This window comes from Polyodon spathula, chromosome 7, assembly GCF_017654505.1.
Source record: "Polyodon spathula isolate WHYD16114869_AA chromosome 7, ASM1765450v1, whole genome shotgun sequence".
In the NCBI taxonomy this organism is placed as follows: Eukaryota; Metazoa; Chordata; class Actinopteri; order Acipenseriformes; family Polyodontidae; genus Polyodon; species Polyodon spathula.
In genome coordinates this window covers 5,893,826-6,038,004 of record NC_054540.1, presented here as the reverse complement: position 1 = coordinate 6,038,004, position 144,179 = coordinate 5,893,826, and the positions used below count along the sequence as shown (strand labels likewise).

Below are 144,179 nucleotides of genomic sequence, written 5' to 3'. Positions count from 1 at the left end.
AGGTCCAGACAAGCGAGGCAGTCAAGAAGGTCCACACAGGCAAGTGCTCATAGGGGTGCTTCTTGTACAATTTATACTGGAGAGAGTGTCTTGCCACTTCAGCCCCTGCTGTGTCCCAGTACATGCACAAGCTATTCCAAAACGGAAAATGCTTCACCTGTAAACCTGTTTCTACATTTTTAGAAAAACAAACCATAAAAATACAAATCAGGTGCTTGGCACTGGCTTTTGTGAATGAAGGAAACCTTAATTTAAAGTGTGTTGGGACCCCTCTCTAATTGAACTGCTGAGAAGAAAAGCTCCATTTGTAATTTTAGCAGCAGTTGTGTTAAACTGTACCTCCTGCTACACCTACTGAAGGTAGCTAGAGATATAATGGAGCTAAGGACGTAAAAACTTAAAACTAAATATTTACAATGTGCACACAGTTTACCTGCATGATTGAAATAGAGGGTGTACTATATTATAGACTGGTTTTCCTAGGAAACTTGTTCCTTGGGTCAGGTTTGTTTGACATTTCACTGGAGCGTTTTAAGGGTAGCTGAACAACTTCAGCATGCAGTAATGAACTATGAAGCAAATGTCTAACCATTTGATACATGCTTGTGATTTCAACTAACTAAAACCTTTTCAGTGCGATTGTAAAAAGAATGCTGTTCCCTCTGTCAGTTTGTTTTCTGATTTTTACAATCAAACATTAAAGGGTTAGCCAGGGATGGTGCTATTTTGTAGAAGCCTTAAGTAAAGCTAAAGAATAAAGTATTCCTGAAGATAGTTATATAAATTTTAGAGGATTTTAGTTCATAACTTCCACTAAACAGGATGGTACCCTAGATGTCCCCTAAGTTTAAAAAAAGGAAACCAAAGTATTTACTTGATCCTTTGCAGGGTGTAACCCTAACTGATCTCCAAGAAGCGGAAAAGACTATTGGTCGTGGCCGTCCAATTCGAACTCGGGAAGAGGAGAAGGAAAAGGAAGAAAAAGAGAAACAAGACAAAGAAAAACAAGAGGACAAGAAAGAATCAGAGACACGAGAGGATGATTATCGACAGCGATACCGGAGCTTTGAAGAGGTACTGTCTCTCTTGTCTCTGTCTAACCAGTTCTCCTATTGATGCGCATGAAGGCTAAAATTTAATTTTGCGCTATTTTCTTGTTATAATCTGTTGGTAGAAATAGATTGTGTTAGATAAGAGTGCCCTCTAGCTGTTTCATAGTAAGGCAGTTATGTATATGTCTTCTGCTGACAGGGTTTGTATTTATATCTTCAGCTTTGTGTAATTTTGCAACAACAAATATGAGGGTGTTGTTGATTTTTAAATATGATTTAATCCCCCACAGACTTATCAACGTTACAGACCAACAAGTGCATCAACAGCAACTTCATCGTCCACTTCCAGCAGTTCCCTTTACACATCTAGCCCACTCAGTCGGCCTAACAGCTTGATAGGCATTACATCTGCATACCCCAGCTACTCTAGGACGTCAAGGGAAACTGAAAAAGGTAACGTTGTAAACTAGTTGCATTTCCTCATTGTCCAAAACTTTCCTCTGCGGTCTTGGTACGTTGTAATACTGTGTGGCTTTTTTTTTTTTTTAAACTTTGTTTTGCAATTGGTGCAGCTGCCTTTATTAAGCAATTCATTTTAGGTCTGTATTTTAACAGAAGCTGATAAAAAGGAGGAAGAAAAAGAAGGAGAAGATAAGTCCCAAATCAAATCAATACGTGACAGACGGAGACCCAGGGAAAAACGAAGGTCCACCGGCGTCTCCTTTTGGACACAGGATGTAAGTGTAAAAAGGCAGCGTTACACAGGGTTCAGCTAGATAAATCATCATTTTTTCTCCCCTTTTTGTAAGAGTAAAGATTTGGAGAATAGCATGTTAAAAGATTTGTTCATTTTTTTGAATTTTTTTTTTTTTTTTAGAGTGACGAAAATGATCAGGAACTGTCAGATTCAGAAGAAGGGACAAACAGGAATGAAACCCAGGTAATTTTAGCTGTGATTTACCCAAAATCTTATTGTGAAATTTGCATATTTCTCTTTTTCATAGTGGTGAGTTAATTTCAAGAGCTTGTATTTTCCAAATCTGCTGAATGTTTTTGACAATGAGAATTCATTGCTATGTATAGTAAAAACCTTGCAGCAGTCTTTAGCCATTTATCTGACCCATAGCCTAACATGGGATTTAGACAATTCTGGCAAATATTGTTTTTCCTTTTGTTTTCTAATTTTGAGATGATGAAAATAACAGTACTGTATCTAAGGGATCTCTTTCAAGCTTTGTGGAACATTGCATTAGTTGTTTATGCCAGTGTCTTCCCTTTTAGATTAATTCATATAAGCAACTTTATAATATTAAATCAAATTACAGTATGAAGATAAATTATTTGTCAGACTTCTGAATTTCATGATGAACTGTCTAAAGGTTTTGGTACATTCCTTTGACACAGGATGTATGACTTGCATATAATATGTTACCATATTACTGCCTATATCCAATAACTTGACACCATTTTTTGGGATAGTCATGTGACCTCAGCCTCTGCTCTGGTTGGAAGTTATTGTTAATCACCCACTAGGGGGAGCTGCAATCTGTTTTGTCTATATTTGAACAACTTGAAACCTTTTTTTTTCTATTCAGAATGTTGCAGGAACTGTTGCTGGTAACTGTTGTGGATGATGATTTCCTTGTATGTCAAGGTTTTAAAGGTTCTGAGTTAGCTCTGCTAACTTGCATCAATGTAATGCATACCTAGGGCTTCTGTTTTTTAGTAATTTCATTTTTGGTGTTTATTTTTTAGCTATTTGAGTTGTGCTTTCACTTTTTATATGCTATGAAATTATTCTTTTCAGTTAAGGTCTTTTCACACAACGTGCGTCGTGTCATACCATCAGTGTCCAGCGTATTTTGACGCAGTAAAGTTGTTTTCATGCTTAAGGCATCAATCAGTTTGAAGCCCTGTCACTGAACTCTGCATTTCCCTTAGTGCAGAATTTAGCAGAATTATTGTGTCTTTCAGCACCAGATACCACAATATAAATACTGTCATGAAAACTAAATAGTTGTGTATTGCAGAAAATAAATACAAATGGTGATATGTTATGAATATTTGGTGTGCATGCGTTTGGTTAGCCTGTTGTTTCTTTACTGTGTCTTCTGTTGAAAGTAAAGTGCCTTCCCATGTGACACACACACATACCACAGAGATCTACACGTACAACATTGGCTTGATTTTTATTAGTTATAAAACTGTTTGAACACTTTCAAACTGGCTGTTGAGGTGTGTTTTTTTTTTTTTCTTATAAATGAGACTAGGGTGGTATTAACGTGAATTGAATAATCATGTCCAGTGTGCGTTGACTACACAGATTTCATTTTCTTTGTATTGGGGGTGTTCTATTGGTTTAAACCAAGCCTTATACATACCATACATTTTCCTGTGTGGTAATGAAGTCATTTGGCCACAGCTGCCTTTTGAAAATGAATTGAAATAAAGGATGTCTCCCATCAAGTGCTGGGTACCGGTTTGTAGTGGTTCCTCGTCCTTCTGTGCCTCCGGTTGAAATATTTAATTGCTTTTATAGGAAATTATTTTTTCTACATCATCAATGCAAAGCGGCCAATTGATTTTATAAGCACCCCTTATAATGTATTCACTCTACTGTATTGAATTTGAAGACCCTTATTAGTTTGTTTCTTTTGATCTATTAGAGATTAGTTCTCTTTCCAAAAAATGTCTGCATTTGTTACTCTAAAAACAATGCACTTAAAACTGAGACCAAGAACAATTGTTGGATTCCATAAAATTCCTTTTTATGGCGAGAGATGTTTACACAACCCAAGTTAAGGTTTGTAGAAATTGGCAAGCAAATGTAAAAATGCTAGCAGGCATTCTTTAAAAAATTTCCCTGACTGGATTCCAGATGGTTTTCTGCAGTGTGTGCACAAGTAATCTGGATGGAACATATAAATTATATTCCATATAACATTCTGTATTTTCCATATAATAATAAACAATATGAAATCAAGTTAATACATTTCCTGTATTAACCTTTTGCAAGCTTTCCCAGCCCTAAGCTGAAGTGATGTTAAATCCAAGGCTTGGCAGCTCGAGCAGTGAGCTCAGAAAGGCTGCACACAGCAGCGATGAGTCACTGATAGTTTTGGCAGATACTCAATGTAAAACACAAGGGTCGAGAGGGTAGACAGGTCAAGCTCAAGGCAAAGGAAGCCTCTGAATGAAATCTGATTGTGGGGGGAGGAGGGGGGGTATATCCGATACGTGACCTGTAGTTGACGGTTTTTACCTCCACAGAATGGAAAGTGTCTTGAGTCTGTCTTACAGTATTGTTTGAATGATACAATATGAGACAGCTATAGGCTGTGTCAATGTGCCCTTTTGCTACTTTAAAATACCTAGAGTGTCTTGTCAGACAGGAAATAGCAGCAGTGATTCTGAGCTGATGTGTCAGGTTCTCTTGGCAATGGGTAACTTGGAATGCATGAGCAATGTTCAGATTGTTGTGGGATAATATGTACTAACTAAATGGAAACACTGTTTAAACTGGGCTAAATCAGTTTGTATAGGCAGAGACCCAACTGTGCAATAGAGGTTCCTAGGTGACAAAAGCAAGTCAAATCACAATACACTGCTCTCAGGGGGAGAGCTACTCAAATTGGTTTACATGGACGGATGTACATTATAATTATAATGTGAAAACAGAACTTGTTTAATTTTATATTGTGTAACTGTATATTGGATTTGCATTTAATCTCTTTTTTTTATTATTGCAGAGCGACAGACTTTCAAGGTATGTTTACTTGTTTTTCAAAAGTGTTTTTTCATGAACAGTTTTTAAATAGTGTCAAGTTTTTGCAAATGGTGTCTAAGAAGAACTTTTTTGCAAACTTGCTTAATCCTAGGTATGACTCTGGATTGTCTAGCACTGCTGTTGATCGTTATGACCATCTTATTGGTCGCAGCAACAGTGAAGGTAGAAAACCATATTCTAGCAGGCTGGAAAGAGAAGATACAACCGATTACAAAAAGGTAATTACAGCAGTCAATTTTTTCTTGATTCCTTTTTTGTGTTTAAACCTATTTTGCATATTGGGATGTGATGCATTTCTAAATCCAGATTATTAATGTAACAATATTCAGTTTGTCATCAGTTTATGGTTCCGTTTTTGGTGTATATTAGTTTAAATACTGAAATGGAATGGTTTTTTTTTTTGTAAATATGTAAGATAACTTTTTAAAAAAATTTTCAACTAGCTTTACGAACAGATTCTAGCTGAAAATGAGAAACTGAAGGCACAACTACGTGACACAGACTTGCAGCTAGCAGACTTGAAATTACAATTGGAGAAGACAACACAGGTTTGAAATGTTTCATATCTGTCCAGTCCTGTAGACAAACATTTTGGTTACTGTCTTAATTTGTGTATTAGGGATGAAGACATTGTTGAGGGGGCTTGCTCTCAATTTGATCGTTTGAGTTCAACTTGCAGTTTAGGGTGGCATAGCAAATACTACTTTGTTTGTGGTTTTAAAAATCATAGAAGGGAAAAAATGATCATAAGCAAGTAAAAGTAGACCAGTGTTTCAACTGCATGTTTGTCTATTAGACTTTTCTTTTGGTCTTTCCTACGTGTGTTTTAGTGCATGGTTTTGTTTTTTTACATGTGTAAACATCAGAGGGTTTGAATTACTCATCCTACTTCTTTTTTTTTTTGCTTGCTTGCTTGAGGACCACCTTAGAGTTAATAATTGAGCAATTTCGATTCTGTTTTTCTTTTTTGTTTTTGTTTTTTCAGAGACAAGAAAGATTTGCTGACAGGTCGCTGTTGGAAATGGAGAAAAGGGTAAAGACTTCGTGTTTTGCTGAAGAAATTGAAGACTTTTCTGGTTATATAGACAGTGGGGTTATACAAGTCATGAGAAATTGTGCTTTTGGGTCTTTTGTATTTGGGATTTAATTGTCCAAGGACATGCTGAACGTGTTCCGTTGCCAGACATGAAATATCCAGATGGACTGCTGTAGAATTTCTACTTGGTGTATTGACAGATGTAGAACTTGTATAGTGTAGCTTCTTTGGGTGGTAGTTTCTTGAGGTAGGTTGTCTAGTTTACACAAATATTATTTAAGATATCCACCAATTTTGTGATACATTTTGTCCTTGTTATTTATAATGCATTTATGATTTGTAAGTATTGCAAATAACTAATCTTTTGTTTTTCTAAACTGAAAACATTTCCACATGGTTTATGTCTAAAGGTGACAAGCAAGAGCTATTCTCTGCCGGGTGGTATGGTCTAACCTGTATTTTTGCAGTACATTGCTCCTGCTGCTTGCTGTATATTCACTAGCTATATTAGCTGGGAAACTGCACTGCAGAACCACTAGCTGTTTTGTTTCACTGATCTGTTCGTAAACTCTGTAGTCAGGATATGGGAACCTTGCACATTACAAAGATTTCTTGACAATTTCCATAGTGAATGTGATTTTCTCAAGTGTAACTCCAGTGTTCTGTAAGAGCATTATACTGTGAATCACCCTTTCATAAAAAATCTCTGCGGGACTGCATGTGCTTTTTTTAAATTATAAAGAAAAAAAAACAAAGCACTCCACCCTCCTTACATGCCACTATCAATTGATTTAAAAAAAATGGACGATAAAATGATTACTTGCTGAGCACTTTAATGGGTTTTGTTTGAGGATGGAGTGTAACGTGCCTCTTAACCCACTTCAATAGTTAGCATGACTACAGAGTAGTCCTACACGTCATACTAAAGGCTTAACATGTCAGATATACTATGCAATGTTTGTACTTTAGTAAACAATTTACTGCCAAGTGGAGAACACTTCCTTTTCCTGTGTTTTATAGGTATAATGTTTAATTTTATTTCAATAGCTTTTCAATAGTTTTAATTTGGTAGATTTTTTGTAGAAAAGTACATTTGATACAGCCTTGTATATGTGTCAGTTTGCTTGAAATGCTCCACATGATCTGCTTGTGTGTGTTAAGTGTTGTGTTTTTTTGTTTGTTTGTGTTTTTTAATAGTTCACAAATATCACTGTAAATGTACACTGCCTAATTAAGATTTAAACAAAGTCTGCTGGGCCCAGGATCTGTTTTTAAAATACCTTTTGTTCTGTTAAAACAGGAAAGGAGGGTTCTCGAAAGGAGGATAGCTGAGATGGAAGAAGAACTCAAGGTACTTGTCTCAAGATTTCTGTTTTGGCTGTCTTGGGGGCAATTGCATACGAGAACTAATATGGTAATGTGTCTCAATGTAATTATATAGGAAAGTATTTTAATCAAGTATTTTGTATCTGTTGCACTGGGTCATGTTAATTTAGCTTAATGGTCAATACATTTTTCCAATAGGATATTCTATTATGATCGATAACTGGGAATGTACTTATTAGACAGGTACATTAGAGCAGGGTAGCTACACTAAACTGCATAGATTTGACAGCCTATATAATATGTGCTTGTGTAGATGTGCTGTGGTTTATACAGTTTTAAGAACGCTTCCTTTCCAAAGATACTTCCATCAGTAAAATCAATACCAAACCAATTAGAAAGGTCCAAATCTGAGTATCAGATTTTGATCTTGGCCTTCTAAGGGTCACTTTTTTAATGTAATTGTGGTCTTGAAAATGTCAATGCACAAGATGGCATACTGATAGAATAATTATTCTTAATGGATTTCTCAACATTCATTTGTGCTGATGTAATTTTTTTTTTTTTCTCAAACATTTTAACTGTTAAATATTTCAACATAGGCAAATGTATACAAAACTTGGTTTAAACCCAACTGGACATTCCAACACAACAATCTAGAGAACACCATCAAAGTCTACTTCATAATGGTTCAAAAATAATTAAATCAAGGTTATGGAATGGCCTGGTCAAAGTCCCGATCTAAATCTGACCTGAGGTTTTCCCAGTTTTTTTTGGAGAAATTTCTCGAAATTATAAATTTCCATTGGGGTGTGTGTATATATGTATGTGTGTGTGTGTGTGTGTGTGTGTGTGTGTGTATGTATATATGTATGTGTGTGTTACACACACATATACACAGTACCAGTCAAAAGTTTGAGTACACTTGCTGGAAACTAGGTTTTTTTCATAATTGACAATGTTTTACATCGTATACGTTTCTGTAAATACTTGAAAATGAAAACACATATTACAATATACAAAACATAAGTTGTATCAAAGCAATGTTCAAGTCTCTAAATCTTGGATTCCTCAAAATAGCCACCCTTTCCCTTAATAACATTCTCACAAACACAAGGCATTCGGGTAACAAGTTTCAGCAGGAAATCACTCGACATGTCTTCCCAGCTGTTCTGCAGCAATTCCCAGAGATGTAGGGCACTTGTGGGTGGTTTTGCTTTGACTCTTCTGTCCAGTTCGTCCCATACAAGTTCTATGGGATTGAGGTCCTGAGACTGGGCAGGCCAGGTCATTAGATTGAGTTGTCCTTCACTTTCCTTCTTCGCCAGATAGTTCTTGCACAACTTTGAGGTGTGTTTCGGGTCATTATCTTGCTGAAGAATGAAGGACTGCCCAACTAGCCGTAATCCTGATGGAATGGCATGCCTCCTGAAGTATGCTATGATAGCCATGCTGGTTGAGCTTGACGTGGACTTGGTAAAGATCACCAACTCTGTCACCAGCAAAGCAACCCCAGACCATGACACTGCGTCCTCCATGCTTGACAGTGGGAACCACACATGCACAACTCATGCTGTCACAATACTCAACGGTTGGACCCAAATATTTCAAATTTTGACTCATCGGGTCCATAAGACCGACTTCCACTCCTCAAACGTCCAGTTTCTGTGTTTTTTGGCCCAGGCAAGTCTCTTCCTCTTATTCTGCACTCGTAATAATGGTTTATTTGCAGCAATTCTTCCAGTTAGGCCAGCTTCACACAATCTCCTCTGAACAGTTGATGTTGAAACATCTGTACTTCTAGTAGCATTTAGCTGAGCTTGTATTTCAGGGCCAGTTAATCGTCAGTTTCGCGGACTTGTGACTCGAATTAACTTGTTCTCTGATTCTGAGGTCATCCTTGGCCTGCCTGACCTTGTTCGGTCCTCATGAATGCCAGTTTCTTCAAATCGTTTGATCTTGGCCACAGCAGTTACAGACACTTGCAAAGTTCTTGCGATTTGTCTTAAAGATTGACCTTCATTTCTTAAAATAATTACAGAACTGAGGGTATTTTGCCATTTTCTGCTCCCTTACATTCAGGAATGACAAACTTGTTCCTATGCTACCTATATTTATAGTAATCATGGACCCTCGCCTGTTAACAATAATTGGTGACAAAAGGTTAATTAGTAAAATGCTAGTTAACTCAGAGAACATCTAACAAAGACACTTTTATACTTAGGCCAGTGTTCTGACACTGTTATACACATTTAAGACTTTTAACTGACTTGGGCTTCAGACTGAAATCGCCTTACTTTAGGTGACCATTTCATTGAAATTGACAAGATTTACATTTTCATTTAAAAATTTAATTTTTGAATGCAATTCACTTATGATTATCAGCTTATATAAGTTCACATATCATATAATGAAATATTAAGTGTTTATAGACAAGTTTATACAGTTGAAAGCATAGATAATCATGAAAAACCTGGTTTCAAGCAGGTGTACTCAAACTTTTGACTGGTACTATATATATTTGTATAAGTCTGTATAAAAATCACAACACAACATTTTCAGTAAGTTGGGTACTGTTTACTTAGCGAGGCGTTTCTGTCCCATAAGATTCTGGCTTGCTCTAAAGCAGCACAATGCTTTTTTGTCCCAGGTGGCTTTCCATAGAGATCACTAAGAGTGTGTGCACATAATCTAGTTTGCTTAATTTTTGCTGTGTGCAAATTTTAAATAGAGGCTCAAGAGCAGCTGTGTTGATTGTTTGGTTTTTATATATTTATATAATATATATGCGCACACCAGTAGTCGCCATGTAAAAGTTCACCTGTATACAGGAGGTCTTTTGAAGTAGATTGAAAGGTTTCACCTTCCTACAACTAGACATGCAACTATTTTTGATTTGTCTATGGCACATACATAGTTACTGTTTGGCAAAAAAGTGCAGTAACCTCAAATTTTGTATTGGATTGCATTAAACAAGTCTTGATTTGGCTGCGTAATGCAGTGAATTTACATGCGTCCAATAGGTGATCATCACAGTACATTTTGTTAAACTATGAGCTACATTGAATCTGTGTTAACCAACACCAATGTTTTTGAAAATATTTAGAGGGATTTTTTTAGAAGATGGCTCTGTTTCTGTTACTTTTGCTCTTTGGACCCTCGTCTCTGGAACTCCCTTCCAACGTCTATCAGGGACTCAGAGTCTGTGTCTTTTTAAATCGTGCTTCAAGACTCATTTTTATACATTGGCTTACTGCAATGCATAGTTTTTATTGTATTTTTGTATGTGTGTGTGATAGATAGATAATGTAAAACAATTTAGGATTTATTTTAATGAAAGGTGCTATGCAAAATAAATGTGATTTATTATTAAATTTACTAATTTCAATAGGAAGCTTATCGTTGTGTGTAAAAGCAGATATCCCTCAGAGGCAGCAGATATTGTAAATATGTGGGATGTAATGTGGAAATCTGATATTGTTATAATTGTATACTGAAAATGCAGTAAGGTTCAGACTTTAAAAGTGGTGCAAGTTAAAATTATTAAGGCTGACCTATTTCATGAGTTTTGTGAACACAAATAGTTGAAATTACAAAACGCCTTCTTGGCAAAGACTTGGTAACACTTTGTAGCAAAAAGTTGACAGGCTTCAAATTCTTAAAACATTCAGCCCTTTCAATTCTTGCAAACAAAGTGAAAATGCAAAAGAACATTTCTTATGGGTGTCATCATTTTTGTACTTTTTTTTTATCTGCAAATTGGAAGACAAACTAAGTTTGATCTGCTGTTCTCCATCAGTTTTGTTTTTGTTGCTCTTGCGCTCAACATAAGCCACACATCAAACTGGAGACATTTGTGTTTAATCCATCTGAATTTGTATGCTTGTCCTTTCCTAATCTTTCTTTTTTCCATACCTGATTCTCCTTTTTCCCTTTTTTCTTCATTTCTATTGTTCTTGTGTTCTGATTTTCTGCAGAACCTACATCAAGTAAAGCAGATTCAGACTCTGAGGCAATTAAATGAGAGATTGGTCGCTGAGAATAGGGCCCTGACCAGAGTGGTGGCAAAGCTTTCAGAGTCCTGTAGTCAGCTGCAGGCTGTGGACTTGTAGCTCCCCCTCCCATTCTTCATTACCACTACCCCGCCATAGCCAGGCAGGTGCCAAACTTCAGCAGTCTTCCTGGTGTAGATATTCGTGGTGTTATTTGTGTGCCTGGAAACTGACCTTGTGTTTTTTTTTTTTTAAATGTATTTATTATTTTTTATATTTTCAAATGGCTTGCTCTGGCTTCTTGCATGATGTTGCTTTCTGTGGCAAGAACAGTCTTTTTCATGATTTCACATTCTTTATTGCTCTTGCTGTTTATTCTGTTTTTATATTTCTACACTGTGTATATACCTTTATTGCAATATGTGGTTTTACATTTAGGATCCTGTAAGAATAGCCTTTGAAAGGTAATGTTCTGTAACTGAAGTAGTGGTTAGGTGGAAACTGGCTATTGGGTCATGAGTTTTGCATGGCTTGAATACTCGCTGATAAATTGTGTTTGCTTTGGTAAAACAGTTTGGAGATGTAAGAACAAGCATGTTTCTGCCACTGTAATCCACTTAGGGGGAGAAAAAAAAAAAGCAGGCTACACATATTTGCTGTTTGGTTGTTTGAGGTGTTATTTGGTAGACAATGTTATTTCCTCTAGTTCACACATCATAACAGTTATTACATGATTATATATTTTGTAATACACAATTTGATGTTTATATGAGCTCATTATAGAGTAATCTATTCATCAAGTGGAAGTATTGACATGCAGCTATTGCGCAAGATGTGTACATATTTGATGGATTTGTATCCTTTGAGTAGTTTCTCTAATTGGACTTTGTTTTAAAATTGATTAAATTTTCAATGCACTTTTTATGCATTGCACTGAAAAACAATGTGCTTCCACTTGAAATATATTCTTTTATTAAAATAGGCCAGTATTTATGGTGCAGGCACTTGATCTGCATGGGTCTTGCAGCTTTGATGTTGTTTGAAGCAGGGTATTCACATAGCTTTTTTATTTGTAAATACCTAGAATAAATAAATCTTCTATAGTGCATTCTTGTTAAATATCCTCTGGGATTAATTTCTTGTGTTAGGGAGCATTTTATAAAAGGTATTCAGTATTGATGTTCATATTGGTCCAACAAATCTGAAGTACAGTGTGCCGGTACTATGCCAAAATAGAAAGTGGAAAACTGACAAAATAATTAGCACTTAGTGGCTTACCTCTATTTATGCCACACCACAAGTCTCATGTTCCAGTTAGCATATCTTACTAGTTCAATGCTTCTGTAAATGGGAACTGAAAGAATAATGTAATAACCAGATTATTGCAATAACCTGATGTGGAGTGCACTGTAGTTGGGTGACTTCTTCTAAATGACTTGTGTGTGTACTAGCTGTTGAAAGGCTTTTCATTTTATATATATTTATTTTTCAGATGCTACCAGACTTGAAAGCAGACAACCAGAGACTAAAGGATGAAAACGGAGCCTTGATTAGAGTCATAAGCAAACTTTCAAAGTAAACCAGTTTCTACAGCAGCACAACTAATGGTGTTGCACAGTAATGTTAATTGCAACAGACATCAGCTACAAGGCTAAGATCTCCTTTCTTTCCATCTGCAGAAACCCCTGCCCCACATCCTATCCTATTTTATCATCCATTAACCCTAACTAGGTTATTTTACTGAAACCTGCGGCTGCTGACAAGACTGAGTTTACAGTGAGAAAACATTACAAGAAAAATTAAGGCCAGAGACGCCTCGAATATTTAACCAGTAAGCCTTAGTTGTACATAAACACTTGCATCAAGAGCTCTCTGCTGTCACAGAAGAACAGTTACTCAACACAAGATTAACTGTGCCACAGAGCTTGCATATTTTTCTGTTTTTGTTTCATCACCTGCTTAGAGGTGTTGTGTGCTGTGCTGTTCGTCTAACCACCCATGTGCCAGAGGTATTTTCCTAGTTGCTCAGTGTTCACTCAACTGACCAGTCTGGAGAGGCCCAACATCTCACCCAGTTAATGGATGTTACTGCAAGGGTTGGTTCTGTTTTTTAAACGGAGGAAACCATTTGTCTCATTATATTGAACAGGTGGACTTGGTGGAACATTAGCTTTCACTGTATGTGCAATATGCATTTATTTCTTATAAAATGCTTGATTTCTTTTCGGCCTTCACCATTTTGTTTTTTTTTTAGTTTGTAGCGTAATTGTCGGACTATACTGTAATCTTCACTTCACATTTTAGCCGGTACTGAGTGAGCTGTATATATGTACTGTTTGAGTTTCAGACCACCACATGGCATGCATTATGCTTCCCTATTTACAAAAAGTCTGTTACTATTAAAACGTACAACTGCAAAAAGTGTGTTTTTAACTCATTTCAATTATTTTATAATATAAATAGTGGATATAATAGATCACTGTCTTTTATTTAAAGATAGCATACAGTTTTGTGGGGTTTTTTTTGTGTTTTTTTTTTTATAAGTGTTCACAATAATAAATGTGTGAAAGGGTAGTAATAATTGCTTCACTACGTTTCACACAGTGTATCTTTGGAAGAGTGCTGTTATTTAACCTGAAGTACTAGCCAAAGCATCACAAAGTGTTGGGTATTCCTAACCCCATCCTTTTCACTTTACTGTCTACATGCACTGTGTAAATGCCATGTGAAGAGTCATTTATAGTTTTGAGAGTATCATGTCAGAGACCAGAAATCAGAAGATATATGTTATGCATTTCAGTGGCCTTTTCTTTTAGCTATAGTGAATAAGACTAATTGTCAGCAGCATTTTTTTTTCTTTTTTTCTCCCAGTCGTGGCGTGTAAACAGGAGTGTGACTTCATACTAGCACACATTGTGCTGTATCCTAAACCACTGAAGATTTCAACCATTAAAAGAAATTGTACATTGTAAAGCTTGCGGTAGCTATTATATTATCATTGATTATATTGTATACTATATTACATGTGAATTTATACCCCCTTCATAAAAAGCAAAACAAGGTCTTCATGTTTATTACCTATTTTATTTTTAAACCTGGGCAAGCGTCCCTCTGTATGTCTGTCTTATTTGGTGATTGGTTTTGTGTAGGTGTGAGGCCATGCTCTTGCTACCATGCTCAGGATTTTTGATTTCAAAGGTACAAGGAGGGTTTGAAATCCCTCGTATGGATTGATCTTGTGTGACTGATTGATTTATGATGACCCAAATGTTCACTGAGAAATTGAGTATTGCTAAAAGAGTAGAAGTTTGAATGATAGTGAACAATGGATTAACTGGTTACTCTCACTGAGAATTAATTAAAAACTTACAGATTCTGTTTGTTTTGGGTGCATGTGCAGATTTAACAAAGCTACTTGTTTCTAATATTTTAGTGTTTTATATTTAGGTTATTTATTCTTTATCTGAGACAGTGAAGTTACAGTGGCTACAGTGCTATGATTTTATTGGTAGTATCGAGCAGACCTTGTATCATCATGAAACTAGTTGCTGAAACTCAGTTATTTTGAAAATTGTATTTTGACATATACAAATAAAAACAAATAAAGTTATTTTAACGTGTCTTGTTGTGTTAAAAAGCTAAACTTTTAATAACCTTGCACACATACAATGTTATGTTTTATAAGTTGTCTAAGCCGGGTATACATTTAAGAACAACTACAGTAAGTAAAAGGTAATATGATGTGTAAGGCACTTAAGTTGAATGTGATTTTAATAAATAGTGACTTACAAATGTGTCCCATTGAAGGTCCATTGTGCAAGACAATGTTAAAAAGGTTTAAGTTAAACTCTTTCTGGTTTAAAAGGAAGGTGTAAGGTATTGTTAATATCCTTTGGTTTCTGGTTTATTCTGATGTGAATTGCTATACCAGAATTTTGATTCCATCTGCAGGTAGGACTTGGTCTTCATATACAAAGTGCTGCTGTCTTCTTGGAAGGATATTTACCAGTAGCAAAACACAACCTACGTGTCTCTTCTGCTCATTCATTTGAAGTGTGCATTTCTATTCAAGTCAAATATTTATGATTGGAAATGCCACAAGTGTATTAAAAAAATCAAAGCCTTTTTGAAAGGGCTGCAACAGTTAACAATTCCTGTGCACGTTATTTGTAACAAAGATCTTGTCAGAGCAAGGAGCATTTTTATTAGGAATATATAATGCATGCCATGTGGAACTACACGTTCAACCTCTGGAATTAAGCTGTTAGAAGAGTTGGCCGAATTAAAATGAGTTCTGTCTAACTGCAATGAGACCAAACCGTGAACCTCATTAAAGAAAAATATGCAGTTTACAATTAGAACAATGTTGCACACAGCGAGTGTTGAGATGAACAAGTGAGCAATTTCCCAGCATGAGAGAAGAATGGGTATGGTACTAATTAAGCATCCTTGTAGGGAGCACCACATGTATTTATTTACTTGTTAACTTGTCTCCACTCTTTCTACACTTCCTAAGGGTCAGCATTGCTACAGTAACTGTCTTGTATTGTGCATTATAAATATGTTTTAAATGAACTTGTATAAATACTACAGAGTACCGTGTGGTAACAAAGTGGCCAACTTCCCTCTTGGAATCTGTTGTAACATCAGCTCCCGTCCCTTTGTGCTGTAAAAATAGAGCCATGCTTGTATCTGGGATAGAACATGTTGGATCGTTCCTGAAACTTTGGAGTGACATTGGACTTCTGGTAGGTTACTTGGTCAGCTGAAGGACAGGGAAGGCTCTTCGGGCGTTCATGTTTTGTACACAGTTATGTTTTATATTTCGTTACGTTCTGAACTGGGCACCACACACACAATCATTTTTTGTTCAGCTGTAATCTTTGTTAAATTTGATTATGCACATTGCTCACATTTAACCATTTGTAACACCACATAACTGACAAATAAAATGCATGCAAAAGTACATATTTATGCTGTTATCAACAACTTAGCGATTTTAAGTTAGCGAATTTAATGTATGAACTGTGTATTTGTAAGTGTACAGCTATGGCCAAAAGTTTTGCATCACCTTATAGAATAAACTAATTTTGCTTCATAATCAAATGAAACCTGCTGAATAATGTTAACATTAAATTACATACTGCTTTTGTCCTTTGTGTGTGTGAAGTATATTTGAAAAATGACATTTTGAAATCGAACATGAAATACTGTATTACTGTTATGGCTTATGATAGACTTATGTGATGTCATTTTGTTGTTTCTTTCATTATATGATAAATAAAGTTCATCTCATAACCTAAAATTGTAGGTGATGCAAAACTTTTGACCATAGCTGTATATATTGTGAAGTACACCGAAACCTGTCTAATCCAGCATTGCTTGGGACTGGAAAATTGGGCAGAATTATACAGGAATTCTGTTATTGCAAATTGTAGTGCTGTGCCAAAAAACTGATTTAAAAAACAATGGTACATGGTATGACCTGTAATTATAGGTTTATATTCATTTACTTTCTCCATAGTATAAACAAGGATTTTACTGTATGTACCATACATGCAGAACATGTGCTTATTTACACAACATACTTTTTATTATCTATTTAGATAAGAAAATAACATGACCTGGTGTCAGACTGCACAGCCAGATTTACATTTGTTTTGGGCAAACGAGTCTTGCAGATCATGCTGGATTGTAGAGGGTATTGCACCATTATTTCATTATTTGGCTGGAAAACAAAAATGATGCCCATTTATACAGGATTCTGGTGGGTAGTGGCTGGATTGGACAGGTTTTACTATAGTAGTTATAATAGGCCTCAGGAGTATGCTTTGATTTTGATCACAAATACACTTTATTTACAAGGGAATTCATAAACAACACCCCATGTGAGCGTTACAGTTCATATTTCAAATGAGCTGTGCCATTGGTCTGGTCAGTCATTAAATTGTCCTGTAATGTTGTCTACAAGCTATTTCCCCCAGGATTTGCAACGTGTTTAAACAGACTTCTGTGTTTCTGGGTATATGTAACAGAATATTAGCTGTACACATGTGAAAGTAAATTGTACAGATACTTCTTTTTGCCTGCCAAACCCAAGCAGCAGATGTTATTAAGCCACTAATCTGTGGAGGGGATTATCCAGGCTGGTGACCAGTAGAGTAGCTGAAGTCCAAAAAATTAGACAATCACCTTACCTCCCTAAACCAGCAGTGCACAAAGATCAGCCCCTGTCATGGAGGTTCCCCAGCCAAGATAAGCAAACCCAGTGGAAACCGGATTTGCATTGATCTCGACTCCAAGCAGCAGTACTAGCCAGAAATAAATATATATTTGACAGCTCTGAAAATGTAACGCCAGGCTAACATGTTCACATCCCTAGTGTATTAAGAACACCTTTTAATATATGAAATATGTACCAGTTTCTAAACTTCTAATTACAGATGTGCTATCAAATACACGCATTAAACATAATAATGTAGTGTATTTCATTTCATGTAAATGGTGCACTGATTTACACCGTTACACCAATGTGGCCCTTTATTCATTTCTCTAACAGCTGGTTTCACAAACTAATTGGCACTACTCTCTGGCTACTTCACCCAAAGTAACATAAGGTAGGGGTCGGGGTCTGTGAATCTTAACCTTTTGCCTGAAACAGTTTTTCAGGTGTTGCCCTCCATCCAAGCATTTTTTCCATAAACGTGGTCCTAGATAAACCTTGTCTGCAGTGTTTTTTATAATCTTAAAGTTTACTTTAGTTTTGAACTCGTTTGCTTCCACTGACAAGTCTTACCCAAGAACATGTTGCAGTTTGTGAAACCACAAATGTATTAGAAAAGTCCCATTGGCAGTATGAAGGATAACACACACAACAGGCTTTGTAGATATACATTCAATCCACTAGGTGTTGCTGGTTTGCATAAAGGCATGAAGATTTCTTACATGGTACAAATAGATTCCCTAAAAAGCAGAAACAATGGACTTTTTTAGTTGAATTCTTTTTTTGTAGCCTGTATTCTTGAATAAATTTATATGCAGTGTATTGCAGTTCCTTTTGAAACACCTTTCAAACATAAAAATAATTGAAAAGAACAACTAAAGTAAATGTACTGCAGTGCATGTTACAACATATTAAGAGATTATTTATAGTGTCTTTCCAGTAAATCCCTTTACAATTCGTACGTGTTTATCTTCACAAGAGGAATATTAGTTTAGTTATTTTAGTGCTTTGAGCTGAGGACTGAAAGCTAGCTAGCAGGTCCTGGTTTCTCATTTCAGTGTACTGTAATAACGAGTAATACTGCACTGCAAATACTTTTGTCTGGATGAATTGCATAAACAAGCAGCAAAAGTAATAAATGCATGCACAATTACAGGCTTGATTAAATGGATGTGCTGTATTATTTGCACCTTTTTGAGTCCCATTAAAACAAACATTTTAGTCAAATAATATAAAACCAGTCATTTAAAAAGTGTGAATATAGGATAGATCTCTTAAATGTTACAAATGAAGTGTTACTCAATAACCTATTAAGTACAGGCTGCCTACAGCTTTCAGATTGTTTGAACTGGGCCTCTAAATTAAAGAAAAGTGTTGCTGTAAATCTCCTTAAAGACAGGATTTGCATGCTTGAGAAGACCTACATGCCCACTCTGAAAATATCTGCCCCCTTGGTGTTTCATGTAACATGTTAACCGGATAAGAAAAACACAATTTTGAATTTATCAGTTTAAAAAAAAAAAAAAAAAAAAAAAAAAAAAAACAGTTGTTTCCTTAGACTACAGCAGGCATTCATGGCCACCTCTGTGTAAATAGCAGGGTGTAATATAGTTAGTTATCACTCAGGAACAGTATTTTACCATATTATTCAACATGACTGTGGGCCTGTACTATGCATTTATAGTGCAACTAGTTTTGATGTAACTGGCACTGTATAACACACAAAAAATAATAAGTTACATCAAACTTTGAAAGGATATTTAAAAGATTCTGAGATAACACAAGTTATTTTTTTCACTCTTCCCTTTTTTTTAAGTGCATTAAAGTGTAGAATCATAAAATTACCTCTTGAGAAACACAACAAAATATCAGTGGGATCAGTGAGTTTAATTAGGTAGCCAAATGATGATCGCAGCTCACTGTGGGTGCTAGCCAAGTTGATGTAAGTTTCTCTCAAACACACTAAGACACACAAAGATACAGTGTGCTTTATCAGCTTTATATATATATTTAGTTGCTTATATATATATATATATATATATATATATATATATATATATATATATATAATATATTTATATAAATTACTTTTTTTGTGTTTGCTAACAAATCAAATATATTCATGAATTGGCTTATGTACAAAACAAACTTAATAAATATGCTAATAATATCCAGCATCACATCCCAAAGTTAGAGTATTTTTTGTGGCTTGCTAAAGGAAAGTTCTAACAAATAATCCATTCTGTTGAATTGAATATTGTATGTAAAAAAAAAAAAAAAAGAAAAAAAAAAGATAATAAATAAGAACGTAACAAAGTTTACAAACGAGAGGAGGTCATTCAGCCCATCTTGCTCGTTTGGTTGCTAGTAGCTTATTGAGCCAGGAATCTCATCAAGCAGCTTCTTGACGGATACCAGGGTGTGAGCTTCAACAACATTACTGGGGAGTTGGTTCCTGACCCTCACAATTCTCTTTGTAAATGTGTTCATAATATGCATACCCCCCCCCCCCCCCCCCCCCCCCCCAAACCAAGGAATTATATTAAATAACATCATTAGGCACAATCAGCCAGAGGAGCATTACATGTGATAGGAAGTACTGAGTTTACAGTTACTCAATTAAGAATAACCACACTTCACAACATGTTAACAAAGCATTTATCAGTTACGACCATGCTAAGGTAACACTTTTTTTTCTTTTCTAAAAAGATCCATAATGTTTGTTTTATTCTGGCTAGTTTGTGACATGAGCTATTTAGATTTATGTTTGAGAAAAACAATGACACAAGCTTAGCCCAGTGGTGAATGTTTTGTGAATGTGGCTCCGTCATGCTGGTACAATGGAAAAGTGCCACTGTACTCAGCTTTTTGTCCGTTTCTGCTGTTCCTAGCACATGTCTTAAATGTCATGGACTTGGCAGGAAGCACATTTGGATTGCACAGGCCTGAAAATGAACTTTTATGAGATTAGTACTTTAATTATATAAAACCACACAAGAACTGTAATGTTTGTATCTAGGAATCCCATACACTCTAAATACATTCACAACAGGGTTTACTCAGCTTCTAGCCACCCATATAAAGAAGCTCAAAAACCAACCTTCCCTAAACTCCATTAAATTACTGCTCCGTACGTCGTACATTATCCAAATTGTAATACTGCTTTTATGACATTTATTTCTGACTTGCAACCATGAAACTACTACTACTTGATTTTAACAATGTGTCTGCTTGTGTAAAATAGATACAATATAAAGTGCTCATTCTCAATATAATTTATTGTAAATGGAATATTATTATTATTATTATTTTTTATATGAAAGGAGGATGTGTATAGCTGCTTTAGGGCAAGAACATTGCAACAACGAAAACAATTACCAAAAACATTGATAAAGTGTGTAATTTGTATGTTTCATCGTATTAACAGCAAAATTAAAATGTTGTTTGTTACTTTTTTTTGGGGGGGTGGGGGGATGAAAAATGAAGAAGAATTATATCCCACTGGACATGCCTTAAAATTAATCATTGGGATGCTTTAACACCAGCTTCAGCTACTACCGTGAGAACAAGACAAGCATTGATGGATCAAATGGCTTCCTCTCATTAGTACATCTTCTTATGTCCTTATGCTTAAACCTTTGTGTCTTCTCAAATAAGACGACAAAGTTGGGAACTAATGCAACCATTATCAGGCTAGATTCCCATCTAGCCTGAGGGTAAATATTATCTTTGGATTTCTGTTTGTGTGGGAAGAATAAGAAATTACATGAGGCCTTTTTTAATTTGAATTATATTTTCAGTCTAATGAATTCCCAGGGCCTTTTCCCAGAAAAAATAAACAGGACTGCACAAGGCATGCTGGCAGTTCAATGACTCTGTTAATTATCAAATTACCTAAAATAGGTTATGGTTTCAGGGGTTAGAGATGAGGATGTGGGAGCCAGGAATTATTGGCCTTGAATCTAAGTTCAACCACTAACTCACAGTAAGTAGGAGTCTTTGCTTAACTCTGTGTCACTCTGAGCCTAGTTCTTCTCACCGAAACTGACAATTGGGCTAAGCCATTTCCAGACAGCCAAATAATGAGCAGCACAAACTGTCTGGGCTAACCCTAATGCCTGTATAGTGAAACTATTGTGGTCAACTTTTCAACAAGACATTCTGATTCATCAATAAAGGACAATAGACAATAGTTCTTGGGCCATCAATCTAGAGTGATGAATACAGTCTTGCATTACTGTGGGTGTGTATTTCAGTTATACCTCTGTGCTGACAGTGCACCCAATTAGCATAAAAAACATACAAACATGTTGCGGGTGGTGTTACATTACATTACAAGCGTCTTCTCTTAAAGTTACAGTTCCTTGTTTCTATCCTTCCTCAATCCCTTAGATTCTGCCATGACAGTTCCTGACTGATTGTTGCAACTGTACTGTGCTTTACATCGCTTTACACTGTGACATGCTGATCCCCAGACTGCAAGGCTTTGAAGTTTAAAGCAGTGCTTTTGTTCTGTTCCCCACTTGACTACCTTGATGACAACCAGGTAGTGAATCCCTGAGTCATAGTTATTGCTACAGGATTGCATTGCACTGTATTGTATTTGAAAGCACAATGGGCCCTATTCACAAAGCCATACCTGCATTTTATTTGTCAATAGCTGTTTACGCATTCTGTAAGGTATTTCATTTAGAAACAAAATAATTGTCAACTACACTTTTTTTAAAACAGCAGACAATAGTTTAGGAAAACCAATTCATCTGAGCAGACTAAGCCTGATAATACATTAAATACAGTGAAAAAACAATGCATAATACATTAAATACAAGGCTAAGACATAAAAAGAAAATTCTAAAACATTGTGGATGCATAAAGTAGCAATGACACAACAGCTAATAACAGATATCAGGCTTAAAGAGTATGGAAAGCAAAAGAGAACAGGTGGGTCTTGAGAGTTGATTTAAAGCGAGCGACGGTAGGAGCATCACACACCAAAGGGTCAGTCCTTTAATTTCCAGTCTTCTGCTCTCTTCTCTTCGAAACATGCATATCAATTGTGGTTCGTACAATACATCTGCCAGTACTAATCCTAATTTGGCTTCTTCCAGAGATTCTTCTGTTTGAATGGAAACATCTGGGCCTGTCCTCTCTGCTCCAGTAAAGTAAGAGACTGTGTAGATTCAGCAGACCAGATTTGTTTGCCACCACAGATAGTATTCTGTTATATATAAAAGCTGCCTCTCCCTGTTGCAAGACCTGACAAACTTTAAGTGATGGCTTATAGCAGGCTTTGTGTTGGTCCAAACATGTACATCAAAATAACTATGGAATTGCATTTTTTTTTCTTCTCCCAAATGTTACATCAACCCTAGTGCCAGTAAAGGTAGTCATAGTGCCAACATCAGATAGTAAGATATATGATTCCCATCAGATAGAATGATCCCCAGTCACTCCAGTTTGGTTAAGCTGCCAAACCAGAAATGAAACATATTATTTGAGATGTCCTTCACAAGTGCTGCCTAGTATAACTGCACAATAAGGTGGAAGCAATTAACTGCCAACATGACTGGTCCCTTTAGGACTCCCGGGGCCTGCATCATCGTAGTATGAAAGCGGAACAATTCCTCTTCAGCAGAGAGCATCAAGAGCACAATCAACCACTCTCTTTTGATAGTATTTTTTTTTTCGGAAACAGTCAAAGCATATTTTAAACATGATACATCTTTCTAAACATGCCACTCCCTAGGCAAATGCAGCAGTGAAGAATGTCGGCATTCCGTTTGTGGTTAAAATGAACAAGCAATGTGCCTTTAATAAAGTCTGCCTGAGCAAACATTTACAAATGGCTTGTCTGTTTGGTCTAGTTAGTTTGGTAAGACACCAGCTCAGCACCAATATGGGTGAATCACTACAACAGTGTCCCCTTGTGGAAAAAAACGTGTCCACACAGGATGTAAAGCAAAGCCCTAATCTTCACGAGCCTCTTACAAATGGTCCAGCAGGTTTTTAATATTTCTAATAAAATTGGGTCAGTGGGACTTGTTTATTTTCCTGACCAGGAACTGTGTATTTATTAGACTTGGCATGATGGTGCAGAGCCCTGTCCAATTACTGTGGATCAGTCACAACAGCACAAAATGGAAGCACCCTCCCCTCCCCTCCTCCTCCTCCTCCTCAGGTGACTGCTTTTCAACCGCAGCTCCGATTGGACCGTATTTATACTGTGGATCCTTTATCCTTAATTGCAATAAAGTTGAATCATCTGTTATTTACATTCTGCACCCTAAGTCAATCGCATGCTTCATAGCAAGTGATAAAAACCATTATGAGTTACAAGAAAACATATATCATCATTACAGTGGTGCAGGCATTGCCTGCTACTCCACCAGGTGTCTATCACCGGTTTGGCTTGCATGAGAAAAGTTTTGGGCAGTAAATCCCTGGATCAGGTAACCTTCAGCCCTGTTGTGCCCCCCTACATAAAGTGTCAAGTAGATGTAGAACAGGGGTGTCCAGTCTCTGGAGGTCTATTCCACTCCAGGTTTAATAGGTACATTGAGCAATTTAATGTATCAGCTAGTCCTAAAATATGTTAGGACTATGTGCTTAACTTGATTAATATATTTTGTATAATATTATTACTTTGTTTATATTTTAATAATGACCTTGCAAATTGTTTATTCGTTTTTTAGGGTTAATATTATGTACCATTCACGGAAGTATAGAGGTAACTGCTCTCTGTTTGAAACTGCTGCGTTCATTGCTTCGCACTCAGCTGAGAGAGAGAGAGAGAGAGAGAGAGAGAGAGAGAGAGAGAGAGAGAGAGAGAGAGAGAGAGAGAGAGAGAGAGAGAGAGAGAGAGAGAGAGAGAGAGAGAGAGAGAGAGAGAGAGAGAGAGAGAGATCCATCCACGGGATTGTACACCTGGAAAGCACGCGACAGACAACAGGAAAGAAAACAGGTAGGAAACCAAAGTAGTTTTCTTTTTATTTCAAGACACGCGCTAAGAAGGATTTTTTTTTTTACATCTAACAGCTTAATGAAGTATGCATGCTTGGAAGACTTTCTATTGAAAGTTAGAGCCCTTGTGTACAGTAAAAAAAAAAAAAAAAAAAAAAAAAAAAAATCCGGGATAGCGGGCTGGCAAAAACAGGTTCAAGCAGTATCGCTGTATCTCATTACTAAAAGACGATTTGTTATGAAGATATGACCGTTTGTTATATTGGGAGAAATGTGTATTGAGATATACTGTTTGTTTGGCTTGCAAGAAACTTCGTCAGCAGGTTGTGAGATGTGCCAAATTAAATTGCCGGTGTGTTTATTTATTTTTTTTCTCCCACAGTGTGCAGCGAATTCGTTACTGTGTTTGCATAATTATATTGGCTGTTTAATGCCAGAGGAATGCTGCGGTTTTAGTTGCAAGACAGGCACAGCAACTCTGGGAAGTGTTTGTTTCCCATTTTAACAACAACAAGAAGTAAAAACTATTATTGATCAAAAAAGATAACATGGCGACCGGAGGCTTCAGAGCACCAAATACAGCAACGGATTTTCTGGAAGAATGGAAGGCTAAAAGAGAAAAGATGAGGGCTAAAATGCTTGGGGAGCTTGCTGCTTCTGGCAGCAGTACTGGAAGTGGTAGCAGCACCACGGTGACAACAACTTCTACAGTGGTCGCTGGAAAGAATAACAATGAAACTGCCGGCAGGAGAGTAGTCGGGTCAAGCAATGAATTAAACAACAATGGTAACCCTGATCGCGGAGTTTCCTCAACTTTTAATTGTGTTTCGGTTTCTTCTCATTCAATGGCCCGATCGCAGCCCTCCTCGGCTGTCCGGAAGATCGATGATGACCCACAACAGGCGGTCGCCGGTCGGGGAGCCGACCCTGCTGGAGGTAACCTAAAGAAGATTCAACCCCAACCGGAGAAACTCCCCGGGACCCCACAGGCTGACAGCACCGGGAATGTCTGCAGCGAGAGCGACAAAGACAGCACCCCTTCCCCTGCAGCGAGCTCTAAAGGCAAGGAAAAGAGCAAGGGCTCTGGCCCTAGTGCCAGGAAAGGAAAGGGGCAGATCGATAAAAGAAAAATAAGAGAGAAGCGAAGATCCACAGGTGTTGTCAACATACCCTGTGAGGTAGGTACTAATACACTTCCCCCCTCATAATGCCTGATACACTACGATACAGTTGGTTCTTGCACTATCAATTATTTTATTAGGGTGTACACCACGCTAACCGGCTTCACAGCTTTTCAGTAGGTGGTTGGGCTCAGTGTTTTTAAGAAATGTTTGTTTTTGGATTTTGACTATCTGGTAGCCTAATAATTACAATATATCAATCCACAAAGTAATAACACCAAAGCATTTGGATATGTAACTACATAAGGTTCGAATAGAGAATTGTAATTATGAAAAGCATGCAAACATATTCATTCAAGTTCATTTTCCAAATTATTTAAATATATATTTTAGCATTTAGATTTGTGAGTAGGGACACAAATTTACCATTGTGGGGATCCACGGTCGTCCTTGTTCTGTGGAATTTCAGTCAGTTCTAAAATTTAGTAAATCAAGTTTTTTCTTTCTTTCTGAGGAATAAGTGTTTTTTAAGGTTTACAATTCATATGTAAGATTTGCAATTCATATATAACAAGATGGGCTTCAGTGAGTTACAGGAAAAAAAAATACATCCACGGTTTCTGTGACGTCATATATTACAAGCCAGAAGGCCGAGTAATTTATAAAAACTATCTCAGAAACCTGAGATGGGATTGTTCACCTGCAACTCACAGAAGAGGCCCGTCTAGTGTGTGTGTGTGTTTTAATACTACATAGATACACTTGTGATGCTAATATTAAAGAAGACGAGGTTCAGCAGTACAGATGGGGTTTTTTAAAAGTAGTGTTTCACTGCTGTACAGACGTTCTGTGTTTTTATCTGTTAGTGGCTTCAGCTTTATGTGGTTGATTACCTTTACATTGTTTTAATGGGAGAAGTAAAGCTCAAGAGTCAAAGAGATACTCTATGCTTACATGGTACGAAATGTAGTAAAGAAAAATTTCAGTATGGGTAAAAACAGCAGTAATTACGTGTAACACAACAGCTCACTCAAGTTCACATAAAAGGAGATCTCCTTAATAGTGAGAAAATGGAGTGATGACACCATAATACGGAAGAAAAGCTTACTCAGTCCTACGTATATATCTTCGTGTGTGTGTGTGTGTGTGTGTGTGTGTGTATATAATCACTATTTTCCAGAATCATTAAAGGTAGGACATTTTCAAATGTTCCCAGGTTAAAGATCATTCAGTTTTATATTTGACAAAATGGGTTCTAGGTTAAAACCTACAACAACGACGCTGGATTACTTCTGAACCACTCCAATATTGCAACTGCAGTTTTGAAATTATTTATTTATTAATTTTTGCAATAAAAAGCACTGCCAGGTATTGAGTTTCTTCAAAATCTGAGACAATCCTCTGTTGAAATGACCCTTGTTACCTGATTTGTTGTGGATTGACCCAACATTGTAGACAAAGCAATGTCAGAATGTTCTGTTTGCCACATTACTGGCTGTTTACCACAGGCCTTCTGCCCTGGGCAGAGCAATTTGGTCACCTGCTCAATAACTATTCGTTTCTGGGGATAATTCCCTTTCTGAAGTAACCCTGGGTTCCAGTTGGCTAAGTGACTTACACCCAGCATCCCAATTGGCTAAGATTTCCAGTCATTAGCCAGTCCGAAGTACCAACCTCAAAAAATAACAATAATTTGGGTTTGGGACAATTCTACCCATAATGGTATGTTCAGTCACACAATTATCATGCCAAAATTGTGATTGTCAGTGCTGCAAGGGAGTATTCTAAATTGAACTGTACTGTGCAACTTCAGTGAAGTTGCAACCTGATTGATTCTCATAGGAACTATCACTACAAGCGGAAGTTTTGAAGACGATTGAAAAACAAATGATTGTCCAGTCAACACCCCCCCCCCCCCCCCCCCCCCAAAAAAAAAAAGATAATTGCATTTTGGCTTAGTAAAACCAACAGAGGGTCTCCAGAATTTCAATCAGATCTTAAACATTCCAACTAGGTGTCACATTACACTGAGACAAACTCTCTGCCAGCAGGCTAGGAGATGTGTCTGCTCTCTGAGTAAACTCTTCATCTGAGTAAATCTCCCAGTCCTGTTTTGTTTTTTTAAGTATGTAATGAAGATTATTTTCTACTTAAAAAGATAGACAACCTATCCAAACATGACAGTTTATTACAAATCTATTAAGATTTTTTTTGTTATTGTTTTGGAGTTCTTTAAAAACTTCTGAATTCGAGCAGAATAGAAGTGATTCGTCCTTCAGTCGAGTATTTTTCAGAATAGTTTAGTAGTAGATGGTAGGATTTCATGTAGTTGCACAACATATTATTCAAAGCATGTACAAGTTACTGAGTTCAGAAATGTTTGGCTCGGTGTTTGAAGTGAAAACAAAGCTTTCCATAATATGCAGGGCTGGTGTTTCCTGATAGCTGCTGCTTGGGGTATATCTGCAGCACGCAGGCTTTTTAAAAGTCATTTATCACAAGTACTGAAAAGCCAGAGGAACTAGTGTGATACCCATCTGTGCCAACGGGCTCTCTAATTAGCATGGTCATGATTGAGGATGTAGGCCTGGCAAGTACATTTCAACTGTTTCTTAATCCAAGAGATACGAGATTGGATAGTGATACAAGTTTAGTTTTTTGTGCAGTGTTTGTGTGTCAGCTGAATTGAACTGCTTTACAGAACATAGTATTTGTGTTGCCGCTACTTGCAATCAGCAAGGCCTGTGTCAAGGCAGTTTTTTGTTATTGATGACAGGTGTGTTGGTAAACATCTGTTCTGTGATTACTTGGTATGTGTCATGTATTTTGTATCACCAGTGGTTAATGGCCCAGTTCCTGTAACAACTTAGTCTTTTAATTTTCATATATCTAGTTGAATTTTATAATGTACTGAATCATTCAGTATGATGGCAATCATAAGAAAAAACAAATGCATTATACGTAGGCAGAAATAAAGGGATCAAAGAGTTTTGCCCAATTTACATTTGTCTGAACTTACTCAAAGATCGGCCTACGCTCCTTCTCATTCATTTGAGGATATGTGAGCTGTGGATGCAATGAGATGCTCTTGTTCTAAGTAGAATCTAATTATTTAAGATGAGTGTTGTTGTGGCGTGCTGAAAAGTGGAATCAGTTTGTATTGGTTCCCTTCAGCTGCTGTAGGTGCTGCTTCTTCAGCCTCCCTTATGATTTATATAATACCTTTTTCTAATACTGTGTCTGTGCCATCCTCTTTTTTTTTTTTTTTTTTCTCCTTCTCTTACAAAACCTAATATTGGATTTCTCTTCGGTGGTCGCCTACTCCATCACCTGTACAAGCTTCTTATAAATAAGCCAGGCAGATACTTTACTTATGTTATTTCTAATTCGCAGCAGTTATCAATAAATCTAGTTTTTAAATAAATAGGTTGGTCCCCTGTTAATAGTCTTTCCCTTTCCTGCCCTCCAGAATTCCTGAACCTTTTACACCACAGCCTATTTCATTTTTGTTTTTTTCCCATGGGCAGCTTCTCTGTTTGCTTGCATGATGATCTAGAACTGTGTGAAACCGCAGTGTTGTTTTCCTAATTACACAGAAGAGAGGCTTTGATAATGTACCTCTGCGGTCAATTAGGTAACTGACAGCACCTGATAATTTTAATTCTGAATTAATACACTTGCACATCTGACTCTGTGCTGGAATCTTAAGCATGTTGTCCTAGAAATGGATTTTGCATAGGAAACCAGACAATCTGTGATTGAAACAGAATTCCAGAGAAGTTTACACAAAGGGGAACATTTCCCCAGAGTCACATGTTTAATGTCTAATGTTTAGGACCTGTTCAGCATTTGTAAATGACTGGATATTTCTTTAGCAAACTGATTTGAAATAATAAAAATGTGGTGATTTTAATAGAGCATCTCCTGTGATGGGAGCTTATATGTTTTTATAAATCCACTGTCTTAAATCTTCATTTATTTGTATCTCGTGAACCATTTGATATGCCTAGTTCTTTGCCAGCCAGCGTGTGGCTATTGTTGTGTGGCCTTCCAGGATGCACACACAGCATGACACATGATCAAAGTTGGTGTTGTTAACTGTGCTAATTTGCATTTAAAACCTTGCAATGGCTCAGTATCTAGTGACTGCTTTACATACAGAGTTTCAGGTAGCTGGTTCTCATGTAAATGTATTGTTTGTGTATTACACCAACAGAGCAGTGTGCTTCAGAGTGGATTCTTGGATTTAACTGAACACATCCACCAAGAGCAATCCTAGCAAGCCAGTTAATGTCATGGGTGTGGGTTGAATGGGTTGAGTGCTTTTTAAATTAGTTAGGGATCAGACTGGTGACCCAGCGCTCCATGGACAGATTAAGCTACGGTGCTTGCTGTATAGATGTCATTACATGTTACTACCTTCACTGAGAGTCACTGTCTTACTGATCAACCAAAGTTTTCTGGTTCCATCAAAATGTATGGAAAGATGTAGGCCTAAACAGGTGTTTAAAAAGGCTTGGAACTGGTGGTGAAACAGTGTTGCAGACATTGCAGGCTGCTTTACCTTTGTAAAGAGGTTGTATAAATCAACTTCTGTATAAAGTTATTGAGCAGTTACGAAAGTGCTGCCCATTCCTCCAACAATAATCCTGTTTAGTTAGAGTTCTCGTGTACAGCTAAGAACAAAAGTTTGGCATCACATCACAAATTTTAGGATTGAGACATTAAAAAAAATAAAAATACTGTTTCTAAATGTTTCTCTTGCCGTTTAAGATGTAGCATTGAATTGCACACTTTAATTAATTAAAATTACACTCTGTTGAAACCCTAATCTGAGCTGTTTTTAAAATAAATTAAAAAAAAAATAAATCACAAGCCTCTTTACACCTTTTGAGTAGAAAAAGAAAAGGGAAATTCACCAGCCTTCTCCCTGCGAGACAGATCAGGGAATTCATAGGGTCACACAGGAAAGGATACTGTAGAGAGAGAGAGGATTAGATCCCGGTTGCTGATTTGCTAAGTCTGACCTTTTTACAAATCTATCTCACTGTTACACATTTGTTTCATTATCAGGGTGTAAATGTGACTTGTTTGTTCAACACTGTTGTTAGTTCAGCAGCATTAGGTTTGACTAATGTGGGTAGATTTGTGAGTCAGTGCTAATCAGGGCAGCGTGCATGGTTAGGCATTAATCTGTTTGTATTCATTTCAGTAGAATAATGGAGACACAGACCAAGCTGTAACTATGCAGGAAAGCATGCACAACTCTGTGCAATATCGCCTAGATATAGTATTTCTGACATTTTGCTTTGCCTACAGTCGCCTCCCTTTTAATGTAGTGACACTTGTGGTATTTTAAAAAACAAAACAAAAAATGGTGCATTGGCCACACGTGTTGGGGATGGGGCGGAGTTGTGCTTTGAAAGGAGAGATGCATGTTTTGTATACTAAAGTAGAGGTAGCTAGGTGGGAGTGTGCATAACATGGCGACAAATTACAAAAGCAAAAATGAAGGTCACTTGCCATTCTTAAAAATAGCCTTGTTTAGTTTGCATCTATCTAAAGCTTGAATGCTCAAGCCTTATTATCTGTTACTCATGAGGGATGATTTCATTCCTATTTAGTTTGTAAGAGTCAGTCTGTAAGTCGTGCATCTCTGTTTCAGCTTGAGGACAATAGTTTACCACTAGTTTGTTTCTAAAACCATCTACAGTGGCAAGCTGCTGAACCAGTCGTGTAAGAAACAAACAGAAATGTAGGATGTTTTTTCTTTCTTTTTAATGTAGTCAAATGTAATCCCTTATTACCCTGGTTTTCTCCCCAAATTGGAATGCCCAATTGTTATTTGTATCCTGATTCACCTGCAACCCCCTGGCGCCTCGGGAAACAGAGTCTGGAACACGCGTCCTCCAATTGTGCGCCGCCCCCTAGGAACCCCAGGTCACGGTCGGCAGTGACATAACCTGGATTCGAACCCATGATCTCCAGGCTATAGGGAGTATCCTGCACCTTTACTGGATGCACCAGGATATTTTTTCTGTATGCTGCTCTGCAAAGTAAACCCTTTGTAGGTTATAAAATAAACAACTAAAACTTTAAGAAGGTTGAGTTCCCAGAAATAGCACCGCACTACAGCCCACAACAAACCCAGTGTTGCAGTGAACCCAGAAGAGGAGAGGCAGCTGAGGAATCTCGAGGTTCTCTGTGTTTTTCTTTAGGTGGGAGCCTGGGGCGTTTTAGCTGTGTTTATGTAGCCTGTCGTTTCTGCCACATTTCTTCAGGAGCCTTTGATGAAATACAAAAGTAACCTGTTGCCCTGGTACATGGCGTGCAACAGCAGTGTCTGCACACACTGTTTAACAATGGCCAGCAACTTGTCAGGGGTCAGCATCAGACATAAACCTGTCATGGGACTGCTGCTGTGCTGCCTTCAAAAAAAAAAAAAGGAAACACAAAAACACAGCAGTCTTACTGGTGTCAGGAAAAAGTGGCACTGGGATATACTGTTTGGCCCCTGGTCAGTTTGTGCTCTGTTGGGTTCTCTACTTTGCATTATTATTTTGATCAATAAGAAATGACAGGGGTTGGGTTGTGAAAGGACTCCACCCCTAGTAGTGCTATGAGGCACGAGGCAGAGCCATGTTAAAAAAACAAGCAGGCAGAGCAGAGATCACAGAGATTAGTTTCATTTAGGTTTGTCCTGGTTTGCCAGCAGGGATATTACTTTCGCATAAATAAACAAAATGTTCATAAATTAATAGAGAGGAGCAGGGCTACTGTTTTTTGTTTTTTTTCTGTTGTTTTCCCAATTGGTCGCACTTGTGACATGTTCCCTTAGGACAGGACTGGACAGCACACTTCAGAAAAGGAACATAGTTTATAGGTTCACCAAGTTTTACCTATCCATTAGCTGGAGTACAGTATTTAATTATTCTCTACATTTGTATCTGTATTGTTTTTATGCCTGTGTGTTTTTCATCAGTATATCTAAAAACCACACAGTAATACCGTTTCCTTGATAAAACGTCTTTGTAAGTAATTGTCTAAAACCAGCCTTTTGTCCTGCTGTATGTTCCAATGAACAATTTTAGGTCAGATACAGTGGTACTGTGGGCCCCCTGTTGGTGCTGTAGTTAAGTGTCTATGTTTCCATTATCTGAGTCGAGTTTAACTGATTGACAGCTAAATGATAGTAATTACTGTACAGCTGGACTAGGCTGAGCAGTTTTTGGAGACGGGTTTCAGAACTTATTTATTGCACTTCAGGCACAAAGACGCAGACTTGCCTTTTTTGTGTGTGTGTCTTAAAGATGCTGTGAGTTTTCAGCTGTAAAGTACGCATATACAGTCTTGAGCTTTTGAAGGGATTGTTGTGTGTTAAAATACAGGGAATGAGTTGGCTCATCCTACCATAATCGCTGTGTGAATTATGGTACACAAAAAGTAGCAGAACAGATAGTCCTGTAGCTTGAGCAGTTTTTAAGTGATCCTGGCTTTTCATTTACACTGTGTCTTAGGCATAATGACTCCTGTTTACACCTGACACAAGGAAGTCTTTTATAAACTAGTTTATAGACTATTTTACCAGGGTTTCGGAGACAGAGATTGTCACCCTAAACAACCTGTTGTAAAGCCCCGGCCTCCACTGCTTAATCTGTACTGTCTCTTTTTGAAGCCAGAGGGTGTGTTGGCAGGAATTTGATGCATGTATGAAAATACTATGACTACTGTATTCAATACTGTATGTAGATATTATTTTTGTTAGCTGCTTACACACAGTAATCCCTTCAAAACTTAATGAAATAAGATTAGGGACATTAAACAACAAAGTGGTTGTGCTCATTAGATAAGCGCACAGCTCTTTCGTGTTCAATGGAGTGTACTGCTTTGGAGATTAAAATTTTGTAAATAAAGTTTTGCTTGATTAAAGGTATGAATTTGGGTCAGTCAATTTAATATACATATTTGCAATAAATTACTAGTCCCGCTGAAGATGTCTTCAAAGAACAGTAATTGTGGTCATCTGTGAGTCATTTTTTGTATAAACTGAAAGTTTCACTTTGGGATTATAATAATAGGGTTAAATGCAGCCTTGTTATCTCTTCAGAAAGAAGATAGCCAGACAAATGCTGCATGTCTGTTCAGTAATTCTACTCCACTTCTTGACGCTTGACTGCCTTGACGGCAACGAACATGGTCTGGTTTAAGGAATTCCTCCTTTCTTTTCAACGGAGAACCCATTTGAGTTGTTGTTGTTGCCGTACTGGATTGCTCTGTGTGGGTTGTTAGCTGGCAAACCAGAACTTGCACAGTCTAGCCATGTTCCAATCTTGATAATCTGACTCTTTTTAAAGGTGCATTGCCACTGATCTAGATTAAGAAAATTACTTCCTCTCTGCATATTGCAAGAAGTGTCTGGAGCCCTAATGATCATGATTCATGGGTAAGGCACTGCCCTTTCACATCTGTAAAACCTGACTAATACATCTTGACATGCAGTCTACATGTTAGGGTTAACCATTGACTGTGGTTTATTGGTCAGATCCACCACATGTAAACTTGGCTGCATTAAAACTGTTGCTTATTATAACATTTTCAAAAACTGTCTTCCTCATGTACAATACAAGGTGTCATAAAATAGTTATTTATTAGATAACCTGGGGTGGGGGGCTGATTTTACTTTGCTTTATTTGGGAAACAAAGTCTTACCCTTGTTACTCTTTGAAAATATACTTCAATTTCTACTTTGTTTTATTGGAGCACACAGTTGTGGATAAGACTTTTATAAGCATTATCACCACTGACTGTCTCCATTCCATTTAGCGTAAAAATGAGAGGGACAAACATTCTCCACCATCCAGTAAAATGTTAAAACAAGAACAAAAATGCAGATATCCCAGCCAGAACTGAGCAACCAAAAAAAAAGAATGTTAAGCTGCATCATTTGAAAGTAAAAATGGCATGTGCTGGTGCTTTTCTGTACAGATGTAAAAACAAACATAAAAAAGAACTTTACCATACATAACCATGTAGAGCTTGTGAATTCACTTGCAGATAGCCCAAACAAATCTAAAAAGTGCAAGTGGCACAGCAGAATTACTGCTGTTGCTGTTACTGTGCTCCTGTTTTAACCTTTTGTGATCCATGTTACATAGTGACATAGTGATCCAGGTGCAGTATAAGGCAGTGGGCATGCGGCTACTGGATGGCCCCAGTTCCTGTTTGTACTGGGATTCCATCAGTAGATAATCCTATGGGGGAGGGGTTTGTGCCGGCACACTGCCAGCAGAACTATGCTGTCTGTTTTTGCTCTGTGTGTGTGTTTTTTTTCCGCCCCAAGTAAGCACTGCTGTTTCACACTGTGAGCTTCCTGTTCCCAGATAACAGAAATGTGCCCCTGGTGCTAAAACCTTCTCTTCATGGCCAGGTTTCATTGAAAGATTTTAAGCTGTCCGGGGAGACAGAGTTCAGTTTTATGCTGGATAAGTTTGCTAATCGGTTAATCTTATCTGTACAGAAACAACAGTACAGCTGAACAGCACATTTAGTGTGACCAAGCCCAGTAGATTAGGAAAGGCTTTTATTTTCTTTTCGAATGCTGATATTGTACAGTACATGTGTAGTTTGTTTTTATTTGTTTCTTTTTTGTATTATTATTTTATTCAAAAGCAGTCTAGCTAGCTACTGTACCTACCTCACTCCTCCCTCCTATTTTTTTCTAGAAATTGTGCTTTCTGAAATACAGCAGCACATACACACAACCAAATTTTAGAAATACTTGCTGTTAATGTCAACTTTTTATTTCACTAGTAGTTTTAAAAGTATTTTACAGCATCCTTTAACACCTCTGGAATTGAGGATGGAGTCTGGGTGTTGGAGTAGACCCAGCAGCCAGTTCTTATCAAGGCTCATACCAGTAGATTTTTCCCATGCTTTTACTGCACTGTTGCTACACTGAACTAGACTAGACTTCGCAGTACCATGGCCAATTATAAAATGAGTTGTTCCGAACAGCACTTGATATCAGTTGCACTGCTCGACAGACTGGAGAATGTGCCCCCCTGGTGTTGAATTTCATGTTGAGGGTCAGCTCACTTCTAGATTAAAAGTTCTTCCCAATTAAAGCAGTGGGGTGGTGGTTGAGGTATGTGGCTTAAATTGTGTTTTAAACAATCTAAAAGAAACCTTGTGTGCATTTTGATGTATTATTTATTGATAATAAAAATTACTATTAATGCCTTTTCTCGTTTGTCTTCAGGCTAGGTTTGTTCATTTGTCTAAAAGCCAAGGGCTTCCCAGGATGCATTGCTGGTCTTGCTGACTGGGAGTTCTATAGTTGGTACACTGGCTCTGCTGAGAAATGGTTTAATCTGTTGTTCTTGTCGAATGTTGTTGTTGCAGTTTTATTAGGTTAGGGAAATAGGTTATGTGAAGTGAGGTTTTTTTTTGTGTTTTGTTTTTTACCCCCCACAACTCGTCGAGGAGGAGAATATCCAGTATTATGCAGTACATGTGGCAACACATTGGCATGCTTAAGCTGCCTCATTCCTGCTTTTTTTTTTTTTTTTGTTCAAGCTAAACTTTTTCCAGAGGGTTTGGATTGCAATGTTAAACCCCACTGCTTTAATTAGTTGGATTAATTTTTTATTTCCGTGCCTACAGTAACAAGGTATTAGAGTTGCTTTGTGTCAGGATCATTGATGCAGAATTTTTGTAAGGATCTTTCTTTCTTTCTTTCATTTGTTTTCTCACCTGTGTAGTCTTGTTTTCTGTATGCTGGTCACACTTACAGGTTTACCTGTGTCTATAGAACTGCTTGTCAGTTATGAGGAAACTTGAAAAACACATTCCTTAGTAGAATTTACAGTAATACGAGCATCCTAATTCTACCTGTGCATGCAGATGATTACTGTTAACATGACATGTCTGCTTAAGCTATCACATAAGCTATAGCTTAAACATATATATATATATATATATATATATACACACACACACATTTTTAAATTGTTATTATTTTAATGTTTGTATACCATATAAAAAGTAGCCAAACAAATGGCAACAGGCATTCTAAGGTACACCCATGGGTTCGTCAAAAGCAAAAGATAGGAAAGTTGAAGTTAACAGCCTTTTAATTTTATGCAAAACAATCGATATATAGTAGCAAAAATAGTGGCTTTGGAGGATGAGACGATGTAGTAATGAGTCTTTGCGGTACAGTGATTGACATGTGGATGGAATACTGTGGAGCATCTGCCCTACAGTAGCCTTAATGGAAATATATATATATATCTATATATATATATATATATATATAGATAGATAGATAGATAGATAGATACCCACACCATTTAAAACTATACATCACAAACTAGGGCATTTTTAGGGGTTAAATAAGTTCCTTTCTTACTGCTGGCACTGTGCCTGATTGTGGCTATTGCCCCTCAAGTTTCATGAGCTCTTATACTAAAAGTGTAACTGCAATTGTTATTGAACAGGAAGGGATACGCGGAGAAAATTAGAAATGCTGTTTTTAATATTGATTTTGCAATTCCGAATCGGGAAGGCTGTGGTTTCTGAATTTGCTTTTAAAAAAAGGCGTTTTCAGTTATCCATGTTACAACATTGTTGCTTCCATGCTTTTCTTATGAAACAGGACATGCTACTGTACTTAATCATTTTGGTAACTAAATGAGAGTCTGTCTGGAAGCCAGATTTAACAGCTCTCCGTTGTTTTCTTCCTAACAGGCTTCAAACTCTACACTGTGGTGTTCGTGATCCGGGCACTTCCAGCCTGCTTGGTGTCGGAGATATTTATTCATTTGTTGATTTATTTATTTTTTCACCCCTCCAAAAGACTCTGACACAGATTTGCCTTTTTAGAAAAGTATATTTTTGTAACGCTTCACTTTTTATGTCCGTTATATTAGCATTCTGGTTTATTTGAGTTTCGTTTAACTATTTTAAAACATTGTTTTCTGCTGCAGGCAAAAAAGGCTGACAGTTGACCAGCTAATCGTTAAGGTTACTGTTGATACATTTTGTGAAGTGGTTTAAAACAAACTAACTTTTATCTATAAGCAAGTATATCTTGACAGCATCGTATTTCTGAGGTGACTGTACCCATTTGGAGGCAATTTGCAACTTGTGCTTGCCGTATCTGGTCACGTGCTAGCAGTATGCCGACAGATAATGTGAAGTCCTCGTTATGATAATGCCAATCCACTGAATGAAAAAGAGCAACCAGGTTTCCAGCACTGTCAATATAAAGCTGTTATCTGTTTCCATTCCTGTACATTATTTATGAGCACTCCTATTAGTTTGTACAGACAGAACAGCACTGCTTGTAAATAATTCAATCTAATTTTCTGACGTGAAATCAGGTATTTGCTTCTGAAATCTCAGCATTGCTAAATGTTAATTGGGCCTCAAGTCTGTTTTAAAGACATTTGGAATTATTAAGAACAGAGTCCCCTACAGTCACAACAACAATAAAAAAAAAAAAAAAAAACAATAACTTGAACTGTAGCTGTTATAAGCAGCATCAGAGCTATTCCTGTTCCGATCATGCTTCTCCTGTACCCCAAATGAAGTGGCCCTCAGAGCTGTATTGACTTTTCAAAAGTGAATTGACCTTCTCGTCTTCGTTCACCGTAAGGACAAGCATAGATAGCTTCAGTTGACAGGCATGAGAGGGAAAAAAAGTTTGGGGTTCTTACATCTTTGATTTGAGTATCTTTTGAACACCTTCCCATCAAAATAGGTTAATTACTTTATTATGTCTTAGTTTCAAGTCAACCTCCCCACACACGGTCATATTTTCACTTACAAACATGTATAGGTTTGTTCTGAGCTTGATTTTCTGTCACGACTGGGGTGTTGTATGAGCATGGAAGTGTTGCAGAATTCATGTTTTTTTTATATATTTGTTGTCACATGCTTCACTGAAAAGAACCCCCTGCGCTGATGCAAGTTCGTTGTAGTGAGGTTTTATTCTAGAAACACTTTACCGCTCTATGGTTAATGCTGCACTTCATAAGGCACATCGTGATTTATTTTGTTTCTGTGCGGGATGCAAATGCATTATTTTACACAGCCCAGACAGTGGGATCGAATTCTCTTTAAATTACCATTCAAGCTATAGCCAGATATCTCTTTAAAATCCACCTGGAAGCATGTAAATCAGCACTAAGCAGCAGTCTATGAAAGCTTATATTCCTGACTCTCCTAACCTGCTGACCTGTGAGCATCATAAAACAATGCAGGAATTTACTCACTGTTAGCTGTGCCTGCTTACTCCTTGCTTTAAAAAAAATATATATATATATAGAATACCTTGCAACTGTTCTCCCATTAACTAAAATACTTGGCTGTCCACGTGGCATCCAAATATCAAAATACAGTGTCTAAAATTACATCAGAAAAATAGCTCTCCTGTAAGAAGCATCTGTTTTGTTTTGAGTTTGTTTGTGTTTTTGTGTACACAGCATATTTCCATTCCTATTAAATGCTCATCTGCTGTTGTTTGGGAAAACTGCGGTAAGGCATTCCACAAAGCAACTTCACTGTAACCAGACTCGCTCTGTTAGGGAGGGATGGTGGATAATGTTGACATTTTGAAAGAGCAACTTTGTCTCGAGTAGGTTCCAAAGTTATTTAGGAACGTACAGTAAATATTCACACAAGCCAAGGACCTGTCACACAGTGTAGCGTAGGAGAATGGTGAAACTTCATTTCCTGTAATGTGTGTTTTTTTTTTTTGTTTTTTTTTTTTAATATAGAATTTGGTGCTATTTATTATGCCCTCCACTTCAGCCAAGAACAGGATATTCCCTAAGGTGTCAGTATAGTAATGGTAAACGCTAGTCCAATACAATAGTGCTGTATTGATCATGGGGCACCTGTAAGAATTCAACATCATTAAGCAGTCTTTTACCTTATGAAGTTGCATTAAGACTGCTGGTAATCACAAGCTATTATTCAGATTGGTGTAACTTTTCCACAAACCAACTTGGATGAAGGTTGAATCCATCTGCGAAGCATTCTGAGCTATACAGTTCTAATTTTGAAACCTTTTATAGCTTTTTATTGTACAAGGGGTGCAAACTTGACACTGAAGCTAAAAAAAGAGCTATTCATATATAGTCAAATTATTAAATAATTTACCAGCCAACTGATACTGTACAGTTTTGTCTGGCAGTGTGTGTGTGTGTGTGTGTGTGTGTGTGTGTGTGTGTGTGTGTGTGTGTATATATATATATATATAATCTATCTTCTTTTTTTTTGTAATTGTTCTCCTGAAAGATTATGGCTGTTCAGGAAATTCTCTTTCTACCCTCATGTTTTATTTAAGTTATGGGACTTTAGTGGAGAAGAAATTGGATATCCCTAGGGTTTGAATATTAAATATCACTAAGGGTTAATTTTCAAGTGGAAGTCTTTACACAACCACATGGTTCTCTTAAAGTAAGTAGTCTACTGTCTGCTATTTCCTCAGTGTTCAGAATAGGTCAGATTTTGGTTAAACCTTTCCTTTGGTGTATAGTTTCCTCAATTAAATAGATGCAGGCCTCTGTAATGTACCCAGCTAGAAGTATTCAGCTTGGTGTGTTAATGCAAGTGCATTAGTACTGATGGAGCTTGTGTTACTTACTCCCTACTGCTTTCTATCTCTCTCTCTCTCTCTCTCTCTCTCTCTCTCTCTCTCTCTCTCTCTATATATCTATATATATCTATATATATATATATATATATATATATATATATATATATATATATATATATATATGGTCATTTTGCATTTTTTTTTCACATGCTTTTAAGTGCAGTGCATTTATTATTTGTTGCCATGGTTTAGCATTTGTCCCTCCCAGTGCTGCTGCTTTATCGTGCTTTCACTATCCATTACTGCATTTTGCTATGCTTTTGCCACAGTTTATAACAGTGGATGCACATAAAGATTGTAACAGATTTATTCCGATTTGCACTGAAAAAAATAAAAGGATAGTGAAGATGTGTCTGTACACTATATATACAAGGGGCAGTGTTATAAAGGGCTGCATTGGATTTCTGCAGCAGCTACAGTACATGCTCACAGTCATGCTGGAATTTGTATCTGGCACAGCACTTGCTGGCAACTTCCAGCCCCATTGGAGTAAATGCATTTATTATGCAAACTAGTCATTTGACATGACAATGAGAAATAATACTTTGCATAAAAGATCTGCTGACAGAATCTGTATCTATTCTACTGAAATACCTGTGCTGGTTTATTGATATACAGTGAACAGCAATACTTTAAGTAACATTGTTTTAAATGTGGGTTTGTGCCAGTATACACATTTGCAACCAATCTTTAAAATCAGAGGTTTGTTTTTTAAACAGGACTAAATATTCACAGAGTAGTTTGGCAGTTTGTGTTCGTGTAACTTGCTGGAATGCCAGGTATTTCCAGAGCAGTTAGTGTAATTGTTTCTCTTTTCACAACTCTTTTTATAGACCCGCTGTAATAAGGATTTAAGATTTTGAGCTGATGCTCTTGGTACCGTACCTGTCCCCTGTTGGTTTGTTCTTTGTCGTTTTCTAAGCATTTCTACTCAAGCATCTGCTTTTAATCTAAAGAACATAGTTACAAAGCAGAGGAGGCCATTCAGCCCATCGGTGCCTGTCCTGTTCCTAGCAGCTGCTTTTTCTCAAGACTCTGTCAAGTCAGGTCTTAATAGCTTAATGATTCATCATCAGCAAAACGGAAGTAATGCTTTTTATACTGCCCTCTGTCCTAAGTCTATCTCCAACTGTGTCCTCTGGCACTGGTTTTGTGCTTAAAATATTGGTTAGAGTTAATTAGGTCGCCCCCTTTTTAAGATTTAAAAAAAACATGTCATCTACTCATTGTGGAGAGCTCAATGTCAATAATGAGATGTTATAAAATGCCTTGGATATCTTATAGGACACAGAACAAACAATTTATTCTAAATATATATTTGATTTTTCTGTGATGATTTTTCTTAGCAAACAATGGACATATAATTGCCCAGAGTTTGTACTTTTTGTTTTGTTAGACTGGCACATTTTTTGTCCTAAGACAAGCAGTTGTCGGTTACTGAAAAGGGCCAAAGCAACACCCAGAAGTCAACTAGTTTCTACATGTTTTAAAGTACTATAATGTGTGTCTGTGCTTTTCATACAGGGACATGCAAGACTTACGAAGAGACTAATTTATATGAAATATCTAGTGGAATAATTTTTCTTAGCTTTACTGTTCTTTTAAAGAGTGCAAACACTAGTGGTTTTACCAGATGGTTTGGCACAGAGTCAACAGTGGAACCTGTGGTGGAAGAAGGAATTCATGGCTGTAGATCTACATGTACTTTATCTGTCAATACAATAACATATACTACAGTTTTTAGAGTGTAAAGGGATCTCCATGGGCTTGTAATAAGGATAATTGTGAATCTGGAATACGCCAATTCAAACGCAAAATAGTTTAAATTCTAGATTTGAACTTTATTGAGCCCAGATATTTTTGCTGGAGTACTGTGAAGTCTGATGAATGGCAGAGAGCTGCTCCTAATTGTATAATGACTCATTTAATTTCTTCGCATAAATAAATAATAAATAACTGTGCACATGCTACTATTTTTCCTTTATATAGTGTTGCAGGTGTTGGTAGTTTGTCATTTTGAGACTTTGCATTCCATCCTCTGCACTACCTGCCTACAGTATCGTATTGAAGACAAATGAGAGAGACTACAGTGTTCAGACTTTCAGGCAAACTTTAAAAAAAGGGCCCTCCCCATTCTCCGTAGGCGCTGTGTTGCTGGCTCCAAGCACCTTCATTAATTTTGATGGACAGCTTAGTTTCTCTCTAATATGGGTTGCAGCTCAAATCAATACACCATGACATGCATTATACTAGTAGGAGTTATTTACTGTAGTTGCCAACATTTCTGTGCATGTTTCGTTGCTACAAGACATTCTAGCATTAGTTAGTAAGCTTAATGGTTTTTTAGTGTCCCTGGGAAACCGACGTTTTAAGATTTGTTGTTGATTGTTTCAGATATTTTGTCAGTATTCTTTGTCCAGAACAGTTTTTTTGATTTACCTACCTTTTAATATATCTAAAGAATAATATTCTTAATTATGTTCATTATATCTAGGGCTTTTGATTTTCGTTTTTAACCGATAAAACACGATAAAAAAACCCACGATACAAAAAAAATGAAATCGGTGGATTGTCAATAAACACCGGAAAACACCAGAAAAACTGTGGAAATGGTTAATCCATTCACGTTGACTTTACCCTTTTCCCATTGAAAAATAAAACCAAAAATAATAATACATATGTTTCTCGGTGCTGCTGGGTTAGAAGTACACTTCTATTAGAGACTCCACTTGCAAGATTTAAAACAAGATTACAGTCAGGATGGAGGCTTGTTAGTGGGATTTAAAGCTGTATTACAGTTAAGATACAGAGGATTTAAAACAGAATTGTGGCGAAATTTACAAAAATGCCTACACACAAAAACCCCAGAAGAATGTGCCCGTGACCGTAGGGATTTTGTTGTGGAAGAAAGCAAAGGAAAGAAGGTACAACTTAAGTGTGCAAGTACTGCCAAGTTACTACTATACATATTTTGACAGAAAACAAACACTCAAGCATTTTGGAAAGTAACCCAAAACACATACAGTATATTACATACAGTATATCAAAAACGAAAGCCCCGAAAAAAACTATTTTACATAAAGCTTGAAAATAGCTAAAAGTAAGCACTTATTACAAGCCCATGGAGATCCCTTTACACTCTAAAAACTGTAGTATATGTTATTGTATTGACAGATAAAGTACATGTAGATCTACAGCCATGAATTCCTTCTTCCACCACAGGTTCCACTGTTGACTCTGTGCCAAACCATCTGGTAAAACCACTAGTGTTTGCACTCTTTAAAAGAACAGTAAAGCTAAGAAAAATTATTCCACTAGATATTTCGTATAAATTAGTCTCTTCGTAAGTCTTGCATGTCCCTGTATGAAAAGCACAGACACACATTATAGTACTTTAAAACATGTAGAAACTAGTTGACTTCTGGGTGTTGCTTTGGCCCTTTTCAGTAACCGACAATAATAAAAACTGAAAAATAGAAGCCCTAATTATATCCTTCTAATAAGTAAAAGTTATCTCAAATAGAAGACACCTGACTTTTATTAAATACACTTATAATTAATTAAATAATCTGCATTACAACTTTGCCGAAATATACTGCATATGCTTCAGAACTCTTCTTGAGATGTAAAATTCTTGTTTTTTTTATCCTCAAATAGAGCCAAGCACAAACAAATAATGAATTCCTCCAAACAGATTTCCTTGGGTAGCAGGTTGGTTTAATTTTGCATTTAAAAAGATAGGCTGTAGTATTTAGTGCACAGCATGAGCAAGGTGTGCTGAAAGAGAGATGGGCTTTTTAAATGCAGCTGGCTGCAAAGGAATACACTCTACCCTCGACCATCAATTATGCAACTGCCTGTTGGCGGGGCTGCATTGTTCGGTGTCCTGCTGTCTCCTCCAGGCAATAAAATAAGGGCTCCTGTACGATCAGAAACCCCTCATTATGCTTTCATGCCCTGAAGAGCACTGAACTTCCTGCAGGGGCTTCTGTGGGCTGCAGGCTCTGGCTCTTGTTCATATACCGTTGTCAGGAAGCATGTTTCTCTTAACGACACTGATAAAAGTGTGGTTTATAAAAGCAGCGCTTCACCCTGTATTGCAACAATTAAAAGAATGCTGTGCTAGATCCAAAGAAGGAACACCAAAAGTGGGCCTTTGTTCAAGCTGTTTTTCCAGGAAGGTTGCACTCTCTCTAATTGGAGTACATTTGACCTGCATTGTACTGTAGCTGTTACTGTAATTTTGCTATTACAGGATTTGATATTGACGAACGTACACAGAGAAGCATTGTATAGTCATTTTAATAATCATACATTTTGCTTCACCGCATTGTGCACAATTTGCATTGTTCTGCGGACTACTATCTACAGCTTAGGCTTATTGAGCTAAACAGAACTTTGTGTTCCACTATCTAGATGATTTGTTTAATTGCTACACAGTCTGATTATTGCATTGTTTTAAATGAGGAAAATCAATAACCAAGAAACGCTGACGTTGCTTCCCGAACTGCATAATGTGTCGCAAAGCCGCTTGTTCTACTGGGTGCATACTCTGTATGCAGCTTCGATTTAATATTTGACTCCTGGAAGACCAATGTATTAAAAAAAAAAATCAAATCAAATAGAAGTTCACAACTTGTCCATTTTGGTTATGAAACTCAGCATGAAGCCTGTGTTGTGAGACGCTACTGCTGTACTATACATGCTATGCATGTTGCCCATGCTAATTTTTGTCTCTCTGACACAATATGGTGTTTATGTCTTTGGCAGTGGGCAGGCTTGAATGATATTCCTTCTGGAATAATAACACTTATCATCTGGTTTTATGTTTTAAAGATGTCATGTAGAAATTAAAAGCCAAATGCTTTAATGAAATGGTCTTCTGTTTAGGTGAGACTGGGTTCACTAGCTGTCAGTGTGAGCTAACGCAGAGTGTACAAGATGCTGAAAATGGAGGAAGGAAGTCTGAGTGCCAGCAGTGTGGTATAAACAAGATTAGTACTGTAGACATAACATAAACTGAATGCAGTGTGCTCATAACAAACACCATGATGGCTTCTCATTATCCAACCATTCACTTAGCAGTGGAAGTGGTCCAGTCAGAACCACTTAAACAGAAACCCAAGACTGAGGTGAGGTACAGTTGTTCCTATGGGTCAAAACAGTATTTAAGACTTGCAGCCTACAGTTTATGACACATACAGTAAACATAGTGCTAATTTACAGTAGCTGGGGACAAAGGGCTCTCAATATCTGAGGACAGGTGATTAAATAGCTTTGGTTTATGATGAGGTGCCCTTAATGAAGCATAAAAGGCAGTGCTCATGAAATGCTTTGCCTTCTAAAACTGAACAAGATGGCTGACTAACATTGTATAACATCAGTAAGAGTACAGATAGCATTCACTATTAATGGGAATATATATTGGATTTTTAATGAGAAATACTTTGTCTTTATATATTGTGTTACAGAAGTGTGGTGTACTGTAACTATAACAGTAGGCTTAACCAAACACATACAGTACTTTTGGATTGTAGCTTTTAAACGTGTTCTGTGATTTCCTGTTATTTCTTCGTGTCTGTTTTATTCATTTTATAGATTGAGTGTTGATTTGTATGTCTTAAATGAATAAATACATTTGATTTAAGGTGTCCGATAAAGCTTTTGTTGTCGAGGCTCACACCAGGACCTGGATTTTCGATGCTTGATAAAATATCTTTGAGGAGAGTATTACTGGAGTAATCCATTTGCAGGATGCAGTGGGTTTGAATTGGTGAAAGAAGAATGCTTTAGGCACAATGCATTGATTACAACATATATAGGTCTTGTGCTGACAGGTTCACGAAAATGGAGTCTGAATCCACCTTCAATGACTTTGGGCTGGCCAAGTGTATTTTTATGTATATAATCTGAAAAGTATATTTGTAGCGTTACACAATCTTATTATTTTTATACTAAAATATAATCCTTTGGTGTTTGTTTGAGCCCCTCTATAATTATGTGCAGGAGCTGCATGGAGAGGTTCCAAGGTTCCTCTGTTTGACATGCTACAGTAAGTGACTTTGCGAAAGGGAATACTTGTTGTGCAGAATACTGTACCTGTGTTTTACATGTAGATAGAAAAAAGCTTGTTCTGGCATGATCCTGCTACTGTTAATATACCAGTTTCTGAGAAGACGCTCAGTTATTCTATATTTAAATCTTTTGCATACATTAATATTTTTAGAAAATGCAGTACATTTTAGTGTGATTTTAAAGTATAACATTTTAACTCCATCCTGGCATATTGAAGATGTAAATGTTCATTATTTTCAACTGTTACAGTATCTTCAAGTCTTCTAATACTTTGCTTATCTGACCATACAATAGGAACAACTCTACCTCACCTCAATTTGAAACCATAGTCCGCAAAGGTCAATGAACAGTAGGATCTCTTTGTTAAAAATAAAACTACATACACTGATACTCAGTTATTGTACTAGGAATGTATATTGTGATTGAGCAATCTTGCTCAAGTTTTATGAACTGAGTTTTATGAACTTCCCAATCCATTTGGAAAGGCAGAAGGGAGCTGCCACTGGGGATACTAAAAAAATGAATTGCTTGGATGGAAATATGGTATGACATTCAAACTTGGTCTTTTGAACCAGATCTAACATTTTACAGAATTCTGTGTGGAGTTTAAAAAAAAAAAAATCACTTTCCCCTCATCTTCCACCAGCGGTGACTGGAATATAGTGGAGGCAACCTTTACCGCACCTTTACCTTCAACAGAGTGACAGGAAAAAATGTGTTTTTATGGGGGAGCCAGTGACAGAATTTTTAAAACAGATACCAGAGTTGGCAGTAGCAATTGCACAGACACAACTTTCTAAAGGGACAGAAAGAGCCTCTGCAAGACTATCTAGAGCTGTAAGTAACACTGGTGGTCATGGAAAAGGCACCTGCTGCAAACAGGAAGGGAAATGTACAAGCCAGGCATGAAGTGAGTAGCTGGTATGCAATAATACTTTAGATAACGGGAACAGCCAGAGGTTGAAAAAAAATTGCATTTATAAAAAGGAGAAACCACTTAAAAGTACCTTTTAAGTAATGGGGCAGTAAAATAAGAGTATCACATTTTAAAATAACATTGCGCTACGTTAATTAGTACTGGGTTAGACTAACAGTGAAAATGTTTAAGTGCTGGGCTTGTAACTAGTTGAGAGCAGGATTTAAAACTACACTCTTCAGGGCAACTGAGTGGCGCATCCAGTAAAAGCACTCGTGTAGAGTGCATGATGCACCCTATAGTCTGGACGTCGCTGGTTCGAATCCAGGCTATTCCTTTGCCGACCGAGGGTGGGCGTTCCCAGGGGAGGGACGGAGGGTTAGATCGGCCAAGGTGTCCTCGGCTCACCGCACACCCAGTGGCCACTGTGTTTTGGCCTGGCGCCGGCGGGCTTGCCTGTAAGCTGCCCAGGGCTGCGTTGTCCTCCAATGCTGTAACTCTGGGTGGCTGCATGGTGAGTCTGCAGTGTGTAAAAGTGGGTGGCTAACGGCACACACTTCGGAGGACAGCGCGTGTTTTGTCTTTGCCCCCGAGTCAGGGGGTGGTAGCAGTGACCTGAGCTAAACAAAATAATTGGACACTACTAAATTAGGGAGAAAACAACAAAAAACGAGTTGGCGACTACTAAGTTAAAAGACTGTTTGTTATTACAGGGAACCAGAAGCCTTTAAAATCTAATGAATTAAAGTGGTAAAATTGGCCTAATCTTTGAGTGGAGCCTCTATTGGGTCTGTCTTGACAGAGTTCTTTTCTAATTAACGATACCAGTTTATTTTTTCTAGCTCATCAGTAAATGAGCAATAAAGGTAACGAACAATACGCTGAGCTTTGCAAAACAGTGAATAAGATGAAAATCTGCAATTACAGTCTCACAACTGAAATACCCTCAGGAATGCGCAGCCCGTCCGTGCCAGATGGTTTTCACATGCTGATTGATAAAGATTAGCTTAGCGGAGATGGAATGGCTTGGCTTTAAGGTTAAGGAGCTGAAATAAAAAAAAAATAAAGCAGTGCAATAAGAATATAATTAACCCTTTCCCATCTCAAACAGCATATTTGGATGGTCATGCCATGCAGCATCTGAGTAACACCTTTACATTCAACAGAGCTGCATATTAATGATTGTTTACACTTGTATGTGTACCTGTGCTTTACCTGCATGGTACAGTATGTTTTTTATCGTGCATGACAATTGTGTGTATGCATTCATCTCCAGCAATCTGTTCTTTCACTAGACATATTTAAATATCATAGAAAACAGAAGTGTTACAGATCACGATTTCTCAGAGAAAGCTGTATTGTGTCCTTCATTTATAATCCGCTGGTATATCTTTGTTTTAAACAAAGTGAGTATTTCTGCAATTGAAAGAATAGGCCAAGCTGACTTGATTCAGTATCACATGACTAAATTGGCCTTGTGGTACTTTTAGCTTAATGGGTTTTGCTCATTAATGGGTTTAATAAGGTGGGAAGCTGGCTATAGGTTTCATGCAATTTGCTACTTAGATGGGTTGCTTCCTGATAGCCAGTTGTTGCTGTTGTGTTTTGTTTTTGTTAATGAAGACCTAGCCTTGCTACTGGCAAGTCTCTCATCTATATCTATGTATTATTAGCAGGGAAAAAGCCCCTGGTGGACTGGTCACTTCCTTTACTCCCAATTATAAACATGCTCCATCATACTGTAAACAGAAGCAAGTGAGTGTGTGTCTCCCCATGTATCCCAAACACCCAAGAGCCTGTAAAGCAAACAGTCCTCCAAATGTTATGTTACAAACAAACTGTTTACAAGTCATCTATAAACCTTTTTTATTCAATGTGCAATACACACATGTTTCGGCTGTCCCTGAAGGCAACACACTGCAGTATTTATATTCTCTGTTTATAGTGTTGGTGAACAAAACCATTTCAAACCACAGGCAAATATTTTCGTAACTATAATGATCACTACTATAGTAGATATTATAGTAAAATACAAAAAGTCCAGTTATCACCGGTAGATTTAAATTATGCATACCGGTAATTTCTCTAACATGGCATAATTACAAAGCAGAATGGTGGTGATGTTGAGCAATTTATCTTTCAGCAGAGTTCAGTGGGGGGGGGGGGATTTGCTACAATTAGTTGTTTTAGAAATTGTTTACGTGCTCAACGAGTATGTGTGTGTGGCAGGAATGCAAACTTCTACATTAGACCTATGCAAACTGACTGTCAAACTGATCTACTAGAGATGTTGCCATTCAGAGAAGATCACTGTAAGCATCTCATGTCACTTTAGGGAGCTCTGGCTGTCTGCAGTTTGTAAAACATTTTTAAGTCAAGTTTAATTTATGCAGGATAAAGCAGTACAAAATCAACTAATTATATAGCTCAATGGAAGGCTTGTACTTTGTGTGGTTGCTTAGCAACAGTTCATTCTAGGTAAGAGGCTTACATCACCTTGCCCTGCCCAGGAAAGTATGTAGTAGGTCAGTGCTAGTTACCATTTTAGGAAGAAACCCAAGGCAGTTGATATTTACTTTTATCTACGAAAACATTCTTTGGTGGCCTGCTCACTGAGCTCTCTGTTTTCCAAGCAACTGCGATTTATAGACTTTAACAAGATGCTGAGAAATTAAAAGCACATTTTACTGAAATGCTTGGTGGAAACCTAGCTTGATCCACAACAGGATCAGCGTGTTCCAGCACACTGGGGCAGTTTTACAGGTACGCCAGCCTGTGGAGGAGGTGGCTTAGTCCTTGTGAAACTGCAGTTCTAGTGTCTCTTGAATCGGGCAAGGCGCAGTGCGAATTAAACTGAAATTGCTTTTTATTTTAGTTTTCTGTATAGCAGGTAGAATAATATATTGCAGAATACATTTCTAAAGTCACCGCTCCAGCAGTACAGCGACTGCAGATATATTCAGACACCAAGTTTTTGCTTAAGTGGGCATTCTTTTATTCTAAGTGGCTGTGTCCAACCAACCCCCCACTATCATTATGGTCAGTATCAAATGTAATTTTGTTCTGGTCACGAATACAGCTGAAATAGACAATTGGCACATTGCAATTCTCCACAAGGACATTTTTGGTGGCTTTAATGAAAGAATATATGCCTATTTTTCCCAAACTAAAACTTATGGAGGCCCAAAAAAACAATATCACTAATTTTATACAGCATTATTAGTGTGGTTGTTGTATACTGCTCTATCAAAAATACTAGTGTACTATATAGAATGCTGCATACTGTGCACTTTGTGTATCCTCAAATGTGCTGTTATTTATTATTTTATCTTTTTGGAACAAATAACTGTTTTTTTTTAGTCTGGGATAACAACTTCTTTGATTTCTAATGTAAATGTTATAGTTTACTCTTCTTTTCTGTGCTTTGTAATTCGAGTGCCAAGGTTTCAATGTTTGGACATGTTTGTTGGATTATACTTTATACACAGCACTCCACATTAGAACAGTTTGCATGCTCCACCTCGTCAAAGACAGCAAGCGAATAAACCAGCAGCAGCAAAGAACTATTAAGAACATTAAAACACAGTGTCAAACCATGCACTAATCCAGAACACCTGGATCCTTACAGACTGTCTGCTGGTTTTTCAGATGGAATTTATAATAACTGAAATGACAATATAGAGAGGACCAGGCTTGACTGTGATCTTGGCATTTTGTGATTTTGCTAATGACCCTGATAATCAATAGACCCTTGATTTGTCCAGACTGTATGCCATGTAGTGCTCCCCCTTTTATCTGTGTGAGTCGGCTCATTAAAATGTAGACCTTCAGTGACAAGCCCTTGTGCTTCACTGCCACCAAGTGCCCGCAGTCCTTTAGCACGCACGCACTTGGCTTTTACTTAATTTCAGTGGGAGCCATTGACTTTTGATGTTACATAGCCTGCAGTCTATGGATGTGTTTAGTCCAATTTCTTCTTGCAGATATAGTCAGTATGCATATAGTTTTGTGAAGTGTTGAGTGGGCTGTGTTATAACAGCCGGTTTGTAATGTTCCTAAAGCACTGCTGATCTAGCTGTTCAATCTCTTAAAACAATAAAAAAAAGCTTCGATTTGCAAAACGGCTGTTTGCATGGGTCACGCCGTACACTCAGTATCACACACAGTCGGTGGACAAAAGGTGACATGGGCCAGCTGCACTGTATCGTTCAGCACGACCTGTTGCACAGCTTGTGAATCGTTCCCTGCACAGAGAAATGGGAAGTACTCTACATGTTACATAAGCATGGAAAATGTGCATACAAGCTCATTCTATGGACCAATGGGCTCCTGTAAAACTTATGCTGTATTCAGTTTTGATTGCAAAAGACACCATGAACAACCAAATCTGTAAAATATATCAGTTTTTAAAATGACTGCACTTGATTTGCTGTGGGTTTATGTTTATTTCAAATTGGATTATAGGAAATAAAACATGCTAGTTTAAAGTTACTGTCATTGCGTTACTGTCACCCATATTTCATTTTTTAAATTTATTTGTTTCATAATTTTTGTAAAAAGTAGATGGCATTTAATTTTCCAATATTTAAATGGCAGGATAAAACGTGGTCCATTGTAATAAAGGAGTGTTAGTAGAAAGTGGATATATGATTTTAAGGATATCGCAACATACAGTATCAAAAATGCGAAGTGAAACAATTTTTTTTTTTCATTTCTCTTTTTTTTTGCTAGTGCAAAGAATAGGCCTTTATTATAGAAATATGTTTGTCTGATAGTGGAGTTTTAGAATTTTTGTTTGTACTGGGTAATTGTGGAGAGAACAGTTACAAAGGGAATGAACTGTAGGTCTGCATTTGAGACAGCCCAAGCCAGTAATGACCTATTGATTAACTGACTACATACAGTTGTACATGGTGTTCCATCTCATTGAGGTTCATATTAGACCATTGCGTCAAATAATGTTCAGTTTACTTTTTTTGTCTGGCAAATTAAACCAGATCCCTTTGCTTGTCCCTCATTAAACTCCATACTGGCAACAGATTCAGTGTGTAACTACAGTATTATCTGAAAGGCCACACATTGTGTATGACTTATCCAATATTAGACCAGACTATAATACATCATCCTAAATTAACTCTCTGTTCCAGTTAAACAACCATGTGAATTATACACTCAACGTATTGGGCTGGCAATACAATAAACCAGCTTTCCGAAGACTATGTGATCTTAGCTGGCCTTTTTGTTTTGTAATACATCTCAAAAGTAATTGTACTTGACATAGTAACAATAATAACCTGTGATCTGGTACTTTGCCAGCATATCTGTTAATTGGAGCTTGTAGCCTGGGCTAGTTTTTCACAGGTTTGTTAGCAAGTGGGGTGTTGATATTAACAACTCATATTTGTCTTCTTACTGAAGACCTCCAGGGGTCATTTGATGCCACAAAACGGTGGCACAGAATGTGTTGGTTATTTACATCATAAGCATTCACATCCTCATCTGTTTCAGTTGCCATTTTTGTCTGTTATATGACTTTTTTTTCTGTTCTGATTCTGTAATAATTCATAAATGAAATGGCTACATTTTGGGTGCCTTGGGATCATTCAGTAATTAACAACAACAATTGCCCAGCCACAGCTTTGACTTCTATTTACAAGGGGAGAGATTACAAATATGAGCAGCTACAGTAAATATATTACCATATTAATAATTTGTAATGTCTTTGCCAGTGCAGAAATATAACCTTTTTATAATTGTTTTAATCCAATTTGCATGCACACAGAATAAACAGTGAACAAACATTATTGGATGTACTGTAATAAATAAAAACCTTTCTATGCTTTTATTGACCAGTTTTGTTTGAATAGTTTAATTAACTTCAGTGTTATGATTTCCAAGCTTGTTAAATGGCCAGGTTGAAATGTCTTGAGCGTTGTCGTCAAGGTTAATAAATAAATTTAAAAAAAAAAAAGCAAAATAAAACAAGAAAAAGCCTTTTAGAACATAATGTAGATACTGATGTTTGTTTTCTAATGTTAGCTTGCCATCTGTGTCAGTGGTGCTAGATTTTAAAAAAAGACAATTGAGAGGTTTAAAGTTCTTGGTGAATGTTCTGAACTTTTGTTATACCAGCCACATGATATGTAAATACTGGCTTTAGTGGCACAATCAAATACCGTGTTTGGAATGTAACTGTTGATAAAGTGTTGTCTGATACAATGTAAACACACTAAAACACAAACGCAGATTCGTGGACGGGTGTGACAGGAACTCTGTTTCTAAATATGTAAAATGATAATAGTTTATAAAGAATTTCAGCAGTGATAAACAATTATAGCTCCGTACCGTACCTTTATTTCAGTAACTTTGTCACGTTTTACCTGTTTGCTCAAGGGTCAGGAATTATACAGTAATAGTTGGCCAACTAAGACACCTCTTCTTTTTTTGTTGACAGTGCCATAATGGCATAATGTTTGTTTTTATAAAAAGCTGGAAATCCTTATACATTATTATTATTAATATACTAAAAAAAAAAAAAAAGAAAAAAGCTACACCTATATTTTTGCATCGCTGAAAAACGATTTATCCAATTGTGATGAAGTTGGTTTGCGTATAATAGTTTAGCTATGGTATTTGTTTTTTTCGTGATACTCACATATTATATAATATTATACTGCACATTTATAACCCAAGACAATGTTTACTGGAATGTGTGCTGGAAAAATCCCTAAATGAAGCAATTTCTTGGAATTTGTTTTCTTTTAGTTTCAAGTATATGTAAACAGGAAGGAAAATATATCAATTTGGTTCTTCCTTCTAATGCTTTGGTGTGTTTCTCCTCCAGAGATATTCTAATCGGTTTCTTTTAATCTCTGAAATTGCAAGAAATCAACATCTGCCCTCCTTGACCTCCAGCCTGCTTGTTAAAAAAACAAACACAAAAAAACTCTACTGTTTCTTGTATTTATACATATTTGTTATATCAAAAAAATCAAACTGTAAAGTATGTGAAAACATCAGACCTAGCAAATTCCCAACTTCTACAGATGGCTAATCGTACTCATGCAGATTAATGCACACAGTGCCTACATATTTTGGTAGTACTCCTGTAGGTCTGTTAGATTGAAACCTCTTTTGATATTCTTGTGAAATGGATCATTGATAATACAGACTTGTGTTGGAGATCAATCCTAGCAGGATCTGTATTTGCATCTTCTCGGTCACCAACTCTCCTTCCTTCCGCACTTTTTGTATTGGAAGTCTGCGATCCAATTAGTGACTAGGCCCAACCTTGCTTTACTGTTCTCGACTGTTTTGTTTAGACTCCAAGATGGTACAGCTCTATGCTAATGCAGGCATTATTGGAAACTGACTTCACGTTTACAGATTTTTGCTGCCAGAGTTTCAGTTATGCAGCAGCCATTGGTATGTTTAAAAAGAAATAAAGGAAACTAGCTTGAGTGTTCTCCCAGGGGCGCTGATAATCATTCTGGCAGGAGCAGCCTTTGCTTGATGTTTAATTTATTTTGCCCTTGTAAGGTTATTTTCACTTTGTCAGGTATTTTTTCTATTTCTGTGATAGTGACTGATCATTCTTTTTCCTTAAGGTTTCACTCCTAATCTGAATAATTGACCTTAGTGGTCTAAAAACTGGTGTGTTTATTTAGCAGACACTTTTAACCAAGGCGACTTACAGAGACTAGGGTGTGTGAACTATGCATCAGCTGCAGAGTCACTTACAACATCGTCTCATCCAGGTCACACATTGAGTAAGTGAGTGAGCCGGGATTTGAACCGGGGACCCCCTGGTTACAAGCCCTTTTTTTAAACCACTGGATCACACAGCCTCCTATTCAGTGGATGATGTTAAAGTTATATCCAAAAAATAAACTAAAAATGTATGTATGTGGACCAGTACTGTGTAAGTAAAATAAGCAGGTGAATCTTTCCAGTGTATTCATATTTCTGAGCTTGGTTTCTCTATGTATTTACTGTGATATACATTCATCACTGTATTGATACAGGTGCAGTACACTCACCTGCTGCAGGTTTGATATTACAAAGAAAATAAAACCACAATAAAAGGTGATCTAGTTCTGCTACCAGAATTGTGTTTGCAGTACTGACTTGGTTAGTTGTTGGTTTAAGGGCAAGCTTTTGTTACAGCTTGTTACCTGTTGTACCTTTTTTACTGTTAATCCAGGCCCAATGAGTTACATTTCTTTTGTCTTATTTTTAGAGTCCAGATGAGTTTGATGATGACAATTCAGAGCAGAAGGAACGGAAGAGGGAAAACACGCTCACACAGCAGAATACTGTGCGGAACGAAGTGCTGGCCTCCGATCCCAGTCCTGCTCATCTATTACAGGTAAGGTGCCACGAGCTACAAAAACAAGCCTGCACTACATGTCTCTGTATTTGCATCGCAGTTGAGTTGTTTAGGGTAAAACATTACATAATAATGATAATAATAATACAGTTCATTCAAATTCCGAGGACTTCTCTGATGCACAGCCTTCTTCAACTCATACCAAAGATTCTCAATCAGATTTAGATCGGGACTTTGAAAAGGCTATTCTAGAACATTGATTTTATTCTTATTTAACTATTCTTCAGTAGATTTTGATGAGTGCTTTGAATCGTTATTGTGTTGGAACGTCCAGTTGCGTTTTAAACCAAGTTTTGTAATGGAGGGTTTCAGATGATTGGCCAATATCTTTTGGTATGCTATGGAATCCATTTTGCCATGTATTGGAACTAAATGTCCTGTGCCATTAGAGGAAAAATAGCCCCATAGAAGGATATTACACCTCCATGCTTGACGGTAAGTATGGTGTTCTTTTCTTTGTATGTCTCACCAGACTTTCTCCAAAAGTAAGGACTATCAGTGTGATTAAATAGCTCAATTTTTGTTTCATCACTCCACAAAACCTTTGATCAGAACTCATATCCATCATTCAAATGCTGTTTTACAAACTTTTTCCTTAAGAACCGGCCTGCTGGTAACTCCTGAAAGACCTTGGTTGAAATGGAAATCCCAGTCCCACTTACAGCCAGTTCACTTTGAATACCTTTGACAGTCAATTCTTATACAATTCTCAATTCTTCTACTTGTTCTTGGTGAAAGATATCTTCCAGACTGAGGGAGCATTGTGACGGTACCATGAGTCTTGTACTTCTTGATAAAGAAACAATAGTTGAAATTGGGATACTCAAATGCTTGGAAATCTTCTTGTATCCTTCTCTAGCTTTAAATAATGTTCTACCTAAGGTCTTCAGATAGCTGTTCTTTTTCCCATATTGATTTATTGGTAATGACAGCAATAATCCTATGCCTAACCCTTTTATACTCTTTAAGAATGTTCACCTACAGCATTTTCTCAACTTTTCTGGAATTAGGTTCTGCATTATCATATTGAAATGTCTAGCAATTTGTAAACAATACTGTCATATCATCAAAGGGTATGAATACTTTTGAATTAGCTTTTTTTAAATAAATAAATCATTGTAGACATCTATTTCTTGTAACACTTTTTTCCTCATCCACAAAAGCAAAACTTGGTACAAAAGATTTTTCCTAAAATTATTTGTTTGAGAAGTTATAAATTTCCATTGAGGTATGTAAACTTTTGACACAAACTGTGTGTGTGTGTGTGTGTGTGTGTGTGTGTGTGTGTGTGTGTGTGTGTGTGTGTATATATACAGTGCCTTGCAAAAGTATTCAGACCCTCTCACAGTTTCACATTTTGTTGCTTTAAAGCTTGCATTCATGACACTTTGAAGTAGGAATTTATATGTGTTCTATACACAATCTACTCCTCACATTCAAAGCAAAAACAAAAAGAAGTAAATAGATAATTATTATGAAATAAAAATGGAAAAAGGGCATGATTGCATAAGTATTCAAACCCTTTGCTGTGGCAAACCTAAATTAATTCCGGTGCACAAAATGACCTTAACGAGCCACACAGTTCGTTGAATGGCCTCTGTCTGTGTGCAATATTAGTGGTTCTCAAGATTTCAGAATAGAAACACCTGAGACTGTGAGGTTCCTTGGTCAGGTAGTGAATTTCAAGAAAAGACTCAACCATGAAGACCAAGGAGGTTTCAAAGCAAGGGTCATTGAAAAGCACAGATCAGGAGACGGTACAAAAACATATCTAAGCCTCTGAATATCCCTGTGAGCACAGGTTACTCAATCATCAAGAAATGGAAGGTGCATTGTACCACCCAGATATGGGGATGCTTCTCCTCAGCAGGGACTCGAAAGCTTGTTAGGATTGAAAGAAAAATGGATGGCGCAAAGTACAGGCAAATGCTAGAGGAAAAGCTGTTTCAGTGTGCTAAAGACTTAAAACTGGGGAGAAAATTCAAATTTCAGCAGGACAATGATCCAAAGCACAAGGCCAAAGCTACACTGGAGTGGCTTAAGAATAAGAAAGTGAATGTTCTTGAGTGGCCCAGTCAAAGTCCTGACTTGAATCCTATTGAGAATCGTGGAAAGGCTTGAAAACTGCTGTCCATAAGCGATTCCCAAACAACTTGAGGGAGCTTGAGCAAATCTACCAAGAAGAATGGGCACAAACTGCACCACAAGCTGAGACTTACCCCCAAAAAAACTTGCAGCTGTAACTGCTGCCATATGTGCTTCCATCAAATATTGAGTTGACGGGTCTGAATACTTATGCATCAACATATTTCAGTTTTTTATCTTTAGTTTTTGCTGACATTTACTGTAACTTATCTTACCCTTAGAAGTCTTCAGTTTGAGCATTCAAGTTGTGAATAAAATATTAAGTTTAAAAAAAAAATGTGTCTGCATCATTTTGTAATTTCACAAAATGGGACACGATAGGAAGGGTCAGAATACTTTTGCAAGTGTGTGTGTGTAGTTTGTTTGTTTGTTTGTTTGTTTATTGTTTTTATTTATTGCCACCACATAGCACAACTAACATCAGTAAACTTGTAAGAAACTGTAGATTGCAGGATAATATTAAGGCCCCAGGGTCAATAGCAAAGCAAGTTGCTGCAGTACAATAAAAGTTTACACTTGCCCAAATCTGCTCTTCCAGTTTTTGAAGTACTGCTTTTCAATTTATTTCATACTTTGTATACAGCTGGTGATGCTTTACTATGCACACTTTTAATTAAAGGTATAATTACAGAATGCTAAAGTAATCGGCATTGAACATACATCACTGCAAACATCACTGCAGATACATATCTAAAACCAGACTAATATGAAGTCCCCACGTGCACTTTGGGTTAATCAGCCTGTGCTAATCAGAAATTGAACTCCTACATTTCTTGGATGAATTCCAGCAGAATCTCAAGTATAGATTTATTCAACTGTGTCTACTGCGCAATACAGAATGTTGCATAATTTGTTATGGTCAAACCAAATATTGTATAGTGTATTTAATTGGCTTGTGATTTGATTTCCATTACATGAGAGTAGATGTTGAACTTCATGCTGATTTGAACTCTGTTCTCGCCAAGATAAGCACCAACTAAGACGTAGCTTTGCAGTAAACTAATGTGATCCATCTGCATCTGCATTTGCATTGTTTTCCATCCGATGGTGTAGATATCCTTCTGTCTGATGTTGACTGTTGAAATGTAATGCTGGCTCCAGGGATCAGCTCATTTTGCCTCCCCAGTGCATCAGCACACAAAATGGCTGTGATGTTGTCTTCAGGGATCAGCCCAGTGCGGTTTCCCCAGTGTGTCAGCTTGACAACCATCTGGATTTAGCTAAATAGGGTACATCTCTGGGGTCTTCAAGTGGGCACCATCCTCTGTGTTTCGTTGACTAGCCCATGACCCCTCAAGAGGGCTCAACAGTGATTCTGGCGTCCCAGCATCATCCCCCACTTAGCTCAGCCCAGTTTACTTACCTGTCCATCAGTGTTGCTTTCTTTCTATTGTGCTTGAGATCACCATCCAGAATCTTTCCGTCTCAACCACAGCCAGTTGCTGCTCTTTTCTGCTGCTTCAGATAAGTTCTCCACTGTGCGACGCAACTCTTGGCCACTGAACCCGACGTCTCTGAGAAACCGGGTTGTAGAGCGTGCCACAAATCCTCGACAACCCACCTCCACTGGATAAAATCGGACTCTCCATCCTGGCTGTTCCACTTCAGCAGCTAGTTGAGCATATCGAAGTTTCTTCCTCTCATACGCCTCATCCACAGCATCTTCCCATGGCACTGTTAACTACCGGATGAACAAGGCGTGTTGATCCAGACCACAAGACAATGTCTGGTCGAAGGTTCGCGGTGGCAATCTCAGGTGGAAAAAGAAGCTGTTGATCAACATCTGCCAGCATCTTCCAGTCTCTAGCAGCTTCCAGTTATCCTTGGTGAGGCTTGATTTTAACACCTTTTCTTGATGGTTGCTCTCCTGGATGGAGGAATGTTGTCTTTTGTGTGTAGTGCTTTGATGGAGCTGGTGGCAACTTATTGGTCAGGTTACGCTTGTCTTCCAATGCTAAGGCCAAACATCGCAGCATCTGGTCATGGCGCCAAGTAAACCGTCCTTGGCTAAGACCTACCTTTATATCCTGTCAAAATGTGCTTTAAAGTTGCAGTTGATGAACACAAAGGACATGAGACGTCCTCACCCACCCAGAGGTTTAGGTTCTGTGGTAATGGGAGAACATCATACGCTGATCTGATGAGGAAACTGATCCTGCCCAGTTCCATTATCCATAGGTCTTGCCAGCTGATCTTGCGTTGTTCCACACTCTCCCATCTCATCCATTCTCCCTGCTTGGCCTGGGAAACAGCCTTTACACACCTGATCCTCTCCTCCTGCTTTTGCACCTCATTGACTACCAGCTTGTTATTAGCATTTCTTCTTGAAATAAAATTGTACACATTTAATATATATATATAATATATATATAGATAATATATATATATCTATATATATAGTATATATATGTGTGTGTGTGTGTGTGTATTATCTTATCTAATATATATATATAGATAATATAGATTATATATATTATATAAAATATTCATTCCATGATAAACTGCTGAAACTGCTGAAAAACAGGCAGGCTTGACCGTTCAAACATATTAGTTATTTGCCTTGGCAGTCTGGAAATATTAGTTGAACATCATTAAATGTTAGTGTGCTTTTCTAGAGACGCTCCTCTTATTAGACATTACATTAAATAATGTCTTCCTGTTGCTGGTTCAGTGCAAACTCTTCCTTGTGTTACAAAATACAGCTTCATTAAAACCCCCTGCCATTGTGCAAGCCTGTAGAATTGCAGTCCACAATGACATCTCCCATTTTCTTCTGCCAAGCCAAGGGGGGTCTTGAGATGTGTGTAACATTCCCCCCCCCCCCCCCCCCCCCCCCCCCCAGTCCATGTGATTTAATATCTAATGGGCTCAAGTGACATTTTAATCAAGTAAGAAGTGCTATGCAAAGAATGTAGATAATTGATGTATTACATGATTTCCCATTAGCAAACAGAGCTAAAGTGCTGCCCAGCGCCGACCTACCCAGAGCTTTGTTCTTTAGTACAAAGGCCAAGAATGTGACACAGCTGGTCTGCAGGCAGCCAAGTGAACAACTGCTTGAGCAGACACTGTGACTTTGTAGGGTGAAAGTAGATGCAAAGTAAAAAAAAAAAAAAAAAAAAAAAAAAAAATATATATATATAATTACTGTTGTAAATCGAACCTTGACATTGATTTTATTGTGCAAATTCTAACAACGATTATTGATCGTTATTTAGTTAAAATCCTTTAAAAAAAATAAAAATTAAAAAAAAAACTTTCCTCACAGTAGCAGTTTAAAGGAACAATAAGTCCTCATTTTATAGAGCATGGTATAAAAAAACTGTTTCAAGACACGTTTGATAAACACATTTGCATTTAAACATGGCACACTCCAATTTTCATATTCCTGCTATCACTAGCCTTGCTTTGTGTAAAATCTTACAAATTTCTAGTTAAATATAACGGTAAATTAACAAGAAAAAAACAATCAACCCCACTGACCAAAAGAGAAAAAAACAAGGTTTGAAAACTACATGAAGTTTGTGGCCTATTCACTTGGAGATAATTCAATCACTCATTTTTTTTTTTTTTATTGGTTACAATTTCTGAATCACATGGCCCAGCTTCTGCTAGCAAAAGCAGCAGTCCCTTCCAGTGTGCTGCGGCTGCAGAGATGCATTTCACTTTTTGCTGTCATAGTTTAATAAAACTTTACACTTAGATTTGCATTATCTTCAGTGAATACAACTGTATCATCAACATAACCTTCGACGGCGACAACTCTGGTTGATAATTTTATGTTGCGTCTCCATACTTGAATATGTACAGTGCCTATAGTAAGTATTCACCCGCCTTGGATGTTTTCAGTTTGTGCAATATTTGCCCTTTCTTCTTGGCAGAATTGTTCAAGCTCTGTAAAGTTGGATGGCGATCGTTGGTGGACAGCAATCTTCAAGCCTTGCCGCAGATTCTCATTCAGTTCAAGTCCAGGCTTTGACTGGGCCACTCCTAGGACATTCACTTTCTTGTTTAAGCCACTCCAGTGTCGCTTTGTGCTTTGGGTCATTGTCCTGCTGAAAGGTGAATCACCGTCCCAGTCTTAGGTCTTTTGCAGATTTAAGCAGGTTTTCCTCAAGGATTTGCCTGTATTTAGCTCCATCCATTTTTCCCTCTACCCTAACAAGCTTCCCAGTCCCTGCCGATGAAAAGCATCCCTATAGCATGATGCTGCCACCACCATATTTCACAGTAGGGATGGTGTTACCTGGTTGATATGCTGTGTTCGGTTTGCGCCAGACATAACACTTTGCATTTAGGCCAAACAGTTCAATTTTTGTTCTGTCGGACCACAGAATCTTTTGCCACATCTTTTCAGTCTCCCACATGCTTTTTGCAAATTCAAAGCTTTTTTTCAGAAATGGCTTCCTTCTTGCCGCTCTTCCGTACAGGCCAGATTTGTGGAGTACCTCAGCTATTGGTGGCTTCTCTGACCTGTGCCTTTCTTACCCAGCTGTTTAGTTTGGGAGGACGGCCTGCTCTAGCAGATTCTGGGTGGTGCCGTATACCTTCCTCTTCTTAATGATCGACTTGACTGTGCTCCAAGGGCTATTCAATGCCTTTGAAGTCTTTTTATACCCCTCCCCTGATCTTTGCCTTTCCACAACTTTATCCCAGAGTTGTTTTGAAAGCTCCTTGGTCTTCATGGTAGTATCTTTGCTTTGAATGCACTACCCAACTGTGGGACCTTACAGAGACAAGTGCATTTAATCTGAAATCATGTGACTTATTATGTGAATTGTGAAGGCAATTGGTTGCACCTGAGCTTATTTAGGAGTCTCATAGCAAAGGGGGTGAATGCTTATCTAACAAAGACTTTTCAGGTTTTTATTTTTAATTGGCTTGTTTTTTCAGCCCCCCCCCCCGGTCTACATAACACATTGCAAACAAAAATGGAGTCTCATAATGGAGTGCTCAGAGAAGTGTTGCTCAGCAAAATAAAACGGCTACACAAAACAAAATCACGAACACAAAAAAATAAACAAGCAGGTCAGGCTGGGCAGATCGCTTTCACTGATCCTGTGTACAATATATTTTTGTTTAGTTTTTAAACTGCTCTCACTCTATTCTCTCCTTTGAACACCCACCCATAGCAGAGAACTGCAGGCTTTTATATTAATGACTGAGAGATTAACTAGCTATCATTTATCTGATAATCCCTCGGTCACATACTGCACAGGTTTTTAATGTGGATGGGGCTTCCCATCCATGCTGCAAAACAATACAAAACATACATACACATAATAAACACAAAATACTAAACTGCACAGGGGTGGAGGGGTACCCCATTCTAAAATAAACAAATAAATGTACAGGGCTCTTCTCCCTGTTACAGGAGCGCAGAGTCGTTATTGGCTGCTGTTAAGTGTCAATCAATAAATCCTGTCCAGTTTCTGGAATGGAAACAAGCTTATAATCACATTAGGAACCTGGTCCGATACATATAACTTAATTGGGTATAAGTGAAGGGTGAAAGTACACAAAATACAGTTTCCGTTGCAGGAAAGGGTAGGCTACCTCTAATATACTGTTTGAAAAAATGATAATGTAGTTCTATTCACTGAAGATAATGCAAATCTAAGTGGGTATGCAAAGTCATGTAAAATTGTGAACAGGCCACAGTGTTATTGTAGTTTTTTTTTTTTTTTCTCTCCTTTGGACAGTGGGGTTGATTATTTTTATTTTTTTTCTTAATTTACCGTTGATGTTTACACTGGAAATTTGTCAGATTTTACACAAAACAAGGCAAAGGCTAGTGACGGCAGGAATATGAAAATTGGAGAGTGTTATGTTTAAATTCCACTGTGTTTATCAAACGTGTCTTAAAACATGGGGCTTTGTTTGAAAGAGATTTTTATACCACGCTCTATGAAAAGGGGACTTATTGCTTCTTTAAACTATTACTTGAGGGAATGTTTTTTTTAAGCATTTTAAATCGATAGTGATCGAATCGTTGTTAGAATTTGCACAATTATCGATGTCAACGTCAGGGTTCACTAATATACATATACACATACATACATGGCTAGAGAAGTACAGTGCTACCCTGTTATAATGCAGCCTTTTAAAGCGCGGAATCAGTTACAACACGTTGAGGTCGTGGCTCCCATTTCCCCCATAATGCAGTTTGACTCGCAAACATTGGGTGAATGTTCCAGATACTTTAAGTGATCCTGGTGATATTATCGTGAATTACGCATTAATGTTGCAAAACAAGTATGAAATAAGTGTTAATGTGCTGCTGTGACTGTTTTGTTTTTGGTGTGGCCCAGGGAATAATCTTACCAATAAACTGTGGATTCAAGTACCTGCAGTTGTATGTGTGTCCTTCCTTTGTTTTCCACCGTATGCTACAATATTAATTTGGCTTGTGGGCACTGTAAATCATTTCGGGAACAAAAGTGCCAATATTTGTTAAGGCAAAACACAAATAACGTGGTCTCCTAATTCTGGATTCTGTTCCAAATTCCTCAGGTCACTATGCTTGTATAAGAACTGCACTTAACCCCTTGCATACTTGTTTTATTTTGACATCTGCTATTAAACGATTGGGGAGGGAGGGGGGTTACGTAAGTAATCAATTCCAGTAATTAACCTAATATTAGATAAAGGGACACATACACCATTGCATGCATTTGTATACTTGGTTGCTTCTCTCAAGTCCAGCCTTTTCTTATAGCTGTAAACAATCATATTAGTTACTTCTAAAATGAATCACAATTCAAGCCCTCCCCAGTCCTACCAGCCATTTACATTCAGTCCAAGTGCTTTAATAACTGGAAAATGTAATTACTTGAACGAGCAACATGCTTTCCCACTCTTTATTCCTACTGAGATCTCACAAGCATGCTTGTTCCCTGGGAATACAGATTACAGCAGCAACAACCCACACACTGTGAGCTCTTGATACATTCACCAGAGATGGATGCACTGCACACGCCCTTTTCCACACACCCCAAAACATGGTTGTGCCTTCTATAAATATCATATGGGAGATACTGAAATTGGAGAAGGAATCTATGAAAGACCTAGGAGTTTTTGTTGACTCAGAAATGTCTTCATCTAGACAATGTGGGGAAGCTATAAAAAAGGCTAACAAGATGCTCGGATACATTGTGAAAAGTGTTGAATTTAAATCAAAGGAAGTAATGTTAAAACTGTACAATGCACTAGTAAGACCTCATCTTGAATATTGTGTGCAGTTCTGGTCACCTCGCTATAAAAAAGATATTGCTGCTCTAGAAAGAGTGCAAAAAAGAGCGACCAGAATTATTCCGGGCTTAAAAGGCATGTCATATGCAGACAGGCTAAAAGAATTGAATCTGTTCAGTCTTGAACAAAGAAGACTACGTGGCGACCTAATTCAAGCATTCAAAATTCTAAAAGGTATTGACAGTGTTGACCCAAGGGACTTTTTCAGCCTGAAAAAAGAAACAAGGACCAGGGGTCACAAATGGAGTTTAGACAAAGGGGCATTCAGAACAGAAAATAGGAGGCACTTTTTTACACAGAGAATTGTGAGGGTCTGGAATCAACTCCCCAGTAATGTTGTTGAAGCTGACACCCTGGGATCCTTCAAGAAGCTGCTTGATGAGATTTTGGGATCAATAAGCTACTAACAACCAAACGAGCAAGATGGGCCGAATGGCCTCCTCTCGTTTGTAAACTTTCTTGTGTTCTTATGTTCTAACATACAAGATACATTTTTTGGGGGGGGGGTTTCTTGTATGCATCTATTTCAAGATTATGCTAGTCTATTACTGCTAGACCCGTGGTCCTAATTTTGGCACAGGCATAAATTGATCTCACTTGGCTGTTTGCGGGCACGCTGACTATTGCGTAGGTTCTTATCTTACATACTGCCTTCTCGCGACATTTACTATAAATAGGGGTTATTCTTGGCTCACTCTGATAAGGCCAAGTCTCAGGCAGTAATTGTACGTGCTGTGCTTATTTTCTAAATTACATAAAATATGCAATGCAAATATTTTTAAATAGCATGTTTACACAGATAATCATGAATAAACTAAAACAGAAAAGTGTACATAGCGTCTCGCTTTTTCAATTTGACAAATTTGTCAACACTACACTGTTTTAAAGATTGCTCATCTCCAGTACAATTATTCAGAGAAAGTGGATTTGTAACTAAATATACTACGGCGTTTCCCTTGTCTGGTGAAATAAAAAAAATATAAAGATAGAAAATTAAATTTTAAATACTGAAATGTATTATTTTTCTCTAACAGTCAGCGAAATTCAGTGCTTACTATATTAACACCCCGCCTCTGCTCACGAATGATTGGACAGCTGTCAGATCTTTCACTTTCTCTTTAGCTACTCACTCGCCTTCAATTATCATGCAGAATACTGTGAACGGCCTCTGCTTGCTTATGACTGGACAACTGCTTAAAACTTGGCAGATATTTGACTCTCCTATTGGTTAAACTTACTGTCAGTATCTGCACCTGAAACAGACACAGTTTATGTCCCACCCAGCTAACTTATGATTGGGCTACCGCAGAGACAATGCAGGTATTCAATTGGTTGATTGTATCACAGAAGCCATTCAGGGAAAAAAAAAAAAAAAAGTTGTGTGCAGCGCTGTAAACAGACTGTTGTGACACTTTTTTGTTGGAAAACGCGTTTTAAAGGTTTCTTTATTTTCCCACACTACAACCCGCCAGAAATGTGTTAACAACTCATATTTTAAGAACAGCTGCCACGGGCACTATGGCCTGGCTTCGCGGGCACCACTGTACTAGACTGTTACCCCATATGCTGTTTCTTAGGCACTTTTGTGCCAAAGATTGAAGTTTGTTGCATTAATTAAAGATGGTGTTGAGTGTTATAGTTTACTAAATCTAAAGTATTTGGATATTTGTAGTTTGGTAACCACTTGTATCTTGTATTCTACGTGATTATGAATGAATCGCTTGATCCAATGATACAGTAAGGAGACAAAGGGGCCTTGTACACTGTGCACCACACTTTGGTTCAGGATTCTTAATTACTTGACCACTGTTTTTTGCAGCTTCTATTCCATTACCTAGACTCCCCTGCAGGGGTCAGCATTATCTTTACATGGCATGGCACTGCACTCACATGTATACAAATGAAAGGAAAATGCCGTTCAAAGGGTGTGTGGGTCTGTAGGTGGAAAACAAGCATCGGGCTAACTGTATGATTGTCAGTATTAGGCTTACCCTCCATCTGTTAAGTTGTTTGCAAAGCAGATGTTCTTACCAGATTCCAAATGCAGACTTAATAAGCACTAGATTGAAAACAGACACAGGACATTTTGTGAAAAAAGCAGTGATACATATAAACAGCAGTGATACATATAAACAGTTTTTCCAAACAAAATAAGAGCCATTACTTCTATATCATTACAATAACAGCCATCCCAACTGGAATGTATTGTTTCAAAGTAAATGAAATTACTAAATGAAATTAAATAAAAAGAGGCCTTTCTACTATTACATATGGGGCTGACAAGTTTTTTTTCTGTTCACATTAATGATCCTAAAGTAAAAAAAGAAAAGAAATATATATACTACCAGTACTTTTATTTTTTAAAATAAGTACTAAATTAATAAATGGTTTTCTGTGGACACCCAAATTGGGCAATAGCTTGTATAGGTTTGTAAAGTATGATCCATAATGATTTAAACAGAACAAAAATGTATCCAGTTACAGTACCCCTTTAAGTCTCATTCGCCTCGAATCCTGTCTTCTCAGTACTAAAACAGACTCCAAAAATGCAGCTTCACTATTGACATTTGTTTTCTGTTATTTTGAAAAGCTCTTCAGTGCCTCATATGATCCTTATTTAACAGATTTACCGTGTGATGCTATACAACAACACAAACCCTTCATTTGCTGCTCTGGGTAGCTGTTTTAATAAATAACAGATGTAGAACATTTCAGTGTACAGTATCATCTGCTTTTAATACAGCACCCTGGGAAGTAGATTTGGTGTTGGTTCGCTTTATTTTGTTTACTTACTTGCATTATGCCTTCTGAGGTAAATGGCCCTTAGCATCCATGGAGTTCACTTTCACAGTGTTGGGTCTGGGTTTTCGAACCAGACACCCTTGATCCTAGAACCTGCTTCACAGTCACAGCTCTAGGAATGTTGTCGGCTCTTCCAGAAGGTGTGTTTTAAATTAACCCTCCACTGAAAGGTGGTCTTTGCAGGTCAGCCAGGGCAGTCACTCCAGCACCTCAAACAAACAATTACTATGAATTGATTATAATAATGTAGTACTGTGATTATAATACTGAAACGATAGTGTCACGATTATTGTACTGAAAAATAGTTTTCGATGAATTATGTTTCTGAAAGTCTTCTAAGCTAAAAAGGATAAGCAACTTTTCTTTCTCCTCAAAAAAGCAGCATGTCATGCACTGAAAATACAAATCTGTGAGTATCTATAAACTGTTTGGTTGTGTATGCATGCAGCATTTACATGTAGCTCTGTATGTCGGCCAGTAAGATTTGTCGCTGAGCGAGCAAGCGTGTAAATGAGTGGAGTGGAAGTTAGTGAAGTGAAATCGGGTGAAAAAATGATGACAAGTTCAAGCAAAGTGGCAGATATCGTTGCTAGCAAAGAAGTGAAAAATGTTCCTGTGGATTACGAACTAAAAGCAACTTGTGACAAACATATTAAGTGCTTTACATCAACGGAAGGTACAAGCCATAGAATCTGCAGTAGGAAAGACAGCTGAAATGCAAAAAAATGTGAGCGAGCTGTTTTCTGTAAAGACAGAAGTATACCGACTTAGAGGCTTTCTTTACAAGTTCCAGCACAAAACTCACTTTTATACTAAAGTAACAGTTAAACTTGTCAGTAGTCAAAAGCAATAGTCTTTTATATTATTGGTTTTGGTGTACTATAAAGCTCTTATGTATGTTGATGTAGCTAAAACTACATTATTTAGTGACCTTTCCATAAATTCTTGCTTTTTCCCCCCACACCTCGCCCATCAAATTTACAAAAAATTCCCTTGCCAAAATCGTAGCCTTAAATCAGTACCTGAAAATGACATTATCTCTAACCCCACAGAACTGTCTGGGCTTTTGATCATGAACTTGAAAACCATTTAATACTGCTTTTCTTACTGTCAAAATTAAATTGTTTCAGATTTGTACACCAGTTACCTGGAATGGAGCGTTCTCCTTTCCTGAGGCTTTGTATCTGTTGATTTGAGATAAAGAGAATTACTCCTAAATCCTTATTAACTGTGAACATTTCTTGCATTTCTGAGCATTCGTCTTGGTAGATAGCCTTTTAAATTTGAGAACTGGATTGTTAGAAATCAAAGGTTACTGTAGAAAATAAACTCAGACAGGTGGCTTTTATTAAGAATAAATATGAGATAGAAAAAAATGTCCTGGTAAAAAAATCCTGGTACTAAGAGTGAACGACCTGAAAAGAATATTCTGAGAATAATAGCTTTAAACTCTGTGGGTCAAAATCCATAAAGTAAACGAAACAAAAAAGATAATATTAGCCAATGCAAGCCGACTAGTGCTGCACGAACCAGTTTATTTGGTTATTGGTATTAAGCTGTCCACAGGGAGGGCTAATTTACCATTCTAAGTGAAACAGTGAAGAAGCAGCTTTCATCATAAATCCAAACAGCTATTTCTTCATTTTTTTCACTTTGAATAATAAATTAGCCCAATCAACATCAATGACCCTCGTCTGATTTCTGTGCAGTACTAATACTGACCTCTTTCTGCCACAGCCCCAATCCCAAACTTTAAAACATTTTCCAATTGCCTTGCATAGACATATATCACAAACTACTTGTAAAGGCTTAGTTCTAAGCTAGATGTAATTGCAGGTTAACTATGCCAGATCACTATGGTAATGTTTTGAAATAAAAGTGAAGAGAAGGGGAAGGGGAGATGGGCAAAGTTTATTCCTGAAATAGTTTTGTTAAAAGCAAACAGTTTGACAATGCCCTTAGCATGCAGTTGTGGGGAGGGAAATTGTTCAGATGATGAGAGATAATATTTACTCTTCATTAAGAGAACAAAAATATCAGGTTTCTTTTTTCCCCTCACCTGTCACTTTGAAGACAGAGGAGACATCTAAAGATGTATGTTTTTATATAAAAGCAGACCATGCCTTATCTCCAGTCAAACCAGAACAAAAAATCCAGTGCTTTTGAGGCAGCTTCCTTCTTATCTCAGTAGCAGCAATAGATAGGTATAGTTTAAAGTTCAGAAAAGATTACAAACACTGTACAGTGCAAAAGGAGAGCCTGCTCTTCTTTATTTACTTTAAGGTATCTATTTATCTATAAGGTGATTTCAGCGTTGCATACAGTTTCAAGTGCACCAATAAAGCGGCCAGCATGCTGTATAATCCATTACTCATTGTTGTAGTTTTCCGATGTTAGACAGTGTGGGGCCTGGGATGGGAAGTGGACAGGGTGATGAAACAACAGCTATTAAGAGAATTCCTTTCAAAGTTTTTAGTTACTTTTTTTTTTTTTGTTACGTTTTACAGTGTATTTTTCATTTCTACAGAAATCCTAGAGAAGGTCCTTTCTACCTAGTTTGAACAGATATAATTTTGTGGGTTTTATTCCCAGTGTTTCATTGCCAGAGATTAATACTGATGCTGCCAATGCTCCTGATCGTGAACCCTCAGTATAATTGTATATATAATTGTATAGCTGTTGTCTCACGGACATATCTTAGTTCATACTTCGCTCTCTGTGAATCAGAGGTCCGTAAATAAGAAAACATGCATCCACACGTTTGATCACAAACAACATAAAATATTAATGGAAACTATTATCATTTCCCTTTACTTTTGTCCTGTAAGCCAAGTTGCACTGCAGACCCATGACTCCGTCCGAAGCCCATTCTACAGCAGTCAGGAATTCATCAGGGCTGCCGGGCGTTGCATTCTTGCAGTGTATAATAAACTGGGGTGTCAGTGTGGTGAGGGCGAGTAATAAACTATCTGAATTAATGAAGCTGGAGCCTGTGCTGGGGCTGTTGATTCATTATCCACAGCATGAATCCCAGGGCATGTGGGGTGGCTGCTTTTAGACAGGTGTGTTCTCATGACCTAGTGCACAAATCATTAGTATATCAAGACTGTAAAACCTGTATTAAGTAACATTCTTGTAAAGGAAATTTTGAAAACTTTAAGAGCTTGGGGATGACTTTGGCTGGAAATGTGCTATCTATATCCATGGTTGTTGCTGTTTTTGTTATGGTGACTTTGCATTTAAAATGACCACATATATACAAAAATATGTTTGATGTTGATGTTCCAAGGTGGAAATGAACTAACAAAACATGTTGTATGAGGATTTTAAAGATTAGCTACTTGATTACACAAGTAGCAGTGTGTGTGTGTGTGTGTGTGTGTGTGTGTGTGTCTGTGTATATATATATATATATATATATATATATATATATATATATATATATATATATATATATATATATATATATATATATACACACACACACACATATATACAGTGCCTTGCAAAAGTATTCAGACCCCTGACCAATTTTCTCATATTACTGAATTACAAATGGTACATTGAAATTTTCATTCTATTCGATATTTTATTTTAAAACAGTTAAACTCAAAATTAATTATTGTAAGGTGACACTGGTTTTATGTTGGGAAATATTTTTAAGAAAATTAAAAAACTGAAATATCTTGCTTGCGTATTCAACCCCCACACATTAATATTTGGTAGAGCCACCTTTCGCTGCAATAACAGCTTTAAGTCTTTTGGGGTAAGTATGTACCAGCTTTGCACACAGTGTCAGAGTGATTTTGGCCCATTCTTCTTGGCAGATTTGCTCCAGGTGGTTCAGGTTGGTTGGACAACGCTTGTGGACCGCAATTTTCAAATAATGCCACAGATTCTCAATGGGCTTGAGATCAGGACTTTGACTTAGCCACTGTAGGACATTCACCTTTTTGTTCTTGAGCCACTCCAGTGTTGCTTTGGCCTTGTGCTTGGGATCATTGTCCTGCTGAAAGGTGAATTTCCTCCCAAACTTCAGTTTTTTAGCGGACTGAAGCAGATTCTCTTGCAGTATTTTCCTGTATTTTTCTCCATCCATTCTTCCTTCAATTGTAACAAGATACCCAGTCCCTGCTGATGAGAAGCATCCCCACAGCATGATGCTGCCACCACCATACTTCACTGTAGGGATGGTGTGTCTTGAGGCATGGGCAGTGTTAGGTGTGCCACACATAGCGCTTTTAGTTTTTGCCAAAAAGCTCTATCTTGGTCTCATCTGATGACAAAACCTTTTCCCACATTGCAGCTGGGTCACTCTCATGCTTTCTGGCAAACTCCAGATGTGCTTTCAGGTAGTACTTTTTGAGTAATGGCTTCTTTCTTGCCACCCTCACATACAGGCCAGTGTTATGCAGAGCTCTTGATATGGTTGACTGGTGCACCATTACTCCACTTCCAGCCACTGAACTCTGTAGCTCCTTCAAAGTGATTTTTGGCCTCTCTGTAGCTTCTCTCACAAGTCTCCTTCTTGTTTGAGCGCTGAGTTTTGAGGGACGGCCTTTTCTTGGCAGTGCCTGGGTGGTGTGATGCAGCTTCCACTTCCTGATTATTGATCCATCTGTGCTTACTGGGATATCCAAACACTTGGATATTATTTTGTACCCTTTCCCTAATCTATACTTTATCTCTTAACTTCTGTAGAATGCTCTTTGGTCTTCATTTTCCTTCAGATTCACAGCCTTACCAATGATCCTTCATCGGTGCAAACTGGGAGCTTCCACAGCACAGGGGTTGAATACTTATGCAAGCAAGATATTTCAGTTTTTTATTTTTCTTCAAAATATTTCCCAACATAAAACCAATGGCACCTTACAATAATTGATTCTGAGTTTCAGTGTTTTAAAATAAAATATCAAACAGAACAAAATTTCAATGCACCATTTGTAATTCGGTAATATGAGAGAATTGGTCAGGTGTCTGAATACTTTTGCAAGCCACTGTATGTATGTATGTAGTGCTTTTCATAGTGGACCACCATCACCAAGCGCTTTACAAGATACGAGACTAGGGTGTGTGATCTATGCATCAGTTGAAGAGTCACTTACAATAACATCTCACTCGAAAGACAGAGCACAAGGAGGTTAAGTGACTGGCTCAGGGTCACACAATGAGTCAGTTATTGAGCTGGGATTTGAACCTCCTGGTTACAAGCCTGTTTCTTTAACCACTGGACCACACAGCCTCCTATAAATCACTTGCTCTGATCCACAAGCACTTGAAATAAATGCTATAATAAATCTTATTTGGGATAAAGAGAAAAAGGTGAAGTTCAGAACAACCAAAGAAATGCACAGGTGAAAGTTTGTCTGCCTCATAATCAGATTTTTGGAAGGAAAAAGAAATATTGGGACTTCACAGCATTTACTGAACCCTCTCCTAGGAACCGGGCAAGCACTGATGAGCCAGACACCCTCCTCTTGTTTGGAATTTTTGTATGTTTTTACTAAAAAATAATAATAATATGAAACAATACATCCTTGTGTTTTCATTCCAATGGAGAGAATTCAGTCCTCCTTTAGTGCTCCTTTAGGGTTTCTGTTAAATTGCGAGGTCTGCCTAGGAAGGCAATTCCAGTCCACTTGCATCAGATGTACTTATTGTATCCTCGAGAAATTCACTTTGTATTTAATTTTCGATGAAATGTCAGTCCTTCATTTCTTATATAATTGAGCGTGACTGAGGTTTCCAGCTTTTGAAAACAACATATTTACAGAAATCTTTCAAAGCCAATTTGTTTCTCTTGGGAGCCTGCTGTAGGTACATTACATGTAATTTGGAGTGTATGTATTCAGTAAAGTTAGTGAGCCATTTTGCAGTGCTGCTGTGGAAAAATTATTAGCTGCAGATCAAATAAATTATGGGCATTTTTGGATTGCCTTGTAGCACTTTCACAGGGACAGATACCACTTGTGACATACTGTGTTCATGTTACTGTACCTAACGCTTTGAGATATTGGCTTCATACTCGGTACACATCTGTGTTCTATGATTCTCTAGGCCAGGGATCGGCTAGTCCAGAACGTAAAGATCTAAAGTTAAAAAATATTTTTCCTGTACTTACCACAGTCATGTTTGTTAATTTTTAAACAACATATTTGTTTATTTATTTTCTTTAGTCTGGCGTCTCTAGTGGCGCGATTAATATATCGCGTGAGTTGGCAGTACTTGCTCCAAGTGAAAGTAAAGAAAAAAAAAAAAAAAACAACCCAGCTTGACAAAGTGTCTGTCTGTAAGAAAGCAAAAGCTGATGTGCGTTCATGTCACGCTAGCTGGACAGAGGAGTTTGGATTTGTTCAGAAGAAGGATCGTGCAGTTTGTGCTTTCTGCTGTGAAAGTGGTGTATGTGCACGCTGCATTTGAAAGGTTGCCGACCCCTGCTCTAGGCCATGTTTGGTTGTGGGTATTGTACAAGAAAAATACTGTTTTGCTCCAAAATATGTGTGTGTGTGTGTGTGTGTGTTGTATATATATATATATATATATATATATATATATATATATATATATATATATATATATATATATATATATATATATTTTTTTTTTTTTTTTAATTTATTCTGAAGTTGTCATACCGGTAGTTCATCTCACACATCCTAGCAGTAGAATAGACTGGGGTCAGTAATGCTCAGTGATTGCTTTGACTAGGCAGGGCTCAGACCAGAGCTCCACTGATAGGCTCAATCTAAACACGACCATATCAGAGTCCATAAGCAGACAGAAATGCACACTGCTTTGTGTAAGGAGTGGCAATAACTGAAGAGTGTTTAACATCATATCTGAACGTTGCTGAGAGCAGGTGGGGCCCAGTGGCTTGACAGGGTTCAGCAGCCACACCGCAGATGAGGATTCCTCTGCCGCCTGTACTTTTCTGATAAGACAGTGTACTTGCTGAACAATGTGTGCCATGACATTGCACTGGTCCACAGTCTCTTTTACTGAGAGGGATACATGTAATGCTTGGTGCTTAGGGTACCCCCTTTTTCAGAATGTGAATCTTGCCCGAAAAAAAAAAAAAAAGAAGTCTATTCAATTTAATCAAAATTCAATAACTAAAAATATGCTTGAGGTGTGATGCTCAATGTTGTTTTTTACAAGCACCGTGGGACTGTGGCTGAATTTTAAATATGACGTGGGGTGTTTTTTGCAAGCTGTGTTCAACACATAGAGTAAAAATGTGTAATGTTTTGGATACTTGTAGTAAGGTTACTTACCTCAGTCTCTGTTTGTTTTCCAGGACACACCTAGAGCTGCGACAAGCAAGTATAAAAGGTAAGCAATGTCTTAATGTCTGATTTGATGTATTTAATAGTCATTGGCTTCTCTGAGGCAGTGTTGTCCAGTGGTTAAAGTCAAGAGCTTGTAACCAGAAGGTCACCAGTTCAAATCCCACCCTGCCACTGACTGACCCTGAGCAAGTCACTTAACCTCCTTGTGCTCCGTCCTGCGGATGATGTCCTGTTGTAAGTGTCTGCATATAATGCACAGATCACAGCCTACCTCTGTAAAAATATTATTGTTATTATTATTTAGCAGTCCAGGTCAGTTTCATGAATATCACACTTTTCATTTGTTCACAATCTTGCCTGTTTAGATATATGTGGCTGTAAGATTAATTGTGCAAATTGCTCATAATAAAAAGTCCCTCTGTTCATGAAAACACAAGTCCTTCTATATCATTGACATACTTCACAAGCAGTTCTTCCAAAACTTAAAGGCTGATTCAGGCAGCATAGACCAAGGCACCAGTAAAATTAGGGACTAATGCCTAATTCTGCTGAATAGTATAATACAAAGATCAAAACATTTCAAAGAAATCAAATGAAATTGATGCAGTAAGTGGTCCACTGCAGACAGTAACAAGAAACAAATGACATTTAATCTGCAATGTACAGTGCAGTTTAATGCACAAAAATTGTACTTGACCGATTATGTCAAGTTTTATGCAACACAATGGAATATATAACCTAAGGTTTTTTAATGACTATTCTTTAAGCATTGGTTCTCAAGACAAATGTTGGATTGCATATAAAAGATAAAACACAGGAGCTCATGCTGTATGCAGTGCATACCACACGCTTATTGTTGGAACGCATTTATGCATTAACAAGCTGCACAGAATCATTAAATTGGAATTTGAACCAAAAAACTGTGTGAATATGTGTTCCTTAGAGAGTTTGCCTTTAACTTTGGTGCATGAAGTTGCATACAGACATTTTTATCACCTGAAGTGAAAGCTGGATCTGCAGTTGAAAGTCAATTTCATAATTTTGAATTAATTGCTTGTTCATTTTGTGGAGACAGTGGCATTGAGAAAACTCTCCATGAGTAGTAAACGAAAGTATGAGGCTTTAAGCCAAAATGGGAGGAAGCGTTTGCTTTCACTGAAAACAGTGGTAAACCTCTGTGTCTCATCTGCAACAAATCGCTTACACATTATAGTGTGTACAAGGCGAGCAACCTCAAACTTCATTATGAAATAAATCACACCAAATTGTCACCTGACTAACCACCTGGATCAGACTTGAGGAGAAACAAGCTGGCCTATTTAAAAGCATGCCTCAGCAGTCGGCAGATGCTCCTTTTGGCGTTCTGCAAAGAAGCTGTAACGAGTCTTGTGTGGCATAGAATATCGCTCATGCCTTATTCCGATTAATGAATCTTTGTATAAAATTGAAGTGTTGGCGCTAAAGTAGAGAATGCATGTTTACAAGCAATATTGCATGCCTAAAATTAATATTATATTTACATGTCTTATGTCTCGTCATGAGCAGGTACTGTAATCTGTTTCAAAATAAACACAGTGCATTAATACACGCAACAGTCATATAAAAAAACTGCTTTTTTCTGGAAAACCGAGCATTCAGATCGTCAAGGGAAGAGTTTGTCAAAATGAAACCTTAAAAAATGTTTTTGGTGAAATCAGGGCAGTTATCGTATTTCGCTTCATAATAACAATGTTTTATTTAAAGTGCATAATACATACAGTATAGACTGACATAATGGAAATACACCACAGTGCACAGAACAGTAAAATACAGTACAATAAAAATTACATGACCTGTGCAAGGATCTGCAATGTTTTCCGTTCTTGTGTATTTTGTTGCCATCAAGAGAACTACTGTACTGCACAAGTGCAAAATTCTGTTATGTTCGAGAGAATGAAAACATTTTTTAAAACAATGCTAGTATTTAAACTGCCTTGCTAAGCCAAACTGCCTGTTGAGTCTTTTTTTTTAATAACTTTTATTAAGACCAACATTGTGCTAGGCAGTTGGTTCCACCAAATCATCAAGTTTTCAAAAGAATTTGACTTTCGACTCGCTTCTGTTATTAGCTGTTGAACATAATTAGGTTTCAACAGTTACAACTGCTGCCAAATAAGTAGTTTCCATTTCCTTGTACACCACTCTGATTATAATAATTAAAACCAGGTGTAGCAGTAAGACATCTTGTGAAGTTTTCCCTGACCTAGCGTCGGAGAAGCAGAGTGTGTTCCACTTGCGGTTTCCTTAGTATAACCAGTACAGGTTTGACTGTAGGTTAATATGATTTCTGACCGTGAATGAGCACATATTCAGTCTTCTGATTCACTATCCTACGTCTGATTTAATCTACAGTAAGCCAAGCCATACATATTGGGATGTTAAGAAAACAGCAACTGGAGCACTCCTGCATTGAAGAGAGAACACTGCTGTGTATTTTATACTGTAGGTGTCTACAGCATAAGACAGGATAGGAGGGCCATTGCATCCCTCTAGGGAAAGGCTATGGCACATAAGCAGAATGGCAACATTACTGTAGCATGTGCAATGAATAAACAGAGGGATTTACAGTAAGGAAATACAATGTGTAACTTCTGCTGTAATGAGTGTGTGGAGTAGATATAAAAGCTGTTTTGCATAGTTTATTCCAAACAAATACAGTAAACAAGCTGGTTTGGTAAGTTTTACCGATTAATTGGGCAAAAAAATTAAAAATTAAAAAACCTACAAAGAAATGTGGATGGGAATGTGGACCATTTGGTTATTTATGGTATGCAAACTTAGAAAAGTTGGGCTGTCTATACTGTAGCACTGATACGGTTTAACTTCACCGGCTTTACATACTGTAGCCACTCAGATTGTTAAAATTCATAGCGAGTAGAAGCAAGTAAGCTACTGTTCTATCCATTATTAACTGAGAAAACTGGGGAGTTAATGATGTGCACAGACTAATTATTTTGGCCCCTTATTTTTTTAACTAACTGATAAAAGCCTTTGAAATGTCATGTAAAATATAAAGTTCCGGATGAACTACCTACAGTATGTTCAAAGCTGGCTGCAGATGCAGAACATTTTCCATAACCTTCTCCCCCAAGCAACAATTTCCGCTTCAAAGTAAATATACATTACATTGGAGATAGAGATGAGCACTAGGTGAAATTGGACTTAATTAAAATGGTGCTCTACAAGAATAGCTTTTTTTTTTTTTTTTTAAAGCAAGTATCAATCCCTTAAGCAGTGGACAGTGGAAACTTTATAACGTTGGTTTGCATTGGAATACATTTTGTAAGTGTAGTTACATAGATAGAGGCCTTCATCAATGTAATCCAAAGGTAGCCAGTATTGGATAGGTTAATAGAGTATTTCAAAATGAAAGGCTGCCTTTTTATTATTGAAGAGACATGCAGAACGTGAATGCTTAATGCCATGCATCACTGGATGAGAAGCAGATGTGGAAGAGTAGAGTCTTTTCCTCAGTCCAAATGAGGTTAGCTCTGGCTTGCAGAACATAAGGACTGACTGACAATAGAATGCATGTTAAAGAATGTTGCGGCAGGCTGTCAGTTCCCACAGCTGCTTCTGTTTTAGGGATGTCAAAGTTCTACCATATACAATGCAGAGAATAATACGATATATAAAAATGAATGACCAAACATGAGCTAAATGGATTCTGACATTTCAAGGGCTCCATGTTTTTTTCTGTTTTATTGTTGGATGCTGGAAGCCAAGGGTAGCTCGAAAGAATTCAACCTTAATATGGAGAATGCCTGGCTAACTTGTGAATCAGAATTGGAATCATTTAAGCATATGGATTGGTAATGGTTAGGGAAGGCCAGTTTTGTTGCGGTAAGGCGATAGAAAAGTTATTTCCCAGAAGGACCCTGGTAAATGTGTTCTAACCAGCATTCTGCATCCCGGGTTAATTGAGCATACTAAATACTGTAGCATACATTGTAAAAACAACATTACATTATATTTGTACAGGCATCTCATGCTCTTCTTTTAATCAACATGCATCTATGTAATATAATGGCATTTCCTGGGTATTTCTGAAATTGAATTATAACCCAGGTTTTACTGGTTTTTTATGTGGCCTGTGTTTTTTGTGTTGTAGAGTTTCATGAACCATCTATTAAAAATGCACAGAGAACCACAGTGGAAAATAGCAGCCTTGGCTTGGATTGCAGGACTAGGGCAGGGGTCGCTGTGGTTGTTAATTCAGCAGGATATTTTGCATTTTTGTAAAGTGATTCTTACAGATGACAGTAGAGATTTAATAGGGCTCTTAAATAGGCCACTTTTTAAAGCGCGTGCTATCACTACAGATCACTGAAGGAAAGATATCTTTCCTGAAAGCTAAGAACTTGGTACTAATTGACAGCACTGGAGACTAAAACTGTTGTATGTCGACTTGCTTCACTAATTCAAGAGAGGCACAGGGGCACATTCGTAATTAGGTCTTTACATTGTCTTTCAGAGTGGAACCTTCTCAGAGTGGAACCAATCTCACAATCCATTACCCTTATGCCCTGTAGCATAGGGACGTGGCAGTATTGTGAATATTAAGACTCGGGTGACTTCAAGTGCAAGCAGAATTTGTCCACACATTTTGAATGGTTAACCTGGGTCCCCAAGCTTTTCAGACTACGTGGCAAACTAACAGGATCTCCAGACAGGTGGCTATTTTTGTCAGCCTGAGAGTGACCTAAAAAGTACTACAATGCTCCCTTACTGCCTAAACAAAAGTCCATCTCAGCCCAGAGAAAACAGTGTTTTTGTTTTTTTTTCTCCATTGGTGGTTAATGCAAGTGCCTTTATTTATTTATTTATGCTTGTATTTATTTATTTATGTAGCTCTGCGGCTCCTGTTCCAGATGAAGAGGTCCCTGGAAACTCTAAGTGCTATGCCAGGACTGACCGGACAGGGCACACCCGGCATAACCGGGAGCAGAACCCATCGGGCACAGTGCCTGCCAGAGGCCTGGAGAAGATGATCGAAGAACTTGAAAGGGTAACAACAATCAAATGTGATATCCAGTCCATTCTGTCCATGGAAATCTGAATGTATAGCACTGGTTCGAAAGCCGTAGAATATTGTTTTGATTGAGAATGGACATTGTCTATAGAGACTGTAGCTGCCACTTCATCCAAAAAAATAATTGAAAGTTTTGTACTGTGTTTTAGTGCTGATATACTCTTTTTGCCTTACACTGTCTCACTGTCTTGCGCTGTTTCTTTTTTCTGTGTAGTTCAGCCAAAATACTGTCAGCTGTTAAAGATCACACAGAGCTTGTTAAAGAAGAGCATGATTTTTGACCCTGGTGCTCTCTGTATTCCCTGAATTCCCCCCCCCCCCCCCCCCACCCCCCAACTCAGTATGGGAACGGGACCTATGAAAAGTTTGAAGGGGCTTTCCCATGAATCATTCAGAGTAGCATTTTTTTTTTTTTTTTTTTTTCAGTCCAGTGCTACAGGTCAGTGCCGTGTCACTTTCCTAAAATAGAATAATCTCTTCTAGACAGTAATAAAACCTGTTTACTGACAGGTAACCTTTCAAGGTCAGAACCATTTGTCTTTCCTGGAAAATTCTTGAAGTTCCGTATCCTGAGGGCTGTGTTCCATGATGCATTAAAGATCCACAAATGTAATCATTTCCTATAGGCCCACACGGGGGGGTGGGGTGGGGGGTGGGGGGGGGGGGGGGGGTGGGGTGGGTTGTGTATCTCAAGTTACAAAGATACAGCACATAATGTACCTTCGATGTCTACTAATGGTTGATGAACAAAATCTAAGGCCTTCCTTGGGTCAAATATGAGCTTTTTTGCAGTATCTCTTAGTTACTGGAAACATATCAGTTTCATTTGATGATAGGAAGCCAAGTGTAAGGATCTGCTGCTATATATTTAATGGAACATTCCACTGGCCCTGAATATGAAACACACTAAAATTGGAAAACGTGACATTGATTCTTCAGATATTGGGTTTGTAAAAGGTAATCAGAAATATCACTAATACAATAATATTGAACAAAACAGGTGGTCATGTGAACATTATTTATTCCCTGGCTATTGTCAATGATGGTGTGCCATAAACACCTTGAAACAGCATGGTGTGTGCTGCATGCATGGGAAAGTAGAGGAATCAGACCAGTTGGTAACACAGATAATCAGGAGTAGATTGGTGCTCAGTAAATATCTGTACTGGCAGTTACTTTCTATTCTTGGAGAAAGATTGATACTATTGAAATGGGAGACCATCTGGTTACCCCTCAAATACAAAAAAAAAAAAAAAAAAAGTATGTTCAAGGTTTATGTTCTCCTGTTCCAGGAACTTGCCAAGGAGAGACAGGAAAGTGCACAGCTATTGAAAGCTCACCAGGATAAAGACGAACTAATTGGGAAGCTAAAGGAAGAAATCGACCTCCTGAACAGGGTGAGCAATACTTATTGTAAACAACAACTAACAGCATATATTAATAGGCATATGAATGAACCACACCGGCCAGACTAGTCCCATGCTTTAGTGCCATGTGTCCAGCTGTACCCGGTAAAGCCCAGTCTCACCTTAGTCCCAACATCGACCTTGTTGCGCTGCAGTCACAATCGCTTACACATGAAACCATAACTCGCAATATTTCAAAGCACTGAAAATTGGAAGACTATTTGAAACAAGTATGTGGAAACGTCTTCCATGTCTGCTCAACCATTACTGCCTTTTGATTTATGTAGCAGTTGTTTCTGATGTCTTGGAAAGGTTAGAGTAGCAACCAAAATATATTTTCCTTCCTTTTTTTTTTCTCTTCTTTAAAGCCACCAGTTTAATAACTGTGCCGGCTGCATTTTATTACAACTTTAGTTGTGCTGCCCTAGGTTTTAGATTTCTTTTGATTTACAGTTTGTATTCTGAAATCTTTCTGCGGTTAAATGGAATTCCTGATGTTGTTTGGTCAGGAAATGGATCAGAGTAAGGACTGCTTTTTAATCACGGATGTGGCTGCATTGCTGTTTCAGCAAGCTTTCACTTTCTCAAGCCCAGTGCCAGTGTAGAACTTTTGCCTGATCCGGTAAAACAGCAGGAAAATTGAAACGTTCTTATGCCGCACTGCCTTTAACAGTTTCCTTCAGAAAGGAGTTTCTTCAGCTATTCCGCCATGTCAGGTAGAAGACTGGCCAGGTAAAGTTGCTGCCTCTTGTTATGATTGGCTGCTGGCGAGGGAGTTGGCTGATACTATTTTGGAAAGTTGTTTGCAGAGTGCTGCTGCTTTTTAAATTACATTTGCAAATGTATTTGGTAATGTAATTCATCCATACACTTAATCAGACAGTCATAAAATTGGAGTAAAACTGGTTCAGAAGGCAAATGTTTATTATGGTGTCATGAGTAAACTGAGACAAGACGGAACTTTTGGGCAGTTGGCCAGATGATTAGATACAATTTGTAGTAATTCTAATCCATTTGGTATAATGCTTGGCTTTACAAAACAACTAGTTTTTTCAGCTTGTTGTGGGTGTGTCAAATCTGTGTTATCACAACTAATGCATTCTTTTTTAGATTCACTTTGTGTGCTTTTATTTTTCACTACCTGGTGACTTGTGAATCACCCTGGTGGCCTGGACAGAGCGCTGCGATTCTTGTCTAACTTCCTAGTACATCTGATATAGCAGCTTTACACTCTGGAACACTCATGTGGAAGTAAAACAACACAAAAAAAGGTTGTAAGTCCCCAGGATGTGATGACTGGAACCGAATCATAAGAAAACTTAGGCATGATAACTAACATTGAATATCCATTAAGTTCTTGTAAAAAAAATAAAATAAAAATAAAAACTTTTTTTAAGGCACATAAATAACGCAGATTGAACATAAGTCATTATTTCACCAAGAATTTAAAAACACAAGTGTCAGACAGGTGTAACGACAGGCGATTTCTCGGCTGGCTTTTTCTTTTTTTTTAACAGTGATCTTCACCACTCCCTTCCTCCAAAACCACATTCACACTCACATGATTTTAAAAATGATGCAAAAAACCAAAATAAATTCTGCCATTTCTATATACTGGTAATTAGGCAGGCATCTGTTAGTTTGAACGTGTATCAGCTGTGCTCTCTTGGAATTAGAACATTGTGTGTGTCCCATTGAGCAAACACATTGAGAAGAATGATGCAGGTTATCTCCGAGCTCAAATATACAACACTAATCTGTTAATTCTAGATCTCAATCTTATTAGTAAGCAGCAAGTTCTTATAAATCTACTCGAGGACAGCTGTGTTAATCCTTCTGTAAAACAGATATTTCAACAGTTTAATCACGCAGCTGTTTGGGCATTATTCAGTAATCACTGAAATGCTTTCCTCGTCACTTCGTAAATGATTACTTCTCATTCTGCTGGAGAAAGTGCAGATTCGGTCATCACAAAAAAGGACTTTGAAAAACTTGCAAAGCATTAAACCAGCTCTGTTTTTATTGAGGCCGGGAAAATAATTGATAAAATTTATGTGTGGTATTTGATAAACCTGCTGTAGAGATTAAAAAAAAAAAAAAAAAAAGTTGAGGTTTCTAGCATTGAATAACTTTTTGATATTTGGTGATCCTGTATGAATAATTTATGTTACCGGGTCTTCTTTTGGAATCAATATTGTATTAATTTAAATTCAATGACAGAATGAACGGATGACTTTCACTGTTCCAGATTCCTTTGTGTTGCTAAGCCGATGCAGAGTTTGATCCTAAGTGATTCTCTGATCTGCTAAATATACAATACGTTTAAACATGCTTTCTTTTCCAAAGATTGTACTTGTTATATAAACTGAATACTCAAAGAACATTGTTAGAGTGCTGTGGAATAACTGCAGTACTCTGTGAACATTCATGGAGCATCCTCTGTTTATCTGTTGGTTACTGTTGCTATTGGTTAACATTGTGAAGTCATCCTGTAATCAACATTTCGCCTCCTGATGCATATTTGCATTGAGATTAGTTGCGAGATAAGCATGCATGATTCAGCTTTGCCATTTGTATATTATTTGGCCATCGTCACCTGTGTGATAAAAGTCTATGTCATATGCTGAATCTTGTACCTTATGACCAGCCCAGTTTTACAAATAGAAGGGACTAAGTTAAAACAAGGTTAAACAAGGTCAGAAGGGTTTATCCAAGATCATTTAGCACGTCGGTGGTTGAGCTGGGATTGAAATCTCTTGGCTTTTTGTACTTTACTGTAACCACTAGTCCTAGCTATCTCATTAAATAAAACCTCTCATGCAATCTGTTTTATAAATTCTGTGCTGGAAGACTGATGCATGGTGTATGCTATATTTTTTTTTTTTACTTCACTTTGGGTGTAACCAAGCTGGAAGTAGTTTGAGCCAGAACAACAGTGTTTAACCAATACAAATAAACAATATTGTTTGTTTAGTTGGGTCGATTAAGTGGCCTAATGGCATATGGAAAACTACAAAGCACTATGTAATTGAATATGGTAATGTTACATTATTCAGCAGGTTTCATTCCACTTTATGAAGCAAAATTACTTCATTCTGCAGGGTGATGCAAAAGTTTTGGCCATAGCTGTACATTGTAGCTACTGAGCTGTTATTACAACCTGAAATGGATAAAAGTGATATGCTTACATTTCCATTAGCTTCTGCATTAAAGTTGTGCTGACACTATTGAATGTTGTTAAATAGTTAATACCAATCTTGTTTACAGCAGGCAAAATTTCAACAGATGAAATAATGGTCCATCAGACTTGGATTAACCTCTCAAACATCCTTCATTATTAATAGAGACTGTCTACTGTGCCCGTTGTTTGGGTTAATGATTAATATGCTGGGAGCATTGTTAATTTATTATGAATTCCAAGCATTCCCTGTCACTGTGAAGACCTGAGTGCACGTCTCATCACACTCATCAGTGTGGGCTTTGCTAATTTACCCGAACACGCACACACAGCCAAATGTAGCATTACTAATTCAGAGTCTTTGCCAAGTCTTGTTTTTTGTGAGTGAAATAAATCTAATCAAACCTGTCACATTTTTCATAAAAAAACATTGACATTTATTCACAATAATTCCTCCCATTGCACTTGATTTTGGCTGTTCATTGATCTTCAGTATGTAAAAGATAACATTAAATTTGATTGATTGGTGGTTTTTGGTCAACCTTTTACTTGTAGTGGATGAACTTGACGTGATCTGGTAAAATTACAAATAAAGTATATGTGAGCTTATCTCATTATTACCAATATGCTGTACAGGGACCCCTATTAACAGGCAATCTTCTGTATACACAGAATCAGAATCCAGCAATGAGAGAGTCCTTGAATTATATTCCTTGGACAATTTGGTTCTAGGTTTCTCATTGTAAATATTCTAGTTAGAAGAGAAAGATGTATACAGTGTAGCAAATCAAAGTGGTGTAATGTGACCCATAGAGGCGTGACTTGTTAACCAAGCAAATTGTTACTGGTGCCTTCCCCCTTGTCTTAAAACATGCTTACGCATCGGGGTCAATGTAAAAGTCCTGCATTCTGAAATGTGCCCAAATCTTCCAGCACATTTTACGTATCAGAAAAACAGGGCAATCACCTATTTGCTGCCCTTACAAACCCAATAAGAAAAGAGCCCACCATTTATTTTATGAACTGAAAAAAGCAAGCGTAATTCCTAGTAAATTTAGACATTTGTAATATGTAATGTGTTGGACAATGTCTGGAATAAAATAACACACTTGGAAATCGTTACACCAAAATATACTTTTTTTTTTTTTGGTCATCTTCCTATGGTGTGTTTTTTTGTTTTGTTTTTTTTTAACTTTTTTTTTTTTTAACTAGTTCTGTAACTTAATTATCCACCTAATATATTCCTGTAAAACTAATTTATTATTTTATATCAAACACATTTAAACTAAATTAAAAAAAGGAATATGCATTTATCCAAAAGAATGTTGAAATAATATTGGAATACAAAAAGATACATGTCCGTTTCATTCAACTCAAATGAAAGTCTATGAAATGGTCTTTTTTTTTATTGTTTTTTTCCAGGATCTTGATGACATAGAGGATGAAAATGAACAGCTCAAGCACGAGAACAAGACCCTTTTGAAGGTGGTCGGGCAGCTGACCAGGTAGAATTGGTTCACTGCTGGAAGAAACAACCGGGCAGCTGACCAGGTAGAATTGGTTCACTGCTGGAAGAAACAACACAAAAAAAAAAACAGCTACAAAAAAGACCTGTGAGTACAGTATGTGGCGCTGTGTTTATAAAATTGCATATTTTATGGAATGGGTGGAGAAAAAAATAATTTAAGAAAATCAGCAGCTCGTTTTTCTGTCTATCATGAAACTGGCTGAAATGAAGGTCTCTTATTAAAGCAGCAGAAGTGGTACAGTTCATTCATGATTAATGTGTCTTTATCGATTCCCCAGTGGCTCGCCTACTGTAAAAGCGCTACCGTGTGGAGTGCAGGGTGAGCCATGCGATCAAAAGCATGCAGGTTCAAGTCTCGACTGCAGCAAGATGACGATCTTGAAATACTAAAAGAAACAAAGTAAATGCAGTGATGAACGTTTTGACTAGAAGTCTTTTTTGATGGCTTTGCTGTTGAAACGACATTAAAGACTTTGGGAGACTTCTAGCTGAAATGTTTGTGATTTGAATTTATTTAACTTCTTTTAGTATTTCTAAATGTAGTCCTGTTGAGTGTTTAATAGTTTTATGTACAGTTCTTTGGGCTCTTCTGTGAAATAAGCAATCTCATAAATACAGCGTAGGCAACATCCCAGCGTGTTTATAAGGGAACACTAATTGCCATTCATGATTTGTGCTTCCTACAAATCAGTTAATGATTTTTTTTTTTTTTTTTTTTTTTAATTCATTGAAAAGTTTTGTAAATGTTATGAAAAGCAAATTCTGGAACAGTGAGAAGAGCTTGGAATGAATTGACTTTGATCTGTTAAGCGGCAATAAAGCTCTCGTAGATACACCATGTGTTAACAGGAGCACACAGCTGTTGATTTGTTTTGCCTTGCATCAAACATGTTGGGACTTTAAAAAAATTAAAAGCAGAAATAAACTTAAGCAGTAATTGCCAAAGTTGTCTGGTTTAGTGGGATCTACCTGTACTTTTGGGTTGAAACATATTTAATGTAAATGTATTGTACATAGGGCCATAGATTTGGTATTTGAAGACTAAATAAACTAATGTATTTAAGAGACCTTTTGTACTAAATGCTACAAGTCTTTGGTTCATGATCATATAGATGAAAAAGGGGCCATATCTTGACGATTGAGTATCTGGAATTGTTTCTGACTATTATGAACTGCAGTGAAGGGTCAGTTTGTTTACACTGTATCTACATCATGATCAAGTACCATGCAAGTAAAAAAAATAGTTAAGCAGATAAGCGTATCCTAGTTCCAATTAAACCAAGCTGAAACACTTTGGATCTTACATTTGTTGAAGTATTCTTTTGTAGATAGTGACCGGTTAAAAATAAATAAAGCCTGGTGCTTTTTTTCATTGTGTTGATCATTGAAATCCTGATGTGACGACAAGTACATATTTAAACAAACAACAGTACAAGCAGTAAATGTTAAAATGATTTTCCACAAACATTTCTGTTAATATATGCAGGCTTGTACTTTAAGGTAATGTAAATAAGCTAGCAAGCTTTTCATAACCCAGATATGATATGATAACATTTAATCTGAAACAAACCTATTTTGAACTAGAAGGTTAAACACAGGAATGTGTTTTTGTTTTTTTATGAGTGGAATGTCTTGATTTTTATTTAGTAATTCATTTTATGGCAGTTTATCTTTGTAAGAAATGAATCGGTTATATATTGTTTTATGAAATGCATTATTTGGGCTGCTTTAAGTTTTGGGATTTTCGGTAGAACTCAATAGATCTTTTTATCTGTATTAAAAATGCTTAAGTATATAGTAATCTATTGTGATTTATAATGCCATTGTTAACACTTCCCATTCATGTCAATGTGCACATTTTTACTTGGTTTGTATAATGAAGATCTTGTTAGCTGTCACCAGTAACATATGCATGTACAGAAGAGAATATACATTTAATAAAGGTTTGATTACACTTGTATTCCCTGCTGTCCTTTTTGTGTTATTTGAATTCATATTGAAGTTATAAATACTATCAGGAAATCAGCCTGTGCCCCACAATGGACAATGCATTAGTAAGACCTCATCTTGAATACTGTGTTCAGTTCTGGTCCCCTTGCTACAAAAAGAATATTGCTGCTCTAGAAAGAGTTCAGAGAAGAGCGACCAGAATTATTCTACGTTTAAAAGGCATGTCATATGCAGACAGGCTAAAAGAATTGAATCTATTCAGTCTTGAACAAAGAAGACTACGCGGCGATCTGATTCAAGCATTCAAAATTTTAAAAGATATTGACAATGTCGACCCAAGGGACATTTTCGAGCTGAAAAAAGAAACAAGGACCAGGGGTCACAAATGGAGATTAAACAAAGGGGCATTCAGAACAGAAAATAGAAGGCACTTTTTTACACAGAGAATCGTGAACCAACTCCCCAGTAATGTTGCTGAAGCTGACACCCTAAGATCATTCAAGAAGCTGCTTACGTTAATAAGATACTAACAACCAAACGAGCAAGATGGGCTGAATGACCTCCTCTCGTTTGTAAACTTTCTTTTGTTCTAATATTTATTTAGTTATAAAACGAAAACTGAATAAGATGTCTGTGTTATAAAGTGCCAACGCAGCTTTTCTTCAATTCAGATACTGTATCAAAAGGGAGAGACAGAAATAGAAGTTGGACTGAGAAGTTGTTTATAGTTTGAACAACACCGGTACTGTATTTACTGAAGAAATATTGCATGAATCACTAATATAGGGAATTGGGGGACATGCTGTAGGAGTGTTATATCCGAGGCATATTACAACCGAGAGCCTTGCAGCGAGGGAGCACTGACTTACTCGATTAGTGTTTTTTGGGTTCATGTGATATTATGACCTTTTACTACTTGCTTAATTCTAAAAGCACAGTACTGTGATAAAGGGTCCAGATCGACTGGGGGTCAGTTTAAGGAGGATGTGTTGAAGGTCTGGTCCAGGATCAGATCCTTGATAGGGAATAAAATCTTGCATATCTGGGATCTTAGCCTTATAACCTGAAGCAGCATTCGTCCAATGTGGTACCTCACACAGTATCTCAGAAACCATCGACAGAGCAGACATTTGAAGGGTTCACCAGATGATGCCAAACACTTTAAGATATTGGCTTCACATGTAATCTACACAGCTGCTGCTGCTGAGCTGTATAAAGTAGCCTGTACCTCCCGGATAATGCCTGGGACGTTTCCTATCAGAGAGAAATTCCTAATACTTAAGTCTTTTTTTTATGTTTTAAATGCAGATAAGATTGATTTCAAGCTATGTCATGTACGGTAAGATTCCAAAATCATTGATTGTAGGTGAATCCATGTAATGAGTGCTGCCTAAGACAGCTACCTGCAAGCTCTTTGTGTGCAACTCATGATAATGAAAGACTGAGCTGAACTCACAAGAACAGGGTCTTTGTAGAGGTTTTGAACCCTTGGTATAGAGGTCAGAAAGCATGTTTTACTACAGTAATGCACACATAATGGGGTTGTTGTTCAGAAATCGCATCACACCCACAACTCAATAGAACAAGCTTATAAAATACATGCATTCTCATCAAACTGTCACACTTTAACTCATCTCACCATTAAGAATGCATTTTATGAACAATCTACACGTACAAGAAATGTGCAGATTGAAGTAAATTCATTCTGTCTCTTGAATGCTAAAAGTGGTACCCCATGTATATTTCCCACTATACCTGCCTATTGGATGAGACCTCATGAAATACTACTGGGATATTGCATGATGCAGCCTGTTCTTAATACTATTATATTGAGTTATGAAACATCAGATTAATTTCAATAATTAAATAATTATTAAAAAATAACAAAAAAAGCTGTAATGGCTTCCTATTACAGACAAGGAAATCCATTCCAATTTAGATCCATAGAGCACATTCTGTGGTCAAGGCAAGCGAGTGTCTGTCCATGCATTCTGATGTACGATTCTAAGGTTGGTTTCCTATTTCTGTCACCTTGTGACTGACGTACTGTGTTTAAAGCAAAGGGTTACATCCTGAATGGTATTATTATAATTGTGATGACAATATGTTGCTACTTTTAGCAGTTCAATCCATGGTAAATTTCTATGATAGTTTTGTGGTTTCTCATGCATCTCTCTCTCAGTGCATAGATTTTTTTTTTCTTTTTTGTTTTTGATACATGATAACTGCAGTATGACAGGTTTCTGAGTTCCTTTGACTGAATTGAATTCTGCTGTTTCACCAGAAGACTTCAAAGCCTCGGGAAGTTTAAGCTTTTAGACAGTCAGCTGTGGAGAAAGACATGTGGTGGGGAATAGAAATGACCAGCCCTATTTAAAGAAATCTGTTTCGAGAATAAAAAAAAGAGTTGAAACTGTTATTAAACAGTCAGGGACAGTTAGTTATCCAACTGTGCATCCTTTCCAGAAACACACTTTAAATAACCCATGAGTTAAAGCTGTGGGGATAGGGCACATTTATTTGGCACAGCATTTGAGCAACTCCTGATCAGTAGCTGTGTTACCACAGGATATTGAGGTATATGGAGCATGACTACTTGCAAGAGAGAATGCTCCCTGAGCTAATGTCAAATTGAAGAGATCTTTGAACAGTTGCAAGTGAAAACCAGCTGCATGGGGAAAAAGACACAGAAAGAAGAAAGTGCAGAGTGATTGCTACACTTCCTTGCAAAAGTAAAACGACCAACGAAAGGACACTCAAGGATAGAGACAGATAATATCTAGTCTTAGACAGCAACAGATAGATAAGAAAAGTGGTCTGCTTGTTTCAGGCATTTTTCCCAGAGTCAATAGCAGCTCTGAATACATTTCTAAAAAAGCAGTTTGTGTTTGGATAACCCTGGTGTTACGGATTCCAATACCCAAGGTACTGTCTCCTCACTCAGCTTGATTGATGAATTTTCTTTTAAAATGAAAAGTTATTTTACATATGCTAATTTCACTGTACCACCGGTATGTGGAGATATCCACAAGATTAGCATGCCCTTCAATGTATTGCTAATTAAGAGCCATGTTGCAAACAACTGTAACTGTTTGATATGCCAGACACAACAAAGAAGAGCAACTCATTAGAAAGTAAATGGGGAAAAAGCCCCAGCGACAGCGAGTGGAAGCGACAGCAAGTGGGAGAAGTACAGCGTGGAAAAGTACAGAGCAGTTTCGAAGCAGAAAGGAGAAATTGCATCTTGAATTGCTTTAATCAGAAAACAGAGGACATTGGGGAAACACAGCCGCGTGTGTTTTTCTGATAACAAACAAGCTGAAACTCGGAGCAGCTGATTCAAATTCACTGAGACACGGGCGAGGGGAGGAGCCGACAGCACAGCAGAACAACGCAGTTAAACGAGGCAGTCTTCCCAGCGACAGCGAGTGGAAGCGACAGCAAGTGGGAGAAGTACAGCGTGGAAAAGTACAGAGCAGTTTCGAAGCAGAAAGGAGAAATTGCATCTTGAATTGCTTTAATCAGAAAACAGAGGACATTGGGGAAACACAGCCGCGTGTGTTTTTCTGATAACAAACAAGCTGAAACTCGGAGCAGCTGATTCAAATTCAGCGGCGTTTTGAGACACGGGCGAGGGGAGGAGCCGACAGCACAGCAGAACAACGCAGTTAAACGAGGCAGTCTTCCCAGCGACAGCGAGTGGAAGCGACAGCGAGTGGGAGAAGTACAGCGTGGAAAAGTACAGAGCAGTTTCGAAGCAGAAAGGAGAAATTGCATCTTGAATTGCTTTAATCAGAAAACAGAGGACATTGGGGAAACACAGCCGCGTGTGTTTTTCTGATAACAAACAAGCTGAAACTCGGAGCAGCTGATTCAAATTCAGCGCCGTTTTGAGACACGGGCGAGGGGAGGAGCCGACAGCACAGCAGAACAACGCAGTTAAACGAGGCAGTCTTCCCAGCGACAGCGAGTGGAAGCGACAGCAAGTGGGAGAAGTAGCGTGGAAAAGTACAGAGCAGTTTTTGAAAGCAGGTTGACGGCTGCAGAAAAAAAACCCTCAACATGGTCTTCAAGCCAGTAATCTGTGACACCTGCTTGATGTGGGAAATCCGAGAAAACCCAGCGGAGCTAAACCAAGTGTGCGTAAAGTGCCGCGCGATCCAGGATTTGCATAAACTAGTAAGTATGCTAGAAATGGAGCTGGAAGAAGTGAGACAGCAACAAGATCTTGAGGAACTGGCACACCCACAATTCATGGAAGTCTGCATCACCCCTAACAGACTGAAAGCCACCAGGGAGATAGAAGGTCAGAACAGCTGGGTTCAGGTAGGCAGAAGCAGGGAAAAAAAGAAACTTCGTCAAACACAACCACCAGAAATCAAAACAACCAACAGATTTGAGTCACTTCAGAATTTTGATGAGCAGAACCAACAACAAGAGAATGAAAGGAACAACATCCAGGACCCTATTGACAGTGGTGACCAGACAGCAAAAAGAAGGGAGGTCATGATTGTTGGGGACTCCATATTGAGAAACACAGCAAGTTCAGTTCGCAGTTTGGACCCCCTTACTACAACAGTGTGCTGCCTTCCGGGAGCCTCGGTCAAGCACATCACTGAGAACGTGGACAGGCTCCTAGAACGAACAGGAGACGACCCGGTAGTAGTCGTCCACATCGGTACAAACAACATTGGAAGAGACAGACCAAAATCCCTGCAAAACAAATTCAGAGAGCTAGGAAGGAAATTAAAAGAGAAAACCAAAACTGTGGTATTTTCTGGTATACTACCCGCACCTTGCAAAGGACCATATGGACAGCTGGAAATAATAAATCAAAACCAATGGTTGAAGACGTGGTGCACACGGGAAGGCTTCACCTATCTTGATCATTGGACCACTTTCTACAACGAGGACTATCTGTATAGACGGGATGGACTGCATTTAAATAACAAGGGAACTAGTCTACTCGGAGAAAAGATCCTCGAGCAGGTTCGGAAGCATTTAAACTAGAAAGGAAGGGGGGAGAAATAAAAAAAAAAAACAGAAGGGAGACCGCATCAAAACAAGAACAACAACTCAGGTAAGACAACCATTAAATGTATTTATCTAAATGCTAGAAGTATCAGAAACAAAATTCTAGAACTTGAAGCTACTGCACTAACAGGTAACTATGATGTGATAGGTGTTACAGAAACGTGGTTGTCTGAGAGTGATGGGGACGAATATAATATTTGTGGGTATACACTGTATAGGAAAGACAGGCAGGACAGAAGAGGAGGAGGGGTAGCGCTATACATAAGAAACAGTCTTGAAGCCCAGGTGTTAAACCTGGACAAAGAAAATAAAACCGAATCAATATGGGTCAGAATAACAGACAAAAATTCAAAGTGCATAATAATAGGAGCATGCTATAGACCGGCAGATTCAGACGGTGAGCAAAATAATCTGTTATACAATGACATTAGAAATGTGTGTAGCAAAGGAGAAGCCATACTAATGGGGGATTTCAACTTCCCCCAAATAAAATGGGAAAACCCGGTGGGTAGCGCGAAGGATGAAATAGAAATGGTGGAAATGACAAATGACTGCTTCCTAACACAATTTGTCAAGGCACCCACTAGAGGGGAGGCATGCCTTGATTTAGTCTTTTCAAATAACGAAGATAGAATAACTAAAACAGAGGTCAGAGAACCACTGGCAAACTCAGACCACAACATGGTCTCATTTGAAGTGTTTTTTAAATCCTCAAAAGTAAAGACTAAAGCTAAGGTTTACAATTTTAGAAAAGCAAACTATGAAGGTATGAAACAGAGACTAACAGAAGTAGATTGGAGTAAAATAGAGAAAACACCCACAGAAGAAGGATGGTTGTTCTTCAAAAATGTAGTACTAGAGGCGCAAAACAATTATATCCCTAAAGTAGACAAATCTAAATGTAAAACTAAATTGCCAAAATGGTTTAATAGATCAATTAAAAAAAATATTCAGCGAAAAAAGGCACTTTACAGAGCATTAAAAAAGGACCAAAAAGAAAGTACACAGAAAGAGTACACAGAACTGCAAATGCAAGTCAAAAAGGAAGTTAGAAAGGCCAAGAGAGAAATAGAAATGAACATTGCTAAGGGAGCTAAAACCAATTCCAAAATGTTTTTCCAATATTACAACAGCAAGAGAACATTCAAAGAGGAGATTAAATGTTTAAGAGATACAAATGGCAAAATCGTAGATGAAGAAAAAAAAATAGCAAATATGTTAAATGATTACTTTTCACAAGTTTTTACAAAGGAAGATACTGACAACATGCCCCACATGTCATCCAGTTCCTATCCAGTTTTAAATAACTTTAGCATAACTGAGGCAGAAGTGTTAAAGGGACTAGGAGCTCTTAAAATAAACAAATCCCCTGGGCCGGATGAGATCCTCCCAGTAGTACTCAAAGAAATGAAAGAAGTAATTTACAAACCGCTAACCAAGATCATGCAGCAGTCTCTTGACACAGGGGTGGTACCGACAGACTGGAAAATTGCAAACGTAATACCGATCCACAAAAAGGGAAACAAAACTGAACCAGGTAACTACAGACCAGTAAGCCTGACTTCTATTATATGCAAACTTATGGAAACTATAATAAGATCCAAAATGGAAAATTACCTATATGGTAACAGGGTCCTGGGAGACAGTCAACATGGTTTTAGGAAAGGGAGATCGTGCCTAACTAACTTGCTTGATTTTTTTGAGGATGCAACATCGATAATGGATAATTGCAAAGCATATGACATGGTTTATTTAGATTTCCAGAAAGCTTTTGACAAAGTCCCGCACAAAAGATTAATTCTCAAACTGAACGCAGTTGGGATTCAAGGAAACACATGTACATGGATTAGGGAGTGGTTAACATGTAGAAAACAGAAAGTACTGATTAGAGGAAAAACCTCAGAATGGAGTGTGGTAACCAGCGGTGTACCACAGGGATCAGTATTAGGTCCTCTGCTATTCCTAATCTACATTAATGATTTAGATTCTGGTATAGTAAGCAAACTTGTTAAATTTGCAGACGACACAAAAGTAGGAGGAGTGGCAAACACTGTTGCAGCAGCAAAGGTCATTCAAAATGATCTAGACAAGATTCAGAACTGGGCAGACACATGGCAAATGACATTTAATAGAGAAAAGTGTAAGGTACTGCACGCAGGAAATAAAAATGTACATTATAAATATCATATGGGAGATATTGAAATTGGAGAAGGAATCTATGAAAAAGACCTAGGAGTTTTTGTTGACTCAGAAATGTCTTCATCTAGGCAATGTGGGGAAGCTATAAAAAAGGCTAACAAGATGCTCGGATACATTGTGAAAAGTGTTGAATTTAAATCAAGGGAAGTAATGTTAAAACTGTACAATGCACTTGTAAGACCTCATCTTGAATATTGTGTGCAGTTCTGGTCACCTCGCTATAAAAAAGATATTGCTGCTCTAGAAAGAGTGCAAAGAAGAGCGACCAGAATTATTCCGGGCTTAAAAGGCATGTCATATGCAGACAGGCTAAAAGAATTGAATCTGTTCAGTCTTGAACAAAGAAGACTACGTGGCGACCTAATTCAAGCATTCAAAATTCTAAAAGGTATTGACAGTGTGGACGCAAGGGACTTTTTCAGCCTGAAAAAAGAAACAAGGACCAGGGGTCACAAATGGAGTTTAGAAAAAGGGGCATTCAGAACAGAAAATAGGAGACACTTTTTTACACAGAGAATTGTGAGGGTCTGGAATCAACTCCCCAGTAATGTTGTTGAAGCTGACACCCTGGGATCCTTCAAGAAGCTGCTTGATGAGATTTTGGGATCAATAAGCTACTAACAACCAAACGAGCAAGATGGGCCGAATGGCCTCCTCTCGTTTGTAAACTTTCTTATGTTCTTATGTTCTTAAATGTACAGATTGGCCAAATTGTATTACTCTTTGAAGTGGAAATTGCTGTCAGATTGGAATCTTATGGTTGCCTATTGTTTTTGTTTTGTTTATTACAGGTTTGGCACAGGTATGACTCCGGGATAAACACTGCCAACCTTGCGATTAAGTGGCAAGAAACTAATTTATCATATCTGCATATGTGAGGAATAGGTCACATCTGCTTTGCAATACATTCTGTAGCTGTAGTAAATCCATCCACCATCCAGTATTCCTTGATTAAGCAGTACAATTGAGAGGAACTGGTACCAGAAGTTTGATCAATCAGACTCCTGCTAAATCTTCTCCGAACTGACTAGACTTACCACAGCAAGAAAAAGACTCACCTGAGGAGTTTATACAGCTAAAAGAGGAACATTTATTTAATCTGGGTCTGACTGCTTAAACCCCTCACTCTTGAACATTTAATTTCAGTATATACTTCATTGAGTGGAGTTCTGAAACTCGGGATGGGGTGCAGCAGGTGTGACTTTCTTCCCCTGTTAATAATTAGCATTTACATGTGTGCCTCTTATGCCATTATAAATCCTTGTGTTAACACAAAATCAAAGGCAGTAAAATAAAGTTATCCACCCATCTGACAAAAAAAGAAAAACTAACTTTAACCTAATTACAAATAGCCAAGTAATAATACGTTTAATTACACATATTCATTTTGAATACGTTCCTTAAAAGAACAACAACTCATCTGTCCTTTTCTTGATCTGAATTGTTAGCAAGAACCTTGAGAATGACATTTCATGTGAAACCTTTTGAAATTAATTGGAACATTTCATGATGAAACACTCCAAGATTCAAGATACAGGGAGAGCAATTGCTTTTACAATTCACAGCATCTCGTTTATCAAAAGCACAACCGTAATAATCGAATTCCTCTTACTTACAGTTACTCCAAAACTGAATTCCGAACCCGATTCAAGCAACCGGTGAGGAATTGTTTGATTTGTCATGCTTTGTTTTCCATGGCTAAAGTCAAAATGACACCTAGAACAGCTGTGTGAGTGATTATTTAACAATAATTAATAATGAAAGTGAGGAAACTGGATCATGATTGAGAGTTTGTTTTAGGGTCCAAAGCAGATGTATGGCCCTAGTTTATGTTACAATGGAAGACTACTTTAAAGCTACAGTGTTCAATTATGCACTAAAAATATGACTCTGGGTAACTGTTTACTACACTCTACAAAAACATATCTCTTGTGCACCCAATGTAGCTGCTTTTTAAATAAAAACACAAAAAAAACCCCAACATTTTTAAGGTATTTTTCATCCCTTAATCCCTCTTTTAAACCTACATTACAGTGCCTATAGTAAGTATTCACCCCCCTTGGACGTTTTCAGTTTGTTGTGTTACAACCTGAAATCTTGATGCATTTAAATGGGATTTTTTTCCCCTTTGATTTACACAACCTACTCAACATTTTGAAGAGGAAAGAAAATGTTTCCTGTGAAACAACAGTTAATGAAAAATAAAAAAATAAACTGAAATGTCTTGGTTAGATAAGTATTCACCCCCCTGAGTCAATACTTGGTAGAACCACCTTTGGCAGCAATTACAGCTGTGAGTCTTTTGTGATAAGTCTCTACCAGGTTTGTACATCTATATCTTGCAATATTTGTCTATTCTTCTTGGCAAAATTGTTCAAGCTCTGTCAAGTTGGATGGGGATCGTTGGTGGACAGCCATCTTCAAGTCTTGCCACAGATTCAAGTCTGAGCTTTGACTTGGCCACTCCAGGACATGCACTTTCTTGTTTTTAGACCACTCCAGTGTCGCATTGGCTTTGTGCTTGGGGCCATTGTCCTGCTGAAAGGTGAATATCCGTCCCTGTCCTAGGTCTTTTACACAATGAAGCAGGTTTTCCTCAAGGATTTGCCTGTATTTAGTGCATCCATTTTGCCCTCTACCCTGACAAGCTTCCCAGTCCCAGCCCATGAAAAGTATCCCCATAGCATGATGCTGCCACCACCATGCTTCAGAGTAGGGATGGTGTTACCTAGGTAATGTTCTGTGTTTGGTTTGCGCCAGACATAATGCTTTACATTTAGGCCAAATAGTTCAGTTTTTGTTTCATTGTACCACACAATCTTTTACCACATTTAATCTGAGTCTCCCACATGCCTTTTTGCAAATTCCAGGTGGGATTTGTCATGGGCTTTTTTCAGAAATGGCTTCCTTCTTGCCATTCAGGCCAGATATGTGGAGTACCTCAGCTATTGTTGACACATGGACAGTTTCTCCCATCTCAGCCATGGAATCCTTAGGTCTTTCAGAGTTGTCATTGGCCTCTTGGTGGCTTCTCTGACCAATGCCCGTCTTACCTGGCTGCTCAGTTTGGGTGATGCCGTATACCTTCCACTTAATGATCGACTTGACTGCTCCAAGGCATATTCAATGCCTTTGAAATCTTTTTATACCCCTGCCCTGATCTGTGCCTTTCCAGAACTTTATCCCAGAGTTGTTTTGAAAGCTCCTTGGTCTTCATGGTAGTATCTTTGCTTTGAATGCACTACCCAACTGTGGGATCTTACAGAGACAGGTATATTTAATCTGAAATCATGTGAACCATTTTTATTGCACACAGATGGACTCCATTTAACTTATTGTGTGAATTCTGAAGGCAATTGGTTGCATCTGAGCTTATTTAGGAGTGTCATAGCAAAGGGGGTGAATATTTATCTAACGAAGACTTTTCAGGTTTTTATTTTTAATTGAATTGTTTTAGATCTGGTTAAAAAAATAAATAAAAATAAATCCCTCAACAGCATTGAATATGAAAGGTTTTTCAATGCTCTATCTTTCAACAACCATGTCCTTCATGTTATACTGCAAAAACGTTATAGCAACCCCCTTCAGAGCCGTTGCTTTCAACAAGGCATGTATACCAGGGTGTAGGCTCCACTGCAGGAGTGGTTATAGAGCTTTTAACCTCATCTCACTGTCAGTGGTCTGAGTCCAGCACTGCCTATTACATTTTTATTGCCACAACCATATTAAGCACGACTTTAAAACCCCTAGTATGGGGATCATTGAGATGTCTGGGTTATACTGTAAAAGTTTTTATAGCATAACCCAGGCATCTCAAGTTTTTAAAAGATTTTATATATTAAACTTTTATAGTATGCTACACAACAGGAGCCAAAAACGATGGGAGTGGCCTCTTAATAATGTGACCAAGTAACAGAGCAGCTGCCTTATGTACGTGCTCCAGGGGTGTAGAAGCTTTGTCAAGTCCCTTCAACAACTGCTCTTTCACCTACATACAGTAGCAGCAGTACAACCCTGTAGCTGCTGACTGATGTTAATGTATTGTGGAATGTCTGAGTCATCATAAAGGACATCATAAGTTTGAAAAAACAATACTTTAGTAAATATAACCCTGTGAAAAGTGTTGAGTTTGTGCAAAGTAAGGTCACTTCTACATGTTGTTGCAGCAAATGTATTTTTATAAATGTACAACAGCAGGACACAGTAAGGGCAACATGGAAAGTGAAATCCCATAGGTGGTGCTACAGCACAAACCTCTCTGCAAACCTCCCCACTGTTTAAGAATCTGCATGGTGACTGTCAGCAGTTCCTTTCTACCATCCTGATCATGAAATCTGTAGGCGGCTCTCTCTATGGGACATCCTTGTATCCTGCAAGCTGTACTTTCAAAAGAGCAACACATGTGCTGCTTTGCTATTCTAAAGTGGCCTACTTACAGTACTTTATAATCACCTTTTATTTTGACAGAAAAGGTCTTGCAGTCCAGATGGCCCAATATAAATGTTTGGATAAGACCTCAATTATAAATCAAAGAGATGTGCTTTTCTGCACATCACATGACTCGACATGCTTTTAAAGAAAGCTAAACAGCTTTAGCAATCACTCATTAAAGGGATTATACGGAAATGGGGGCCTGCCTTTCATCTGGCACTTTTGCCTTTGTTCACTTCTTTATAGGGCTTAGATTGTGTCTGCTGTTTTTTTCTTTCTTGTTTGTTGTTCTGATTAATTATAGAATTATTTCATTTTGTTCTGCAAAACTCAACCTTCCAAAGTGTACCTGAAAAACATGGTGAATTGTACTATCTATTAAAAAAAAGAAAATACACTGTTGAAAAATTATTAAATTAAAAAAAACATGCTGTGGCCTATGTTTGTGTCCATGCTGCCAATAGATTAAATAGAACACAGATATTAGGGCTTAAATCAGAATTTCTGCACAACACGTGTAACACAATTAGAATGACCTGGTGCACAAGTCTACTCTAAGGGCCTCACAAAGCAACCATTTTGTGCCAAGTCAAGTTGGTTTTGGCTAATGCCTTCATCAATATAAATCTGTATAAATCTTTAAAGGGCTTGCAATATGAAAGCAAATTACATTTAAATAAGTATTATATAAGGAAAAATATGAAAGGTAATTAGAGAAAGTGTTATAGGGCTCAAGGCCCAGGTCTGCTTATTCTTTCCCTGAAAATAAATAATTTCCTCCCTGTGCTTCCATGGTGGTTGTGTGAGAGGTGAAGGAAGTCATTAACGATGCAGCTGACAGGTCCGGCTCCCTTCAAGATACAATTATCAAGGTCATTAGGGAGCAACTTCCCTTCTAAGATGCTATTGAGTAACCAGAAGCTAAGTGCCAAGCTTGGCCATTTCTTAAAACTGCTGCATTCCACAATTCTGTTCATTTCTACACTAGCAGATGAGACCCTGGTAACTTTTTTTTCTTTTGCCCTAATTTAGTCCACTGTGCTTTTCAGACCTCGTTGGTTGACAAGCCAGTTGGTTTAGTTTCAGCTAAAAGGATCCCCTTTGAAACCTGCTTGTCACTGCATTCTGCTGCCAATAGGCACATGGCTCAGCCGACAGCAGCAATACTGTAGATGATAAATGACATCTTCACACTCTGTTGTAGCATATTTTAAATATACATGTTTAAGGTAATGGCTTTTTTGTGGGGAAAACAAAACACTGATTAGAGAATCTATCTGTCCAACATGTTTTTCAGTTTGACTGCCTTTAATTTGACCTCAGTATTTATGATAAGCTGTGGGAGTTTAGGGTTGCCTGGGTGGTTTTTGTGTTGCCATTGAAATTATTTAATCTGCTGGTTGTTTTTTATCATTTGGGATAGTTAAGCACATGGATCCTGTTGGGATGCATAGTTATGTATTTTGTTGTCCATATCAAGCTTATATCAGTATACCTACTCAATTAAACCTATACGTGACAGTGAATGCAGATCATCTGTCAATCAATTTTCTGCTTCACTGCGACGCTACCATGCCTCGAAGATGGCAACCCGATAGGAGTTTAAGATTAAAAGGAGGACTGCCAGCTAGTCAACATGTTTATTTCTTACAAAAAAACTCCATGTGAATACTTTGTTTATCTAGATCTATTTGTTTATTTGAAACATTTCTTGAGATGGGGGGTTTAAAAAGTTCCCCCCTGTGAGCTTACATGAAACGCGTCCAGGCTCTGCACCCGGAATCACTGAAATGTTCTCATATCTAAACAGTGGAAGAAATGAAATGCCTAAAAAGGTGAACAGCAATCTCGAATCAGTCTTGGATAAAACCCAAAAGAATAAAGATAAATATCTGACATTTCCACATATAATCTGGCACTGAATACTGATGATTTATTTTTGGCTCATCTCTCTTTTTATTTTTTTTTATCTGCTGCCATTATTTTGAAAGTACAGCCTTGACATTTAAACAAGGAAAGAAATCTCACTCAAAGCCTGGCAAAGCTTGTTTTCAACAGTGTAAAAACAGGTCTGCTGAGTTACTGCATAGACATCTCCATCCAAAACATACCTACACGCAAAGTATATACAGAAAATATATACCATTTGATCATACATCAGCGAGACATGCAGCTACAATGTAGTTTTGATATATATATATATATATATATATATATATATATATATATATATATATATATATATATATATATATATATATATATTATATAGATATGGTATAGAATTCCGGAATGCGTTCTGTACAAAAGTAAGAACTGATTACAAAGGGTGTACAGACTGTAGTGTATTATAACAGTCCTTCCCCAGTTTGTTTTTGCCCAAGGGTCAGTATAGTTTTTTTAATGGTCATATAAACTTACAACACATATTGAACTAAATCTAAAGTGCTCATTCAAAAACAATAAAGTTCTTTCTTTTGTCAAATATCCTGTCAAACACACTATATTTAATAGCATTTGGCATTTCAATTTCTTTGCACAGCAGGATTTCACTTCCACAGCCCACCCAATAGGGTGTCACAGCCCTCAGTTTGAGAACCACGGAATTACGTGAAGACCATTTCTTTCGCTGACAAACAATTTAATACAAAGGGACATGTTGTTTCTCTTTATTTGCTTATGGAGAGAAATGAGCGCCCCTCCCACCCCCCACCTACTTAATTTGGCTCCGCTTTTCACTCCATATGCCATTCCCAGGTAATGGAGTGTAAAAGCAATAGACTCTTTTATAGAAGTAGCTAGCTGGTCATTTAGCTTAATCAGAATTTCTTTTAACCATGCTATCTCGGCAGTGGAGTGTGTCCATTGTCTGTTCAGTTTAAATGGGGTAAATGTTTTCAAAACATTTCTGCTCAATCTTCTATTTGTTTTTCTCAGAATGAATGCATCGATTGGACACACTACCATCTAAATTATCAAAAACTACCAAACTCTTGGCAAAATAAATTGCTCTTAGTACTATATTAACTCTTGGATGCTCAGCTGGCTTTCTTGATAAAAACGACTACAAGGATCTTTATTGATTTTCTGTGTTGGAAAACACGGAACAAGAATTGACTAGTAGTTTGCTATGCATGCGGACAGGAAGAAAAAAGAAAAAGGAGACTAATATTGCAGATAGCAGACTGTTTGGTTCAAATTGCATGTACTGCTAAAAATTGATGGCACTGACTGCAAGCTACAACAGCGCTGTGGACCACAAAGGGCCAGACTCTAAGACTTTTAGAATGCCCAGCATTGACTGCTGTTGGGTGTAAAAGGTCTCAGGGAGAATACAAGATAATGCCACTGGACTCAAAGACTCTCAAGCAGCAAGGAGAAATACGAACAAGGAAGATAACAAAAACCAGATGTGTAGACCTTTTGGGGCACCAGGGGTCTGAAGACGAATGCACTGCGTTCAGAGGTGATTTTGTTTTTGGTAAATAAGCTTTCTGATAAAGCTTGGTAATACTTCCTTATAAACTTAAAGGTTATCAATAAATAACTTACTGATATGAGAAATGCATGGCACAGGTGTATTCTGACTAAATACAATTTTAAAAAGTACAGCAAATGTGCTTTTTTTTCATCCAGACATTTACTTAACATGATGTACACAGCTCTGAAAACAACATTTAGTGAAGTATAACACAAATGTAATCAGATCACCTCAAAGGAGAACAAAATAAATGGTTTTAAAACATTGGATAGCACTCCTTTGCGATTTATTCATTACCTTCAAATAATAGTGTTTCTTCTTTCCTGTAGCAGCCTATACATTAGGACTTAAAGCATACATCAGGTAACACAAGATCAAATCTAACGGCCAGCAATGAAAGGGCTTGTAAACGCTTACCAGGAAATAAAACATTTTTATTGAACATCTGTGTATATGAAGTTATATAACAACAATCAGGAAACTCCACAGTGTGAATCACTACACAAAGTGAAAACAAAATTGTAAAACACCTCGTCAAAAATGAAGGGTTACACAGCTATATAACCGTCAGCTCGCACCATCACGAGCAATATGGCAGGAAAGAACACCCCAACATTTCTACGAGATTACAGAGAAAATTTCCACACACACAAAATACTCAAGCAGGCAGTTACTATACACAAAGGCAACTAGGATCTTTCTACAGCATCAGATTCTAATACTTTACACAGCTTCGTCAGAAAGGTAAGTGTGGCTTCTTTATTTTGTTGAGGAATGAAATGTCTTGGTCACACAGCAAGTTCAAAGTGGACTTTATTTAAACAGAAATGGTAGGGTTTAGAGCATGCTTTGGAGGCAGTAAAGGAAGCATTGCATTTCATTGCAGGTAATGGCTTTTTACAAGGCACACGTGAAACCTTGCAGTCGGATCTTGCAAACTGCGATGCTTCCTATCACTGTTAATTAACCTGGTATGTATACGCTTTTATTAATGCAATACAAATCATTTGTAAATGTTGTTATATATCCCTTACTCGTCACACTATGATACATTTTATCAGTTTTGGATCCACTTGTACAAGGTTAATCTTATAAATAAATGACAAAATAATAGACTTTTAATATATTTAAACAACTGGGTATAGGTTATCATTTATAACCAGGGATATAAAACATCTTTTATTTAAAGATTAACTCCCTTGTAAACAACACACAGACTTTAACAGCAGAAGACGTCTCTCAGCATAACTAAAACTAGAACTGTGAAATGTGGGGGTCATCTTTGACCCTGTTGATTCGAGACTCATATTAAGAGAGTTTCTAAGGTATACTTTTATCATTTCAGAAACAGAGATAGACCTAGACCTATTATTTCTGTATCTGATGCTGAAAGACTAATGCATGTCTTTGTTTCATCTAGAATTGATGCACGTTTCTCTGGTATCCCAAAACTTACAGCTCATTCAGAACACTGCTGCTAGAATTCTGACTAAAACCAGAAAAGGTGTACTTCTTACTCCTGTTTTAGCCTTCCTGTGTCACTGAAGCTGGGACTCGTAGCTATGTCTCAATCAAAACTGCATTTTCTTTTGTTCCTTTTTAAATTAAAATGTTAGTAAATTTTAGTTTTAGACTCTTAAAGGTTCAATTTCTACAAACTAGCTTTTTTACCATTAAAAAACAAATTTTTGTATCTCTTTTAATTTCTGTTTTATCAAATTCTGTATGAGACTGTTTTTAATGTAATGTTTTAATGTGTGTGTGAAGCGCTTTGGTTAAAGATGCTCTAATAAATGCTAAATAAATAAATAAATGCCTGTGATGAAAGGAGATATAGAAATAGAAGAGTGTTGTTGCTGTTATGTAATTTATACTTAATGCAGTTTGTTTTGTGGGACTGGCCCTTAGCTCCAGGGCTATTGTTGTACTAAATGTTTTTTTTTAGATCCCCAAACCAACCTTATTCACAGTATGAGATCCGGAAATGCTAAACAATAAAATGTTTGGAAACCATGAGAAATATCAACAGGAATAACAAAAACAATGCATTTCATGGAATTTACAAAAGGGAGTTTGTCTTTAAATTGCATATAACATTAATAGAGTATAAACAGTATCTCTGCCCCAAAAGACTTAATGTGATACTCAAAATTCTGAATTTTGATTTAATAAATGATCACTATTTATTGCCATCTGTATCTGGTCCCATAATAACATACAGATTATGTTAAGCTAAACCTAGGGGTACATTCAGGTGTACAAATCCTTACTCACTACAATAAATATTACAATAATAATAATAATAATAATAATAATAATAATAATAATAATAATAATAAATTGTAACATTTTGGTCTTTTTTTCATTGTAATTCCTGAATATTTTGTAGTTGGACCTGCATGCAAAAAATAGGATAAAAACAACAACAAAAAAAAAACCACATCACAAATGTGTTTAGCTCATATTTCAATATGAGCTCAATGTGCTGTGTCCTAACCATTGCTTTACAATGAACGTAATCAATAATAAGAATCTTCTCTCCTGGGCTACACAGCCCACATACAGTAACACTATGAGCCATGAAGAACAGACATCATATTGCACAGTGCTCAACAAAATGCTGTGTGATTTGAGCTGCTCTCTTTTAAAACTCTGTTTCCAATGCATAGCCCATCAGTTCTTGATTGGTCCGCGGTTATTAGAACTGTTTGTGCTATGCACAATCTCAGCAGTGCAGTAGAAGGGAATGGCAGCATTAATACAATATCACTACAGAACAAATCGGTCGCTATCCACTGAGGAATCTACATTTCTAAGCATGCATGGCACTCACAGTGATACACAAAGCAGTCCCTAGAGACTCTCATGGAATGACTAATAGCTTTATAATAGTGCCATTTACTACATAATAACATTGAAAACATTTAGAAACTCCTCCTGAAGCAAGCATCTAGCATATACAAGAGGTTCCTCAAAGATAAGGGAATCTGTTTTAATTTACTAGAACTTTTCAATTTGTATTCCTCTTGTTAACCTGTAGTAAAGGACACAATGATTATTTTGAATTGTTTCATTAATGAAGGAGACCATTAACTTTTACGGTTTCTGATTATGTATGTATTTATTTATTTATTTATTATTCTCATCTCTTTGTGTTAAAAGAACACTAGAGAACATACCAGCTACCATGGCTTCAGTAGTGTGGTGATACAAAATGGCAGCCATTTTTGTTTCCATTAAAACCCAGTCCAAAATGGCAGTCATGACTGCTGCTGTAGATATGCAGAGCGACCATGCCATTATTTCTCTGAACAAACAGAAAAACCTGGCAGCCTTTTCTGTTTGAAGTCAGCTTAGTGCCAACTCCTGCAGCAGACAACTCATAGCTGAACACGGCAGCCACAGGAAAGAGGCAGTAAAACAACATGGCTGACAATGTTGCCACCGTGAGAAGGCAGAGCAATATGGCGGCTGACATTCCTGGTACCATTTTGGGCCTGAAAAAAACAACAAGCGCGGCCTGTACAGAGTGCACTTGAAGAAAAGGACACTGTTGTTACCTCCCTGAAAATGGCAGTGTTTTAACTCTCATCAGCATTTTCTACATGTATATACTATCCTGCTGGATTTTTGACTTTCATTTTCTTTTTAGCCATGCTGTAAAATATACCTTTTGTTTGATTTTTTTTCTTGATTGAAGGTAAGGGGACACTACAAAAAGAGACCCCCGAGTATAGCAGAACAACCCCCCCCCCGACCCAAGTTAATTAGCAAAACATTATTAAAAAAATCATGCAGTTACTAAAAAATACCCGACACTGAAAACGTTATCTAAAAATATTGATCTTAAAGCTAGTGTCAAAACCCCTTTCCCCACTTTGAAAACCAGACTCCAGACTCTCAAGTATGTCTATATCCAACATCAAGACTATCAGCATTAGATAATTAGGAAAATACTATTAATCTAGCTTGAAGGACACAATGGCTAGAGAATCATTCCGTTTCAGAGGGGGTTATATTCAGGGGGTCAAAGGAATGCTTACAAGTTCAAGAAGATCTGCTTCTAAAAAATAAAGACCATTAAAGAAAGCATGGTCTTAACAGATGACCTATTGTACTTAAAAGTAACTCACCGGTCCACACCGTGAAACCTTGCTCAAACAATAAAAAAAGCAATCGTTTTAGCTTTTTGGAATGTCTTGGTACAATGATGAAGCTAAACTTAAAGATCTTCAATTCAAAAAAAAAAAACATAGTATAAAAAGTCATAAGAAACCCTGTGCTTATATCATTTTCAGCAGCATACTTTTTTTTCTTGTGTAACCATACTAGTTAATGGCCTTTTTTTTTGATGGTTTGATAAGTAAACATACAGACTGGCACTGTCCTTTACAATGTGAGTTCACCTCCACTAGTGTCTTCTTGCAGGTTGGAATTTTAACTTGAATGCAGTAAGATAGAATTGTGAATCCTATAATATATAATATCGGCTTTCATATAATATAAGCTTTCTCAGTCCATTTACATAATTTAAAATAGAACATCTTATTAAAAACATCGAGATATACACAGAATAGGAAACGCTTAACAACATACAAACACACAGACTAGAAATCATTTTGTCAGGATACTGGTATATACAACTGTGTAATACAATAAATAATTTGAGTCATGCTCTATCTACACAGATCATATTGCTTAAAAGAAGGGGGTGGCTTGAAAAACAAAACAAACGATGCAGTAAAGTGAGAAGAGGGTGTTTTTTTTTTTTTAAGGGCCTCTATATCTGCAAAGGTGGAAAGGAAATTCAAGAGAAAATAAAAAGTACCGTTAACTGTTGTAAAAAAAGGTGATGGTGGTCAGAGAACACAAAAGATGGAAGTGAATGGACCCATATCACTGAGGTATTTACATATACAGCACTACATGGGTAGGTATTGAAAGGCTTCTCTTCTTTATTTCTTGACGGTAAGCATTGCGTCGACTTCTTCCTCCGGCTTTAGAACGTGCCACTGTGCGATGGGCCTCCTCGGATTAGCCAGCATGTCTGACCAATGTCGCAGCTCGGTTCCACTGCTGTTGAAGCCCACAAAGATCTTGCCGATCGCATCGTTTTTGCCGATCTTGTCATAGTCCAGAACAGTCACCACAACTTGCACTTTCTGCAGAGGGACAAGAAAGAGCAGGTCAGAGAGAATGTAAAGAAAACTCAATTTGAGAACTTCTGATAAACACTGAGCTTCAACTGTTAATCCATCTGGAAAACAGTTTGTTATGTGTTTTGGGATGTACAGCAGATTGGCTATTCATTTGAATATGCAGTTATAAACTTTAACCTACCAAATACTCCAGGTTCCCAAAGATTCCATTTAAATTAATATGAACAGTTTACCCTGCCTGCTATCTTCTGGTTTGCACAAAACTGCAGACCAACTGCATTAACCTGTTAGGAGGTGGGAGGTAATTCTAGAATGTTTATGCTGAGATGCTGTTATAGAGTTGCTATTTCTAAAGGATATTCTCTCTTTGGTACAGCTTTCGATGAGTAAATGGTTTATATATATATATATATATAATTTTTTTTTTTTCCCTTAACTAAGACCGATGGGATAGACAGAAAGGTTGTCATATGCAAGGCTAGTGCAAATGAGCTAGTGCAAATGAGCCTACATACATGAATGCTTTAAAGCCTCAATATCATACAATTACACAGCTACTGCATTACAGCACTTAAAGGAATTGCCCAATTACCTTCTTGGCTCCATAATGGAAAATATTAGAACATTCACTCTGACTATAATAAATGTAATGGTATGTTTTCACTTTTTGCAAAGCCATGATTTAGAACAGATTCACTCTATCAACTTTCCTCAGTATCAACCTTCACTCCCCACCCTTACACTGTACTAAATAAATATATACCTTTACTATACATATCTCAGAAACTCCTCACATGAATGAAATGTAGTACTCTAACTGGCTCAGGTTGGTTCACGATGAAAACATGAATTATAAAAATATACACCACTGTCACCTACTGGACACTTAAAATATAACAGTTCCCTGAAATTAATGAAAACCCCAGTACATACAATTTGCACATATATTTCGTATTTCAAGAACCAGACTGATGCCCCATACATTGAGATATACATTAAATGTATTCACGTGGCAGTGTATCTGTGTATATTAAAACCCTGTGTATATTAAAACCTTGTTAGATTTTACAGAAAGGTCTTCATGGAGGAGTGCAATTAAGGCAGGGGATCAACCACTAATTCGGTGGTTTACAGCAGTTATTTCAGGAGAAAGAAAGTAGATAGATGTATTTCATCATACTGTTCAGTAAAATAGATTTCCTGATTGTCCGTGGCAGGTATATAATCTATCATATAATGGAATATTGAATCCGCCGGTTGCCATGGAGTAAGAAGGTCTTTAACCTTCACAGTCTGATTGGGTGCTTTTGTATTACTAGCAATTCAGATGTTTTAAATATGAACTTTGGGGAAAACAAGTTATAGTGAACAAAATTAACAGATGTTCTCATGCAATTGCTAGATTGAGGTTCTCCATTAATTATAGTATCTTTTTCACAGAGTACAACAGGTTATTCAAACTGGCAGCTCTTTGAATAGAAATTCTCCTCAGCAAAGGTGCCCCATGCAGTTGCTAGGGTGGGGATTTGAAATTGAAATTCATGAAGAATTCAACAAGGCAGTTGAGTCAGCACTGTTTTTTGACAAGCAGAAAGCAAAGCTACTGTAACATGTCTGATATGAAAATAGTAGGGAAAATTACATTTTTCTGTTGTTGAAATCTGCACTGTGTTGGGCCTATGACCGATGTACATAATCCACTGAAATAAACAGGAGGAGGATCCTTGCCATTGTATAATAGTAGTTATAGCATACCCTCAACACATAATATACCCATAACCAAAACATCACTGTCTTAGCCCCATGCATTGTTTGAGTCCTGGCCAATAGGATAGGGTAGAGTTTGACTCTAAATATATTAATTGATGCAACTGAAAATGCAAAAATTGCAACAGCTCTAAAAGATGTCTAGATACGTTATTAAAAAACAAAACATAAGCTAAATAAATAGTTAATAGGGTTGTAGGTTATGTGAAGACACTCTCCTCCTGTTCTTAAAAAACTTTCTTCATCTTTAAGTACTCATCTATCACTTATTCATCTGTTCCCCCTCATTGCAGCTGTACCAACGTGAATACTCCATCCCTGTTGTGCATAATTTAAACAGTTCTGTTGTGTTGTTTCTTTATCATCATCCTCACAGTTCTACATATATTACACCGAGCAGAGCTGCTGCACATGTGCTAATGAGACCAGGCAGACTTGGATAATTAACACTGTGCTGCATATTTCTAGATCCTGGGAGTGGGTGTTACCTGGATCTGCTCGAACGGCACTTCAAAACTGAACGACTCATTGTAGTAGGGGTTCAGAGTGTTCTTCTTGATCGTTGTCTTCTTTTTCTTGAGCCTCTTGCCGTTCTGCATCAGGTGGATTTTCACATAAGGGTCTGTGGAGACAAGAATAGCGATCAGCTGAAACTCAGGTCACGTTCTTTCAGTGATCTGGAGTAAAAAGGATGTTGAGACAGTGGCAAAGTTTGGTGTCTAAAGATTTGCTGTGCTGCATTCATTTTATTGATTTGGTCAGTATTCTCACCTTATTACTGTATGTGTTTTTAAACAGTAGCGCACAGTTAGCTAGCTACACAGAGTCGTGACCATAGCACTCAATTGCCCTCCCCTGAATCGTTTTCTACACCAAGTATCATAATGTTGTTGTATGCATATAACATGCATTGATGTAAAATTCTGTAAAAATGTGCATGTTCAAATTATACATCCTGGTTCACCTAATCCAGTAGATCCACAAAACATTTTATTTGGTTGTTATGCCTAGTAGTATAGTTTATATTTACTAGGAAACTTGAATGAGACGGGAATCAGGAAGACAGAATTGATATTGATCAATTGATATTACTCAGTATGGATCAGATCTATAACCCTTTAATTGAGCACTTTCTCCAGCTCCGCTGATAGCACAGTCTTCTACTCCCTTCCAATATAACCCAGCCAGTAATCAGGGCAAGAGCCCTCATTAGAGATGTAATCAGGTCTATTCGCCCTCCAGTTTTATCATCAGCAATCAAAATGTTAAAGTAGTACTTATGATTTATTTATACTCAGAATGCTAATTTAGCCAAAGGAACATTTTAAAGAAAACAATCTTGTACTTAATAAGGAGCAAGAGCAAAAATGGATTGCACATTACATTTTTAAGTGAAGACTTTGAAACAAGTTTTATGTCTTGGCTGAATGAGACAGGACTTGGTGATTGTACAAGCAATTAAGGGCAAGTGTGATAAGTACAGTAGATTAAGCAGAGCTCACTGACTATACTGGGTAATTAATATAATAAAGCAGTCTTGGTGAATTCTAAGCACATTTCGTTGGGTTTTCAAATATTTTAATGTCATAAGTCATTTTGTGAAATCAAACTTAATAATGGCATATGAAGTTGCATGTCAAAAAAATTATAAAATGATTGTGATTACTAAAAAAAAGAGAACAGGTGTTGCTTGCAGTTACTCTGAAATGCTGTATAAAAGAGGTACGATTTCAACATGAACATAATATCCCACATCTCTAGGCTTCTTATTATTTTCTAAGGGTTTGCATAGGGTATAAGGAAAGGTCGCAACAGCTGAAGATGGGAGTGTATAATGGAAGGAGATCTGTGTTTTGAAGACTTGACCACTGTCAGATATTTTTTAATTGAAAGTTGAAGACCCATGGAGTGACTTTACTAAGAAGAGCTTACTGGTTGGAAAGCATTAGGGGAAGTTGAGTCGCTCTACCATATCAAGAACAGACATAGTTACTACATGAGCGATGATCTGCTGGCTGAGGGAGATGGATGCTCTTTGTGACTTGGCTAGATAAGACAGAGGACAGGGAAATCTGTGTGGCTGTCCTGGTTGCCTTTTTGATAACAATATTTGTACCAGTATTCAATGAAGAGCTTTAGTATGATCAGTACAGCTTTACAGAAATGTATACTTTTTTCTGTACATTACACTTAAGCAGGAAAGGTATTTAGAATCAATTGTGTTTGCACTATACTGAAATTGATCTCGTTACACGTTCCCAATAAGAACTAGATTACGTATGTTTAAGAACCCCCAAGTGTTCCTAGGCTTTTCATTAAAAGCATATGACAATAACTGGTTCAGAAATACAAGCAGCTAGACACAATAGCACTCAAGAGACTGAAAACTGCTCCAAAAAAACCACAATAAAAAGCAGTAATTATTCAACCAGGCAATACCAATACCTAAAATAACTGACATTAACTGGCAATGTGGTCTAATTCAGTCTAAATTTCAACAGTATTAGATATAGACAGACAGACAGACATACAGATAGATAGATAGATAGATAGATAGATAGATAGATAGATAGATAGATAGATAGATAGATAGATAGATAGATAGATAGATAGATAGATAGATAGATAGATAGATAGATAGATAGATAGATAGATAGATAGATAGATAGATAGATAGATGCATTGCTACAGATAAAGTCTTTCATCTTCCCTGGACGGCTTTCTCACTGCATTCCACAGGCTGACAGCTACTCCCACTGAACCCTCTACTGTTACCTTATTAGGAATCAGACGCTGCTGCACTGTTTGTACTTTGTGCAGAGGCAATCAACTGGGAATGTCTGGACCTTCCAGCCAAACTTAGAAGAGTAAAAAAATGCACTGTTATCATTGGCTGTTACTTTAATAACTACATGGTCTGTGTGCTTCAGATGTTGTTGTTATCATTTAAGTTTTTGTTCCTTGAGGCAAGGAGTTGAAAAATTGAAAAATTGATTTTTCTTCTTTTTTTAATAATAATGGTGCAAAAATCGAACAGTAAAAATGAAGAATGCTGTATAACAAAAACAAAAGTTTGTTCTGTCCCTCGTCAACAATGCAGCAGACCGTCAAAACAGGATCATGACATAAGATGCTAAAAAATGTGTCACACAGTAGTCCTTACTCCTTCTGGCTTTCCTAATGTATCTGTCCCCTAAATATCCTCAAGGAGACACATTTACTGTACAAGTACAGGTTTACCTTACTGAAACATCTTCTTTTGTTACTTACACAGAATTTGAAATAAAAAATAGCTCAAGGAGATCCCAGTGCGAATACCTCTGTTCTGAAAATGAAAGCGCACTACAGAGAAGCACAGGTATCTCCAGACCCATGAAATGAGCCCTGCTCTGATATCACATTGTTGAAAAAACCTGAAGTTTATTCGGCATTTCCGAGGATTGCCAATCCCATTAACACTGTTAACACGACTCCTCGAGAAAGAGAGAGTCTGACAGCAGACATTTATCAAGCCTGAAGTTGTTGCTTCCACTTGAAATTCGCTGCTGGAAGAGTGAGTTGTGACAGAACTACCAACTCCCTCACAAGCGTTTCAGGCAACTCTTTACACAGAAGCCATCTATAAACCACTTCAACTCCTGCGAAGGTTAAAAAAAAAAAAAAAATAACACTGGGATTAGCAACAGCATCCGGATTAGTCCATCGTTTCTGCTGGCATTCTCAGTAATAGAGACTTCATGCAGTACTATAGACTGAAAAGTACGTACTGGGATTCTGGCTACAAGAATACCTACAGATACATATTTTTGGTATTCACACCAGCTTCCTGACAGTGAGTGGAAGCTGCTATTTAAATCCCCGGAGGTCTGTGATAAAGAAAAGGATGTTTATCAGAGATGTCAACATCTGAGACTTAGGGTTCACAGCTGGGGAGTTAGGGGGTACCACAATCAGCAGCAGACACTTTCCCTGACAAGCACTTCTTTTATTTTCGCTTAGATCTCAGGTCCACTCGCTATGGTAAAATGGTACTGCAATTACCAATGTGCATTGAGCAACACAACAGAACAGCTGCTCTGGGGGAGCAAAGCAGAAACTTCCCTCCTATACGGTAAAGAAGACAAACAGTGTATTCATTGCCAGGATGGGTCGGCGTGGACATGCTAAGGGATCTTTGAAGCTTCACAGGCTTATGATTAAAGATATACAGTTAATTGCCAGCATTGAATCTCTGGTTCTGTATTGCGTGAGTAAAGACAGATCTAAGCACACACATAGGATTTAGTTAGCTATTGTATAGCAGTTTTCTGCTTGTGTGGCTCCTCACTGGGACAGCACACAGCCTATGTATGGCAAACTTTAGTTTCGTTAGGATTTTTTAAACGTTTTTTGACCTCTCTGTTTTGTCTGACTCATGTGGAACTATAGCGTGATAGTATCTGGTATCGTAGCTGGTCTCCTAGCGATGGCTCACAGTATTCAAATTAAGAAATAGAAGGGTGTGTACATAAATATTTACTGCACCCCCTGTCCTTTAAGCAGACCTTAAAGTATCAGTTGACAGTGTCACTGTATTGCCATTGAATAGTTTTTTGATAAGCCAGCCCTTTTCTTACTTATAGAGAGTAAAAGCAATATAATATCTGTCACATTTTAGGTTATTTGTTCTCAGGTGCAGCAGACTCAATTTTCTATCCCTGTGCATTTGATACCATAACTGCTGCAGATTTGCTAGGTGGCACGTATTCTGCTTTCAGAAAAGTTTATAATGAATTTCTAATCTGATTATGGATTTTGCTGAGCCATGGCCATTGTCAAAAACAAGACAAATAGGGTGTGGGTTTAACACAGAACATCCTCAAGGACTGTTTTACGTGTGACATGGTTTGTTCACTGTTTTTCGTGGATTTACTGGCCCTATTTATTTTGGCAAATCAAACTACTCAAACAGCAGGGACGAGGAAATGGTTTTAAAGGTCACCCCCTTGTGAGACTCCTGAAAATAGTGTTGTGCTTTTCAGGCTACTAGTACACTACTGAATTAAGCACAGAACCCAACCCCTCCAGAATTTATAACAGCTTTACAAGTGTATCATTCCTACTTCCTTTGACAGTATTTGCATTTTAGTCTTCTTAAACGAATCTGTCCTAATTGATTCTTGATTCTTTTACTTTATTAGCCTGATTCATAATACATAGATATTTGTTTAGCCCAAATAACAGTCATCAGGCAATATAGATTTTCTATGTTTGCTACTATGGTATTTAGCAGACAAGCCTGTTTAAAACATCAAATAAATTAAAGCAGTTCTATTTGTAAAACAGTAGCGTTCACTTGGTTGACAATAAAGGGCAACACCATGGAATGTGTGAATGGATTTAAATAATCTGGCTTCATGTTTGACTTAAAGTGCTAAGCACATACCGATTCACTAAGAGCCTCGTAGCTCAATTACGTATCCTGAATTGTGCAAAATAAAGTCTTTCTCCAAAAGCCAGAATCCAACAAATGCTAACTTCCTATCTGGACAATGAAGACACATTGAAGAGCAAACGTTTGAGTCCCAGCTGGAGAAGGTCTGTAACAGAACCACCTGCTGTATTATTACCATCACACTTATGTTTTACTATAACACATGGTGGTCATTAAACAATGTATATGTCCCTACTTTAAAACTAGCTTCATAAAAGGCTGACTCATGATTGTGGGACACTGCACATCTTTACATTTTAATGCACTCTTTGTTCCACAGCCACTGTCTCCAAACCTACACTTACATTTATATGTGCCTTAATATTATATTTAAATGATAAATATAACAGGCACTATCATCCTGCTCTAATCTTACAGGAGCAGGGTACATCTTCAGACATTTTGTCATTTTTTGTGTCAGTATGAATAACATTTCTAAAATGTCTAATCACAAAACATTGTGTTATCCGGAAACTAGTAGTACCACTGCAAGAGCTCTGTCCTGTACACAGGACTGCACATCATTCACTTTCAAGAGGCAGATACAAAATCAATCATGTTTTTGTCTTGAGACTGATTTCAACATTCTATCAACCAGTTGAAGATAACATCAAAGCAGTTAAACATTCAGACGCTATAGAGGCATCATGTGCATAATAACAAAACCAATGTATTGCTTGGAGAACAAAGTGTGCCGGCTGTCTATCTCAGAAAGGTTTGACTTCTGGACAGTATTCTCTAATATGCGGTTTGTAAATCTTTGTAATAGCATTTACCATCCATAATCAGATTCATACAATAGAGAACTACTATCAATGCATTGGTTGTCTTTATTTTTAATGTACATAACAAAGTTATGATTTTGATTTGTAAATCAACACATTACCCTTAAAAGAAAACTGTGTGGAAGGTATAATAAGAACATGCATGTTTGTTGAATTAATAATTGTAAAATTATTTTTAGATTACATTTGGATAAAAAAAAAAAAAAAACACAGATCTGGTTGGCTTGTTTTTGTATAAACAATTCAGGACTAAAATAAAAATGTGTTTTAAAGCAATACAATTAAATCCTCCTTCAATTCTGTGGGCATCTGATCTTTTCTTGGTTTTCATCCAATGTGTTCTGCTTTGCATTAGATTCATTTTTATTAATCTACTTGCAAATTCATCTTTCTATTTAAAAAATATATACGCAAAGGTTCGAATCCGATTACTTTCAACACCGTGTGCAAACATTGTAGTGCTATTTTTACATGCTTGAAATAAAACAGCACGAAATGTTCTTTTAAATGAAAACAAACAGGAAATCTAAACTAGCACTGTGTTTTCAAAGCCCTGTTTCTATTTGGTTAACATTAATTGCTACAGCATGTTCGTCACTGCAGAATACCAATTTCCTCAGTATATATTTTTTTCCAGGCCTTTTTTATTATTTAAAAATCCCCATCGAGCAAATGTGTCTTCTCTTCAAAGGGTCCATAGAGACATACTGTATGGATCCAAGCACCAGATAATAAAGATAATAATGCCATGATTTCAGCACAATGGTCCTCTTAATGGTGCTGCTAGTCGACCTAATTTGATCAGATAATGTATTCCAGAAGTAGTGAGGCAGCTGTTAATTGAACAAAATTAGATCTATCTGGCAGCTGGATTCTTGGCAAGAAGACCTTAATGTATAAATGTATCTTAATGTACAGTCAGCCATCAAGAGAAGCCAGGGCAATATTGCAGAGTTTTGATATACTTGTGAATAAGCACTTTTTTGTATTGTGTCTATGCGGAACCTTGGCATTGTTAAATTATATATAGAAAGAATGTGCAACTGTCATCTCAGTGTTTCCTAGTCAGATGACATTAATCACTAGCATGGGCTACTTACTCACACAACCCTCAGGCTTTCAGATAACTGCATCAACAGTTCTACTACTAACAGAGGTAGGAACAGCCCCAGAATCTTCAATGATCTTGAAAGTATTTTTCTTCTTTTCCGCCACTGGTGCTAAAATTGCCAGGAGCTCAATTGCAAACGTGTACACAGCATAATGCTCTTACTTTCATTTGCAGTTTCTTGTTCCTTTGCGGGCTCTGTTATCATAGTCCCCCTAAAACAGACTTGCCTACACATACACAAATCAACCTTTCCTGCGAACCCAGACAGTTTCTTTATATTGTCAAAGGGAACAAAGAACAGTGGGAGTTTATTAATAATGCAAGAGATATATGCAACCGATAGTACGCTAACCACATCAGGTCTATTGGATTGCCATAGCTTCTCAATAACCAGCAGTGAATTCATTCAATCTGTTTATTACAACCAGCTCTGTTCTCCATCTCTGCAATTTTGCATCTGTGGTGAGACATGTTTACAACTTTTGTGCATTGAAATACTTTCATACTGTAGGAGACAATTAAAGAGTACATAAGGACATTTTTATTTTATTGTGTTACATGTTCCCATGTGTTGCTACAACTGTTTATGTAAGGTGTGTGTGTTGTTTATTTTTTTAATTTTTTAAAACATTTTACATACCTTTCACATACCTGCATGGACCTCTCAGAACTACATTTCCCATCATCCTCCTGCTCATCCATCTCAGTTACATATGTGAGCAGGAGGATGATGGGAAATGTAGTTCTGAGAGGTCCATGCGTGTACATGGGAAGCCATCTTGAGGCAGGGAATGCAATTTAAAAGTTTAAAAAGTGGTCAAAATGTAAAAAAAAAATAAAACAATACACGCATCTTATGTAAACAGTAGTAGCAGAACATGTAACACAATAAAATAAAAAGGTCCTTATGTACCCTTTAACTAAGATGCATCCTCTAGTTTTCTGCTATTTCTTGAATCTATATTGGGCCAGCGCAGCATGGCCAGTATTGGAATTTAACAATGGCACCTGAAATTGTGCCTGTGAATATTATGGCTGATATTTCCCATTTATTGATGGCAATTGGATCTGCATATTGTCATTGGTGGTAACTTTTGGTAACTGGTTTATTCGATGGGGATTTTAACTTAGCAAACAGTGCCACCATGTGGAGCCTTAAAAGCTCTTAAAGGGAATGTCAAACCTGTCTAGTTTAATGTATAGTTATGGCCAAAAGTTTTGCATCATCTAGAATTTTAGGATTGAGACATACTTTAAAAAAAACAAACAAAAACAAAACAAATCATATGAACAGAATTTAGATATTTTATTTAACATCATGTTATCAAAGAAACTACAAAATGGTATTGCAAAGGTCTACCGGACAGTAATTCATGTTAGATTCCAAAATGTCACATTTTTCAATTTTTCATTAAGTATATAAAACGGTACGTAATTCAATGTTTTAGCGTAACATTATTCAGCAGGTTTCATTCGACTTTATGAAGCAAAATTAGTTCTTGCAAAACTTTTGTCCATAGCTGCATATTTAAAAAGAGCGCACCCCCATCAGCACCATGCTGTGTAGTTGTTTCTTATGGAACATTAGGCTTGTAGACTAACATTGTTTTGGAACCATATGGCACAGTCTTAGATAATATATAAAGAGTAAGTTGAGCTCCAGTGCAAATACCATGGAGTATTCTTAAAATGCAGTTTCTCTAAACAGATCGAGATAGTTACCATCTGGAACAAATAATTACAGCATTTAAAAGCCTCCCGGTCCAAAGGAAGGCTCTATCGAAAACAATCATCATTATCTTCATACAAGGGTAATCACGGCAACAAGTAGCCGTTCTGTTGCAATTAAAACACTCAGTGTAATTCAGAAATAAATGCTAGAAATCTCTACAACTGACATATTGTGTGGTAATTAAAGTGCATTTACACTGTATTCCTTATTATTTGGTCTTCGTAATTCACAGACTGTAATTTTGAATTGTTACTGTAACAAGTAAACCGATATTATACAATTTGTGTGTGTGTGTGTGTGTGTGTGTGTGTGAAATATATATATATATATATATATATATATATATATATATATATATATATATATATATATATATATATATATATATATATATAACCCCTCCTCACACCTCCTATGGATTGCTGTATATCCATAGCAATCATAAGCATGGCAAACAGCAACAAGATGAACATCCTGCTCAATCTACTAAGCTATGCCCTCCTCTTCTCCATGGTCTACTCTGCCTTTCACTATGTTCAAACTTTTTTTTTCCTGGCATAGTGTGTTTGTGTGTGTGTGTGTGAACATGCTGTTCACATACAGAGCAGCTAGCATGCCGCATTCTGATAAATTGTGCATTGCTTTAGCTTGGTTGGTACTTTAAGAATATTTTGGTGTAAAACTGAACATGAATGTGGTACACTGCAGCCCAAACTGGAATTGCATGACCAGTGCTCTGTGTGCCTGTGCACTTCCTTTATTGATATTTACATTGTTAGATTAAATATACATTTTTATAAGTCTAAGGACTGACCATTTGACAAACTACTAGCCAAAAATGTATTGGCTTTTCATGGGACAGGAGTTGAGTGGAGGATGAACCTCTGGAATTGAAATAGGACAGAAGTACTTTATGACTTAGAAAAGAGAAAGCAAGCATTACTTCCCCAGGGAGAACCTAGAGTGGGCAGATAATCAGGAATTGAAATAAGAGAGAAGTGCTTTGTGAGAGGGTTTCCCCTAGGCTCGCGGAGAGCTGCCCTTGTGGAGGTGAGACCAAACCGATCGGCCTCCAAGGCTAGGAAGCAAGTGTTACTTTCCCTAAGGGGAACCAAGAATGGGCAGAGAATGGGAAAACAAAAGAGAATTATGATAGATTTGACCAGATTTCCCTTCTGACTCCCATATGAAGAACGCTGGCCAGGCCTCTAAGGTCGGGAAGTGATATATATATATACACACACATATAACACGTGGCAATCATTTTTAGATGTGTAACAAAAGCTCAAATTTGAAATAATCAAATCAATTTAAAAAGTCCCGAAGCCGAATTCAAATCATAGTTGTGATGTGTAACCCAGCTTTTTTGTGTCATTGAGTCTTTAATCATCAGAGGCATATTTTCTGAAACTGCATGCATTTAGATTTTTTTCTTCTTCTAATTAATTGAGATAATACTAAAATATGTTATAGAGAATGGTTGATACACATCATATCGCAAGTCCCTAGGGATCCCTACATTTTTCTTCCCTGCTGTCTGATTGATTGCAAACAGCATGGGACTGGAAGAAGATGTATTCTACTAGCAGCAGCCAGTGACACCCAGAGACACAGAGGTCAGTACTCCATAACCATGCCAGCTGGTAACAAATTGGAAATGTTTACCGCTTTGCAGGCAAACCCTCAACACATTCCCAACAGCAGTTAATAAAGCAATCTAAAACCATTTATTGAGAGATCTCTGTTTTGGTATGTGTGTGGTAGTGATGTTCACTGTAGGTAATATAAGCTGATGTTCAGGGTTCGGACGAGTTCTAACGCTGCCATTTTCCAGTTTCCTATTAGAACTCACCTCTCCCACTGGAACTAATTGCTGCATTCTTCAACCACCACAGTTCAAAGAGGTTAAAATGGCAAGACAGTAGAAGTGGAAAAGTGGAGCTCACTCTGTCAGGTTCGCTCTAGGGAACGGAGAGTATAAGGTGTACTCTGACCTTGAATAACTCCTTTTCAGCACTTTTTGTCATCCTACACTTTAACGGGACCAGACATCTGTGGTTAGCACTTTTTGTACTGCACATCTATATTCCCACACACATGCACAATATATGCACAGCCCTCTTCAACAAGTATTTGGAAACATAGTGAGTAGGTTACTATACATACATGCCACTCACACCAATGGAAATCATCCATATATTATACCAGCACATTCACAGTACGGGATTACATTGTCAGCCCAAGACAGATGACACTTAAAGCAATGAGCTGGAAATACATTCTTATAATCAAGTGCTGAATCTCAAGAAATAAGTCTCAAGAGGCAAATGCTCAGTGTATTTTAATATGTATGTGTAAATGACTTAAGGCGGTCTGAAATTGAGCAATGACGTTTACTTAAATTTTCATCTGCGGACCATTCCAAGCACAATCACTATACATAATGAAGGTTTTCCTTCAGAGACCGTGGCTCATCAAGAGTCAGTGTTGTCCACTATTTCTTTTCAAAATGAGCTCCTGTGATTTGGAAGACTGAGTGCTGAAACCCATACTTATCTCTGTCTGCCAGATGTGATTGGATTACAGTGTGGCTGTAGTGGCATCCCCATGTGTGATAGTTTAGTTTGCTTCTCTCTGAGCCCCCCTATAATTCCTCACCTGATAAGCCACCCACGTCCATCTTCTTCAGGTTCTTTGCTTCCAGGATGACAACAGTCAGTTTACCAGCAGTAGGCACATAGCGGAGAGAGCAGCAAATGTCGCCCAGCTTCTCTTGCTGTCAAATAAAGAAACGGGAAACAAATGCTAACTTTGTGTAGGAATGCACAGAGAAATGCATGATACAATCCAAAACCCTTGTCTGACCCATACAAGCTGACTGTAGTTTGGACAACACGCAATTTATCCCAAAGAAGAACTGGCAGAAAAATACCAACCAGGAGTTGCCCATCTGAATTTCTGATTTCCACAGATGGCATTCACCACAACTAAAGCAGCTTTAGCTCACTGTTTTCCTCTCTCAAAGTGGTACTGTGGCAGAAAACTGATAAGTACTTCATTAACAGACTTTACTCATTAGCTACTGTACACAGTCTTTGTAAAGATATTGAGCAAGGTGTTTCTGTGGTAATTGAATGCATGAAAAAAACAAAAAAATAAAAATCATTGCACCCTACGCGATATTAGGGTTAGTTGGTTCATGTTAATAACATCTTTTACTATATCACTTGATAAAGTCATGTTAAATTTAACCAGGAAATCCACTTTGAGATGTAACACATGGTCTCCAGTAATCGGTATGTACACACACTGCCTCTGAAGGTGATCTCAAACGTGGTTTTCCTTCACCTTGGGGCTTTTTTCCCTTCCAAATTATTGAGCCAGTCGAGCCTCGGTGCAAAGATTGTGAAACCCATCACACTCTCATCATGTGTTTAGGTTCCTTGGCAGGATGCACAGCTGTAGCCTGTAACCGAACAGATAGACTGCTTAGCATGATGAGCCATGTGTGTTGATGTTCTGCTGAACCATGCCTTCTCTTGCAACAGTGAGTCTACTGATGGCTGCACATTAATAATGCAGCTGAGAAAATGCGTTCTTCCTCTTTTGATGCCCTTACAACTTCTCCCGTCAGACTGCCTTGTTTACCGAATATGTCTTACTGTCTTTCATCAGTTGTAATAGAAAATACAGCAGGGTTGCAGCAACAATGTAATTGTGATATACTGTACTGCAAGGATGAAAGTGCAGGTTCTGTAGTGTTGTTATTTATGTATGGTTATAATTATATCAAATATCATATATCTTGCAACATACATTTTTAGAGAAAACATGAGAGTCATACTAGTTTTAACAGTTACAAGATAATTGATCAATATTACTTGAACTGGGAGAACCCTGTACAGACAAGACCAGAGATGACAATAGTCTGGGGAACTCAATGCATTTCCCAGACTCTTTAGTCTATACAGGTACAGCTCTATGGCATAACATCACTCCTGGTAGCTATGCATTTTAACATACAGTTTTGTTTCATTCCTAGTATGTATAGAATTGCTGCATTATATGCCTCATATGAGATCATTCTCTTCCTCTCTCTCGGCTGCATACTAATCTCTTCATAAAATTAAACTCAATAATGCTTTTACACATACTCTGACCTCCTTTTTATTATCTATTTTTATGTGTCTACAGTTTTGCACAGCTGGATTATAACATGCGTAACTCTGAGGTTGCTATGGCTGGGTATTGGTTTATGGTTCACAGTATAAAGACAGTACAGTTCCACCAGATATTGTGGTCTGCACCATAACATCCTTTATCCTTCAATACATTTTGAGACAAAATGATGCTCTCATCACATTTTTTCACCAGCCGCTGTTCCTGAAATGTACCATCTTTGCTTTGAAACAAGCCATTTCCAGTATACATTGCCCATCAGTGTTCCCAATTTGAGGCTGCTGAAAGCTTAATGAGTCCCTACCAGCTCATAATGGTAATAGACCAGACCTTTATACGGAACGCTTTGAAACAGCAGCAACCTCTCCAGTCTCAAGACTCTGTTCTACAAATTACATATGAGAAATTACAGGCTAAAAAGACACACAAAACAAAAGCAAGTTAACATAATAAAAATGTAAGCTAATCTTATGCTTGCAAGCTGACCTGCCTTACAGTACTGTCCTGAACCAAGGTCCAGTTGCCAAACAGTTACTCATCTGCAGTATACTTTAGATAAGCAAAGTCATATAGGTGTTTCCTAGACTATACAGGTGTTTCCGTAACAGTTTCCAGAAGTCAACTCTCCAGCTGCATAACTTCTCAAGAATGAGCTCAAATAAAAATAAAATATGGCAGGGTTAGCTCACTATTATCACTACTGTATTTCTAAACTAGCCCTGAAAAAGACAGACAGACAGTTTTTTTTAGCATGAAATAAAACCTTTTTGCAGATTGTACACCAGCATACAACCTTGTCTCCTCATAACAGGTTATCCTAAAAAGTCTCACTAGTATTATTAATTGATAAGGGAGAGCCTAGCTGGCTGTGGTAATCCAACTAATTACTTGTCATACTGAAAAGTAGCTACATTAACCCATGCCCACAGCTGGTAGTCCTAAAGTCAAAATCTAAAACCAGTGTCTCTGTGTCGGCCATGAACGTCGGTCTCACCTGGATTTCACCACACACACACACACACACACACACACACACACACACACACACACACACACACACACACACACACACACACACACACACACACAGAGCACTCTGTCCCTGTTGTGTTAGAATACATTTTGAGAAGAATGGTTAAGAGAAACATCAGATTTAAGGCATGAGTCATATCTATGAAATTGGAATTATGCAAAAAAACAGATACACATAGAAAACCTGCTTAACACCCAGTTGCAGATTGGATGGAAGACTGCAGATGGAACTAGAGACGGCCCATGTTTAATATTCAAACAAGATGAAATTGAATTGCACAGACTGATTGGATGGTGCTGATGGAAACATGGAACAGTCAAAAAGTTCTAAGGAGTTGATACAATTTATACAATGCATGGGGTATGAGCCTTCAATCTCCAAATGTTCCTAAAACTAATTTAGTTTGAACCCCTTGAGACATTCACTTTGAAAATATTGATTATTCAGTCAAAGCACTTTCAGACAGGTTATTAAGAAGTGACCTAGAAATAACCATTTTCCAAATCACTTGGAGATGAAAGTTTAAGAATGTATAATGCAGAGTGATGCGCATCTCATCCATTAGACGTGTTCCATAAAGAATACATTTTGGTCTCACAACGTTGTTGTAACCTACCCCAGCTCCATTTACAAGGCAGGATGTAACAGTAGAGGACCATGATAGACACAATTTAAAAGGCAATGGAAGTGACTGATACAAAATGAATCTATGAAATAAGAGAAACATCAAAGACCTAAAATTCAGAAATAACAAAGGCATGAATTTGTGGAAAAAGTACAACCAATCCTGCCTCCTAGAGTGACTAACCAGAAGTACTGAGTTTATAAAAACTACATCACCTCAAAGTAACACGCTGCTAAACAATTATCCCCCCCCCCCCACCTTTCTTTGCAATCAGTAACAACAGTAATACCCGACCACCTCACCTGGGCAGTAGAATTATGAGGGGCAACTGTCTTTGAAGAACATATAGTATCTATTCTGTCATCTGGACAACATGTGGATCTGTGCTTCTGTGCAAATCAAATTGCCTTGTAACTGTTGCTATTGCTGAAACAAAGAACCCATCAATATAGCCAGATGGGACTTTTATTGAGGTACAAACAAAGGGTTATATTTCACTTCAATCTTTAATTACTCCTATTTCTTGAAATATGGATGTTACTGTATATGAGACTTAATACAAAGTTAAGTGAGCACTGTCGAAATATTCTTTAACGAGTGTTTGAGGGTTGGCCAGTGACACTTTTTATTTAAAATATGGAGGTCATTGACTTTATATAGATATTTCCTAATGGAATACATTCAGTTTTATGTCATACAATCTTATCTTAACAGTGTACTCACAAACTGGAGACCACTACACTTATATATTTTTCTCAGTGCTATTAATATCTACCTGGGCCCAACTGCAATACAAGTTAAAACAATGACAATGGAATAAAATAGCCTTTTATCTTGAATTCATATATGTATGAAGCCTTTCACTTTGGGCAATATAATCCCTGTCATCCAGTATTGCCCTCCCTAAGGGGGCAATAATTTTTTGATATGTGGCAGGGCAAAGAGCAGTCCATATTTGCCATATATATATATATATATATATATATATATATATATATATATATATATATATATATATATATATATATATATAGATGTTAAGCACATCACTACTTGTAACAAAAACAAAGCATACCTGGGTGCACGGTGTAATGGCCATCTCTTGGTGTAAGATAAACAGATCTGCTGGTTCTCTGCTATTCAGCACCTTTACGTGGCCCACGGACAATCAAAGCTCTTCTATTTACATGTATTTATTTATTTATTTTATTGTCCTAAAGTGTTTGCTTTTTAAAAGTTGTGTCTTATACAAACAGATCTTTCTGGTCTTTGTCTTTGGAATTCTTATATCACATCTCCTCTTTAAACACATCTCCTTGTCTCACTTTGAGCTCATCTCACCAGTTTTAGTATAACAAGTACAAAGACGAGGTAAATACAGTACTAGTCATCATATTGAGGGGCTACTGAATATACAGTAAATATCAATATAGTTAAAAATCTATTCAGATGCAGAATTTGTGAATAAATATATTCCCCGCTGAGATATTTATCTCTGTGCAATGTGCTTGGTACTTGTTAATCTTGATACCCTGCTGGGCTGTGTTGTGAAATGAAAAGGACAGTGTGGTGTTGTGCCTGCCAATGGTGAAAGTGTCCTTTCAATCTTCTGCTGGTAATGTAAACTAGTATTTATAATCCAAGCAGGGCATACATAGCTTACTAATCTAGTCGAGCAACTGACATGCATCTGGAAGGAATGTGCAATGTCTTGCCAGACGCACACATTTAAAATGTTCAGCAGTCCACTGGGAACAGTCATTTTATAGGGAGAGATCTCTTTATAGATTGACATTTAAACTACTTACTGCTTTTCTATTACACTTGTGCCTATAATCATTCATTTTTGATTCCCTCAAGTGAATTTTAAATCAGAGTGCATTCTTTATCTTTTTTATTCCCTATATATTATAATGCACTGAAATGCTCACGCGGAATTATTTTGTTTGTATTCTTACCCAAGCATTAGGATTATTTTTCTATGCAATCAGGTCTTATCAATACTGATGATGTGTAAAATCCAGGCAGACTTTCAAAGACATGCTTTGCTGAGCTTTAAACACCCACAAGAAATAAACAAAGACATTCTGCATGCCGACTTCACAAGGCAATCATAAGTTAAAAATAAAAGATCACTGCTGACTGTGTTTGTTTTGGGATTTTGAATTCACACTTTTGTTGCTAGAATCATATTGTTTCACACGGCTATTGAATAATACACAGAGATCTCATTAACAGAAATAAGCTCTTAAGTATAACTCAGCATATGGCATCCAAATTAAACATAGGGCGATATACAGAAACGGTCAATACCTATTTAGTGAGCTATTTCCTAAGCTTTACTTTAATGTGCATTTTTTTTATTTAATGGAAAGATCTTTTAAATTTGAGAAATTGTGGTTATGTGTGCAACAGACAAAAACAATAAGACCATTTATCTAAACATGCCCCCTTCTCATGATTACTGACTCTCTGTAATGGATGCTTTTATAATACATACGGGACATTTAGCAGTATTAGCTTTAGGATAAGGGCCTCCAGCCCATACTCTAGCTGGGTCCTGTGAGTACCATGAGCCCCGATCCAGCCCATACTCCAGCTGGGTCCTGTGAGATGAGCGGCAGGAGTTTTTCAGGTCTTACCTCTTCTTTTTCAGCACTCTGCAGGTCCTTCCATTCTTCAGTCACATGGCCAAAGTCCACCGTGTTCATTGGGACTTTAAGTTCCCCGATGATGTCGTGCTTGGAGAATCGGTCAAAGTCGTATACATTCATTACGAGAGTCTTGCCTCCCAGTTCGGCATAGGGCACCTGAAGTAGAGAAGAGAACAGAGACAATCAAGACAGAGCCACGATTAAAATCATTTGATCTGCCTCTTTCTGCTGCCATCCTGGGACGACCGAACAGGCTAAAAAAATGAGGCACGTTCTAATAATGTCTACTGCCATGGTATTTCATGTGGTGTTGTATCCACAAATTGATCGTTGTGCACCTATTGTGAAGCACAAGTACACAATGGTTGTGTTTGAATTATCATGCAGTCTTTGATGAATGTATGCAAATGTATTGCATTGTGGAAAATGCTCTTAAAAGGGCAGCTTGGTGTGTGAAGAGACTACCACAGTTACTGCATTGCTTTGTATCATTCCAAGTTTCAATCCTAGTAACATTTTAAAAGTCAGAAGTTTAAAGCAACACAGCAGCTTCAATAGAGCGCTGAGAATTAGGTACACTAAAGTGTAACCATTACCACGTACCCCTGTAAACCGCTGTCCCTAACTGATGTAAGACACTACTGCCGTGACATTAGACATTGTGTAAGGGTATAGAGTGAATCTATCTAATGAACCTTGAGCTTTGCTATATTTATAGTGATATCTTTCCCTCCATAGTTAAAATGACTTGTATTTTCTTAATGGTTTATTCTTTAATGATGTATCGATCCAGCAGAATGAAACTGTATTTTGCATCCCCTATGTTCCTAAAGCTGGACTTTCAGTTCCAATAAAAATGATCCCATTCTTACATATAAATCAGATGTACTGCAGTTGATTATTTTCATCAGTTAATTCCCTACATATGTTATTAGTACTGTACATACTGTATACTGTGTAGGGCTGAAACTGATGAAATGCCAGTCAGATTGCAGCTGTCTCCTTCACAACACAAACAGCTGAAATGCATTTATTGGTCTCCCCCTGCCACCTTCACATATCTAGACATGACTACTTATAAAGCAAGCTTCTGAAATCCATGGCCTCTTACAAAAATGACTTTTAATAAATCAATTAACCAGGCGGTCTGCTAAAAAGGTGTTATTAGGTTGAGTACTTTCATTTTAATAAACTATAAAGCAAGATTAACTTGTTTATTCTAGTGAAACAAATTGTGGCCAATCATTTAAAGCATATCATACCTTGAAAGTAAACTGCTCGTTGAAAGTGGGATTAAGGGTCTTTCTGTGGACTTTGGTCTCAAATTTCTTCTTCTTATCAGGCAGCAGGAAGACTTTCACATAAGGATCAGATGTGCCACCCATATCCAAGGCAGGCAGTTCCGCTGCTTGAATGATGCCTACAATAAGCTGGAAGAAACGGCAAAGAAATTTTAGTAGGCATTTACTGGCAGCAGAAAGATAAACCAATTTACCTGGATAAGTGCCACATTGCAAAGAGTTCTGCTAGCTTTCCAAAAAAAAAAAAAAAGTAAAATACTGTATTATAATATAAAACACTGTATTCAAATAATGCAGTGCCCATAGGGCTTGGTGGTGATGTAGGTTTTATGTGAACATTTTGAATAGTTTTCTTTTCTAAGAGGAAATGAAATATAGCGTAGCCCCTTTAAGATCAACTCTTGTTAAGATTTTTTGTTATTCCCCCCTACGGTTTAGATCAGTTGAATCCTATTTAAGGTCAATATTTTTAGCCACCTTTCATCTCTATTACTATTTCAGTCACTTGCCTTACACAGGAGGGTCATGTGGAAAGCGCTACACAGACAGTGAACCCTGAAAACAGGTTATTACCGTCTAGTAGTTGACCGCAAGCCCAATATCAACCGTCCTTAACCCTAACCCAAACTGCAACCCTACCCCTAACCCTACCCCTAATCCTAAACATAATCCAAAACCAAAATCTAGCTCTTAATCCCCTAAATCCAACCCCATCCTTAACCTAACCCTAACCCCAACCCTAACCCTAACCCTAACCCTAACCCTAACCCTAACCCTTAAGTGTTAACTTACAGCAAACAACAGTCAGGATTTAATAATTACTTTTTCAACATATACAATAAATAATATAAACATAAAATAAACAATCAGTAAATATCTGAGCAGCTGTCACATTCAGTAGGGTTACAGTGTTGCTAGTGTGATCCCATGTTGGGTCAAACCCTAGTTTAGATCAATTTTATCTTGATAAATGGGACTTGATTTTAAGAGAGCTTGACTGTATGTCACAGTTAGCGAGAAAGGACCTACGTTCACTGGATTCCTCTGTTTATTTTGAGTTCTAAGACACTATGATGTAAAATTGTGACTAATGATGTGCTTCTTCCAGACAACTACAGTGCCAGGAGAAGCCTTCCTGATTAAAAAACAATCCCAAGACCTCTCCACAGCATATCTGGATTCTATGAGAGAAAATCATCATGATGTTTTTACCCTTGTGAACTGTTTGAAAAATATTGAATTAACCAGGATAATTTTTTTTTTTTTTTTGGCGTGCAGCTACTCCACCTTCACCTTCTTTAATGTTTGTCTATAATGTACTACATGTATCAGAAATTAGGCCCTGGGGAATTCAAAGTGAATAACAGATGGTAGAGGATACCCCCAATGGAAAACATTTCTGGACAGCTAAAACATATTGCAGGTTTATAGCAACAAAAAAACATCCTCAGACCCAAGGACAAACTGACTTCCAAAACGTCACTGATACGTGTGTTTACAATCCATAATTCTGTTACTGTAATGCAAACAAACATCGGAAAACCACAGAGAGACTTGAGGTACTGAAGTGGAGGCAGAGCTGAATTGTAGCCACAACTAACCTACAGTATGGAAGGTCTTTCCCACAGATGTCTTAGAAAAACTACAACCCTGCCCATCACCTTTTTGTGAGACTATTTCTGTCAACACCCAGCTAGGGTTTAACAGTAGGCGTGTGCATTGACTCACTGAAACCATTTAATAATGCATATGATCGTTATCTAACCAGAATCAATTTTACCTGCATTTTACCCTTTTAAAGCAGTATTCTAAAAAGGTCCTGTTTGTCAGCAAGGGAGGCATACAATATATATTTAAAGTTCAATCATTTCTAAAGCAATTGTACGTTTAAAACTTTAAACCGATAAGCTTTATGATCTGATATCTAGAGTAACTGATATCTAAGTGATCTGATATCTAGAGTAACATATTTTTCTAAATATCTCAGATAGACAAGTCTTCATTCTTTTTCTAAGAATCTCAAGGTGCAGCAGTCAGCAAGGTTAGAATATGTGTTTATAAAGGGTCTGCTAGAAAAGCAGTCGACTTCCCTGTGTAAAGATCTTAATGGCTGATGTGAACCTTTGTACTCCAGACTGCAGTTTGGTCATCAAACTCTCATTCCTCTAACTGCTGCAACCTAAGTGAAAATTAGCTTTCACATTTATAGCTCTTAACAACTGTGTCTTACTACCACTATGTTACAACATGCAATTAAATACAATTCTGGGCAGGAATTAAATAAAGAGGCTGATGCAGTGGATTGTAAATGTGCCGTGATCAGCTACGATAACACACATTTACCAGCAGAATTAAAACGGAAAATATGGAGAATAAACACAAAGGTAATCAGTGTAAATATATTTCCAGTGACAATTATATAATTGAATTGTGTTATGGAGAAAAAGCTTCTAATATTAAGTTTGTGGAAAACTAAATCTTTGGTGAATGATTGTAATTAGATTTTTTTGATTTGATTTTGTTTTTCTTTTTTTACACAGGCTTGCACTATGATGTTGCATTCTGGTTTGGAAAACCCTGCAAAGGATCCAGCTTAACATTTCAGTCGAAGGATTTCACCTCTGAGAGCACAGCCCCCATAGGAAACTAATGTCGGGCAGGATTAAAATCTATATCCTTTCAGTGTAGGGTGTGTGCGCTGCAAAGCTACAATACATACTGTAAAGAAAAAATGGTTGTCTTTTCATTAATCCAAGCTCGGCCCTGACTCACTGGATGTATAGGAAGGGCCTCGCTAGGAACAATATGTTGCATAACTATACCCCACTAAGGTATATATGTGAAATACATTCTTGAAACCAGTTCAATCAAATTTGAGTGCTAAACCCACCCTCTATACATTTATAAACTAGGTCACCAGGAGGTACATTTTGACACTGTCTCAAGGCTGTGGGCATTGGGTTGTCTGCTATATCACTGTTGTTGAGGACATGCATCCTTGTAGGAGGTACTGAGGGCAAACGGCTTTAAGCAGATGGCACTGCAGAGTTATGTAATGAGGATTTTGCTGCTTGAATGGGGCATAGGTTTTGCTTGGCTTTAAATCGGCTGTCACCAAACAAAATAGATTTCGGTTTTGAACCACAGGTTTTGAACACACATTACGTTTGACAGTGGCTGTCAGGCACTTGTCCTGAGGGAAGGCAAATACTGCTTGATTTAAAAAGAGAAATCATGGGAGGACCAGAATTAACTATCCCATCCCATACATCTTCTTTATAATAGATGGGCACCACCAGCAATAAAAGCCCATTAGAGCTCTGCATGTGGAATATTAGTGAGCCCCTATGGAAATGAATACTACTTTGATAGACACCGTAGAAAATGATAAGAGGAGAATCCCAAGACTGTTGCTACATCTCCCGGCAATGCATGAAATCCTGATTAAGGTGCAAGCAATAAATATAGCTATGTGCACAACAGGAGAGCTTCACTAAAATGCAAAGGCTGACACAGGTAAAGGAAAACATAAAGAAATAGACTGCAGTACCAGCCATAAAGGCTACATGCATTTAAAAGAAAAAGGGATTTCTGATTTATCTGCTTGATAGGAAAGCGATCGCTCTGCATAGTAATAATGTCATATTTTACCGTACCCACTGACTCACAGGCCAGTAAGGGAGCTGGAATATGCAATTAAGCAGGACAGGATTAACTGGGCCGACAGCTTCAATACCCCTGCAAGGCGTCAATACATGTAAAATAAAGGCAGCCTCAACACTGGTCATTTAACTGCAGTCCCGTGGTGTGGCTGTAGGGGGAGGATTACCTTCAATCAATGAGAATTCAAAAGCTCCCTTAAGCCCTCTTTAAGAGGCAGAGATGTAGCACAATCATCCGATCCATCAGGCTTCATGCAAGCTCACCTGAGCCCTCTGAGGCAGGTAATGTGGGGCAATTTGGACCTGGACTTGACACAGTTTCTTGTCTAAACTGGGTCTTGGTAGTGTCTTTTTCATATTCTCTATACAGACATTTGCATTTGTTATTCCACATACAGTACATATTAACACACTACAGCCACTTTAATGCAGTGTACCATCTGCTGTAATGTTTAATGTTAGGTTTATCCTTTGAGTGGCAAATGGAACATTCATTGTGGCATTCATTGTTACCCATGGTGTTATTCTTATTTATAAACCACTCACTGTACTGTTTCTGGAGCTTCTCACTAAACTGATTTTTTAAACTCCTCCTGTAATCCACTCTTTTTCTTTATCTGTTAAACAAGCATGATCAAGCATTCAGTTGATTCAGCATTCAACCCAAGGCATCGATTGAGTAATTCTAGCAATACAATATATCATGTGTTTTAAGTAAAATAATATATGTTCACAGATGGTTGAGAATATATACCAATACATACATGAGTTTGATAATCCCATGAGTAAACTTGCTCCAGAAGACTGATTTTAGACTGGAACATATACAGCATGCACACACTTTGCAATGTCATCTACCGGTTGGCATTTCTTCTCACCTGGTTCTCTGTGAAATTATAATCCAAAGAGTATTGTAGTTTTCCCAGCTTCTCTGCCTCCTTGAGCTCACCCTCCTTCTCTCCGTCAGTCAGCCCAGTCTCTGCATCATCATCGTCATCATCATCCTTCACAGCCTGAAGAGAGAGGAAGGGGCAGAAAAGGTGAGCGTCGTCCCAGCAGCAACCCCAGGATCTCAACAAGCTGTCCCGGTCCCTCCCTGTGAACAGCTGCTGGGAGTAGGTACTGCGTGATTCCAATTACATTCTGTCGTGCTCTGATTCATTTAGGATTTGCAGCCAGTCTATTATTATTACTGTTTTACTGGAATAATAATAATAATAATAATAATAATAATAATAAATAATAATAATAATAATAATAATAATAATAATAAAATATTCAAGCAAATCATTTAAATTGTCAACTACTGAAATGTCAAGATGGTATTTGAGTAAATTCCTCACTAATCTTATTGGGGGACAACTACAAAAAAGCATGCTGTTAAATAGACAAGGTCATTCATTCAGTGCAGTTTCTGTGCAGAATAATCAGAACATGTCAGCTTTCCACTGTGCATGCAGAGCTTCTACAAACTAGTTGAATTAGACATGGTTCCCCCTCATTAAAATGCACTTCCCAGATGGTGCTTGTAAAAGAATTATAATGTCAAATACTTCAGCTGCGTCTCTTACTATGCACATGAAAACTGTAAACACCATGCCAGCAAAAAGTGTTGATATAGAAGAAATGTGTCGGCTTCTTTAAAGTATTTCCCCATCCGTTCGAGTACAAGCAAAGACTGAACAAAATTGATTTTTGGCTCAAAGAAAAAAAAAAAAAACTTTGTCAAGTCAGACTTCCACCCTCATGTGAAAATATCAGTAATCAAAGCAACAACAAAAAAACAGTTTGTTGTTGATGTCTATTTATTCTTGAGTGCTGACTTGGACAAATTAGGAAAATGGCATATGGTGAACACACAACAAGGAGCAGAAGTGACAGATAAAATGATTAGGAGCAGGGTCTACTAAAGCTGCTAGTGGCTTTATGAACTAATCTCGCATCTAAGTGCATTACGTTAATTGTTCCAATAGCTTTACAAAGCTCCTTAGGTCATTTTTCTACCCATATACATTATGGTATAAAAGGGTCAATGGGTAATACAATTCTTTAATATTTGGTATTTGTGTGGGAAACTAAGCCCAGTAAATAGGACTTTGGTTTTGAGAGCTAGGAGGGGCTTTTAAGTCAACGCAAACCATTTACTGTAGTAATATTTTAATATCACAGTGCCTATTATCAAATTCAAGTTAGAAAGCTACCTGAAAAATCATATATCTCATACTGGAGTATAAATATTGTATGTGAAGAAATATTCAAGATTTAACAATTAAAGTGCAAACTTTTAACACAAGAAATAGCAATAACACTTACTTGAACACTCCAGGGTGTGATATTATTTATCGGATATTGCCCTGACTGTTAGAATAATGCTGAACCCTACTTGTGCGACAAGCTAATAGAATATAAGTGCTATTAACTACCTGTGTAAGCAGAGCCACTATGGCAATTTCAGTGCTTCTTCTCTTGTGGTAAGGAAGCTATGGCTGCGTACACTGCTCCTGGGAAGGGCTCTATCTAATGCTAGGGTTGCTTATCCTTCTTCTCTCAGTTATGTAAAGATGAACTGCATATAACAGAATATTGTATATAACTGCCTCCTAAATGTCACAGGTCCTATTGCTATATACAATGCCATATCTTTTTAGTTGATAATGAACAGTGTCCGCTCAAATAAAATAATAACAAAAAACATTGCCTTCTTTAATCTGGCAAGTTGCTGAAAGCAATAAAATCTGTTATGTAACTGAAAAAAAAATCAATTTGGTTCCTCCTTATTGAAGCATGCGTAGCGATATATATAGATATATATAGCATATATATATATATATATATATATATATATATATATATATATATATATATATATATATATATATATATATATATATATATATATATATATAGTCACACACACACACACACACAAGGCAGACATACATATATAAATTGCTACTTAGGAAGCCACTGCTGTCCAGAATCTATACATCACAGCAACAACTTATGAATATCCAAGCAGCAAAGAAAAACCTACCGCCAGCCACAATCCAGAACAGTCATCAGACACAACACAGATACGGAGGACATAGAAGGAAGAAACAAAAATTAAAACAACCATACACAATCGTTAACACAAGAATGTGGGCAAACCTAGAGAAATGACCCCCGCTGGTTGACTGAGCTGCAGACTTCCATTCAACGTTCAGTTATGACTGTCCATCTATCTGCTGCATCACCCACAATGATACAAAAGTCATGTCACAAAGCTCACGTGGCTCTTGTCTGGTGTCTGCAGGACAGCTCCTTTGAAGCCCAGCTGGTTTATAATACTGTACTTAGCAATCAAAATGTCTCAGTTTTATTGGTGCTAGGTTGACATGATGCAGAGTATGATTGATCAAATCCGGTGTTATTTATTTAACCAGCTGTGGTTAGCTTGTCGTGCTGTGCTACATTTTTATGAGTGCAGTTTAGCTGCAAATCCCTTCATTGCCGGACTCTCTCATACTTTGTTCATTGGAAATGAAAAGATGAACTTTTAAGTAAAAATGACCTTTCCCTATCCAGTAAAGGAATTCTTTACCCACGTAGAGACTCTCAAAAATGTATTTAAACTGAAGTCATTTCTCTTGGTAAATACATTTATTATTAACACTCACAGGTGGTTTCACAGACCCCTGATTAGCACGATCTTGAAGAATAACCTTAGTTTAGGTAATTTAATATTAGTGCTAACCAGGACTGTGAAACCGTCCATTATTACTACAACAGGACATTATTATCCAAGACTACACATAGGAATCCGTTGACAAGATATAAATTGTGTGTTCCAGATGTCCTGTAAAAAAAAAATTAAACCATACAATTGTTCACGCATTAAACAAACAAACAAAACAAAATAAATAAAACAGAAAAAAAAATAAAGAAACAATTTTGGCATAGACACTGTGAAAAAGAATAAAACGCGTTATATACATCCACATACCAAAATGGCCATTTTCTTCTTATTTTATTTCGTCAGTTTTATCCAGCTCCTGGCACAGGAACTAAACTAAAGGCTACTCAAACAACTAACTAGTACTGAATCTGACAGCAGTCAAAACGAGAGCTCGGGAACATGTCGAGCTGCATTCTATGCAGGTGCCCCACAAAGTGCCTTCCAGGTTATACTCTATATGAAATGGCCATGTGAGTATTATGTGATGTGAATTAAAGGATAGCAGGAGACAGCATGAAATGGTCGTCTAGCACAAACAGTACTGCGATGCTCGGCAACGAATCATTTGATTTATTGTAATTTCAATACAATAAAATAGGTTATACAGTAACTATTGGCTGTCATCTCTTGTGATCCAGACCCTGGTTAACGAGTGGTTTATAAAGTAAGCAGGACAGTTCAGCAGGCTGCAGTGAAAACATATTCACAGCAGGAAAAGACAAGTGCATCACAAGACCACTACAGACCTGCAAGATCCTATCCAATCGGTTTCATTGTGAATCAATGGATTGTGATACTTTTAAGAATATTTATTTAAAAGGTATATGCAGCATTATGGACTGCATAGCCATTTGTAGAGTGTGGAATGTTTATTTGAATGATTTGAACCAACGTGATTTTGGATACTATATATATAGTGTAATATGTTACTTTGGCGAATCTCACTGTTTTAACGTCTTTAGATAATACAGCCTGCTGAAATGCCCTACCATACATGTACTTATATGTACTTCTACTCCTCCTTTTTTGGGGGTAACACCACCATTTTTTTATAAAGCATTGCTAAAGTTACTACTGTGATAACGTTTTGTGATTAGAGGTAATGAAGACATTGGTGAATTGGAGATGTGCCCCAGTCTTTTTACACAGTACCAAGGCTTGACTTGCAACAGGCTAATAATGGCCACAGCAACTGTGCAAACAATAGGTAAAGAATCTCTTTACCTGATCCCTTCCATTTTTGCCTCCGTCTTTGACATCTTTCATGTTCATGGCATTCTTCCCACCCTTTTCTTTGCCCTTCTTCTTACTCTTCTTCTTGAACAAGCACTTCTTACAGACACACAAGCAGCAGGTTAGAATCAGCAGGGCAGCTACGATGCCGATAGCTATTAAGGCCCATTGCGGCACTGAAAACAAGGAACAAAGCTTCAGTTAGAACAATAAAACCAAAACATACATAACAAGACTACATGGTTACTGTGTATCATATGCACAGTGTGTGGCACATTTGAAATAATTTCCAAAGAGTATCTTTTGTGGTATGGCACTCCTCTCTATTAGGAGCTGGAACATTATTTTGTCAAAGCAAGCTGGATTTATCCATGGCTTTTATCATCTGTTATTGCAGTGCTTGTCTGTGCTTTACTGCTTGTTCACTAAGATTCTACAAAGATTGAATATATTTTGCTACAAGTATGTGTCTATAATAGGGTAATGCAGTAAAGCAGTAAACACCACCCAATGTTTCAGTGCTGACCAAACCACTGCATCATGTTACAGGTACTGAAACTGAAAATGGACGAACCGCCTTGAATTGAAAAATATTGTCGTTTATATAGAATGCCCCTAGATGTGATTGAGACAGTTTAGCTTTAAATACAATTCACCAATCTCAGGTTCTAATTTATTATACAGTAAATGAAATGCCAGAAAAACATACCATGTATAAACGTTTACATAGTAGAGTATGGTCCATAATAATGTGAACACTGAATTTCTTCTTTATACCAAAAAAACAAAAACAACACCAACAGCAACAACATACACAGACTCTATAATTTATCAGTTTATGGTACATGCACCTTTTACTTATTATTATTATTATTATTATTATTAATAATAATAATAATAATAATATAATAATAATAATAATAATAATAATAATGTAGTGTCCTGTGCTCGACAGGGAAAAAAGCATTAGTTTGCAGTTAGTCTCTTGATTAAATATGTAATCAGCTATATTGAAAAAGTCACTAACATGTTAAAGCATATTAAAAATATAAAAGGTTAATTTACTGTTGTGTGTATTTTATTGTATTTTTTTTGTATTTGTACTTAAGAATTGATATACAGTGAATTCCACCTGTGGGTTTTGATACAGTGCATGTTTAGCAGACAATATTATATATTGGGTGCTGAACAGTGTAGTGCACTGCAGTACAGTCTTCTGAGTGGCAACACTTTCAGCAAAAGATTTTAAAAGGGCAGTTTCAAGCTATGTTATAGAACGTACATTTTAAAAGGGCATTTTCAAGCTATGTTATAGAACATACATTTTAAAAGGGCATTTTCAAGCTATGTTATAGAACGAATGTTTTAAAAGAGCATCGCGTCAGTGTTTTGACGTTGGTGAAACCCAACACAGAATGGTTAAAAAACCTGACAGGGATATTTTAGTCTCATACAGGCAAACCTAGTGGAAATAATGATCAGAGGAAATGACAACAGACACAGCAATTCAGAAGGTTAATTATGGTTGTGCTGGCAAGAAACTGAACACCCCTTGATAACACAATGCACCCTTTCTATTTTAAAATTCCACTTTGAATAGCTTTCTCCATGAAAAATACAGACAATGCAAAGCTGAATATAATTAAAACAGTAAAGCCACAACATTTTCATCATCTATATTACACATGTATGATAATAAAAAAACTAGGCTACGAGACAAGAACAGTGCATAAGACACTTCATAGGCTGTACGCTATTACAGTATGTGTTTAGTCTACCTCTAGGTCTTTATTGTCTCAGTTCTGAAGTCCACAGGGGTCTAAAGGCTGGAATACAGTATGTGAGTGTTATGAATGTTAGGAATCCAGCTAATTCAATAAAAACAAAAAAGGTTTGTGTGGGTTTTCATTTTTAATAGCAAGAGAGCAGTAATCCTTTCTGATATTTCACTTGTTACAAACTGTGCTTTCTGTACAACTATAACATTTATGCAAGTAACTTACAGCCATGACTTACATTTATATATACAAACGTGAGTTACATAAAGACAGATATGCAACACCTTATGTTCCCAGATTCTCCTACGTTTTCTAAATAAGGTCATAGCCAAGTTCAATCACAATGAGATACAGACATAAGTTAAAACTCATGTAAAGAGGGTATGCAATACAGCAGGTATATGCACACATACAGACAGTATGAGGGTCTCCACTATATGCCTGTTGCCAGCGATATGCATCCCCAGGAGGGAGATAACTGATCCACAAAGTACTTTATTCTAATCGTTACAGAATTAAGGAACTGTCAAGAAAATGATTAGATACTTATTCATCAAAATAGCAACAGTTCTGTACTTATCTTCACACCAGAGCTTTGTGAGGAAGAAAAATCAATAGCGAGCTGACAAAATCAATACTCACTCGTCCATAGGAAAACAGCCCCATGTGTGATCTCCTGTCTGAGCCCCCCAACATTTCAACTGGAAATCCTTCCTTTGTTGACACTAACACTTCACTTACTATGCACTATTGGTAACACTTTACATGAAGTGTCTCTCTAATCACTGTGTATTTACGTACGTAGCAGTTACTTGGTAAATACATGTGTACTTACACATAATTACAATGTTTTTATGCATAATTACAATGCACTTAATGTGCACTTTTTATTTGCACACCATAACCCTAACCCAACCTGAACCCTATTCCTATCCCTAACCCTAACTCTCACCCTAAGGCAAAATGAAGTACATTGTAACTGCATAATAACACTGCAATTATGTGTAAGAGCACATGTATCTACTAAGTTACTACTACGTAAATACACAGTAATTAGAGACACAATGTAAAGTGTTACTGCACTATTTTTTCTGCTACTGTACAAGTAGTTACATCATCACTTTGATTGTTTTGATAACAAATGTTTTCCTAAAGTGGAAAAGTTAATAAAAACAACTTTACAAATAACTGAGTCCAGAAAATTGCAGACTTTTTCTTGTTTTGTTGACTTTGTGATGCTATCTACACACCAGAGGGGAACTTTTTGAAAAGTAATTGATAAAATCGGGTGAAGTGATCCAATATTTTATCAAACCAAAGATGAATACAAGCAAGTGTGTAACCCAGGTTGATAAAGATGCTGTATCATTTATTAAAATCTGCTGCTACTTCAAACACTGCTGGCAATCAGCCAGTAACTCCAGTATTTACAGCAACACTAAAATAAAATACGCCTTCTAGAAGAAAACCTTTTTTCTTGAAATATTAAAACATTATAAATATGGGATTAATCAATGAATATTAATCTTTTTCAACATTTAGGAGTTGATGTAAGGGAATTAGTGTACATTACATGAAATCATTCATAAATTAAATCAACATTTAATCATGAAATTGGAGGATAACTATATAAAAAAAAATCCATCTGGTAGACAAAACACTTGTCAACCAGACTAATAAAGTTAGTTTTGTTACAGTATATGGATTAAACATTTGACCTGCTGAACTAGTGTTTTGGACGCCTTTGTGGTTTGGGCTGGTAAAATCATGTGGATGTATTGCACAGATGGTCACTCTACAGCAAGTTAGCAGCACTGGAAAATATCATCTATGCTTGTAAAAGGAAAAGCAAAAGGAATTTTAATGGAACAGTAATTTAAGCTTCAGATTCAGCTAGATTAGTAATAGACAGCTTTGCATTGAGGTAAACAGGGCACATTTAAAAATTTCTTTCGAAGAATTTCTGGCAAAATCTATTAGCTTTGAAACTGTTTTCTATTCCCTTAGAAACAGAATTCGACAAATGAATATATTAACTTGAAAAGAATCCCAGTGCTAACGGGAAGGCAATTTATCAGTATATTCATAGTTTCTATCAACTGCACCTTAAAGCAAAACCAGTAGTGGAAAGATATCAATAATCTGTCTGTAATACAAAGGTAGAGAAGGTTGTACGGGGGTGGGGGATCAAAAATGATGTTATTGAGGCGTGAAGTAATGGAAATGAAAAGTGAGTAAAGTATAGTCAAGGCTGAAAGGTAATCAGTACAAAAGATAGCAGTGATCGTCATGGGACACACACACACGCACACACACACACACACACACACACACACACACACACACGCACACACAAGCACAATAAAGAAATAAATACAAGTAGTATATGAAGTGTTTGGCAGGTATTAACAAAGTTCTAAGAATTTTTCACTTAAGTGTGCTTGGCATGCTGTCAGGCAGCTTTATCTTGGAGCTGGAAGGGATCTGGCAGACTCCCTCACAAAGGATAAACACTGCCTTGCTGTTCATTCACATCAGCATGCATGAAGGGTGCACATTACAGGGGTCTGCCTTAATAAAGTGAAATGCTGTCGAGTTTCTGTTCACAGCAATATTTCATGTAGATCACTGCTCAAGACTATTGAGGATATGTGACTACTGAGCCGGGCTACACCCTGATAACCAGTGCCAACTGAAATGGAACCAGTTTAACAAATCCAGTATTGCCATATTAGAACTGGACTTCTTAGAAGAGGGTATAAAGAGTGAAACACTTTACATATAGCTTTTAGATTACAAACATCTAAAACAGAGAAACGTCATGTAAACATTAGGGCTATACTGTATTAATGGTATGGTGGCATAGTTTTTGGCTGTATGAAATTAGACTGTTATAAACATCTCTAACATTTGATGTGCAGTACACACAATATATTCAATGTGTTCCCTCCAATGACACTATATATATGCTTTTTTGAACTGTATTCTAAATTGTAAAGGATACAGAGTAACCAAACATTCACACTAATGCAACATGCATTCATTTAGACAAATACATACAATTGTTCGCTTATGGGAATAGATCAGTTACTCGAACTCCCTGACGTATCTGTTGCAGAACTATCAGCCCTGCCCTTTACTCCATAATGTATAAACACCAGATGATGGGACAGATGAATAAACAGAGAATGACAGGGGTGGGGCAACTGTTGTCTTCTTAACCCTACTAAGATCCTTTATGCGCAAATATGATATACCTGACTATAATGATCATATATACACATACACTTTAATGAGAAGTCCATCCATCCGAAACATGCAGCGGTACCTCAAATAGTATCAATTTACTATAAAGGGGTGGGACCTTTTTTATTTGAAACCCCAAAAATGTGTTTTGCAATGATGGTGACAGTCAAGACTGGTACCAGGTATGCCTTTCATGTGAGCAGTTTTCATGACTACAAACTAATCTGGGGAAACCCATATATTTATTAAGCAAGCCATCACAGTGGAGTAACATGACAATAAATGCCTCACTCTTCATCTGCACTTATAGTATTCTGGGGTACAGTGGATATGGGGGTGTGCGGAAACTAGTTCTGTGACACAGAGAGTATTATCAGTTACTATATCCCATATCACACCTATACATTTTCTCTGTGAAATTACTTTTAAACCCAGTTTGCCCTGCATGCTCTAATAACCTTAAGTCATGGATTAAAGTGAGAAAAATGAATGTGTCTCCTCCGTTGTAAACTAAGCTCAGTGGTGCGATGCCGATTACCTGCTTTATCAGCATGGGATAGGTCTCTATAAGACTAGCTATTCGACTGCAAATACTAAAGCCTATCTTTTAATGGAAATGTCTGGGATTTGGGAGTTTCGCATCTAAGGTATAAAAAGGTAAATCGATAAGCAGTTTCACCCAGTGATGCCCACTCTGGTAACTTACTGCAGCTAACCTTTGGGTTACATACATATTACATTTAAAAAAAGAAACAGCGATGTGCAAACTATTACTAAAACCCATTCCCCTGTTATAGTGCTTTTGGTGTACGACTCTTTAAGCAAATTGCATAGGAAACATGCACATGTTTTCCGCACGTGATTGCTATCATATGCTTGCTCAACTATAGAAGTCAATATAAAAGGATACTTTAAGCATATTAAAATATATTATTGTTATACTTAAATGGGATATTACTTATGTATCCTTCTCTTAAAAACAAGGCAATCATGCGTGTATAAAGCTGGTACTTTGATAAGATACAGTTCTTACCTACACTGTATAAAGCCCTCAGCAGCCATCATATCTTTGTATACGCATTGAGTAAGGATTTATTTCTCAGTAACTTCATTTAACTCCAAGGATACCTATCATACTGTTGTTTTCTACATCACTGTGAAGACAAGCACTTAGAGCTAACTGTGTGTACACGTTCCTGTTACACTGTATCATAGATTACTATTCTGGGCCTCCATTAAAGTAAGGGCCTTTAAGTTAAATGCACTGTAAATTTTTTAATTTTAAAGTAAAATTTCACCGTAATAACCATGAATTGTACTGTGCAGGGTTACTGACTTTTTTTTAGCTTAAATAAGAGCACTAATATAAGCACCGTGTTTCTTTAACTCATAACTTTTCTATTCTTTTTAACTGTTTTC

The 144,179-nt window shown here is 37.3% G+C and overlaps 3 protein-coding genes across 14 annotated transcripts in view; 2 read left to right on the top strand and 1 right to left on the bottom strand.

The window, feature by feature from the left end:
- LOC121318051 (protein phosphatase 1 regulatory subunit 12A-like) overlaps positions 1 to 14,800 on the top strand; it is a 61,773-nt gene extending 46,973 nt beyond the window's left edge. For 6 of the 9 annotated variants that reach the window (XM_041254287.1, XM_041254290.1, XM_041254291.1 and 3 more), the window contains 12 exons: positions 1 to 39; positions 889 to 1,074; positions 1,343 to 1,505; positions 1,668 to 1,789; positions 1,930 to 1,992; positions 4,802 to 4,818; positions 4,931 to 5,057; positions 5,283 to 5,387; positions 5,825 to 5,872; positions 7,176 to 7,226; positions 11,176 to 11,353; positions 12,683 to 12,766. The exon at positions 1 to 39 is cut by the window's left edge and continues 52 nt beyond it. In XM_041254287.1, coding sequence (XP_041110221.1) covers positions 1 to 39; positions 889 to 1,074; positions 1,343 to 1,505; positions 1,668 to 1,789; positions 1,930 to 1,992; positions 4,802 to 4,818; positions 4,931 to 5,057; positions 5,283 to 5,387; positions 5,825 to 5,872; positions 7,176 to 7,226; positions 11,176 to 11,310 — 1,056 coding nt within the window. In that variant the 3' untranslated portion in view covers positions 11,311 to 11,353; positions 12,683 to 12,766. Of the gene's footprint in view, positions 40 to 888; positions 1,075 to 1,342; positions 1,506 to 1,667; positions 1,790 to 1,929; positions 1,993 to 4,801; positions 4,819 to 4,930; positions 5,058 to 5,282; positions 5,388 to 5,824; positions 5,873 to 7,175; positions 7,227 to 11,175; positions 11,354 to 12,682 lie in introns of all 9 variants that reach the window. The other 3 variants (XM_041254288.1, XM_041254295.1, XM_041254294.1) reach the window with 1 other exon arrangement.
- A 9,490-nt stretch (positions 14,801 to 24,290) lies between these two features.
- LOC121318050 (PRKC apoptosis WT1 regulator protein-like) lies at positions 24,291 to 88,169 on the top strand. Its single transcript, XM_041254286.1, has 7 exons — positions 24,291 to 24,374; positions 24,756 to 25,551; positions 55,390 to 55,518; positions 75,035 to 75,069; positions 79,917 to 80,073; positions 81,390 to 81,494; positions 86,104 to 88,169. Exons 2-7 carry the CDS (start codon positions 24,922 to 24,924, stop codon positions 86,188 to 86,190), a joined length of 1,143 nt encoding a protein of 380 aa, XP_041110220.1. The 5' UTR covers positions 24,291 to 24,374; positions 24,756 to 24,921; the 3' UTR covers positions 86,191 to 88,169.
- Positions 88,170 to 105,048: 16,879 nt separating this feature from the next.
- LOC121318049 (synaptotagmin-1-like) overlaps positions 105,049 to 144,179 on the bottom strand; it is a 193,955-nt gene continuing 154,824 nt past the window's right edge. For 3 of the 4 annotated variants that reach the window (XM_041254284.1, XM_041254283.1, XM_041254282.1), the window contains 7 exons: positions 137,728 to 137,912; positions 133,664 to 133,798; positions 129,085 to 129,252; positions 127,811 to 127,978; positions 121,990 to 122,107; positions 110,719 to 110,852; positions 105,049 to 108,466 (listed from right to left, as the gene is read on the bottom strand). In XM_041254284.1, coding sequence (XP_041110218.1) covers positions 108,260 to 108,466; positions 110,719 to 110,852; positions 121,990 to 122,107; positions 127,811 to 127,978; positions 129,085 to 129,252; positions 133,664 to 133,798; positions 137,728 to 137,912 — 1,115 coding nt within the window. In that variant the 3' untranslated portion in view covers positions 105,049 to 108,259. The remainder of the gene's footprint in view (positions 108,467 to 110,718; positions 110,853 to 121,989; positions 122,108 to 127,810; positions 127,979 to 129,084; positions 129,253 to 133,663; positions 133,799 to 137,727; positions 137,913 to 144,179) is intronic. The other variant, XM_041254285.1, reaches the window with a different exon arrangement.

Excerpts from the sequence above, each read along its gene's own strand:
- LOC121318050 (XM_041254286.1), top strand. The coding sequence starts at position 24,922 with ATGGCGACCGGAGGCTTCAGAGCACCAAATACAGCAACGGATTTTCTG. Across the intron at positions 25,552-55,389 it reads TTGTCAACATACCCTGTGAG|AGTCCAGATGAGTTTGATGA; the intron begins GTAGGTACTAAT and ends TCTTATTTTTAG. Across the intron at positions 81,495-86,103 it reads AAATCGACCTCCTGAACAGG|GATCTTGATGACATAGAGGA; the intron begins GTGAGCAATACT and ends GTTTTTTTCCAG.